The sequence below is a fragment of the Corticium candelabrum genome, chromosome 2 (genome assembly GCF_963422355.1).
Source record: "Corticium candelabrum chromosome 2, ooCorCand1.1, whole genome shotgun sequence".
Taxonomy (NCBI): domain Eukaryota; kingdom Metazoa; phylum Porifera; class Homoscleromorpha; order Homosclerophorida; family Plakinidae; genus Corticium; species Corticium candelabrum.
In genome coordinates this window covers 3,087,665-3,229,354 of record NC_085086.1, presented here as the reverse complement: position 1 = coordinate 3,229,354, position 141,690 = coordinate 3,087,665, and the positions used below count along the sequence as shown (strand labels likewise).

The 141,690-nt window shown below is 42.2% G+C and overlaps 11 protein-coding genes, 1 long non-coding RNA gene and 1 pseudogene across 20 annotated transcripts in view; 4 read left to right on the top strand and 9 right to left on the bottom strand.

The window, feature by feature from the left end:
* Positions 1-4,052: 4,052 nt before the first annotated feature.
* LOC134198269 (zinc finger protein 154-like) lies at positions 4,053-6,695 on the bottom strand. Of its 2 annotated transcripts, none has more exons than XM_062667632.1 (3): positions 6,602-6,695; positions 4,981-6,043; positions 4,053-4,928 (listed from the first exon to the last, which is right to left on the bottom strand). In XM_062667632.1, the coding sequence occupies exons 2-3, from the start codon at positions 5,960-5,962 to the stop codon at positions 4,300-4,302; spliced, it is 1,611 nt and encodes a 536-aa protein (XP_062523616.1). In that variant the 5' UTR covers positions 5,963-6,043; positions 6,602-6,695; the 3' UTR covers positions 4,053-4,299. The 2 variants fall into 2 exon arrangements, with proteins under 2 accessions (XP_062523616.1, XP_062523615.1); XM_062667631.1 differs by lacking the exon at positions 6,602-6,695 and adding an exon at positions 6,504-6,554 and having other exon boundaries at positions 4,054-4,928.
* A 1,400-nt stretch (positions 6,696-8,095) lies between these two features.
* Positions 8,096-24,586, top strand: LOC134198527 (uncharacterized). Of its 2 annotated transcripts, none has more exons than XM_062667942.1 (10): positions 8,096-8,162; positions 8,304-8,425; positions 8,487-8,534; positions 8,731-8,826; positions 10,949-11,047; positions 12,652-12,726; positions 12,884-12,923; positions 20,460-22,676; positions 22,741-23,016; positions 23,968-24,586. In XM_062667942.1, exons 2-10 carry the CDS (start codon positions 8,327-8,329, stop codon positions 24,339-24,341), a joined length of 3,324 nt encoding a protein of 1,107 aa, XP_062523926.1. In that variant the 5' UTR covers positions 8,096-8,162; positions 8,304-8,326; the 3' UTR covers positions 24,342-24,586. The 2 variants fall into 2 exon arrangements, with proteins under 2 accessions (XP_062523926.1, XP_062523925.1); XM_062667941.1 differs by having other exon boundaries at positions 8,487-8,585.
* A 3,047-nt stretch (positions 24,587-27,633) lies between these two features.
* On the top strand, positions 27,634-31,750 carry LOC134198488 (uncharacterized). 3 transcript variants are annotated; one of them, XM_062667896.1, is made up of 6 exons: positions 27,634-27,699; positions 27,840-27,970; positions 28,032-28,130; positions 28,371-28,466; positions 30,957-31,227; positions 31,292-31,750. In XM_062667896.1, the coding sequence occupies exons 2-6, from the start codon at positions 27,863-27,865 to the stop codon at positions 31,675-31,677; spliced, it is 960 nt and encodes a 319-aa protein (XP_062523880.1). In that variant the 5' UTR covers positions 27,634-27,699; positions 27,840-27,862; the 3' UTR covers positions 31,678-31,750. The 3 variants fall into 3 exon arrangements, with proteins under 3 accessions (XP_062523880.1, XP_062523882.1, XP_062523881.1); XM_062667898.1 differs by lacking the exons at positions 27,634-27,699; positions 27,840-27,970; positions 28,032-28,130; positions 28,371-28,466 and adding exons at positions 29,569-30,560; positions 30,634-30,873 and having other exon boundaries at positions 31,292-31,748; XM_062667897.1 differs by lacking the exons at positions 27,634-27,699; positions 27,840-27,970; positions 28,032-28,130; positions 28,371-28,466 and adding an exon at positions 29,569-30,873 and having other exon boundaries at positions 31,292-31,748.
* Positions 31,751-31,890: 140 nt separating this feature from the next.
* On the bottom strand, positions 31,891-32,891 carry LOC134198489 (uncharacterized). The gene is made up of 2 exons (XM_062667900.1): positions 32,489-32,891; positions 31,891-32,422 (listed from the first exon to the last, which is right to left on the bottom strand). Exons 1-2 carry the CDS (start codon positions 32,785-32,787, stop codon positions 31,891-31,893), a joined length of 831 nt encoding a protein of 276 aa, XP_062523884.1. The 5' UTR covers positions 32,788-32,891.
* A 1,362-nt stretch (positions 32,892-34,253) lies between these two features.
* LOC134198490 (uncharacterized) lies at positions 34,254-36,932 on the bottom strand. Of its 3 annotated transcripts, none has more exons than XR_009972852.1 (3): positions 35,586-36,932; positions 34,677-35,500; positions 34,254-34,546 (listed from the first exon to the last, which is right to left on the bottom strand). XR_009972852.1 is itself a non-coding variant. In XM_062667901.1 (2 exons), exons 1-2 carry the CDS (start codon positions 35,683-35,685, stop codon positions 35,196-35,198), a joined length of 405 nt encoding a protein of 134 aa, XP_062523885.1. In that variant the 5' UTR covers positions 35,686-36,932; the 3' UTR covers positions 34,254-35,195. The 3 variants fall into 3 exon arrangements, 1 of the variants encoding a protein (XP_062523885.1); XR_009972851.1 differs by having other exon boundaries at positions 34,254-34,820; positions 34,885-35,500; XM_062667901.1 differs by having other exon boundaries at positions 34,254-35,500.
* Positions 36,933-39,653: 2,721 nt separating this feature from the next.
* On the top strand, positions 39,654-94,685 carry LOC134198062 (uncharacterized). 3 transcript variants are annotated; one of them, XM_062667398.1, is made up of 29 exons: positions 39,654-40,440; positions 43,346-43,420; positions 43,716-43,752; positions 53,628-54,641; positions 54,701-54,767; positions 56,584-56,912; positions 56,970-57,236; positions 57,296-57,331; positions 58,148-58,236; positions 61,326-61,462; positions 61,522-61,610; positions 67,212-67,531; positions 68,940-69,045; positions 69,116-69,187; positions 69,251-69,315; positions 74,571-74,716; positions 76,876-76,957; positions 77,019-77,238; positions 77,996-78,058; positions 78,117-78,209; positions 83,935-84,258; positions 88,780-88,893; positions 88,960-89,040; positions 89,099-89,196; positions 92,849-92,939; positions 93,004-93,088; positions 93,196-93,234; positions 93,300-93,375; positions 93,901-94,685. In XM_062667398.1, exons 1-29 carry the CDS (start codon positions 40,423-40,425, stop codon positions 94,426-94,428), a joined length of 4,761 nt encoding a protein of 1,586 aa, XP_062523382.1. In that variant the 5' UTR covers positions 39,654-40,422; the 3' UTR covers positions 94,429-94,685. The 3 variants fall into 3 exon arrangements, 2 of the variants coding, with proteins under 2 accessions (XP_062523382.1, XP_062523381.1); XM_062667397.1 differs by having other exon boundaries at positions 83,923-84,258; XR_009972748.1 differs by lacking the exons at positions 93,196-93,234; positions 93,300-93,375; positions 93,901-94,685 and having other exon boundaries at positions 83,923-84,258; positions 89,099-89,290; positions 93,004-93,087.
* LOC134198063 (uncharacterized) lies at positions 41,549-42,427 on the bottom strand. Its single transcript, XM_062667399.1, has one exon. It carries the CDS (start codon positions 42,281-42,283, stop codon positions 41,726-41,728), a length of 558 nt encoding a protein of 185 aa, XP_062523383.1. The 5' UTR covers positions 42,284-42,427; the 3' UTR covers positions 41,549-41,725.
* Positions 71,048-72,403, bottom strand: LOC134198588 (uncharacterized). Its single transcript, XM_062668006.1, has one exon. The coding sequence runs from the start codon at positions 72,307-72,309 to the stop codon at positions 71,245-71,247; it is 1,065 nt and encodes a 354-aa protein (XP_062523990.1). The 5' UTR covers positions 72,310-72,403; the 3' UTR covers positions 71,048-71,244.
* Positions 94,686-95,518: 833 nt separating the features above from the next.
* LOC134176295 (uncharacterized) lies at positions 95,519-95,881 on the bottom strand. Its single transcript, XM_062642969.1, has one exon. It carries the CDS (start codon positions 95,879-95,881, stop codon positions 95,519-95,521), a length of 363 nt encoding a protein of 120 aa, XP_062498953.1.
* A 2,330-nt stretch (positions 95,882-98,211) lies between these two features.
* On the bottom strand, positions 98,212-99,927 carry LOC134176293 (uncharacterized; annotated as a pseudogene).
* A 16,772-nt stretch (positions 99,928-116,699) lies between these two features.
* On the top strand, positions 116,700-122,007 carry LOC134198597 (uncharacterized). The gene is made up of 6 exons (XM_062668013.1): positions 116,700-117,095; positions 117,590-117,656; positions 118,961-119,289; positions 119,347-119,613; positions 119,675-119,710; positions 121,785-122,007. The coding sequence occupies exons 1-6, from the start codon at positions 116,780-116,782 to the stop codon at positions 121,793-121,795; spliced, it is 1,026 nt and encodes a 341-aa protein (XP_062523997.1). The 5' UTR covers positions 116,700-116,779; the 3' UTR covers positions 121,796-122,007.
* A 4,269-nt stretch (positions 122,008-126,276) lies between these two features.
* Positions 126,277-128,396, bottom strand: LOC134198194 (uncharacterized). Its single transcript, XR_009972798.1, has 4 exons — positions 128,149-128,396; positions 126,786-128,090; positions 126,666-126,724; positions 126,277-126,609 (listed from the first exon to the last, which is right to left on the bottom strand). It is a non-coding gene; the product is annotated as an uncharacterized LOC134198194 (long non-coding RNA).
* Positions 128,397-141,335: 12,939 nt separating this feature from the next.
* Positions 141,336-141,690, bottom strand: part of LOC134176292 (uncharacterized) — a 2,877-nt gene continuing 2,522 nt past the window's right edge. The window contains exon 1 of the mRNA XM_062642968.1: positions 141,336-141,690. This exon is cut by the window's right edge and continues 2,522 nt beyond it. Within this exon, the coding sequence (XP_062498952.1) occupies positions 141,495-141,690 (196 nt within the window). The 3' untranslated portion in view covers positions 141,336-141,494.

Here is a 141,690-nt window from a genome sequence, read left to right as displayed (position 1 = left end):
AGTCATACTATTCATTATTCACTATTTAATATGAATATGATTGCATCTAAACATATTACCATCGACTGACACTAGAGCTCTGAATGGTTCGCTATCAAGTTTGGCAGTAGTATTGATAAAATCGGTTTTATTATATTTTTTTGATATTTCAACAGGCGCTTGTCGATTCTGTCAAAAGAGGCACAATTATGACAATGATGATAAAATATTTCAGAGCTCTTGGGCAGCGTCAATTCAGTTAATTGACCTCCCACAGTGAATACATGCAGATAGGTCCATCTGTTTCATTATTCATTATTACACTAGCTGTCTATGGATCTTATTTCGTTTTCCCATAGTATGACGCGTGTGGTGACGATAAACTGTGAATCATGTTTGTCTGGCCTAACTGGTTGAGCGCAGTTGCTGTAGATTGATATGAACGTGTGTACTGTAGAGTTGTTAATGCTAATAGGTTTGTAGTAAAACTGAGCAGATTAGTATTTGTATTACTAAAATTGTTTTATCAAAACCATCGGCTTTGGAAATTGTGCTTTGTCCAATACTGTGTTGCTTTGTACATGTATGGTATGGCAATTAGATTGATTCTAATCTATCAAGGATGGATATTTGGGCATCTCAAGTCAGCATGTTGCGATATACGTTCTGTTTTTTGGCCTTGTATTTGACAACAGACAGACAGACAGACAGAGAGACAGACAGAGAGACAGACAGACGGACAGACAGACAGACAGACAGACAGAGAGACAGAGAGACAGAGAGACAGACAAACAGAGAGACAGAGAGACAGATAGACAGACAGACAGACAGACAGACAGACAGACAGACAGACAGACAGACAGACAAATGGACTCACGAGACATTGACTAGTGTTTGGAGCGACTTTCTACAGCATTTGAAGATGTCCCATCAGCGAGAACCGAGGAATCTTTATGTTAATAGTGACGACCGCCCCGACATCGTTGTCTTTGACGCTCAACAGGGTTGTGACATTGAGCTGGACATCTCGGTGGCCCACCCATGGGCACTACATGTGATCTCTCGAGCAGCTCAGGAAGATGGCGCGGCCGCAGCTATCCGTGAGGTCAAGAAATCAGAGAAATATACTAGAGAAAGGGATGTCTGAGGCCTCCCCTCCAACTGCATCCCATTAGTGTTCGAACAATTCGGACGTTGGGGCTCAGAGGCAGCTCAATTCCGGCACCGCCTGTCACTTCAGTCTATAGACGAAGACGGAAGAAAGAACAGTCGTGATTTTAAGACATTCTGGCGTAGATGCATGTCGGTAGCTTTGCAAAGATGTAATGCTAGCGTCATTAGCAGAAAGTTAGCAAGGCTGGGACATTCTAAGATCTTTACAGTTGACAGTTCATTCGCACGTAGTTAAATTACGGTGTCGGCCGTTTGGGCCATACTAGAATGTAATAGTGTTGTTCTTTGAAAATGTATGTATTGACCGACAGACAGACAGACAGACAGACAGACAGACTGGGACATTCTTCATTCGCACGTAGTTAAATTATGGCGTCGGCCGTTTGGGCCAGACTAGAATGTAGTGTTGTTCTTTGAAAATGTATGTATTGACAGACAGACAGACAGACAGACAGACAGACAGACAGACAGACAGACAGACAGACAGACAGACAGACAGACAGACAGACAGACAGACAGACAGACAGACAGAAAGACAGACAGATGTCCAGAGAGCTATGTTATTACGACGCAGTCATCTCCCCAGCCTGAACCACTTGGCCAGGACAGTCCAGCCTGATTTACTGGTTCCTGCCTCTGCAATCCATGACTCTAAGACAAAGAAAACATTTTCTGAACTCTTAGGTTATGACATGACAACTCAAAAGTTTTGGCTTCAAGCTTTTTTTGCCTATCAGATTGGGTGGTTTTGGAATGATTCCTTTGCTTTCAGTGAGACAAACTGCGTTTGTTGCTAATGCTATCACAAATCTGCTGTTCCGGTTTCCTGATTTACGACTTCTCATAGACACCCTCTTGAGTGCTTCATCCTCTCCAATCAGTGAGGCTTTAGCACAATCTGTCCCTCCAGGAAAGCATATCTTTGACTACGTGTAAAGTGTCGAGAAAGTTCAACATCAGTTGTCTGCAGTTGCTGCTACTTCCAAGGCTCAGAATCTATTGGATAATTTTCCCACCGCCAGAGATGCAGCCCGCCTTCGCTCATTAAAAGGAAAGAGGCTGGGGCTTGGTTAAACGCAATTCCCACGTCGGAAGCGTTCGTACTTAGTTCTTGCGAATTCCGCTTGGCGTCCTTCCTTCGTTTGGGTTTGCCTATATCTCTCTCCAATTGGACAACGACCTGTAACTGTGGTGCTGAAATAGATGACAGCGGTTACCATTTTGTTGACTTGTAAAACAGGTGGTGCATGGGCCTGTGTGGTCTCATGAGTCTATTTCTTCCATCTGGTCAGATTGTTTTCGCAGGCTGCATATCCATCATCGCAGGGAGCCAAGGAACAGGTACACCACTACAGACAACAGACCGGACATCGTCTTTTTCGACTCCGACACTGGATACAATATAAACCTTGACATCTCCCTTACCCACCCGTGGAGCAGTGACATCTTCCCCACATCTGCTGGTGTTGATGATGCAGCTGCAGACAGGAGAGCAGACAAAAAGAGAGCAAAATATAGCAAACAACAACTACCAGGAGGTTCAATTGTCAGTGCTATTCCATTGGTTATGGAACACTTTGGACCATGGGGGTTTGATGCATGGAAATTCTTAAACAAGATAGCAAAGAAGTCATCCGATGAAGTCGGAAGACTAAAGGCAGCGGAGTTTATCGACTTCTGGAGCAAACGCTTTTCGGTCCAACTCCAAAAGTGCAATGTGAACGTCATCTCTAAGAAGTCATCTTCATTGACTGGAGTCAACAGAAATAACTTTTATGCCACTCAGTACTTTAGCCACTAGCTGACAATGAGCTAAGGATTTGCATGTAGTTTAGCTGCTTTTAGAGTTTCTAGAGTTTTTAGAGTTATTAGTTCCTTCAAGTTTTGTTTTGAATTTAGTCTAGTTTAAGAACATTGATAGTAGTTGGACAGCATATATAGTTATTTACATTGCGGAAATTTATGATAGATAAAATGTTCAAATAAATGTGATTGAAAGACAGACAGACAGACGGACAAACAGACAGGCAAACAGACGGACGGACAGACAGACAGACAAGCAGACAGACAGACAGACAGACAGACAGACAGCCAACAGACAGATGTCCAACGGCGTAGAAGCAAAAAATCAGTAGGAAAAGTTTCTTGTCTATGTTACTTTTGACGGCTATGTCACAAGTGGAGGAGGATTGTCCTTTTTGTCTTTGTAAAGTGTCTGGCCCTCTACGTCGTCTCCTTGATCACATACGGCAATTTCACGATTCTGACCGTTTGCCGCACGAGTTTGTCGATCGTTTGAATCTCCTTCGAGGTCAGTGTGAAAGCACCCACTGTGTGTGTGTGTGTGTGTGTGTGTGTGTGTGTGTGTGTGTGTGTGTGTGTGTGTGTGTGTGTGTGTGTGTGTGTGTGTGTGTGTGTGTGTGTGTGTGTGTGTGTGTGTGTGTGTGTGTGTGTGTGTGTGTGTGTGTGTGTGTGTGTGTGTGTGTGTGTGTGTGTGTACGTATGTTTCGGAAGCGGAAGTCTCTTCCCAGTACCCTACCATCTGCTACGTACCGAGCACGTCCACAGGTTGCGGATAATGGAATGGCTCCTAGATTTAGGGGTTAGCTGTGAGATAAGCAGGCTCTGCCTAACGAATAAACAGTCATGGACAATCTGATGGCATTGGTATTAGAGTGTCGTGAGACAGCAGGTACGTGGCACTACTGTTTCTATAAAATGCCACAGATAGTCTATTACAACACTGGACATGGCAAGTGCAACCGTCATTTATATATATATATATATATATATATATATATATATATGCTGTTGCCACCACTAGAGGTCTGACTTGGTCAGTTAACTTACTTAACTCTCTTCGACATTGCAGCGAAACATTGGGAAGAACATCTGGATAATGAACGACACATCTCGACGTAGACATCTTGGTGCCTTGAAACTTCGGGCATTGTGGTAGATCCGCGTCTGGTTTGAGAACACGTTCATACCTTCTGTGTAGTCTCGCGTGGCCAGACGTTTGCGCGCGGGGGAGGGGCGTGTAGCTACGTTTACGCAACTCTGTCTTCAACCGATGTATTTAAACTTCAACTTTACAAACACACACAACCATTAAACATTCAATCTAATCAGATAACAAACTCAATTTCAATTAACTATCGATAGTTCACGTCTGCGAGAGCTGCAACTGTATTCCTGGTTGAGTTTTAATTCATCAATTAACTCAAGCAGCTCCGTTGTAGACACCACTTTGTCCCTTGACTTCTTATCACGACTGATCATGCTCCATAAATGCCGACAAACAGATAAAAATTGTGAATATGAGCCGTATAACTTGATGAGGAGACAGATTAGTTGATGCAGGTCATCATCATATGACTCAGCACGTTGACATATCTGATCATGTAGGAGACAAGATGCTGCTGGATCTAACAGTTTGGCGGTCAGTCGAGATGTGATAAATACAGTGGTAGGGCTGATGTAGCCGTGAATGATTCCCACTTGATGATGCAAATAGTCAACTGCACAAACAATGCCATAAGAAATATCAACTCGTTCGTGTACATTCATCTCATCATTCACGACTGAATCATCGAGCACATCAGACAAAGAAGTTACAACTTTCTCCATCACCAACATGTCACTACCTGTAGACACAGTCACACCATATGTCACAGCTATATTGGGATGGTGGAACATAGAGAAAACAACAGATGAACTGCAAACACCGTTGGAAGGAATGGATAGAAATGTGACTAAGCTTCTATCACTAAACACTAACAACAAAATAACATAACATGTTGAGTACACTGATATAAAACACATTACTTGCAGAAATTTGAGCAGATAAATGAGTACTATTAGAGTTGGTTTGAGACTTGCTTGACGATGATATCACATCTACATCCTTTTCAGCAATCCTGTCTTCTTGAGTGTGAACTGTTTGGTGTCTTGCAACTAGTGCCGCAACATGAAGGAATTCTCCACGAGTTTCACAATGTTTTTTCTCTTCGCTTCGATGAGACCTATGATATGGCTTTTCTCCTGTGTGTATTTTCATGTGACCTCTTAGACCACTAGATTGAGTAAACTTCTTTCCACACTCACTGCATTCAAATGGCCTTTCTCCTGTGTGCATTCTCATATGAACTCTGAGATGACCAGGTCGAAAAAACTTCTTTCCACACTCACTGCATTCAAACGGTCTTTCTGTTGTGTGCATTCTCATATGAAATTTTAGATCACTAGATTGAGTAAAGTTCTTTCCACAATCACTGCACGGATATGGCCTTGCTCCTGTGTGCAATCTCATATGAACTTTTAGATGACCAGATCGAAAAAACCTCTTTGCACACTCACTGCATTTAAATGGTCTTTCTCCTGTGTGCTTTCTCATATGAACTTTTAAATCACTAGATTGAGTAAACTTCTTTTCACACTCACTGCATTCAAATGGTCTTTCTCCTGTGTGTGTCCTCATATGAACTTTTAGATGACCAGAATCAGTGAACTTCTTTCCACAATCACTGCACTGATATGGCATTTCTCCTGTGTGTATTTTCCTATGCTTTTTTAGATTACTAGATTGAGTAAACATCTTTCCACAGTCACTGCATTCATATGGCCTTTCTCCTGTGTGCATTCTCATATGAACTTTTACAAGACCAGATCGAGTAAACTTCTTTCCACACTCACTGCATTCGAATGGTCTTTCTCCTGTGTGCATTCTCCTGTGAACTGTTAGATCACTAGATCGAGTAAACTTCTTTCCACACTCACTGCATTCCAATGGTCTTTCTGCTGTGTGCATTCCCGTATAAACTTTTACACGGCCAGACTAGGTAAAGTTCTTTCCACACTCACTGCATTCGTTTGGCTACGAAAAATCAACCTAAAAAGACAATAGTGTGCAACGATTAGTCACCAGTTAATTAACATTTATTAACTTTACTAGTTTCTTTTTAGTAGCTTCTCTAGGCGATGGGGTCCCATAAAAATTCCCTTTCTCAAGATAGCAGAGACAAAATTCAAGCCAAATGAATGCTGCTTTCGGTATAGACTAGACGAGCAAACTCAGGACATAATCGCAAAAATAGATCTGGTGTAACAACATACGGGATATGCTGGCATTTCACTTGCGCTGCTAGTAGTAGGCTAGAAGCAGTCCACCACTGAAAAAGCTCCTTTTCTAAAGCTATATATACGTAATCGACAACAGCGAATTGTCATAAGATCGAGCGAGAGACCAAAATCATCTAGCGCGCACACCGCAGACCGAAGCACGCACATATTGTGTCCATGCACTGTAGAAAATGTGTCACAATATGCCCGTAGGTAACAATTTTACTTACAGTTAGTGACGAACAGAAGCGTGGTTGAAAACAGACTGACGTAACGTGCGCTAAAGAGCGAGTCCTGGTTACTATGTAAATAAATTACTGGCACTTACTGATGGGGGTTCGAGAAGTGCGAATGAACGAACCCACTTCAGTCGGATGTCGGCTCGGCTCTTATCTCGCATGCAATATTACACCAGATGTCAGTGTTGCTGGGCCTCTAGTGTCTATTTCCGTATGTGTGAACTCGGAAGTGAGTAATGAAGTAGAGGTCACACCAGGTGTGCTCATTAGAGCACTACGAGCGGATCCAGTTGGACCATGTTACACCAATTATCTTAAATGGTTCCAGGTGATCCGTTCGCCTTACGTTAGTTGGATAACAACCATAGGCATTGCTCCACCCGTTTGTCTTTGATATGCACAAGTATTATCCTTCCGTTTCGTTTGTAGGAAGGGCTTAGATAATTTGATAAACAGAAATGCTGGACCTAGCGGTTTCTAGCGATACCTAGATCATCGCGAAGTTCAAAAAACAGCGGAGATATCAAAGTTTACACTTATGGAGAACAGACAGTAGGGAGGGTAATCCGGGGTAATTCCGCACACTCTTTAGTTAGATGACCCGTATCTTCTGCAAGAGATTGCGTTCCGCGTTTACCTGCGTATGGTTTCTTCCTTTGCTACTGTAGTATACGTGGACGGCTGCTCTTGGCACCATGCAACTATACAAGCAAGCGGTTGGATGTTTTCTGCATTAGGGTCAAATATCAGGGGTTGGACTATTCCGCACAGTTGCCGTTTCTCCCTCTGATGGCTGCAAACACGACACCTGGTTGGTGTATAGTTTGCTAACGGTTAGAATTACGACTTGAGCAAACATGAAGCAAAGTTAATGTTTTGTAGGTTTTCTGCGAATGCTAGCTAGCTATGGTCCGCCTTAGATGTTACTGATTTTGTCTTCTGCTTCTCCTCTCAGGCTCTGCACCGTTCACAAACCCTCTTTGATGGTCTTTTGCTAGTCTAGATAGCAATTTACAATGAAATGATGTGATATCCACTTTGCACCCTACCTAAATGACGAGAAGTTTCCCGTGATCGGCTAATTCAGCTGGTGGTTTATCTTCTGCGATATGCACGAGCAGTAATAGTGGTGGGTATATCTTTGGAAAGTATGAAGTCACCAAACAACTTGCTAGCTAAAAAGTTAGACGGGTTCTTCTACAACGTGATGCTCACCTTTTCATGGAAAACGCTAGTTAGAAAATTCTTCTGGCTCACAAACATAGGTATTTTGCCTCTACCTAAATCGCAGAACGATAAGCTATCCAGCGAGTGTTCACACGTTCCATTTCGTCTCCGTTGAAAGAAATGAGAAGTAATTGAATTCAAAAGTGTGCGGTGTGAGGAAATACCCCGGATTAACCTACTACTTGTAGCCAAGGAAGCCAGATGAGGTAAAATGCAGAGAAGAATGACGATACATGATAGTTTATGAAGCAAACAAATGAGGCAAGTTTGTGTTTTGTTATCGTTGATATTATTTTGATATTTATTTTGATATTTATAAAATAAGGTAAGCGCATGCGTACAATATCACGTTGGAATTTGGGGTCCCGAACTACAAGGTTGAGCCGAGACTAGACTGTAATCGCGTGCTATAGACCATTCTTAGTAAGTTAAATTGAGTAGTAATGTAATAGATATGGTCATGAAGTGTAAATTTGTTCTGTGAGAGTGTCGTCTTGAGTGATTTCTCGTTTGTGAGTGAAATTGTAAAGGTTTGTTGTGATTGATGTGTTGATGTGGTGTTAGAATAAGTGAGACACACATCAGGCATGGATAGGAGTTTAGTGTCAGCAGTGAAGGGAAACAAATTTGATGAGGTGGAGAGTCTCTTGAAGTCAGGAGCCTCACCTGATGCGTGTGATGTTGATGTATGTTATTGACTGAGTGACTTGTGTTATTGTTTGTTGATAACAACTCACTCTATTGTAGGGAAGTCCTGTACTTGTGACAGCTTGTGATAGAGGCTTCATTTCCATTGTAAGACTTTTGTTGCAGAAAGGAGCAAATGTTAACAAAACTTATTTTAATGTAAGTGTTGAGAGTGAATGAATAAATGAATGAATGAATGAATGAATGATTGAATAGAACGATATTTAAATGATGTGGTGAGATTTGTGATAGGACGGATATTACATTAGATAAAAATAAAAATACAAAATTATTGTTATTGCAGGGTGTGACTGCTTTAATGAGAGCAGCATTTCGAGGTGATGATTCGCTAATTGTTATGTTATTATCAGCTAATGCTGATGGTAATCTGAAGAATGTGGTGAGTGTTTGTATTTGTTGTTCTTGTATGTGTTGATGTGATGTATGAGATGTTGTGTACTACTAATAAATGTATTAACATAATATTATTGAATATTATTATAATATTATTAAATCAATAGAAAGTGGAGAAATACAAAAAAATTGTAGAAATTTGTTATATATATATATATGTCATTATGCCCCTCCATGATGGGCAAATGGGATCTTTACCCCATCTGGGCGCCCACCAACCCGGCAGGTGAGCCCAGCAGGGTACATGTTTCTGTGTAGTCCACACGGCGATCAATGACTAGCCAATTCAATATAGATTGCAGGCATTATGGTGACCGCAAGCTTGATGCAGCACGCCTAGTGGATATCAATAGCCACCAGGAAAGCACTGAATGTCATCATCAACGGACCATTCGCCAGACCACAGAAACTCCCCAACGACTGAAACGAGTCATAGTCTAATGGATAAAACTAGAGAAACATGAGAAAGAAAGACAGACAAGTTTCATAATTTACTGTCATCACTGGGGTTTGAACCCCCAAACCATGGAGTGGTAGCCATTGTCACTAACCACTAAGCCACGGCGGTGACTTATATTGGTTGTTTTTGAATTTATTATTATTTATTATTTATTATGGATTTATTATTATCATTGTCTGTCTGTATGTATCTATTTTTGTATGTATGTTTGTTTGTCCTTTTGTTTGTCTGTAGTTTATTTCTCTTGGTTTGTTCTGTCTGTCTGTTGAAGATCGTTTATTGTAAACATCAAAGCTAATACAGTAAAAGGTTATATGAATTTGTTATCACTAACAAGTTAATAATTAAAAGTTCCAGATAACTGACCATAGTGTAGGATTATAAAATAAATCTGGTCTGTCAGTGTGTCTGTCTGTCTGTGTGCCTGTCCATCCGTCTGTCTGTCTGTCTGTCTGTCTGTCTGTCTGTCTGTCTGTCTGTCTGTTTATCACATATATTTTCAAACATGAACTAGGATACAATATCAATAACCCCTAAGTACTTGTGGTTCTATGAAGTGTTCCTAAAGCAACTACATACTACAATAGACATAGATGTCCCTGTCTAAAACTAGTTGGTATGACTGCAACAGTAACTCCAGAGAGAAGTAAGGACAGGAGGGTAGACGGAGAACATGGGAGGGTGGATGAGAATATTGAACAGCACACGAAAGAAACGACGACATGATGACTGACAATCTAGAGAGAACAAGAAGCTGTAAGAACTGAATTTGGTTACAACAGCAACTCTAGAGAGCAGTGATGGAGGGAAGGTAGACACAGATAGACGGGCAGGTGGGTAAGAACATGGAACAACAAACATAATAAACTACAGCACAATGACTGACAATTCAGAGAGAACACGTAGAAGCTTCATGAGCAGGTTTGGCTGCGACAACAACTCCAGAGAGCAGCTACGAAGGTAGAGAACATGGAGATGATAGATGATCATGAGTGAATGAGAACATTGGACAGCAGACAAAAGAAGTAACGACACTATGAATGACAATCCATAGTCGGTGCAGACATGTAGCCAAGTGAGACAATAAAAAAAACTAATACATACTACCTAACAGCAACAGGTGGGATCCATAAACGGGGAACAATGTCACTGCGAAGGTAGCAGCTGAAGCTGCACACGTCAACTCGAACCTCCTCTCCTCCTTTGTCTTTTGTTGAAGTCTTCACTGCACTCACAAAAAAGAAAGGCAACTCATCCAACTCCCGGGATCTGTCTGTCCGTCTATCTTTTTGTTTGTCTGTCTGTCAGTATGTCTGTTTGTCTGTCTGTCAGTCTGTCTGTCAGTCGGTCTGTTTGTCTATCTATCTGTCTGTCTGTCTGTCTTTCTGTCTGTCTTTGTCAATACATATATTTCTTATACAAGACGTTATTGCACAATATGCTAAAAGTAGAATTAAGTATTGTCTGTCTGTCTGTCTGTCTGTGTGTGTTTGCCTGTCAGTGTGTCTGTGTGTGTGTCTGTTTGTCTGTTTGTGTTGGTCTGTCTGTGTATCTGTCTGTCTGTCTGTCTGCTTTCTTATTATAATTATCTTCTTATGTTTCTTATTACTTATCTTTCGTTTCTTATTATAATTATCTGTTATTATAGAGTGGAAGGACAGCATTGCATCGTGCTGCTCTCAACAATCACTCCAAAGTTGTTCGTATTCTGTTAGAGAATGGATGTGATATGAATATAAAAGACAATGTAAGACATGTCGATGTGAATGTGAATCATAATATTTGTAATCATTGTATTGTGAATTTGATGTTTGAGTGTGACAATAAATATGAATTCTAATTGTATTTAGACTCTCAATCCAGTTGATTATAAAATATCAATATTTGAACAATATTTATGAAATAAAACTAAAATTTGTTTTGTGTTGGTTGAATTAGTTAATTGTTTAATGTTATATTACACTACAGTAGATATAAGTTTCTATTTCTTATATGTTTATCTGTTAGTCTCTTGTTTACTGATTTTGTGTGTTTGGACAGTCTGTTCATTGTTTGTTATTTTTGCTTTTCTAAGTTTCAGTCTGCTCTTCTGTTTCTGTCTGTTTGTTGGTCTGGCTCATTCTGTTTGTCTGTCTTTCTTTCTGCATGTTTTTCTATCTTTCTGTGTTTCCGTTTATCTGCCAGTTTGTCTCTGTTTGTTTGCTTGCTTGTCCACCTGTTCATCAGCCATCGTACTGTCTTCTCACTTGTGTGACTACCCACCTGCTCACCTGCCTGTACAATCACTCACCTGCACTCCAACCGGCATGACTACCCACCGGCCTCCTGCCTTTCAGCCACCTGCTTCCTAGTTTGTTCGTCTGTCTGTCTGTCTGTCTGTCTGTCTGTCTGTCTGTCTGTTTGTCTGTCTGTCTGCTTTCCTGCTCGCCTGATTGCCCATCTATTGCTTGTCTGTTTGCCTGTCTGCTTGTCTTTCTGTCTGTTTGCTTTTATGCCTGGCAGTCTGTGGGTCTGTCTTATCTGCATGCTTCTTTGTCTCAGAATTATCATAACTGTGTAAGCATAGAAGGACTTAATTAACGTCCGTAAATTCGACATTATCCGAATAAACAGGTCTTACTGTGGAACACACGGCAATTTGACAGGACATTTGTCCAGACAACACCTCTAGCAGCAAGTTTTGGGTGTAGTGTGTCTGAAATTTCGGTATGAAAGCTATGCACTACAGTCACCTTGAATGCTCGAACAACATTCAGGTTCTTCTGACAAATGTTCAAACACTTGGAAAATACTAAATTAAGGTGTACATGGTGTTAGCACAGCTTTAGTTACTAGTCAGTGTTCTAGCTAGGCATGCTAAGGCATACATCTACGTGATCAGAGCTGACTGCCACACCTCCAATACTGGCTATGCATGTAGTAGGTACTGCTTCTCTATGTAGTAGGTACTGTACTACTCTACACCTGCACACGTGCAGTTATATCTTTTACATTGTATTTTTAATGAGAAACCGCTTAATTAATTTAAGAATGTAATTGATATGTCACTATCAGTCTGCCACTCAGTATGATTTGTAGAGGCTACTCCCCAAACGTTCGGTAATTTTAGTTTAGAAATTTGCACAGACACGTACATGCCACGCATACATGCCAGATTCATTGTCACGCCATATACACCTTCCAAAAATCCTGGCTAGAACCCCGTTTGATCTACAGTCAATACTCCAAAGGGTGACAAGAAACATATAAGTATAAACTGGTGTATTATACATCTAATTTTATTATCATGTATTTAGATATGTTAATATTAGAAGATGTTAATCATACTTGGATATTGTGTGTATTTGACAGAAAGGAGAAACTGCGTTGCAATTATCTGAGAGAGAGAATAGCAAAGATGCTGCAGATGCAATCAAGTTGTTTACTGTAAATTGTGTGTGTGTGTGTGTGTGTGTGTGTGTGTGTGTGTGTGTGTGTGTGTGTGTGTGTGTGTGTGTGTGTGTGTGTGTGTGTGTGTGTGTGTGTGTGTGTGTGTGTGTGTGTGTGTGTTGTAATTTTATTAATTAACGTTTTGTATATTTAGGTGAAATTCACAGCTCCATCATCATCATTGCCTGTCAACTGTAAGTTTGCTGAGAAGTCGTGTTTGTATCTTACTAACACTAAACATATCACAGGCTTGTAAGCTGCTTTATGAATGAGAGGGTTAAGCTTAGTCTCACAAGCCAAGCCAATGTATTTGTTTAGTCTCAAAACATTGACGTGATAAACTGCAGTCCTCATGAACATATCAACTTCTCTGCATGTACATGTATACAGTATAGAACAAGACTCAAAATCTAGTCGAAGCTGTTTGTGCAGCTCATACAGCAATAAATGGTATCACACATCTACTGATAAGGAAAGTTTTCACGCAGCACAAATACATGCCCATCTACACCCACCGTCATCTACACTTTGTTTATCGTGTTACTCAGTGTGTACCTCAGTCTTGTCACATGCTGCTGACCCATTTATTGGAGTTCCCATGAAGACTTTCAACTAATGGTCTCTGCCCAACACTCAGGACCGTGGATGTACAGTCTGCATTGACTTGCACCAACTGTCCTACCATCAACTCAACTTTTAACGACTTCTACAAAATCATGTTATTTTACTATCAAACAAGAGCAGCAATATTCAACATAAGTCACGTGCTACCGTTCTCTCTCTTGACCCACTGTTACATGTGTACCAGATTGTAAAAATTGTACAAACAAATATTTTTTAGTGCTCACCATGTAACCTTGCATGTTGTTTGGCTACTCGCACGTGAGGAGAGGTGCTTGAATCGGAACTTCTTGAACGGATGGAGCTCCAGTGAGGCAGTAATTGAAAGCACAAGAGGATGTATACAAGGCTATATAGAATATTACATGTATATGGAAGCTCATGTAGATATGTCAATGAGATCTTACAGGAAACTATTTGGAGTAAAGCAGGAAGCTGGCTTGATCACAGTCCTATGCAGTCACTGCTGCCGCTGTACTACTACACTACCTCACTTTGCTAGCTTCTTCAGTTTTTGCATGCAGCTTTGCATGCGTATATGTTAAAGTAACCAAATTCTACGAAAACTGCATGAGCACAAAGAGCCACACATTGGCTTGGGATGGAATGGGTGTTGACTTGATTATCTTTAAATATGCCATTGAGTTGAACCCACCCAATTCTCTAGCCTACAAGCCTGTATCAGATATTATAACATTTAAAGTCATGTTTTGAACTTATAACGTAAGAGGGGAGGGTCAGAGTACTGTATGATGATAGCAGAACTGAGTTGTTACACCCACACTGGTTGGCATAGACCCATGCTGACAGAAGAATACTGGTACTTAAGTTCTTTGTACTAACACCTTTCTAAACCTTTGAAACATTAGGATTTGACCTTGTAATCAATCAGTCTTTCAACAGTCGTGGTAAGGTCTCCAAGCTGTCACTGCTTCTATTGATGCTACGCAAACCATTTTATTTAGAGGAATGAACCAGTCAATGATTTCAACAATACAGCCCTTTTGTTTTAGTGACAGTTGTGACAAGTTTTCGAGAGAGACTCAAACTGGCTTTTGAGTACTTCTGGTTACTATTATGTAATATTGATTTGGTTATGTTAGTATGGGTTCTATTTGTCAAATAGTAAACAATAAAAATAAAAATTTTAGTGTCTTGTTTTTTGCCCCAGTCCAGACTTTGTCAATGCCATCAAATGGTGTAGCTGTACAAGACAGTGAAACCAGGATTTCACTTTTACTTTGGTTCATCAAGGCATGTGTCTGACTGGAGTGGAGAATATTAACCAGTTAAACAGCAACTGCAGAAAACAACCAGACAGTTTATACTGTTCTGTAAATTATTTTGAGGCCTTTTCCACTCATTTATATATCATACATTTTAAAAGATGTCTTAAGGGACTACATTGCTGACAACCTAGGTTCAGAAGAGAGTGCAGTGGCAGCTTCCAGTGAAGAGAATACAGAAAGCAAGAAGAATATTTAAGAGGCTAGTCTTGTTTGTATGATATCAAACAGTAAATTAGATCTGCAGAGACTAAGATGCATTGCTATACATCAAGGAGAGACTACAGCATTTCTAAAGAAGTTGTTTCATTAAGTTACGACATGACCAAATAAGATCTTATGTGATGTATTTAATTAAGTAATAACTGTTTAAGTGTGGGATGAGCTTTGATGTAATTCCCCTGGGCAAGGAACTTGCACACAATTGCTTGTCCCATTGTTATCTCAGGAGTTGAGTACTTACAATGTGCAACGCAATGAGTACGTGGTCGTTGACTGGGGTGGACAGCATCACTAATTTTCTGGCAATCCCGTTACAGCATCCAGGTTAGATCAGGACTTGCATTTTTGACCTCAGAAGTTGCACCGTTATCAGTCCTCCTGCGAATATCTTGCGTTTAAAGTTTCAGGTGATAGTTAATGCTTTGTAGAGTAGGTTGTTAGTAAAGTATTGTGTGTGTGTGTGTGTGTGTGTGTGTGTGTGTGTGTGTGTGTGTGTGTGTGTGTGTGTGTGTGTGTGTGTGTGTGTGTGTGTGTGTGTGCGTGTGTGTGCGTGCATGCGCGTGCGTGCGCGTGCGTGTGTCTGTGTGTTTATGTGATTGAGTTCAGTCAGAGTGGAAAGATAGGTCTGTTACTAAAGATTGGGCAAATGCTGTGAGGTCCCTATACCAAAGGGAGGTAATCTCACAAGCTGTGACTATTGTAGAGGCATTGCCTTGCTGGACATTGTTGGAAAAGTTTTAGCCTCCATCATTTGAACAATATTGCAAAATCTTGTTGAGGATGTACTACCAGAGTCACAATGTTGGCTCCAGGAGCTGCAAAGATATGATTTTCAGTGTGTCAACTTCTTGAATAGTCCTGGGAACATAACGCAAAAGCCTTCTTCAGCTTTGTAGATCTATAAAAAGTCTTATGACTCTGTTCCACACTCTGCCATGTGGTTAACATTAGAGAAGTTTAGAGTTCCAGACCACACTATTGACATCATCAGATCATTCCATGATGGAAGGACGGCTCAAATCAAACTGAATTGAACCTTGCTAGAGCCAATCAGTGTTGATAATGAACTGCAGAAAGGCTGCTGCATGGATTCTGTGCTATTTAATCTATATACGTGTCTTGTAATGGAACCCTGGATTACAGGAACTGACTGTCAATATGCAGATGATACTGCCCTGCTGTCAACAACTAGATCAGGGGCTATGAGATCGATGACTGAATATATTAACTTACGACAGGTCAAGATTTTGGTTTATCACTGAGTATTGCAAAAACTGAGGTGATGGCTGCAAGTAGGGAGGTATGTACCAAAGATTGCAGTTCCATACAAACTAAACATGGTGACATTGAATATGAGCAAGATTTCACATACGTTGGATACATAATAAACGTCAGGGAGATTAGACTTGGATGTCGATTTGCAGAATTATGAAACATCCAAAGCATTTGGAGCTTTGCGTAAAGCTGTGTTTGAGGATAAAAATCTGACTACTTAAAAGAATACATGATGCTTGTGTCTGTCTGTCTGTTCATCTGTCTGTCTGTCTGTTCATCTGTCTGTCTGACTGTCTGTCTCTCTGTCTGTTCATCTGTCTGTCTGTCTGTCTGTCCATCTGTCTGTCTGTCTTTCTGTTTGTCGGTCTCTCTGTCTGCTTGTCTCTATGTCTGTCTGTCTGTCCGTCCATCCGTTAGTCCATCTGTCTGTCTGTCTGTTTGTCGGTTTTTTCTTCTGTCTGTCTCTCTGTCTTCATCATATATCAAATAATAAACAATAAGACATGCAACACTGGAGAGATCCCGCACTATAGACAGAAAATGTGTAAGACGACGTACTGGTATATGCAATGGTTAGGGCATTTGACTCCAATGCCCAACCGTCGAATTACCAAGATGTGCTTCTTTATATGGCTATCAGGAAATCTTTTATAATGTGGCCCTAGGAAACGCTGGAAATACATAATTAGGAAAGATCTAAACGATCCGAAGACTCCAGAAAGCTCTTGGCATGATTTAGCAAATATATCAAGATCTGCTTGGAGAGAGCAGTACTCTGCCTGCTTGCAGTCTAGTCAATTGTCATATGGCATGTTGATTTACAATCTGTTGTGTGCTATCACTGTCTCAGATGGTCAGACTTATTAGTGAGTTGAAGAGACACAAATGTAATTTTTAAAGAGAAAGATACTTGGTCAGACTTATTAGTGAGTTGAAGAGACACAAATGTAATTCTTAAAGAGAAAGATACTTGTACAAGTATCTTTCTCTTTAAGAATTACATTTGTGTCTCTTAAAGAGAAAGATACTTGTACAAGTATCTTTCTCTTTAAGAATTACATTTGTGTCTCTTCAACTCACTAATAAGTCTGACCATCTGAGACAGTTAACTGGATTCATGAATGCCAGACCTGTAAGAGATATTTTAGAATCAAAGGAGGCTATTCGGTACACATATATAGCAATATGCATGGGAACACCTTTTTGTTACTTTGTCTTTGTCCCACTTAGGGGTAGCATGTCTGTTTAGAGGGAAGCGATACAGGAAGAGAGTGTGTGTCCCAGATGTTGCATGGCGGCACCTAGAGTACGTTGTGCTCTATGGTTGCCTGCCGTTGTCCGGTTTCTTGGCGTTTACCATCTTTTATATGCTCAGAAACGATTGATTACTCCTGAGTCAGAGGAACAAGGTTCACACAGGGCATCACAGAAGAGGATTAGTTTGAACTTGGGCTCTTGACGTCAATGGCGTCATTCTCTTCAACCTTCTTTTGTCCAACTGTGGTGGTTTTGCAAGCCCCTCAGTTGGATAAAGAAATCTGCACAGAGAGCGAAAGACACGGCGTCGGGAGTTTATGTTGAAAGGCCATGATACATCCGGGTTCTTGAGATCAGACAGCTGGGAAGAGAAGAAAGCTGGTGTGATGACTAGAGAACAGCAGAGGTTGCTTGCAAGGAACAATGTGGGTTTTATTTGACATGGTAGTGGTGGTGGTGGTGGTGGTGGTGGTGGTAGTACTTAGTCGATGTCGACTAAGGTTCTCGTAACTTTGATCTGCAGTTATGTGTCTCAGAGGGTGCAGATCCAGAACAAAGCGCCCAATCATTAACAACAGTATACTCTTGGCTTCTGCTGAGAGTGGTTTATCTTGCTGTTAATTAAATATATCATATCTCTAAAGATGCAAAATGTTGCTACGTAGTTATTGTATTTGCCTTATAATCATAATAGTAAACTTTGTGGACACATTAATGTATGTATATTTTATTCATAGTAAATGTACGTAGTACTTTTATTCAAATACAGTATGTCTCTCAGTAGTAGTATTTTATTCATAGTATATGTACGTAGTACTTTTGTTCAAATACACTATGTCTCTCAGTAGTAGTAGTTTTATTCAGCAAAAGCATCCACCGGTCATATCCATACTACAAAAGCTACTACAATGGTACTCGATACAATACTAATCTGAAAAGATCCGTTGAACTTGCTCAAGAAAAATGTGCATCCAGTTTGTTGACTGTATTTTAGACGAGCATGGGTTCTTCCTCAATAAATCTGCTTTTCAAGATGCAATTCATCTCAGATATGGATGGCGTCTTCAACATCTGAGTGAGCTTTGTCCTTATGGTGCTTCCTTTACTGTTGATCATGCTCTGAATTGCCATAAAAATGGATTCATATCAATACGACGACACCATGAATTTTGATACTTCTTTGGACAATTATTAGATGAAATCTGCCATAATGTCTTGACTGAGTCCACTTTACAGCCTGTGACCCGAGAAACTCTGTCTTGTCGCTTCTCTATCAAAGAAGACGAGGCACAATGAGACATAGTAGCCTGTGAAGTATAAGGTGGATGGTTTGGAAAAACTTTCTTTGATGTTCGTGTAGTCAACCGAAACTCTCCAACACACCAGTCATTGTCACTAGAATCATGCTAACAACGACATGAGCAAGAGAAGAGACGCAAGTATGAACAACGAGTCACAAGAATAGAGCATGCCTCCTTTACTCCAATTGTTCTATCTTGTACTGGAGGAACAAGTAAACCACGTCTACTTTCCTGAAGAGACTTGCTTCGTTGCTGGCTGACAAAAGAGATACATCTAATGGGTCTTCCATTCACTGGATCAGATGTTGATGCGACTTCTCACTTATCAGAGCAGCAGTTACCTGTCTTAGAGGATGTTGTGCAAGACCAATTCAGCAACAGCATCAAGGATAGCATTGCAGTAGCTATTGCTGAGGGCCGCTTGTCGGTTTCTGAAGTAGCAGTAGTAAATACATTATGTCTTTCAGTAGTAGGAATTTAATTGCTGCTTTAATTGTTAGCTACTTTGCTGAGAATGTATACTTAATTTAGTGCTGCATTTGTCAACTACACCATGTCTTTCGGTAGTGTGTGTGTGTGTGTGTGTGTGTGTGTGTGTGTGTGTGTGTGTGTGTGTGTGTGTGTGTGTGTGTGTGTGTGTGTGTGTGTGTGTGTGTGTGTGTGTGTGTGTGTGTGTGTGTGTGTGTGTGTGGTGTGTGTGGGTGTGGTGTGTGTGGGTGTGGATGTGGTGTGTGTGTGTGTGTGTGTGTGTGTGTGTGTGTGTGTGTGTGTGGTGGGTGTGGGTGTGTGTGTGGTGTGTGTGTGTGTGTGTGTGTGTGTGTGTGTGTGTGTGTGTGTGTGTGTGTGTGTGTGTGTGTGTGTGTGTGTGTGTGTGTGTGTGTGTGTGTGTGTGTGTGTGTATGTGTACTGTGTGGTGCGATAACTCAGTTGGTTAGAGAGTCATCTTATGCAATGATTACATCCTGGACCTTGAAGAGTGGCAAGTTGAAGTCACAGTGTTGTCGAGCTAAGGTATAGTTTTCTAAGCAAAAAACTAACACATTTGCTTCTCTCAACTTACGAGTATAAATGAGTACCTGGTTATTGACCGGGATCCTAAGAGGCCATCAGCTGTGACGTGACATCAGCCGCGGGTCCTGGTGAGACTTCTTGTGCTCACACCACAGTTGGCTTCACAAGTCGGTGCTCCTGCGAGTGCCTGGCCTGTCTCCAGGAGTTTGCTAGCGCAGGCCTAGAGTTCCGTGAGTAGTGCACAGGGCCCAGTTTATTAGCTGGGGGCCTGACCTCTGAGAGGCAGCTCTTGATGTTTAGTTTAGGCAGGTTTAGGCGTGTGTAATAGATATTAAGTTTATTATTATTATTATTTGTGTGTGTATGTGTTTGTAAAGAACTGGTTTCAGATAGCCAGAGATTACTCCTTATGGGGTAAGACCTGTACTACATTGAAACCTTTCAACAATGTAACTCTCAATGCAAGTCATTCATCTGTGCAACAAATATTTGTTGTGTTTATTTTCAGATGGCCGACTTCTATTTCCAGGTCCGTGTGTGTGTGTGTGTGTGTGTGTGCGCGCACGCGTGCGCGTGCTTGCGTGCGTGTGCTTGCGTGCGTGTGTGTGTATATGCATGTCCAGATAACTGTAATCATTAAGAATATACAGTTGGAGTTTATTATTGCAAGCGTGTGTTCTACAATCTTACTATTCAATGATAATTTTCTTATTTAATTTTAATAATCTGCTCATCAAACGTAATGATATTGTTGTAGCTTCAACTCCTTCTGTTGTTGACCGCTTGGGTCCTGAAGGGAAAGCTCATTTTGATCAAGCATGCAAAAAAGGCAAAGTGCCAGGCAACACGGTGTTGATTGACTGTATGGGGGAGGAAGATGCTGGAAAGTCTTGCCTTGAAGCTTCAATGACGGACAAACCATTTGTTGAAGGTCAGGAGAGCACGGAGGGAGTAAAGGTGAAGATGATGATCTCACAAGCAGTTGGCCACGGCACCGACTGGAAGGAATTGAAAAGTGAAGAGGAGAGACAAACGCATCTCAGCAAGCTGTTTGCAAGAGAATTTGTTGTTCATGACAAGGAACAACAGTCCAGCACAGCAAAGCCAGGCGAGCAAGAGCAAAACCCACAAGCAAGTTCTACAGAATCTGATTTGAAAGCAAATGTGAATGCAAAAGCAAGCAGTTCGAAGTCAATGTATGCTCAAGCTGAGAGTCATCTAGTAGGATACGAAGATTTCAAACTTGCTAAAGAAATGGATCGAGATGTTGATGTGGCCATTAATGTCATGGAGAAGAATAAGGAGGAGATGCGCAAATGTCATGAAATGATCAATGTGACAATGATGGACAGAGGAGGTCAAGATCAATTCCTTTCCACACATGCTGCACTTATGGCTGATAACGAGTATCAATCTACAGCTTGTTTTGTGGTTATCGATGGTTCCAAGCCACTAGATGAGAAGGTGACCACATCCAAGTTTCGGCTTGCAGATGGAAGTTTTATTGAGAAACCACGTGATGTTGCTACTACAAGAGCCGACGTCATACGCCACTGCTTCACTGCCCTCTCTGCTGCCTTTCCTGCTGGCAGAAGACGCAATAAGTTTTTTGGCAAAAGGCGTGTCAAAAGGGCACCAGCAACGTTCATGTTTGCTACTAGAAAGGACAAAGCAAGAAGTAAAAGTTTTATGGCAAGACAGGAGCAAATAGTGCAAGAAATCATCGCTGAAGAGAATTTTGGTGATCACATTGTGCCCTTTAGTAAAGAGCCTTATCATGTGCTTTTCCATGTTGACAACACAAAGTCAGGAACAGGCAATCCTGATCCAACGATTGTCCTCGTCAAGAAAATGATTGTTGAAATGGCTCGTGAATACTGGGATGAAGAAGAGAAGATACCATTACCATGGGCCATGCTAGATAAGGGTCTGGGTCTGCTGAGAATGAGAAAGCACAAAGTTCTTGATCTGCACGATGTCTGCCAATTAGCTGCCAGGGTGTGTGATATCTCATCAGATGAGGAATGTAGACAAGCACTGCGATATCTTTGCAGCCATGGAAGCATTGGATTTTATCACAATGTTGTCGGGCTCAATAAGAAGGTGCTTCCCAACATTCAGTGGGTTGCTGATGTGTTGGCCATCTTTGTCACAGTTTTGGATCGCACAAGAATTCCTCCTGAGTTGTGGAATGATCTCAAGAAGCTTCATCAAGAAGGGATGATGTCATGGAATCTTGCCAAGTATCTGATGGCAAAGGCAGGAGTAGAAGAAGCAAACTATGCTGTTATCCTTATTCTTCTGCAGCTATTTAATATCATTTCAGGGGCATACTTGGCCGCTCGTTCAATTGCTCCAGATGTCAAAGTTCAACATGGTCAGAACTTTTTTGTTCCCTCTATGGTCATCAAAGAAGTCATCAAGACCCCTTTTGCCTACCAATCAGCATTTTGCTCTTCTACATCTCCTCCATCTTTGTTCTTTGTGCCCAGAGGTTTCAATGCTTTTCTCAAGCCTCTATTTTACCGTCTTGTGACCCGCATTGTCAGCAAGTACACAAAAAGCCCACAGCTCAGTAGAAACCAGGTGATACTTCATCTTCACAAGGATGTTGATCTGGAGTTGGTCTACACTGTGAAGGCTGTCATCGCTACCGTCTACTGTCCATCAAGATTGAGTCACAGGAAACTACCTGCAGATGAAGTGCTTTGTCCACTGTGTGATGATGTGCGAGTGATTCTAATAGAACAACTCACTCAAGCGAAGGAACGAGGAATGGATGGCTTTCAGTTTGATGTCTGTGTTCATGGTGCTGTTGATGAAGCTCCACTAGAGTACGATTGGAACCAACTGGCTTCATTGGATGAATATCCAGAAGATGATATTCTGCTGGACAAAGAGCATCAAAGCATTGATCCTCCTGCTAAACTTGATTTATGGTTTGATAACACATGTACTAGTCATACTGTTGAAGGTACCAATTACAGCAGTATAATCAATTTACAATTGTCTCATTATTGTATTTGTCTTTTTCACAGTTGCTGCTGACAGTGTTTATGATCCAGATGTGATTCTGTCTGCTGTATTACAGCAGGGTCATGATCGTTGGCTCTCTATTGGTCTGAAGTTGGGATTTACAATCATCAAAGTCAATGAGAATACAAGTGTTTTCTCTCTTGGTGCTGACAAGTTGAAGGCTTTGTTTGAAGCAAAAGCACAAGACGTAGGACGAGATGAAGCAGCCAAGCAACTTCTAGCAGCATGTCATTGTATTCCCCAGCCAATCATTATGGCAGTAAAGGATCAACTTGCAGGTGAGCACCTAAGTTGTAATAATTAGCTTTTTGTGAAGTGAGTTTGTATTGTTTGTATTGTATATGCTGTGCTACAGTGTATTATTGTAATGAAATTGACTAAGACCTTGATCAAAATATTCCCTTGACAATTATTTTTAGGTACTTTTAGTCAGGGAATTAATGGAAAGAGGGAGTTGTCCGAGAGGGAATTATTATAGAGACGAATTATTTTTAGAGATATTAAAGTCTTGATTTATGACAGCTTTAAGTGACTAAATTGATCATGATATGTTGCTTTTTGAAGTCAATAGCAGCAAGTCGAGTCTTTAAATCGTGCACTTTGTATTAACTCTTACCAAGTCCTGATTGAGAACAGTCTTGTGGTTTCATAGATCTTCCACACACATTGAAAACTTATAATAATAACTATTGTGTGATCTTCACAAAATATCTAGTAAGTATCTGAGGTGAATATCCTGTATATTGCAATAAAAGAATGAAGAAAACATCTTTCACACATTTTTCATGATTATAGTTTATATTCACTGAATATATTAGTAATATTTCTTTGAACTGATGAGGTTGCATCTTGTTTGCAAATGCAAATGCAAATATAATTTAAGATATCAACACAGTTTCATATAGATGATATAGTTTCATTGATTAGAAATTTGTGTACTAATAGCCATCGATTTAGTTTTATGTGTTATTTATTAAATCTTGGTAAAGAGGAATATTGGTACGTATGTTTTATATTTTGCAACTGAAGCAGTGTGCTCTTTGTTGTGATTTGATGATTTTGATTCAAACTGTATTTAATCTTGCACTGAACATGTGAGGCAGCTGTCTAGTGAAACCTACTAGAAATAATTGTAGACATCAGTAGAGGTTCACAAACACGACAAAGTTCAATTGGTTAGAAAGTGTTACACAATTAGTGTTGTTTGACATTGATGTATTTCGTTTCAGGTGATGCAGCAACTGCAGCAACTCAGCTGAAACCTGATGCTGTGGGAATGAACTTGGAACAAGTAGCTGAATGCAAACTGACTAATACGCTCCTCGTCGCTGTGGCTGATGAGATTGCTAGTTACTGGAGGGAATTTGCTGCTCATCTTGATCCAGACAAGTTCACTGTAGGCAAGACCAGTATTATACAACAGGAACACCAAAGACTATTTTACCAGGCTTGTAAAATGCTGGAAGATTGGATCAGTTGTCTGGACCAACAAGCTACATGTCGTTTGATTGTGAAAACATTTCTGGCCATGGACAAGAGAGCTGAAGCAAATTCTATATTCGGTGTAGAGCTGGTAGAGTACATTGAAGAACACAATGAATGAAGTATTAGTTTGCAGACATTAGTTAAATTGGACTTTTGATTTGTAGCTTGTAACCACAGGAACCAAGTTATCTACATGTATGGTTTGATGTCAATAGTCGGTATAGAGATATCCAACGTGTTATATACAGATATGAAAACACATCAGGTATTGAGAATGTGTTCTGATTGTTTATAATGTGTTCTATGATTGTTTACTGCACTTGCACGATGTACATTGCATTTTAGTAAAGAGACAATCATTGAAATGACTGTACACAAGTAACTTTATCAGATCCATTACAACATACATTCATGTTGCACTCAGAATAGATTTCTACTGTATTACAGATATGCATTTTTCTACCCATTATCTGCCTAAAACCGAATGTTAAAGGTCACTCTTCACTTGACCAGACTAGAGTGTAGAATCCATTAACAAACTGATATGATCAAATCAAACTCTTGGTTGAGTGTAGCAACCTGATGTTAATGAAGTCATGACAACAGTGCTGTTTAATTGTAGGAGGAATCATTGATCATTTAGTAAATGTACGTATATAGTATTTTGTTGTCACAATTCTTGTGAGAACAGGTAGGGACCAGTAATCTAGAACGACCTCAGTTGACTAGTTACCAAACAGATAGACTGTCATATTACTGTTGACAACTAATTGAATGTCTAATGACAGCAACATATCTTTCCATGTAGAAAACTCATTAATTACAGAGTATCTAGAATTTATTCTCAATCTACTTGTATGACACGCTAGAGATTGTTTAAGCTTTCGAATTCACCATTTGATCAAACTAACTGAAATTTTTAAATGTCAGTAACATCAATTCACATTTACTGCCATTGTATAACAGTTCCAACAATTAATATTCAATCATTTGTTGATATCCCGCGTAAAGCAATATTTAGTGAAGACTGGATGAAGTCTAGGGTATGGATATAGAATAGCGTAATTATTGAGGCATGCACGGACTCGGATGGTGTCGACAGCAACGAGGGCCAGATGGTCAAAGCGTGGCCAAAACGTCATCGATAAAATGATCCAATCAGAGACGTTCCGTTGTTAAGCTGCTCTTGAATAGATTATCTCATAGTCGCCATTTTGGTTGCATCATTGCTTGACAATGTCTTGACTTTTCCGGAAGGTCTTGTCACGACAGAATCGACGCAACACTCCTGCAACTATTTCAGTGCAGGAGAGCTTTATCTTTTCTGTCAGTGGCGGAATGTTCTTTCTATATTGAACACGGGAGCTGGGTTGTTGAAGACTTCAGCCCGTCGTCGCACATGCACACGGACACGGACACGCGCACGCAAACGCACACACGCAGGCACATGCACACACACACACACACACACACACACACACACACACACTCACACAAACACGCACACGCACACGCACACACACACACACACACACACACACACACACACACACACACACACACACACACAAACACACCGCGCACGCGCGCACACACGCATACGTACAAGGACACGCACACGCACAAGCACACGCACAAGCACACGCACACGCACACGCATTTACACAAGCACACGCATGTACACAAGCACACGCACACGCACAGAAACACGCTTAAGCACTCGCAAGCGCACCTGCACATGCACTCGTGCGCGCGCGCGCGCACACACACACACACACGCACACACACACACACGCACACACACACACACACACACACACACACACACACACACACACACACACACCGCGCCCGCGCGCACACACGCATACGTACAAGGACACGCACACGCAGATGCACACACTAACTCACAAGCACACAAACACAAACACACAACACGCACACGTACACGCACACGCACACGCAAACGTACACGCATTCGCATAAGTACACACACACACACACACACACACACACACACACACACACACACACACACACACACACACACACACACACACACACACACGCACACACACGCACACACACACACAAGGAGAAATAAGCACATTTATCACGAACACGTTCTACAATGTCGTAGGTGGAGTTGATGCTAACGTCTTTGTGCCTCCATCGCAATGCAAAAGCCCAGTCGCTAGAGGGAACTGAAAAGTCTAAAGACAAACAAATTTTGCAGTTATGCATGTGTATCACTTTCTCGTTGCTTCTTTGTTGCTAACGTTTGTAGTTTCAGTTTTATTTGTTTGTCATTGACGTTTTTGCTGCTTAGATTGCAATTTTAATTTTTGACTTGCTCATTCTTAGTGTTAGTTTCGTCAAGCTGTAAATTAAATAATTTTTCTGTCCATAGAATTTCAATACAACGTATACTATCTACACGGTCGTTACTGATAACTAGACAAAATTTGGGACTATATATACACACTATAATAGCATATATACAAAAGGTCCATAAATCAGCACTTTAGTATGTAAAACTTCTTTGTAATTGATAGTAAATTTATAGAATTAATATATTTCACTACTATACCTTCTCGTATATTTATACAAAACAGTTTGCGTGAAATTCTTGTATTACTAAGAATAACATTTTCATGTTGTAAGCCGTTCCTAGTGCATTATTTATGTATAGATTTCTTGAGATCATCTTCAGCATGTCAAACTACAATCATATTTACTATCATCCTTACTATCATCCTTCTTAGAATCTAGCATGTTTGCGAGCAAACATGTCAATTATTTCTTCTACATCCGTTGAGTAATTTTCTATAAAGTAGTGCTAGACTACTCAGCCTATCTTATTTGTCTCATAATGGACTTGAAGTATTTTTTTGAGACGGGTGTACGCACTGAAATTAACACTTGGAGATATAGTCAAGAGGCCAGTGTGCAATGTGTATAGTCGAAGACGACAGTTGATGTTTGAAACATAATGTCTAATATATAGCGAGGCTACATGCAGTCAAACGATTAACACGTACTTCCAGGTAAGCCAGTAGAAATATTGATATGAAACTCTATGGCATCTCATACTTTGTTGCGAATGACGTGTTTTACGTGACTGCCTTTTTGGAGCTCCGCGTGTTTCCGCTCGGATTGTATCCATCGCAGCACATTAGTAAGTTAATTAATTTACAATACTGTATGTATCTGTTCTAGAGTTTTATTTTTCGCCATTGAGACAGGGAAAAGGTAATTAAGTAGCCGACAACCAAGTTTTTTTATTTAGAACAACTGACAGAGAAGTTTACAAAGCCGAGATATCGATAACTAGATCGCAAATCTGCACGTGACTCACGTAACTCACGTGACTAAATTTAGAAATTAGTAGGCGCATGCGTACAATAAACGTCGAATTTGGTCCTAGTGGGGTCCCGATCGCGTTTGATCAATCGGTGGGAGTGCAGCATTTCTTAGTAAGCTAGATTGAGTGTAATGTAATAGTTATGATATTGAAGTGTACGTTTGTCGTGTGAGAGTGCCGTGTTCAGCGATTTCTCGTTTGTGAGTGAAATTGTAAAGGCTTGTTGTTCTTGATGTGTTGATGTGATGTTAGAAAGAGGAAGCCACACATTGGACATGGATATCGATAGTATGTTAGTGCTGGCTGTAAAGGACGACAAAATTGATGAGGTGGATAGGCTTTTGAAATCAAGAGCCTCACCTGATGCGTGTGATGCTGATCATGTATGTTATTGACTGAGTGACTCGTTTTATTGTTTGTTGATAACAACTCACTCTATTCTAGCAATATCCTGTACTTGTGATAGCTTGTAATAGAGGCTGCAGTTCTAGTGCACGTAGTTTGATAACGAAAGGAGCGAATGTGAACAAAACTACTCCTCATGTAAGTGTTGAGAGTAAATGGAATGAATGAGTGACATAGGGGCTCTTGGCACTGGTTAGTTTCTCGTAGACATATATCTGTTGTGATGGCAATATCTCTCAAATATATATGAATGAATGAATGACTGACTCACTGAATGGATGAATGAATAGAATGATATTTCAATGATGTAATGAGATTTGTGATAGGACGAATATTACATTAAATACAAATAATAAAACACAATTATTGGTATTGCAGGGTACGACTGCTCTAATGTCTGCGGCATCTCATGGTTATGAGTCAATAATTGTTATGTTATTATCAGCTAATGCTGATGGTAATCTGAAGAGTAAGGTGAGTGTTTGTATTTGTTGTTGTTGTATGTGTTGATGTGATGTATGAGATGTTATGTACTAATAATAAATGTATTAATATTGAATATTATAATTTTATTTAATTAATAGAAAGTGGAGAAATACAAACAATTTGTAGAAATTTGTTTTATAGATATTGGTTGGTTTTAAAGGGAAGTCCAACAAAAATGAACCTACCTTGTATGACTAGATCTTACCAAGACAAATCGATCGGTATAAATTACTCTGTTATCTTCGCTTTTGTATATGAGAACGAGCGATGTTACTGTGATGTACAACGCCCACGCACCTGCTCCGCGCTGCCTGGTCGACTAAGCTCCGCCCACTGCAAATGAATCAATGCGTTTATGGATGACTGCTACGGATATATCGAAAATGACGAATGTGAATGCGAAAATATTATGAAGATCTGCCTTCTTGCCATCAGTGGTTCCTCTCTAAAGTATAATGGTGTCGGTAGAGTTGTTTTCCTGTCAGACTTTGAAGCAGAATTCCTCAATACCACGGCTTACTTGTTTATCCTTGTTCTTTTAATATCTGAAGAGAAACTTTCAGAGCGCTGTCTGGCGTGTGCTACAGAGGACGTTCCTATTTTCACATCCGGTCTGCTCACTTTCTTTTACCGCTGATTGGTAGAAGGTTACAATCCCGGATGTAAAAATAGGATCATCCTCTGTAGCACACGCCAGACGGTGCGCTGAACGTTTCTCTTCGGATATTAAAAGAACAAGGATAAACAAATACTCAAGCACAAGTTTGTTCTGTAGGTAAGCTGTGGTATTGAGGAATTCTGCTTCAAAGTCTGGCAGGAAAACAGCTCTACTGACACCATTTTACTTTAGAGAGGAACCACTGACTGCAAGAAGGCAGATCTTCATAATATCTCGCATTCACATTCGACATTCTTGATATATCCGTTATAAACGCATTGATTCATTTGCAGTAGGCGGAGCTTAATCGACCAGGAAGCGCGGAGCAGGCACGTGGGCGTTGCACATCACAGAAACATTGCTCGTTCTTGTACACAAAAGCGAAGATAACGGAGTAACTTATACCGATTGATTTGTCTTGGTAAGATCTCATACAAGTTAAGTTCATTTTTGTTGGACTTCCCCTTTAAGTATATTATTATTTATATGTCTGTATGTATGCATGTATGTCTGTTTGTCCTTTTGTTTGTCCCTGGTTTGTCTGTCTGCTTTCTTCTTTCTTTCTGTTTCTTTGTGTCTGTGTTGAAGATCATTTACTATAAACATCAAAGCTAATACAGTGAACATTATATCGCTAACAAGTTAGTAACTAAAAGTCCAAGATGAATGACCATAATGTTGAATTTACGAAAAGAATCTGTCTGTCAGTATCTCTGCCTGTCTCACTGTGAAAGAACATTTATTGAAAACTTCAACGCTAATACAGATAACGCTAAGAGTTCAAGATAAACGACCATAGTGGTCGTAGAAGAACAACTCTAATTAACAGCCATCTGATGTTTGTAGCTATCATCTACAGAGTCATTACTACAAACTATTCTGTCAATCTTTTTAGCTAACACACTACTATTGCAACGTTGTAATGTTAACGTTGTAATGTTATAGTATTGACAGTATTCACCGCCAGTATGTTTTAAGTTTAATCGAATTCAGCTTTCCATCTTCATCACGTGTTCTTAGTGAGATCTGGTGAAGAAGCTTCTCTCCACTATTCCCTCAATGTCCAAAATGTGTGTCTGTCTGTCTGTCTGTCTGTCTGTCTGTCTGCTTGTCTGTCTGCCTGCTTGTCTGTCTGTCTCTTTGTATGTATGTCTGTGTGTCTTTGTGTCTGTGTGTCTTTGTGTCTGTGTGTCTTTGTGTCTTTGTGTCTCTGTGTCTGTCTCTGTCTGTCTGTCTGTCTGTCTGTCTGTCTGTCTGTCTGTCTGTCTGTCTGTCAATTTCATTTATGGAAACACAAACTCTACGTTACATTTCTAACACTAAATGCAAACAAGCTACTGAGTTCAGCTTCAATTTAGTGCAAGCTACTGTGATAGTCTCTATTCAGAGGAGGACGATTACTAACGTGTGCACTTTGAGGGCGGGTTAGTTTTCAACCAATGAGCAATGGTGAAATCCCGTACCCTATTATGTGGTTTGTCTCATTGCATGCTGCAGTGTCGTGGAAGCAACATCCGGCAATGGCGGTAGTTGTCATCTTGAGGGGCTGCGAATCGTTCTATTACAATCTCCCTTGTTTTCCCCGTACTGGATGCAAGACTAACGCGTATTCGTATGGCTTCATTGAATGAAAGTGGCAAGCAAGGTGTTGCTTTTGATGGATTCTGCCGCCCGGCGTTGCTTCATGGCGTTACACTACCCCAACGTGTACCTCCAATTGTCTCATTTGACATTCAGGCAAGTCTGATCTACTAGTAGCTATAATCTGAGGAAACCTGTAGAATTGATGGCCTACTCTTTTGCTAATTAATTCTTTGCAGCTGTCAAGTGTGGAGACAGACATCTTTCAGAATCCGCGCCCACTGTTTCCTGCAGTAGATTGTCCAGTTATATGGGAGTGGGCAGTGTGTGATCAACATGCCCATGTAGACGTAACGCTCTCATGCCTCGAAGGAGCGTCATCGTATCTTCAACAAGAAGTAAGCTACCACTTTGAGGGTGAGAAGGAAGACAGTGGTGAAGACTTGCCCGACGTTTTTGGAGCCATCGAGGCAGCAGAAGAATCTGACAGCGGATCAGAAGAAGTCTATGGTGGGTTGAAATGCGTTCGTGAATATTTGTTTTGGAGCGTGTTAAGTATTTTTGTCGTCTATAGAGGACAAAGCCACATTCAAATGCTTGGGATGCACAAAAGAAAGGACTTACCAGGAATGCCTAAAAGCGGCTAGAGAGAAAATGGAGCAGGACACGTTTGTGCCTATTCGTCTACTTAAAGAGAACAGCAATCCTGTAGATCAACAAGCAGTATCTTTTCAATGTCAACTGCAACAAGGCGGAGGTTGGACTACATTTGGATATGTTGCAAGAGAGCTGACAGGATATGTTAGAAAAGCAATGGACAGTAACCAAGTGCGTAGTGTTTCTTTTAAATGGGTGAAGTGGAGAAGCTGGGCAAGGTCTGGGATGGGCTATTATGCAGCTATAGATGTAGTTATACGAGGGTGCTGGGCACATGCTCTTCACGCAAAATCCAGCTTCTGATAGTAGTTAGTGTGCAGTGTACCTTAGCAATATAATATTGAATATATGGTCTAGACACCTATGTGCTGAACACAGTAAAGTATGGTGTTTTCCTGTCTCCTTGTCAGTCTGTCTGTCTGTCTGTTAGTCTGTCTCCTAACCTGTTTGTCCGTGTCAGTGTGGTCTACCTAGGATGTGTATGTTAACCATTATCTCAAACAAGTCTCCCAAATGTCAATAAGTACTAGTAGTAGAATCTCTTCCTGGTTGTGGCAGTTGTGGTGGTTGAGGTAATACAGGTGGATTGCTGTGAAATTGCTGCCTTATTGTTTTAGTTCCTCTCACTGGCATTGATGCCCTGCCGACAAGGATCTGTCCTACATCTTCTCTTCGAGGTAGCCGTAGAAAATCAAGTCTTTCCCTGCTATCGCTAGTGGGACTGTCAAAACAGGGAATGTCATGTATTCTGAAACGGTTCTTGTCACTTGTGTGGTAGTAGAATAGCAGATCGGGGTCTATTCTCTTTATAAACTCGTTGCAAATGACCCTCCATCGGTTTTGTATCGCTTTGAGACTGTAATTTAGTCCAAGTTGATTGTGGAGGATCGAAAAGAAACATTCCACATCATCACTTGAAGAGGCCCTGGGATGCTCCGGAATCTCATGTAGTTTCGATGATTGCCGTCGGCGATACTCCTGACTCTCAATGTTGGTTAGGACGGCAATTAGAGTTTCTCGGCTGAATCCTCTGATGCCTTTCACTGGCCTGCAACACAAGTTTTTGTGAACCACCTCTGAAAATGGTATTAATTAACCAGTTAACTACACTCACTGATTTACTTCTAGATAACTGAAGTCATAACTCTGTCTATGCCAAGGCATTAATTCATCCAAGACATATTGAAGCATCTCATAATTGTATTTGCATCGTTTAAGCTGTGATATTCCTCGTCCATCAGAAGCAACATGCCAATTGCACACTGTTTGCACATAAACAGCCTCGTTTGTGTAACCTCTTTGTCTTAGATACTGGGCAACAGACTTAGAAAAGATCCTTTCGGCATCTTCTACGTTTTGCTTCCTTTGCCCTGAAAGCGCCACGTAGGTTAGACATGTCTCTGGCGATTTCATTGCTTCTTGCAATCTCTCCAGGTGACAACCTTTTGGACCACCACTTCTTGTGTGACTAGCTATCCTCTGTTTCAGATGTAAACTTAGTAGACAAAAATTGATTAATTCTGGTGTTATTACCATTAACACATGATTGCGGTCTTCTCTTTCGTGAAATGGCTGCCCTGTGACTTTATCAATCTCAGGCTGGTAAGCAAATATGAGGAAGTTCTGCCCTTGTTTCTCCAGGTCCAGTATTTTGTGACGATAAAACAACTGGGCAATGATGGATCGCAGACAGTCCTTTCTTGTTTCTAATGCTGTTAGGACCTGAGTATAGAAAAGGACACGAAGGGATGTACATACTGTGTTTACTTGCAAGAAAAAGTCCAAACTTCCATTCCAAGCATGAGGAGTGAATCCATGTAGAACCGTTTTTATCCTCAGTTTTGCAATGCTGTCCCAATATGGTAGACCAGATTTCTGCCATGACTGTAACTGCATCAGGATTTCTCTTGTGATAGCTGGATGACTGACTACAGCTTCAGGTGGATTAGGTAGTTCTGCAGAAATTATGTTTTGTTATCATTATCAGTCCATTAGTTATGAAAAAGGAGTAAACCTTTCAATGTTAGCATTAGAAGCATCTTGTTGTAGCTGAGACGAGATACTTGAGCACGAGAGTCTGATCTAATTTGAAGCATGTTGGTTGGTCCAGTTGATCCTAAATTTCTTAGGCTGTTGAATTCACCATCAGTTACCAATCCTAATTACAAATTTAAAATCAAAGTTACAGAAGAAATCAGCCTACAAATTACTGATCTATTTACTCATACCAACAACTTCCATGTTACGACTTTTCATTTCCATTTTCAGTTTGTTGGTAAGATGTCTCATCATGCTGTCCTTTAGTCCTCTATACGGTAGCAACTGAACAGGCAAAGCATACGGTTTTTCTCCTTCTAGTTTCAGGGCTGACCATGAAAACCATTGTATGTGAGGCTGCCTGTCTTTGCTTCCTCACTATCCCTTGAACAAGAGACTCTATTCTACATCTAATTTCTGCCAGCTTAGATTGTGTTCTTTGACTGTCTTGTCTTTGAAGAGATGTAATGGCGAGGTCTACCTCAGCCACTGTTTCAACTGCCCACTGGCATTCATTCAACAAGAACTGGTACTCCCTCACATCCCACTCTAACTCAGTCACCACTTTTGTTGGCTGACTGACCTTCAGCTTGTCCAGTTCAGATGTTTTGGATTCTAGAGCTTCAAAATGCATTGATAGGAAATTATCATTATTACTATGTAATTAATTAATTAATTAATTAAGTTGTCTTTACTTACCACTTTGCAAATATTGAAGATCTTCAGTCAATTCAGACTGAAGTGTAGAAAGTACAAGCCTGGTCTGTGAAGTGCTGCTCTTTCCAATACTAGAAATGTCTTTGAGATGGTCTCTGTACTTCTTGTATGTTTTTTGCAGTGTCCCATCATTCAAGTCAACATCTCCAGACCATTCAAGGCGGACAGATTCATGGAGACCAGGAATGACATCGCATCCATCAGCTTTTATCCACCATCGAGCACCTGGATTGAATTCAGAAGCTTTGTCCAAAGTTGTGCCCTGTTGTTTGAACAAGACAATTAATCTTCACTTGTACAAGAAGAAACCCAGCTTATGTAGCTAGCTCACCTGAATTTCTGTAGTTTTGAAAATTCCAGTATTGACTACACGAGTTCTCAGTGTAGACAATGACAAAGAAGCATTGTTTATCTTAGCCTACAAAATCATACTACTAAGAGATGCAAGGCTACCAATCATTGTCATGCACAATTTGCAGGAACAAAAGCATTGTCAAACTAAGACACTGCTTACATTGAAAAATTAATTGCTATGGATTTCAGCTTACATTTCCCGGGATCATGGTGCTTTTCAATCCAGAGTGTTCATCATGCTGCCAGGCAGGGCCATTGTGCAAACAGTGCCATTTCATACCAAATTCAGCATACATGGTGCCCAACCAGTCCTCATAATCACGGGGGCATTTTGGAACCTAAAATAAAAGAACAAAGCATATGTAGATCAAGTACTGGCTAAGACAAGAATACTAAAATCACATTGCTGTAATGGCTGGCATTGAAAAAATTTATCTGATGTTCAATGTATCCTGTTGGCATTCTGTTGAGAGGCAGTCTGGTGGGATGGCCAGAAGTGTCAGGAAGAGAGCAACAACGTATCAAGCCATATATAATGTTGCTTCGGCCAGCCTCCTTTAAATTTTTCATTGCTTTTAATGAAAGTTCAATAAAGGCATCATCAACACCTTCCACTTGGCTTTGAGCAGCAATGAAAGCAAACAGACTTCCAAGCACTTCAATCTACCACATATTAGAAATTACATAGTAGAAAAGCCTAAAGATTACCTGCTTCAAACCTGGAACCTCAATGGTTGAGACTTCAGAAAATCAGCCCTCTGTGATTGAAAACACTCAGTCTGGGTACTGGCAGTTGGTGTTGTTGTGGCTGGCTGGAATTCTACATTACTGTGAACACTTGTCTTTGTCTTGCCAGCTTTGGGTCTCTTTGATTTCAGGATTAGAGAGGCAACAGCTAGCACAGATTGGTCTTCTGCATCTACGCCCTCAAGGTCAATACCATAATGGATCTCTGCATCAGTGACAGTAGCAAATCTCTTAGCAAGATGGCCAATAACACGAAAACGACAAGACGATGCTAGAAAAACGATAAACAGTGACTACTGTGTTGTGCTCATGCAACCAGAACAGTCATTATATTGTCTATTTGGTATTTGACATACCTGTTCGGTTAAAGTCACCATTCAAATTGTCATAGAGAAATCTAGATGCTTCTTCCCACTTACAGTTACCACTATAGTACTTGGGCCATGCTGAAGGCATGTGCCCTCTTGTACATGTAGAGCGATTTCGGTCGCTACGCGAAAATAAGGACAGGTAAATCGTAGGTTGATTGCCCACGTACGATCAACAATGGTCATTCCTTTCTCATGTGAACAATAGAAGAGCTAGCACCTGCAACCACAAAGAAACGGAACAATTCTAGCTGACAAAGTAAGTATGTACGAAACACTTTCTCAGGCGATTTTGTTGAACAAGATGACACGTTCCATTGTCTAGACAATATCTAGAAGCAGCAACATATTAGAAAGTTTCTACAATAAGTAAAATTCGCTACTTCAAACTATAGGCGTGGCATTAGCGCACGTTAGTAATCGTTCTCCTCTGGTCTCTATCGTATATGTTCTCATCTACTTCTCCAGGGAAGACACGAGTCAGCTTGTGGAGGACTGTCTCTGTCTGTTTGTCTATCACATAAATTTTTCAAACTTGAACTAAGATACAATATCAGTAACCCCTAATTCCTTGTCTATGAAGTGTTCCTAAAACAACTACATACTACAAAATGAGACATATATGTCCCTGTCTAAATCTAGTTGGTTTGACTGCTACAGTAACTCCAGAGAGAGGTAAGGAAAGGAGGGTAGATGGGGAACATGGGAGGGTGGATGAGAACATTGAACAGAATGCGAAAGAAACGACGACATGGTGACTGACAATTCAGAGAGAACAAATAGAAGCTCCAAGAGCAGATTTGGTTGAAACAGCAACTCTAGAAAGCGGTGATAATTGAGGGAAGGTATACAGAGGTGGCAGGCATGTGGGTCGGATCATGGAACAACAAATGTAACAAACAACAACACAATGACTGACAATTTAGAGAGAGCAAGTAGAAGCTTCATGAGCAGGTTTGGCTGCGACAACAACTCCAAAGAGCACCGACAAAGGGAGGGAAGATGGAGACGAAAGATGATTATGAGTGAATGAGAACTTTGGACAGCAGACAAAAGAAGTAACGACATTATGAATGACAATCCAGAGTCGGTGCAGACATGTAGCCAAGTGAGAAAATAAAGAAACAAATACATACTAGCTAACAGCAACAGTTGGGATCCATAAATGGGCAACGATGTCACTGGGACGGTAGCAGCCAAAGTTACACACTTCAACTCGAACCTTCTCTCGTCTTTGCTTTTTGTTGAAGTCTTCACTGTACTCACAACAAAGAAAGGCAACTCATCCAACATTCGGGATCTGTCTGTTTGTGTGTGTGTGTGTGTGTGTGTGTGTGTGTGTGTGTGTGTGTGTGTGTGTGTGTGTGTGTGTGTGTGTGTGTGTGTGTGTGTGTGTGTGTGTGTGTGTGTGTGTGTGTGTGTGTGTGTGTGTGTGTGTGTGTGTGTGTGTGTGTGTGTGTGTGTGTGTGTGTGTGTGTGTGTGTGTGTGTGTGTGTGTGTGTGTGTGTGTGTGTGTGTGTGTGTGTGTGTGTGTGTGTGTGTGTGTGTGTGTGTGTGTGTGTGTGTGTGTGTGTGTGTGTGTGTGTGTGTGTGTGTGTGTGTGTGTGTGTGTGTGTGTGTGTGTGTGTGTGTGTGTGTGTGTGTGTGTGTGTGTGTGTGTGTGTGTGTGTGTGTGTGTGTGTGTGTGTGTGTGTGTGTGTGTGTGTGTGTGTGTGTGTGTGTGTGTGTGTGTGTGTGTGTGTGTGTGTGTGTGTGTGTGTGTGTGTGTGTGTGTGTGTGTGTGTGTGTGTGTGTGTGTGTGTGTGTGTGTGTGTGTGTGTGTGTGTGTGTGTGTGTGTGTGTGTGTGTGTGTGTGTGTGTGTGTGTGTGTGTGTGTGTGTGTGTGTGTGTGTGTGTGTGTGTGTGTGTGTGTGTGTGTGTGTGTGTGTGTGTGTGTGTGTGTGTGTGTGTGTGTGTGTGTGTGTGTGTGTGTGTGTGTGTGTGTGTGTGTGTGTGTGTGTGTGTGTGTGTGTGTGTGTGTGTGTGTGTGTGTGTGTGTGTGTGTGTGTGTGTGTGTGTGTGTGTGTGTGTGTGTGTGTGTGTGTGTGTGTGTGTGTGTGTGTGTGTGTGTGTGTGTGTGTGTGTGTGTGTGTGTGTGTGTGTGTGTGTGTGTGTGTGTGTGTGTGTGTGTGTGTGTGTGTGTGTGTGTGTGTGTGTGTGTGTGTGTGTGTGTGTGTGTGTGTGTGTGTGTGTGTGTGTGTGTGTGTGTGTGTGTGTGTGTGTGTGTGTGTGTGTGTGTGTGTGTGTGTGTGTGTGTGTGTGTGTGTGTGTGTGTGTGTGTGTGTGTGTGTGTGTGTGTGTGTGTGTGTGTGTGTGTGTGTGTGTGTGTGTGTGTGTGTGTGTGTGTGTGTGTGTGTGTGTGTGTGTGTGTGTGTGTGTGTGTGTGTGTGTGTGTGTGTGTGTGTGTGTGTGTGTGTGTGTGTGTGTGTGTGTGTGTGTGTGTGTGTGTGTGTGTGTGTGTGTGTGTGTGTGTGTGTGTGTGTGTGTGTGTGTGTGTGTGTGTGTGTGTGTGTGTGTGTGTGTGTGTGTGTGTGTGTGTGTGTGTGTGTGTGTGTGTGTGTGTGTGTGTGTGTGTGTGTGTGTGTGTGTGTGTGTGTGTGTGTGTGTGTGTGTGTGTGTGTGTGTGTGTGTGTGTGTGTGTGTGTGTGTGTGTGTGTGTGTGTGTGTGTGTGTGTGTGTGTGTGTGTGTGTGTGTGTGTGTGTGTGTGTGTGTGTGTGTGTGTGTGTGTGTGTGTGTGTGTGTGTGTGTGTGTGTGTGTGTGTGTGTGTGTGTGTGTGTGTGTGTGTGTGTGTGTGTGTGTGTGTGTGTGTGTGTGTGTGTGTGTGTGTGTGTGTGTGTGTGTGTGTGTGTGTGTGTGTGTGTGTGTGTGTGTGTGTGTGTGTGTGTGTGTGTGTGTGTGTGTGTGTGTGTGTGTGTGTGTGTGTGTGTGTGTGTGTGTGTGTGTGTGTGTGTGTGTGTGTGTGTGTGTGTGTGTGTGTGTGTGTGTGTGTGTGTGTGTGTGTGTGTGTGTGTGTGTGTGTGTGTGTGTGTGTGTGTGTGTGTGTGTGTGTGTGTGTGTGTGTGTGTGTGTGTGTGTGTGTGTGTGTGTGTGTGTGTGTGTGTGTGTGTGTGTGTGTGTGTGTGTGTGTGTGTGTGTGTGTGTGTGTGTGTGTGTGTGTGTGTGTGTGTGTGTGTGTGTGTGTGTGTGTGTGTGTGTGTGTGTGTGTGTGTGTGTGTGTGTGTGTGTGTGTGTGTGTGTGTGTGTGTGTGTGTGTGTGTGTGTGTGTGTGTGTGTGTGTGTGTGTGTGTGTGTGTGTGTGTGTGTGTGTGTGTGTGTGTGTGTGTGTGTGTGTGTGTGTGTGTGTGTGTGTGTGTGTGTGTGTGTGTGTGTGTGTGTGTGTGTGTGTGTGTGTGTGTGTGTGTGTGTGTGTGTGTGTGTGTGTGTGTGTGTGTGTGTGTGTGTGTGTGTGTGTGTGTGTGTGTGTGTGTGTGTGTGTGTGTGTGTGTGTGTGTGTGTGTGTGTGTGTGTGTGTGTGTGTGTGTGTGTGTGTGTGTGTGTGTGTGTGTGTGTGTGTGTGTGTGTGTGTGTGTGTGTGTGTGTGTGTGTGTGTGTGTGTGTGTGTGTGTGTGTGTGTGTGTGTGTGTGTGTGTGTGTGTGTGTGTGTGTGTGTGTGTGTGTGTGTGTGTGTGTGTGTGTGTGTGTGTGTGTGTGTGTGTGTGTGTGTGTGTGTGTGTGTGTGTGTGTGTGTGTGTGTGTGTGTGTGTGTGTGTGTGTGTGTGTGTGTGTGTGTGTGTGTGTGTGTGTGTGTGTGTGTGTGTGTGTGTGTGTGTGTGTGTGTGTGTGTGTGTGTGTGTGTGTGTGTGTGTGTGTGTGTGTGTGTGTGTGTGTGTGTGTGTGTGTGTGTGTGTGTGTGTGTGTGTGTGTGTGTGTGTGTGTGTGTGTGTGTGTGTGTGTGTGTGTGTGTGTGTGTGTGTGTGTGTGTGTGTGTGTGTGTGTGTGTGTGTGTGTGTGTGTGTGTGTGTGTGTGTGTGTGTGTGCAAGTGCACGTGCGTACGTGCCTGCCTGCCTGCTTGCCTGCGTGCATGTGTGCATACGTGCGTGTGTGGTGTGTGTTTGTTTGTTTGTTTGTTTGTCTCTCTGTCTGTCTGTCTGTCAGTCCATATATTTCTTTATTACAATACTTTATTGCAGTCCACGCTAAAATCAGCGAGTTCTAAGACAACTAAAGAAATTATATGCTGTCTATCTGTCTGTCTGTCTGTCTGTCAAGTTAAATGGTCATGCTGCCGCGACAAGAGAAAAAAAGGAAATGAAAAAATATATTCAGAAGAGCTTGTTCCAGGAGGATATGTATCAAGATTTGTTCCTCTTGTGATAACATTTTGGGAAGTGGGGCACAAAGGCAGAGTATTTTTTGTAGCATTTGTCAAAACAGTCAGTAAATCCAGAAGCCAATTCTAATGCTTCCATGTTCATTTTGTATTGGAGAAAAAGATTTTCTACAATTCTGCAAAGATGCAATGCCAAAGTTATCGTTAGAAAACTTTCGAAACTGTCACGTTATCATGGTGATTTAGATAGATTATTTGATTTTGACGTTCAATTTTAAGTCCATTAGTTAATGACTTTGTTATTTGCAAGGATTGATTTGTATTAAAAAATCTTAGCATATGTACAAGTAGAATCTTTATGAGAATAAATTATCTGTTTGTCTGTTATTGTAGAGTGGATTCACAGCATTGCATTGGGCCTGTCTCCACAATCACTCCAAAGTTGTTCGTATTCTGTTAGAGAATGGATGTGATATGAATATAAAAGACAATGTAAGACACGTTGATGTGAATGTGAATGATAATATTTGTAATCAATTTTGTATCTAGACTCTCATCCAGTTGATTATAAAAATCAATATTTGAACAATATTTATGAAATAAAAACTAAAATTGTTTTGTGTTTGTTGAATTGGTTAATTACTTAATGTTACATTATACTACAGTAGATACCGTATTACCTCGCCTAGAATGGCATGCCGTTGGCGCCAAGCTGATCAAACTTGTCCACGGCTACCAACTTGAATCCTACTGTGTAGGATTTCCTGCTTCTGGCTTTCGGCTGACTTGAGTCAAAGTCTTCACCCGCGACAACATCATCAACATGGTCATTAGCATCATCCTCCACATTGACACGTGTCTCCTCCATTACTGTAGTATTGATATCAAAGATAGGCCTTGTATTACTGTGACTACCGTATCTCGCTCCATAACGGCACCTCACCTTATAACGGCATGCCGCTATAGGTACCAGCTGAAGTTGTAGCGGATTCTGGTAAAATTTGCTTATAACGGCATGCCTGTTCTAGGCGAGGTAATACGGTATGAGTTTCTATTTCTTATATGTTTATCTCTTTGTCTCTTATTTACTGATTTTGTGTGATTGGACAGTCTGTTTGTTGTTTGTCTGTTTTGATTTTGTAAGTTTCAGTTTGCTCTTCTGTTTCTGTTGTGTTTCTCTTTGTTTGTTTGTCTGTCTCATTCTGTTTGTCTGTCTGTGTGTCTGTCTATGTGTCTGTCTGTGTGTCTATTCGTTGGTCTGTATGCCTTTCAATGTTTTTGTCTCTCTGTCTGTCTGTCTACATTTCTACATGCCTACATGTCTGTCAGTTTGTCTGTTTCTATGTGTTGTCGGCTTGTCTGTTCGTCTGTCTCTGTCTGTCTTTCTGTCTGTCTGTCTCTGTCCATCTGTCTGTGTGTCTGTCTGTGTGTCTATCAATCTGGTTGTCTGTCTGTATGTATGTTTGACTGTCTGTCTGTCTGTCTGTCTGTCTGTCTGTCTGTCTGTCTGTCTGTCTGTCTGTCTGTCTGTCTGTCTGTCTGTCTGTCTGTCTGTCTGTCTGTCTGTCCATCATCATTTATTTCTGTCTGTCTGTCTGTCTGTCTGTCAAAGGTATTATATTTTCAAACATGAACTACGATACATAGACTATAGTAGCCACTAAGTTTAAAAGACTCGAGTCCGCAAGCTAAAACCCAAAAGACTACAACTAATACATAGATTAATGATTAAAAGAACACTCCTTACAACCACAAAGTACCAACGTACGCTACACAGTCAAGACAAAGTTAGGCAGATAGGCATGAGAGTGACTCCAGAAAATGTGTACATGTGGACAGAGGAAGTGACGGCAGAATCTGAAGAAGACGCACTAATCCCGTGAGGGCAAGGTAAGGCTGCGATCATCTTAGACTCAGGCGCCACCGTTGGAAGAGACCCAACACGACTGACGTTCATAGAGGAAGACGCAACGAAAGAGGCAACGACAGAAACTGAATGAGGAAGAAGACGAAATGTGTTCGTGTGGACAGATGAGGCGACGGCAGAATCTGAAGAAGACGCACTAATCCCGTGAGGGCAAGGTAAGGCTGCGATCATCCCAGACTCAGGCGCCACCGTTAGAACAGACCCAAGACGACTGACGTCCACGGAAGAAGACGTGACGAAAGAGGCAGCGGCAGAAACTGAATGAGGAAGAAGACGAAATGTGTTCATGTGGACAGATGAGGCGACGGCAGAATCTGACGACGATACGTTGGCTGTAGACAAAGGATGAATCTTGGACACGTAAATAATAAGACACAACACAACCCAAACTCGAACAAAAGCGTTCATTCCGGAAAGGGGTCCCAACGACAACAAGATGGAACGACGCGCGCCGCGAGAGTGGCCAAAGCCACTAACGCCTTCTCCAAACACCGATAGCTTGATTTCTTGAAGTAGAACCAGAAGTAGTCGGAGCTGTCTGTCTGTCTGTCTGTCTGTCTGTCTGACTGCTTGCCTGCTTATCTGCTTGCTCATCTGTGTGCTTGTCTGTTTGCCTGCCTGCTTGTCTTTCTGTCTGTTAGCCTTCTTATTTCTCTTTCTGTCTGATTGCTTTCTTGCCAAGCAGTCTGTCCGTCTGCCTTACCTGCGTGCTTTTCTGTCAGAGAATTAGCATGGCTGTGTAAGCATCGCAAGACTGTAATTAATGTCCCGGCAATCGAACATTATCCGAACAAACAGGTCTTACTGCGGAACACATGGCGATTTGACAGGACATTTGTCCAGACAACATCTCTAGCAGCAAGGATTTGGGTATATGTGTGTGATATTTTGGTATGAAAACCATGCACTACCGTCACCTTGAATGTCTGAATAACATTCATGTTCTTCTGACAAATGTGCAAACATTTGGAAAATACTAATTTAAGGTGTGCATAGTGTTAGCACAGCTTTAGTTACTACTAGTCAGGGTTCTAGCCAGGCCTGCTAAGGTGTAGCGGCCCTCTACGCCTTCAGAACTGCCCGCAATACATGCACACGTGCAGTTATATCTTTAGCATTGTATTGGTTATGAAAAACAGCTTAATTAATAATTTAAGAATTTAATTGATACGTCACTATAAACCATCGTAAATTTTATTTCAGAAATTTGTACAGACATGTACATGCCACGCCCACATGCCAAAGCTCATTTGTAAGGCCAAACCACTACGCTTTCAATTATCCTGGCTAGAACCCTGTTAGTTTATAGAAAATTCTATTTATTTTGTTTGATCACAGTTAATAAACCAGGTGGTGACAAGAAACATATAAGTATAAACTGGTGTATTATACATCTAATTTTATTATCATGTATTTTGATGTGTTTATATTAGATGTTAATCATACTTGGATATTGTGTGTATTTGACAGGCACGAGAAACTGCACTGCAATTGGCTGAGAAATACAAGAGCAAAGATGCTGCGGATGCAATCAAGTTATTTACTGTAAGTTGTGTGTGTGTGTGTGTGTGTGTGTGTGTGTGTGTGTGTGTGTGTGTGTGTGTGTGTGTGTGTGTGCACGTGCGTGTGTGTGTGTGTGTGCGCACGTGCGTGTGTGTGTGTGTGTGTGTGTGTGTGTGTGCATGTGTATGCATGCGTGTGTGCATGCGTGCATGTGCACGTGCATGCATGCATACGTGTGCGTGTGTGCATGCGTGTGTGTGTGCATGCGTGCGTGCATGTGTGTGTGCATGCGTGCGTGCATGTGTGTGTTTACTAATTAACTGTGTTGTATATTTAGGACAATACCTCATCTCCATTGCCGTTGGTTGTCAACTGTAAGTGAAAATAGAAACAAATATTAATACAGCTTTCTGAGTAGTCGTGTTTGTAACTTACTAACACTAAACATATCACATGCTTGTAGGCTGCTTTATGAATTGGAGGGTTCATCTTAAGCTCATTTAGCCCCAAAACATTGACATGATAAACTGCTGTTTTTATTAACATATCAACTTCTCTGCTGGTAGGTGCATGTATGGAACAAGTCACAAACACATTGAAATGGTATCACACATCTACTTATAAGAAAGTTTCCACGCAGCACAAATACATGCCCGTCTACACCCACGATCATCTATACTTGTTTATTATGTTGGTCAGAGTGTACCTCACTCTTGTCACACAATGCTGACCTATTTATTGGATTTCCCATGAAGACTTTTATCTGATCGCCTTACAATTCCTCTATCCTACAGCCAGGGTCGTAAACAGTCTGCATTGACTGGCACCAACTGTCCTACAATACACTCAACTTTTAACAACTTCTAGTATAAAATTATTGCATTTTACATTCAACTTAAGTCACGTGCTGCAATCCCTCTCTTGACCCAATTTTACATTGTGTGCCAGATTGGACAAATTGTATATATAAACAAATATTTCTTTTGTGCTCACCCTGTAACCTCTCATATTGTTTGGCTACTGGCACATGAGAGGAGGTGCTTGAAGCTGAACTTCTCGCATGGAGGGAGCTCCAGTGATGCAGCAAAGTGGCTGGAGAATCTACCGCTATGTGCTTTCGTCAACAAGATCGGTCAGAGTCGTTTTGGTACAGCCACTCTCACATGATAAGGTGGCTTTTGATCAACAAAACAAAGAACCCGTCAATCATATCGAAGCGGACTCTGGACTGAACTTTCTCCGAGGCAATCGTTCGTCATCTGGTAGCGCCCCTTGCTCCAGATATCGCATGACTTCCGACAGGTACGCATCATTTTGCTGCTCTCTGGCGATCTCTGGTAATGCATCCCCTACACTCTCTAGGATGCCCTCTGAGCAAACCCGGTTTTCTTCAATCATCCTAATAGAGCAGTCAGTTCCACTCTGAACAGTCGACTTTAGGTATCCGTATCGTAGGTGGTGCCCGAGAAAGTGCGTCTGCATTGGCATTCTTTCTCTCTGGTCGGTACCTGATTTCCGGTGAAATTACTTGAATAGATGGTTAGTTTTCCTGAAGGGTGTCTTGCATTTAGTAAGGACTTCAGTGTAGAATGATCAGTATAGATCACTAACTCATTTTCCAGAGATAGGGTTGAAACTGCGTAGCCCAGACGACACTCAAAGCTTCCATTTCCGTTACTCCTTATCTGCACTTAGCCGGTGACAAACTCCGGCTGTCGTATGCCACAGAATGTAATTCCCTATACCTGTTCTTGCTCTGAAACTGCTCGTAGACCACTCCCACTAGCGTCAGTTTTCAGGTAAAACTTCTTGTAGAAGTTATGTAGGCTGACACGGGAGCCGTTATTTCATTTGTCTTTCAAGCATCTGAATGCCTCTTGACATGAAGGCGACTGCTCAAACTTTGCTTCCTTTTGCAACAGCAAGCCCAGAGGTTGAGCCAGCTCTGAAAACCCCTGAGTAAATTTTTGGTGGTAGGAGGCCAGTCCTAAAAATGATCGCAATTTCTTGAGATTTGTCGGCGCAGGATACTGACAGATATTTGTCTGTGTCTTGGTCTTTGCCGGATCAGGCATCACCCCGTCAGCCGAAATCATGTGTTCCAAAACCACACCTCTTTACATGCAAAGAAGAACTTTTTGGGCTTCATTTTCAATCCAGCCTCTGCAAGCTTAGAGAAGACTCGTCTCAGAAAGTGTCTCTCCAGGCTCTTTGAAAAGACAATAATGCCGTAAGTATACACCAAGGCAGTCTTCCATTCCTGCTAGCACGGATTTCGTCACTCGCTGGAAGGTAGCCACGGGGCGCTGCATAAGCCAAATTGCATGCATCACAGTGGACTTGTATAGTCAGTCCTTTGTAGGTCACGAAAGCAGCCGTGTCTCGCCATTCAGTGTCCATTGGTACTTGCCAATATTCCTAGGCTTTGTCTAAACAGCTGAACACAGTGGCTAGTCTCGCGTAGCCAGACCCCGCGATAAAGGGTCTGTGGAAGTGCTTTGTATAGGTTAGTTACTGCCGTCATTATTCCACCGCATTCCGGCGGGGTCAAGTGGTGTTTAAACGGTCTTGGCGGGCTATCAAAATTTATAATGAACTGGACAAGTCTGGACAACACGCGTGTAGCATATGTCAAGTCGTGACGTCGTAGTTGTTTTAGTGTTTCGGAACATACATTGTTTCCATGGCCATTGACTACACTGTGAGTGCGCTCTGCATGTCTCTGGGTCGACCTCTAGCTAGTAGGAGACGACAGGGCAGACAGGGCGACTGATCGACACTAGTAAATAAGTTACGTCTAGGCTGTCATCGACGCCCTGAGTATTGTGTAAGTACATACAGTGGTACGCAAAAGTAAGTGAATCCCTTGTAAAATCAAGCTTTTTCTAAATTCCTGACAGTTAAAAGATATGAGAGCCCTGTAATGTAGCCTGTGCAAATTGCTGACATCTATGCCTTTGCTGAAGGTAGAACTGAACTCTCATAATTAGTTTGTAGAAGAAAACTCAAATTCATCAAAAGTAGTTCTTTGCAAAAGTATGTGAACCCTTTCATTAGTACTTAGTTATTCCACCTTTTGCTTCAATAACAGCAAGCAAACGGTGTTGGTATGCTTCAACAAGGCGTTGACACCTCTCTGGTGAAATTTTTCCCCACTCTTCAACAATATACGACTTCAACTCTTTCAAATTCTTTGGAGAGCGCTTGTGGACTGCTTTCTTCAGATCTCGCCAAAGCATTTCTATTGGATTTAAGTCTGGACTCTGACTAGGCCACTCTAAAACAGTGTACGAGTGTTCTTGAAACCACGAACGGGTTGAACGACTGGTATGTTTTGGATCATTGTCTTGCTGGAATATCCAGTTTGGCTCTAGACCAAGATGACGGACGGATGGAGCAACATTGTCGGCCAAAATCTTTTGATATTGAGTAGAATTCATGCGGCCTTGAACGAATTCTACTTTTCCTGTGCCAGACACTGCAAAGCAACCCCAAAGAATAACGCTTCCTCCACCGTGCTTGACAGTGGGGACAGCGTTCTTTTCGTCAAAGGCCGTATTCTTTTTTCGCCACACGTAATGAATGTCGTTGTGGCTGAACAGCTCAATTTTGTGTCATCTGTCCAAAGAACTTTCTTCCAAAATGCATTCTCTTTGTCGACATGAGCTTTGGCAAAAGTCAAACGCATTTTGCGATGTTTTGGTGACAGCAGTGGCTTTCTTCTTGCTACTCGGCCATGCAATCTTTCCCTGTTCAGTGCGCGACGGACTGTGCTTTGATGCACTTTGACTCCTGCGTCCTTCAAAGACTTTTGCACATCATCTGCTGACGTTCGCGGATTGTTTGTGACATCTCGGAGGACTTTTCGCAAGGTACAACCCGACAGCTTTCTCGGACGGCCAGACCGAGGAAGTGATTTTGTCGTATTCAAAGCTTTCCATTTGTACACTATTTGCCGCACCGTCGACTGGTGAATTGAAAGGCGTCTTCCGATTTTCTTGTAATCTTCTCCAAGCTTGTGAAACTCGACGACTCGTTTTGCAGATCTTCGGAAAGCTCTTTCTTGCGCGCCATTAACGAGACTCAAAAATGCTTCAGAGTTGCAACTTACGCGCTTCTAGCATCAAGCATTTATGTAGTGCAAACTCGCCACTAAAAATGTGGGAGAAACCTCACTAAAACAGCTTAAAACTGCCGGTATTTGAAGCGCTGAGAAGAGTTTTGCCAAGGGTTCATATACTTTTGCCATGCACACGTTGTGATTAACTTGGTTTCTCCTTTACGAAAACAGTTATTTCAACTTTTAGCAAAGGCATAGTTGTCAGTAATATGCACAGGCTACATTACGGGGCTCTAATATGTTTTAACGGTTAGGAATTTAGAAAAACCTTGATTTTACAAGGGGTTCACTTACTTTTGCGTACCACTGTAATATAGAAGTTACACATTCGCAGAGACATGACTGCGTCGCTCACTTGACAACAGAATTTGCAAGAAGACGACGAAGAGAAGGAAATTCCAGCCAGTGTAGATAAGAGATCAGTAACCACTAAGTATGGAGTAGTGCCATGCTCATCCTGTCTTTAGTTGTCCGTTTATGGTAAAATGGCAACACGGCGACTTCAAAGGAACCACGCAAGACCCTATTATTTGCAGAAAAAGTCTGGCTACACGAGACTATTTAAACACCTCTTTACTCCACCGGAATGCGTTGGGGTAATGACGGCGGCAGAACAAGCCTATACAAAGCACTTCCCCAGACCCTTTCTCACCTGAAGGATGTAGTTGGGAAGAGTTGTGGCTACGCGAGACTACGCAGTGGCACCACCCAAACGGTTTAATATGTCGTTATCTGTTGCAAAGGGAATACATCTCTGCGAGTCACAGCGTTAAGTCTTCTGTAATTTATTCAAATTGGTACCTGCCGTCCCGTTTATTTCACTAACACCACCTGACTTGCACACTCACTAGACGACGGCTGAATTACCCTTGAGACATCATGTCCTGTACCATTTGGGCTATCTTAGGCTGTAGTGCAAACGGCTCTCTCTTCGTGGCCTCTGCTAAATAGGTGGATAGTTCCAAGTGTCAATCTTGTGTTGAACCAATTCTGTTCTTCCAAGCTCTTTCTCACTCATCGAGTGGAAATAGGACGGTGCTTGGACACCAAGTCTCTCACCTGCTCCTGTACTTCTACGGGTAAATCGCTCCTGGAGAAATCTAACAGCGAAGCCAGTCTCTTGTGCCTCATCAGCTCGTACCCGCAACGGCTGATATGGTGCACACCGTCTCTTCAAGTGCAACGTAGGAAGACCTCCAGTGCTTGGCGTTGGCCTCTTCATTGTGGCTCTTTCTACTATCTCACAAGGTTTCACCGTGCCACTAATGCCACCAGAGCAACCATTAATCAACCTTCCTAGGCCAGGCCACTACTGATTATCAACCGAGCTCACCCAGATTCATCCGGTACCAAGACGGCTTGTCTTCCATGAGTCAGTCCACTTGTCTAACTATTCTTGATTAGGTTGAAACATGAAAGGCTCTTGCTGCTGATATTTTTTGGAACTTCCACGCTAACAACTGCACCGTGATCAGGCGACAAGACTCCACCAACCTAACCGATAAAGAGGTGGACAGTTGCTTCTTGCTTCGCATCTCTACTCCAGAGGCAAGAGACTGGTCCAAGTCGCAAGGCGGCATCTAACTTTAACAAACACGACGGGTAATCTTTTGCGGAAACAGAAATCGTCATCACAATAGGTGATCCATTCCCAAACGACACCTCCAAGTCAACTTGGCCAGAAACTGGCAAGTCACTGGTTATAGTCATCAGGCGAAGCTGTGGATGTTTCATGTACAACTCTTACGAGCCCCCTTTTTTGGCTACTTGCACTAATACAGTCTCTGAAATGAAGAAGCACTTGAAGTGCAAACCCTCGACCGGTATGCACCTTGAAGGTAAATTAGTCGCGCTATGACAAAATCGTATGACAGAATGGTATGATGAGGGGAAATAAATGGTCACAGGTCGAGCTTGAGGTAAGTCACGTGACTGGCTGCTACCGTGTACAACGGGTAGCTACGCAGTCCGTCAGCCAACGTCCCGTAGGACCTCGCTTCTATTTTTACAACCTTCGCTCGTCGGTTCTTTGTTCTGGTGATTGTTTGTGCAGCTTTTGAGGTCGTAACTATGGCCGGTTTTAGGCGTGGCATAGTTACTAGAGCTAAAACAAAATTAGATGTGGGAACGTTACAAATGCAGCTAGATTAGCTAGGCGTTGTTTCTAAATGCATGTTACAAATGTAGTTGTTTCCGAATGATGGAACAAGCCAAATGTTACAAGTCGGAGAGCCTCGACGCTAGGCCGGGTGGCAATCTTCGCCTTACGTGATGAAGTGACAGGTATGATCATTGTTCTGTTTGTTGGTGGGAAACCTAGGTTACAAATGGAGACTAAACAAGCAGCTCACCACCGATTTTCCAGCTCACAAGAATGTAAGAGTCTCGTTCTTTGTGCAGCTTCTCTAGGCGTCTTGTTGTTTGTGCGGCTTCTTTAGCTAGACGTCGCCTACTGTTGTAATGAGGTGACCCCAGAGCCAAAACAAAACGTCAATGTGGGAAAACATGCACGAACAGAAATGAATGGAGACGCACTAGCGTACTTACAGATCGGCCGAGCCACTTTGTCCGACAAACAGACGCTGTCATGGACAATGCATGTTCTCCTTCGCAAATTCCCGTCAAACGCCAAATTTCTGTTGAAGGCGACACTAGTGATCTTTGCAACAACACCACGGCCGCTCAGCCACGCACACCCAAAATTCAAGCTGGCAGACTGCAGAACCACTATGCAGAAACACTGTGGAACAAGCAAAATGTTACAAGTCAGGTACAGCTACACACCTCGCCCTGGTTGTTGTTGGGGAAACATACACGTACAAATGTATGTGCTAAACCCTTAAAGCAAAGGACTAAACACCACGTACAGGACGGACGCCCGATGGCCGAATTCTCGTTAGCAGCTACCAAAGAAAGAGAGGTGGAGCCTCATGATGACATCATGTTCGTCTATTGGTCAGTAATGACACCACTTCTCGTCTATTGGTCGGAATAGCTTCATTTGCATCTCCGCTAACCAACTATATAAACAGTCGATGGGTCGTCGGGTCGAACTGTCGTTGAACGACTACTATACCCTCCACCCAGAAATTCGGGCCTCGGGTAATAATGCACACAGGCGAGCCAGTATCAATCATAGCCTCTACATCACAGCCTCCAACTCTCACAGTACCATAAAGGCACGGCCCTACTGTCTCACTTAGCGCGGTAACTTTGGTTTCATTGTTTGGCATGGTCTTGTGTTGTAACTGGAGCTCATATCCTCTTGCAGCTCTACCTGACCCCTTGCAATCTAATGCTGACGTCACTACAGACACCTGGCCTGTACTGTTGCATTGCTCTGCCTTCTGATGATTACCGAACCATTGAGCAAACTGCAATCCTGGACAATCTGAAGCATAGTAGCCCTTCTTCTGGCAGTTATAGCAACGTACGCAAGGTTTCCTTGTCTGGCCTCCAGATGTTCCTGAAGCCACCTTCTCCATTTCATTGCTTGCTGGTGGGAAAGTGGGTGTAGATCCCGTAGCTGCCAGCCCATCACGTTTCAACATCTTCTACTTAGTTGTTTCAAAAAGTTATTCCTCTACTGCTTCTTCTATCTTTGCCTGTGCAACACCGTCCTAGAATTGTCTCCAGCGGTTATTTCAAGTGTTTCTTCCACTTTGCCAACAAGCCCTGTTTGAATTGCCACAGCAATGTCTTGTCTCGCAACTTGTTATCCATGGTGTGCTTAGCAGACGCTTGTGCCATCAATCGCTGTAAGGCCTCTGCAAAGTCACTCACAGTTTCTCCCTCCTTCTAGTGACGGCTATTGAACTGGGTACGTCTGTAGGATTTCGGTATCACAGGCTGCATCATCTTGGTCAAAGCATCTCTAGCTTTTTCATACGTCTCTCGTTGCTCGTCATTCAGAGACTCATACATCCGCAAAGCTCTTCCCACTAAATGAACTTCTCCAGTCCGAATGTCTAGACATCAAGGTCTCTCAAATTCCCTCACGAATTGTTTTTTACTGGTAAACTTCTGCAATCGTGGCAACCCCCCAGTCCATTGTTGCACTCGCTGCATTTCCACACGGCTCTCCCACATGTACCATGCTCACTCCAACTATAACTTTGCCTCTAGCTATCTCCACAGTAGAATTTATGTGGCTTGCTGCGAACTTACTCTTCTTTTCTTTGGCTGGAGGTGACTCTTTGCTCACGTCTTCACTCTCACAGATTACTTTTCCAATGAAGAAGCACTGGAAGTGCAAACCCTCGGCCAGTATGCACCTTGAAGGTAATTGGTCGCGCTATGACAGAATGGTTTAAACAAGACCAATTAACCGCCACGCACAGCGAAAGTATGGAGCAAATACGAAAACCAGCTTTCGGTTAGATAGGAACAAAACAAGCAGCACTGATTTTCAGTGAACAAAACACAATTTCATGCACCTACAATGTTTTGGGCTTTCAGAAGATGACACTATTGATGGAACAAGCATAATGTTACTACTTCTGCTCTTTAGACGTCTAGTTCTTTGTGCAACTTCTCTAGGCGTCTGATTGTTTTTGCAGCTTTTGAAGTTGTAATGAGCCACTATGGGCGGTTTTAAGTGTGGCATAGGTAATACCAAAGTCGAAACAATATTAAATGTGGGAAAACATGAACGTTACAAATGTATTTAGATTAGGCGTTGTTTCTAGTGGTAAACCCTCACGTACAACAAAAGAAACAGCTTGCCACCGATTTTCCAGCTCACAACAATCTAGACGTCTGGTTGTTTGTGCAGCTTCTCTAGACATCTGGTTGTTGTCGTAATGGGGGAAAACATGCACGTTTCAAATGTAGATCAGGTTGTTTCGAAGAGCTAGAACAAGCCAAATGTTACAAGTCGGGTAGCCTCGACGTGCCTTACGTGATAAAGTAATGCGCGTGATCATTGTTCTGTTTGTTGGTGGGCAAGTTACAAATGTAGAGCAAAACAAGCAGCTCACCACCGATTTTCCAGCTCACAAGAATGTAGACGTCTGGTTATTTCTGAAGCTTCTCTAGACGTCTGGTTGTTGTAATGGGGGAAAACATGCATGTTACACTGTATAAATGTAGTAGTTTCAAAGTGCTGGAACAAGCCAAATGTTACAAGTCGGAGAGCCTCGACGCTAGGTTGGCTGGCAATCTTTGATTGCCTTTCATAATGAAGTAACGGGCGTGATCATTGTTCTGTTTGTGGGTGTGAAACATATGTTACAAATGTAAAGCAAAACAAGCAGCTCACCACCGATTTCCAGCTCACAACCGATTTCCAGGTCACAAGAATGCAAAAAGTCTTGTTTTTGTGCAGCTTTTCTAAGAGTCTCGTTGTTTGTACCGCTTCTCTAGCTAGACGTCTGGTTGTTGCCTAGAAGCAGCTACCAAACAAAGAGAGGTAGAGCCTCATGATTTTATCACTATACCTTCAGCCCGGAAATCCGGGCCTCGGGTAACAAGCGTTTCCTGCAGCTCCTAGCCAACTCCTGGATATGTTCCATCTTTCTGGGCAACCTCTTCTGTGCATGCGCTCCCTCTTTACCCTAATCTCATCAAGGGTTCTTTCTGTCCTCTTCCGCACTTTTTTTGTCTTCTAACACTTGAAGTCGGACAGATTGCCGCTCTGACTGTTGGCTTCCTCCATCTCTGCAAGTCTCTGCAGCTGCTCCGGTGTCTTACTCTGCAGAATGTCAATGTTTGTTTCACTATCTCCTGACATGACTGCTCTGGATCTCAAATGATAGTGAAAATCTCTGACTAACGAATCTTCCAGAAACGCTGACCACGTGCTCCACACGCACACACATGCACACACGCACACACGCTCACCCCACCCACCCACCCACCCGGCCCGCCCGCATGTGTATATTGACTTAGACTGCATGAGAGCTTGGCAAATTGCCCACCTCACGTGATCTCTAAACTAGATCATATTACTGCAGAGAACGACAGGGCCCCCCGCCTAGATCCGCCACTGAAATGGCTGATGGTTGTGCCACAAGGAATAGATTGCATTTAGGTAAAACAAGAAAGTAGGATGGCTAGATGTAATGTGTTGTGGATAATTTACTGTATGTTGATATTATCTGTTAAACTCTTTGCGTCTATTTGTTGTAGCATCATCTGCTCTGTCTGATGACTGGAAGATTATGGAAACAACAACCACAGCACCAAAAGGAGTTGCACGACCAGTGGCATCAGTTGCAGAAAACATTGGCACAGAAGGAGGATTATTGCAATCAGATGGTGTGTCAATAGTGGTACCTGAAGGAGCAGTTTCTATTCCTACCAAATTCTCCATTGACATATATTTGGATGAACAACTGATGCCACCAGTCAATGAAGAAGAGGTGGTGGTCAGCCCTGTTGTTCACATCTCCTCATCACAATCTTCTCACAAGTTCAACAAACCCGTGCAGCTGTCTCTTCGACCCGAAGTAGCACTGAAACCAAGGGAGCACGAGACCGGATGGCTGTTAGAGCTAAAGATGAGTGAATCGTCAACTGAAGGCAAGCCTACTAAATGGCACACTGCGTTGCTCCTCAACACCGACACAGAAGAAGTGGAGACACAGTCATCATCCATTCAGTATGATCCAAAAACTCAGTCACTTTATGTCAGTGATGTCGGTTTTATTGTATGGCTTGGCAAGGCACTTGGGATCCAGTCTATGCGAGACGTACGCTATGCTCTATTTGGCCAACAGCTGCAGCTACACAATTGGAAGATTGCCGCTCACATCGTCCATGGCGCAATGTCCACCTACAATGAAATAGCTGAAAATATGAAATCAAAGTCTTATGAAGAGCTAACAGTTCCTATCAAGGATCGCATTGGTTTGAATGGTAAAGTTTGCGTGTCAATTGAATGTTGTGACCCATGGCAAATGGATTTGGGAAAAGCAGTCACTCACATTCCAACTAGACGCATTTGGAATAGTCGAAAGGATGCAGCATGTTATTACGAGTTTACATTACAAGATAGAGAGAGAAGCTCTGACACTCTAAAGTGTACAGTGCAGGCATCATTTGAGCACGACAAGCAGAAAAAGTCTGATGACCCTTCTGATCCTGTCACTTTGATTGTTGCTCATCCATTGACTAAACCTCGTATTACAGAAATAACAACAGGTAAATCAATTTAAGGTCAGTGAAATTGACAATTTTTCCTGACAGTGTGTATATTTTAGGTGATATGACGGCACATGACACAATACTGAATGGTGATGATGATATTTCACAGTATGCCAAAATAGTGTAAGTTATACTGATTGATATGCACTGTTTATCAGTAGTCTGGAGATGTGTGTGCGTGTGTGTGTGTGTGTGTGTGTGTGTGTGTGTGTGTGTGTGTGTGTGCACGTGTGTGTGTGTGTGTGTGTGTGTGTGTGTGTGCATGTGTGTGAATGTGTGCATGCGTGTGTGTGTGTGCATGCGTGCGTGCATGCATGCGTGTGTGCATATGTGCGTGCGTGTGTGCGTGCATGCATGCCTGCGTGCATGCAGGGGGGAACGTGCACGGGGAAACATGCGTGGGGAGGGCGTGGACGTGGTGTGGGAGGGAGTGGACGTGGTGTGGGAGGGAGTGGGCGTGGTGTGGGAGGGAGTGGGCGTGGTGTGGGAGGGAGTGGGCGTGGTGTGGGCACAGGCGGGGCGCAGGGGCACAAAGGGTGCATGCATGTGCGTATGTGCATGTGCGTGCGTGTGTGTGTGTGTGCATGCATGCATGCATGCGTGGGGTGTGTGTGCATGCATGCGTGCGTGTGCGTGCCTGCCTTCCTGCCTGCCTGCCTGCCTATCTACCTGCGTTCGTGCGTGCGTGCATGCATGCTTATGTGCGTGCACGTGTGTGTGTGTGTGTGTGTGTGTGTGTGTGTGTGTGTGTGTGTGTGTGTGTGTGTGTGTGTGTGTATGTGTGTGTGTGTGTGTGTGTGTGTGTGTGTGTGTGTGTGTTGTGTTGTTTATGTGTAGGTCCTTTAGCTGGCTTGCAGTTCATTCGTTTTTATGATTGTCTTTTGGAAACGGTGTATGTGTACCAAGACAAATGCACGCCTTTTTGACACCTGGATGTAACGTCGTTCATCCTAGGCGTGCATGTGCTTGGTTTGCACAGTAGTGCTTTTGTTGAGGGATGGACGGACCAAGGGGCTGAGGAACAGCAGATGGACAATTGAAATGCAGCGCATGCCTCATTCTTATTGCTTGTGTTAATTAGCGTGCCGCATGCTTTAAAGAGGTACGTAGTAGCTATCAGATGTTGATAATCTCACATGGCAGTCAAAGTCTCCACAGGGGTGTATTCGTTTATTCTATTCCCACTATTCCGGAATACGGGGTTGAAGTCATTCCAACCTATTCTAATTTGTACTCTACAAAGTCCTATTCATCCATTCCGGATTGTGGCGGGTTATCTCCTGGAGCATCTGGGATAAGGTTTATTTGTTTCAGGATGGACGCTTAACGAACAATCTCTTCCTCCGCTACTGCTACCGTCGTTGCTGTGATTCTAAACTTGCTAGAGGAATTAAGTGACAGCGAAAGTAGTGAAGAAAGCAGCGGGAATGAAACAATAGACTTCTAACTGGCGAACATTGCGTCAACTTTCTTCATGACCTTCAGTTAGGAGGTGGAAATGATAGCCAGGTGGATAATCAGTCATAGAATACTGACTTTCTCGCCATTCAAAGAGTCATGCCATTTTACAGTAGCATTGCGCATCTACGGTTTGTGGTTTGGTCAACACAAAAAGGGTATTCCTTTCATTCTCACACTTCTAAACCAAATCACAGGCTAAACCGAGTAAACCGGTCGTCGGACTGGTTTCATTGGAATTGTCAACCGGCCATTCTGTAATTGTTTTCGAACGATTATTCCCCTGTATTCTCATTCGGGAATGGTTGGAATTGAATAAACGAAAGCGTCCCAGCTCTCTGCGGGTATGTGTCTGTGTGCATCATAGTTTAGTTTGTATGTGGGTTGAATTTGTGTTGGATTTTGTATTGAGTTTGTGCCATGGTCTATTTGTGTTCTGTTTGATTTCTTGCCAAGATATTGCATTGTTTGTTATACATAGAACAAGAAACAGTGACAAATTAGGAGGATTCTTGCTTGGATGGTCGGCCATTCCAGTCGATGTGATAAGGGATGTCAGTCATCTTGTTAAAGATATTGGTATCTCACATCTTGCCAAATCTCTTCTGAGCGATGAATCAGTTGGGAAGGAATTAAAGAGCATTTTACAGTCGAGAGAGTCAGTCTTTACTATCATTAAGTTATGGATCGAAGAGCAAAAGGACAAAGCTACGTTGGATAAACTATTTCGTTCTCTGCACACTCAAGATTTATTCCATTTACTGCAACAAAGACTGGATGAGCGCATGCAAACTCAAAAGCCTCAGAAAGGTGGATGACATGAATACGCATAGTAATTTATGTATTTATTTACTTTATGATGTTTAGTCGGTATAGCTCGCTTTTATCCTTCTGTGCTATTTGATGTTGTGAAAGATCACGGGGCATCTCGCTATCTGCCATTAGGCCTGGAAATTGGTCTAACGTATGATCAAGTGACTGTTGCAGCAGAAGGTTGCCCATACTCTGACAAACTTTTAGCTCTCTACATGACAAAATGCAAAGAAGTTGGAGAACATAGAGCGGCTGCTCGCCTGGTGACAGCAGCTGATAAAATATCTATTTTGGGGTTTGTGGAGGATGCTTTGCCAGGAGGTAAGAAATAGCAAATGGAGTTTGTTGCTTGTCTAGAAAATTAGTTTTCTTTGCTACAGTGAAGGCAGCGTTGGAAGAATCTTGCTTCTACAGTGGTAAGTGATGTTTGTAAACAACTGGCATGATTTTTGTTATTGAGTCAATGGTTTGCATGAACAGTTACTTATGCAGATATAGCATGCATTAATGTGGCCTTGTATTAAATATGGTTGCTGTGGACTGAACTCTCTCTTCTTACTATACTGTACATAATACATATCATGCATGCACATAATACATAATATCATGCGTGCGCGTAAGGTTTGCATGGGTTTTTGTACGAGTAAGCATGGCCATCTGTCAAGACAGTATGAGAATGTGCATTTGTGTACTATGTACGAATCGCTTTAAATGCTGATGCATGAATATTTGCTGCAAGATGTGCTGTGGTAGTATGTACTGGATGTAGTCCATTTCAGATGTGTTGGGGGCAAACTTTCTTGTGGCTGATATTCATTTCACAAGTAGCTCGAAAGTCAAGTTAAATAGCGACTTGTGAGGTGGAAATTGCCTACTAGTAGGAAAATCTTTGCTGAAGTGATGGCAGTTAGTTCAATATCTTAATCTGAAAGATTTTTATATTGCAATGGATTAGAAGCATTTTACCAACAGGTGGGACAGAGCAAATGCTGTAGGTAGTTTTATTGTGTTTTTACTGTTTTGTTTATCCGTTTTTACTTCTATTTGCACCAAACGGTATGCTAGTTAGTATTTAATTAAATAGACAGAAGGGAAATTTCTGTGCTTTTAATTGGCAACTGAAAAACAATTTTTAATATACTACAGGTAATTGTCTTTCATTTATTGGAAATGTGCAAGGATACATACGTACAACCTACTGGTACTGACATTGTTCTTGTTGTACTCATTAGATGTGTGTTCACATGTAAAAGAAGTAGAAGAAACAACAGCAGCAGTAGCTGTTTGTGACAATGACGAGCTTCACGCTGAAATAGAAAGGGTAATTTTTGACTTAGAGTAAAGAGGTGTTGAATTCGAAGATACTCTAGACATGTATAGGATAGGTGGAAATACAGTAGGAGCGGAAGGAAGCACGTACAGGCGAACAAACGGTAGTTAAAAAGTTTTGCAAGAGTGTACGGGTCTATGGGTATATGAATTGCTATGCAGACAGACAGTCATACAGACAGATAAATAGACAGAAACAGTTAGAGAGATAGACTACAGATATAGTACGTGGGCCAAGTCTGAAAAGACGTCTAGTTAGCAGTTTTGCTCCGAACCTCAGCCAGCATTTATTTCTCATTTTCAATAAAAATGTTCTTGCTCTCTAGAGACGATTTCAACTTGTTGGCATCTCGACAAAAGGTCCAAAAGTGGCGTAATAATGTCACTTATGTATGGCCGTATCTTGCGCGTACAGTAGCCTTGATGTCAAGGCTTTTTGTTATTTCTTGCTTTTTTGCAACCCATCAAGATTGGAATTGAAAGAAATAGTTACGTATACTTCCTACCAAACCTTTCAAACTCGTGTACCCCTGAAAATGCAATCAAATACTTACTATGGTGTAGTCATGTGATAGCCTCGCCAACCCAGATTGGTTTATTACGACACGAATCACGTGTATTTATAGCTCAGACGATTCTAATAACTTTTGGATAATTAGTTTCTTTGGTCAGCTACTGTCTTCGTCACTACCACAGGAGTTTTCATTTTCGTCCATATTGTGAGTACCATCTTCAGGCCTGTTACAAATATATTCTCCGTGCAGCCACAAACATCAGTGCAAACAAGGTTATTTGACCGGCAAGAGCATCGCTGACTTGCGCAGCCAGTTTTGCAATTACAGCTAACCATCTCCAGTAGGGCTCTCAGTGCTGGTAATTTGTTCATCCAATGAAGTCGTAGGCAGTCGTTGGTCTGTATCCAGCCATGATTATGAGGACTCGGAATGTCTGGCTGCACAATGAGTGCTCTTCCCCACACAACAGTTTGGTAGTTTGCGCGAAGAATATGTTGCTTGAGTGCATCCTGTGAAGGTGGTAACTGTGATGCTTGTGCTGACAAATGAGTTGGTATCGAACCTGCAATTATATAATACATCCATAATTAATTAATTTATAGTTTACTTTAATCAAATATACGTACTCGTTAACTGAATCATAACTCTTCTTTCCATATAGCGGACAAGTGAAAGCCTCCAGACCATGGATTGTGCCTGTAGTTCTGTCCAGGGCTACTAAAAGCAGACCGTGCAGTTGCTAACTCGGATCCTTCACCAGTATTGATGTTGTACCGTAATGTATTTCCTTTTCGTGCAAAGGCACTTGTCGAGTCGCAAATCTAATCAGTGCATCACACATGGTATCACCAAGGCTTTTACCGATGGCAGTAATGTCAAGTAGGCGACAGCGATTTTTTTGTTCCCGTTTGAAAGACAATGCTTGAAAAAATATTGGTAGAATACGTGCAGGCCAGTACTGCTACGTCTGTGTCAGGTGACATTATCACGACAGTCTCATACCCTAATTGTGCTGCATGAGAGGCATGAAACAACAGACGGGTATTCGCCTCCTTGTGCGTAATTTTATCTCGTTAGCATAAGTAGCACTGAAACTTTCATATTCCTTTGACAATTGAATGCTCTTCTTTCTATCACAAACATACAATGGACGGTCATCTAATCTGGATGCAAATTTAGGCTTTTTCATTCATCGGCGAGAAACCGTAATTGAACGTAGTTAGAACTGTTTCGTTCGACTTTGTTAAGTCCTACTGAAAAGAAACTTGGACCACTGCCGCGGACATTTCTGCAAACTACTAGTGATTTTTGTTCGAATTTCACCACTTATGCTGGTGCGTCTATCTCGTTCAGGGTTTAATAGACACGTTGGGATACTGATTGATTTGGGAGAGCTAAGACTGCCAGTAACAATAGAAAATATACATTCGGCGAGTTCTGCAAACGTTTCAGGCAAGGTTGCAACATTCATCGACCGAAAAACAGCCATTCCATCATAAATCCACGTGGCAACAGTAGGCAACTCTTCTAAAGGCGACTTACGTTGCTCCAAGAGATGGAGGAGCTTCTCTTTATTGGTTTTAACTAACACCATCAGGAGTCGAAAGTGGCAGAGGCAATGGACCAAGGGAATAGGACAATACTTCTCTCATGTCCATAGAATGATTTTTGAGCTAAGATGCAAAGCCTTGCAAAGATAGCTCGTTCCGCTCGAAAGACATCCTCTTGACCTACAGCTTAGACAGATCGTTTTGCACTCATGGATGTAAACGATTTCAATTTTAGCTTTGGTAACAGAGTGTGAAAATCAACTGTCTTTTCATGGCTTAACCGGTCTTTAGCAAATTGGACCATCGCTATTTGACCTTTATAGTACGCATTGAAGAGATCATCTACGGCGTCATTGCGTGTCACTGCACCCGAGGATAGATTTATCAGTGATGGACTGGTACTGGCAAATGGATTCTCCCCGTTGGTTATCATGTCCATGACTTGCGTAACATCTTCATCTCGTATCATGCGCGACATCTTGCATTCCCGGTGTACTTTCAGTATTATCTATTCCTTCCATGCCCTTACAACATTTTGTTATAACGGAACGTTCGTGAGCTGTCAGCATCCATCTTTGGACAGCCCCGGGACATAAGGAAATACCAATTATACCCCCGCTGGTCTTTGTGTGGCGATTGATAGTTTGTTCTTTCGTTTGATCTACAGCAACCTGTGTAGATCCATAATCTCTGTTGCGCTGAACTGCAAATTCGACGCAAGTTAAATTGTAGTATGCATCTTGATTACTCATCTGAAGATACTGCATTTCCAAGCAGTAGACACTCATGTATCTACTGCACACACACACGCGTGCGCGCGCGCACACACACACACACACACACACACACACACACACACACACACCTGTGGACTTGTACACATGCATGCATGCATGTGGATGGACAGGCACCAACGATCAAGTGATAGGCAGACGGATTTAAGACAGACAAGCCACAAGACAGCAGTTGGAATTGAGACACCTCTGTGCTTTTATTCATATTGCATGCTTTGTTAGCGATCAGCATCTGGGACGTTACAAAACAGGGAAACGTCCGGAAGCAATCAGCAGTTGTTGCTACCCGTACAGGCAGAGTTACAGGATGAAGTGGAGGCCAAACAGAAGCTAGAAGCTGCTTTGACTGCTGCAGAGACGTAAGTTATGGAATTACATTTGATTACAAGCTCACGGTCTCTTTAATTGATTATCATAGGAAACTGCGAGAAAGTGAGATGTTGAATCGTGATGTCAACGAGCGTATGAATTCTCTACAGAAGGAGTTGGATATGATGAGATCGAAGAGTGAGTTTTATATATCGATGGTGGTGTGTGCATATGTGTGTAGTTTGACATGCATCTCTCTAATACAATGAAGTGCAGTTATGTGTATTGAAGGAGTCATTGCGTATTGTATGTAAGACGTTATAGTGTCATGTGTTTATTCTATAATGTCTCCAATGTATTCAGACCTGCTTCTTTCTCATACAGTAAAGTCATACATTTTGTCTGTCTGCTTGCTCACCTGCTTGTATGTCTGTCTGTCTGTCTGTCTGTCTGTCTGTCTGTCTGTCTGTCACATATTTTTCATATTTGAATTAGGATACAATAGCAAATGGCTAACTACGTTTGTCCTATGACAATAAAAGCAAGAGAAAACAACTAGCAACTAAATACAATATATATATATATATATTTAACTACTAATTGGTTAAAAGGGATCATGTGATCCCTTTTCTATAGAATATCTACGAGTCTGGGCACTTGGCCCCGACAAGGCATTACTGATTTTCTTCAGAAGTACATTGGCATTGCAACGTTGCAATTGAATGGCAAATCTTTGACGCCAATAGTCTTTAAACTCTGCTCTGTTTGATTTTCCAAAATCATCCTTTGATCGTTTTGACAAGTCATCTAAATAGGTTTCTGCCTTCTTGCCCCATCTTCCAAAATGTTCCAAGACTAGTGGAACCACTCTTATAGACAACCCGCCAGGATGTTTTTCTTTCTCATAGCAAGCCAACTTCCTGTCTTTCCTTCTAGCAGTGGCTGTTCCTTCCATAGTGGCTGACGTTGGAAATATGTCCGAACTCCACAGATGAGCAAGTGCTATATCTAACTCTACATTGGAACCAATACCGTATAAAAAAAACAGCAATGCCTGGGAGGCTGTCAGCTGTTGCATATCTATCTCTTGGCTCTTTTTGTGTTGAATTTTGAGATCGTTTAGACACTCTGACCACACAGACATGATTGAGTCATGTGACCACACAGGACCACCTTGTTTTGCATGTAATCTGATGATATCTGCTTGAGTCACCAGTTGCTTGTCCACAGTCACACGTCTGAATATTATCACACAAAGGCAAGGGAAGTCCAAGTCTTAGGAAAGCCGCCAACCGAAATTCAGAGGGTTTGAGTGCGGGCTTCCCTGAAGTTGGATTAGCAGACAACCAAGAGCCTGCACCTTTGCCTTGCAGAGAGCGAAGTCTACCCATCTTGAAGTGAAGTTGCCTTCTCAATTAAGCAAGTAGCTTCCATTTTAGCATTTTCTTTTGAGAGAGCTTGTGTTGAAGTCTCTTTGACTCAGACAACATCTCCAATAAGGACTGGGATGGTGGTACAATTGAATTTAGAGTCTGACCTAGACAACTAAAAGAGGGTGTTGACATGACAACTTTGTCTATTTCAGGTTTTATATCTGGAAAACGAATGGGCAATTCATTCAAAGAATGAGCCCATGAAGCCAGGAAGGCTGATGAAGCAACTGATCGAACCAATGACATACCAAAACCACCATACTTGATTGGTTGGGTTGCTTAGTGCCATACAGTGTCATCTATTGAGTTGCAACCAAGCAAAGTGGTAAATGTTGACCTCGATTGAACATCGTGAAGATCAGCTGCTGACTTGACAAGTCCTGGTGTCACCGAACTAGCTCTAAGTGATTAATTCGAGGAATGTAACAGAATCTTAGTAATAGCATGGCACTTTGAATATCACCCAGCTCAGTCAGCTGCTTGCAAAAGGTTGTCTCCTGATTTTGCTGTCTCAACACAGCATTCCTGTATAAACTGAATTATTCCAATTGGGATGCCTAGAATGGTTGAACCACTATAGATGATAGGAATAGTGGTCTGAGAGCTTACCTGACTAGAAAGTGGTGTAGGGCTGTAGATCTCACATTTGTGGTCAGCTATTTCAAGTTGTATTGTGATGAAATCTGCTCTGAAATTTTCCAAGGCAAAAAGAACTTCAATTTGGTGGACCCAAAAGAAACACATCATTGAGGTAAGCTAGAACTTCTTAGGGTTGTAGCTAGAATTTCCTTCTGAATGTTCACGAGAATGGGGTGTATTGCAGTTGAGAACATGCTGGTCCTAAAGGATCTCCCTGATGAATGCTTTGTTCAGAGTTGAGGACTACTGGTTGGTCTTCTGTAAAAATACGAGAGAATTGATATTCCATCATATTTAGCATAATTTACTGGAGGGGAAACAGCAGGAATTTTTTCAGATCTTCTTGGATGTTTTTCTCTAATTTTTGAATTGTCTCTTCTGATGCTGGTGCTAACCACACACTAATTAACACTCTAGCAGCTCTTGAAAGTTCACCACATCGAATCAACCTGAGTGCTGCTTGTTTTGATTGATTAGAACTTGAACTCAGCTTTGTAGAAATCTTAGACTCAGACAAAAGCAGCAATTCCTCCATTTCCATTCTAGAAACTTGTCAAAAACATACTTGGCTTTTTTCAAGCCCGACCTGCCCCCTCTTGAATTTGCCTCCAAAACCATTCTAGAAATGAGATAAACAATTTCCAAGCTGTCTCATTATCCTGATTTTCACATATTTTCCTCAAAGCCACGAAACAGCAAGCTATACTGCAGCGAGACCTCAAGGCTAGTTTGATTGATTGCACAACTCTAGGAGGTGCGGCCGACAGGATAGTATCCAGTGACAACTTGCGAATGAACTCCCAAGCAGCTGATTCTGGGTCTAGATAACAAACCTCATGTAACGAACCTCCAGAAAGCAACTTGCTGGTTTCATCTATTATTGAAGGCGACTGCACTTCAAAACAAGAAACTGTTGACACTTGGCAGGTGGAATGTGAAGTGGCGACACCCTCGTTTTGACAACCTGAATCCGAAGAAGTAGACTTTGGTGGCCTTTTCCTACATTGAGATGTATGTTGATCTAACTTTAGAAACCAGAGTCGGCAATGTGAGCATCAAAGGAGATTCAAACGATTTACAAACTCGTGCAGCAAACATTCAGAATCGTGAGATTGCCGTATGTGACCAAGGAGACGACGTAGAGGGCCAGACACTTTACATAGATAAAAGGGACAATCCTCCTCCACTTGTGACATAGCCGTCAAAAATTAAATAAACAAGAAACTTCTTCCGCTGATTTTTTTTCTTCTACACCGTTGGACATCCGGATGTGTCTATCTGTCTGTATGTCTCTCTGTCTGTCTCAATACATGTCTTTTCCATTTAAATCAAATTAACGTTTACATCATGAGCAACGTAACACTAACACACCAAGACCATTACGGTCCTGAAGCATACAAAATTACAGTGCGCAAACTACATTTCGACGTTCTAATCTAGCTATGCTAATGAATTTGTCCGAGGCGATTTTTGCATTAAAACGTTGCATTGTCACTGACATGATTGATTGCCACTTGGTGTTGAAGTCGGTCTCATTTCGTCTTCCTTTATCATCTCTTGCACTCTGGCCAGCCTGTTCAAATATCTAACTGCTTGTTTGCCCCAACGGCCAAAATGTTCGAAAACGAGACGAATGACCAATCTGCAGGACCTCTCTTGCAGCAACTCAAAATTTTACTTTTCCTTGTTTTTGTCTTTCGTTTCATTGCTGCTACTCCTCTGGAAGCTGCCTTCACTGTTTCCGAAGGCCATGGATGAGCCAGCAACACTTCTAATTCAATGTCTGCACCTGAATCTCGGTCTGTCTGTCTGTCTGTCTCTCTGTCTGTCTGTCTTAATACATATATTTCATACATTGAAACTAGTACACTCACACTAAACTGTAAAAGAAACAAGCAAGTCTGCAGGCCCTACCCTAAGAATAACTGCAAACACCTAAACATCTGAAACGAGTAAGACTCAAAATTACATGAGTTACACTGAGCAAGTCTCGAAAGTTTTCTAGTAATTACGCTTGCATTACACCGTTGCAATGCAACGGAAATACAGCGTCGCCAGAATACAATGAAGTCAGTGCTGTTGTTCTGTCCATCTTTGTTGACTGAAAGGGTTGATAGATCACGTAATAGACTCTGAGCTCTTCCACCCCAACGACCAAAGTGTTAAAACACAACAGGTATACATGTTGAAGAATTCCAAAAAATGTCAAACTGCTGACCATATTTTGTCACTTTCTGCTGCTCTCTTCTAGCTGCAGCTGCACCATCTTCCTTGGAAGCGAGTGATAGGATGTCACCATTCCAAGGATGGGCAAGCAAAATATCCAACTGAACATCAGTGCCAGATTGAGGGTTGAAATACACAATATCTGGTCGACAATGGTTGCCATCATATAGGTTCCTAGGCTCCGTTTTGTGAGTAATGTGGAGATCAATCAAACTATTTGCCCACACGTTTACAATGGAACCGTGTGTCCAGATAGGTCCACCTCTGTGTTTGCATGTTAGCAAGTGATATCCTTTACTATCGACTGCACTCACAACTATCAAGAGCTGCAGCAAGGGGCATATCACACTCCAACCTCAAACAAGTTGCAAGACAGAAGTCGGCAGCATGCAGCGCAAACTTGGTTGAGGTTGTAATAGAATACAGCCAGGCCCCAGCTCCTTTACCTTGCAGTGACCTGAAACGAGAAGCCTCATGACAAGACTGGGGATTTTCTTGAATCGAAGACACCATTTGTTTGAAATATTCATGAGGTAGTTTGTGTTGCAACTTTTTAGGATTGATAAGGAGATCTTCCAAAGCCTTATTTTCTGGTAAAGAAAGCTGCAATTCATGAGTAATTGAACCACCGACAGTTACATCCTTAGGACACAGGACTCCATTAATCAAGCTCTCCAGAGCTGGAAAACTATGAGGAAGATCAACCAGACTTCGAGCCCAAGAAGCTACAAAGGAAATAGCACTGAAATTATGCAGATAACATGCCAAAACCACCAAACCCTATTGATGAAGTTGCTTGCAGCCACTGTTGGTTATTACGAACAGAACACTTGATCAGTTGCTGAAAAGTGGATCTTGTTATGTCTGTCTGTCCGTCTTTTTGGCCGCTTGCCTGCCGATTGTCTGTCTTCTTGCTTGCCTGTCTGTTTGTCTGTCTGTCTGTCTGTCTGTCTGTCTGTCTGTTTATTAGTTTATTAATTAATCTATAACTTTGTTGTTTGCAAGGACTGGTTTGCTCTCACAAATTCTTAGCATATGTACAAGTAGAGTGTATATAAAAATGTGATCAATAAAGTATCTGTGTGTCTGTTTCTTTGTCTGTCTGTCTGTGTCTGTCTGTCTGTCTGTCTGTCTGTCTGTCTGTCTGTCTGTCTGTCTGTCTGTCTGTCAGTCTGTCTTAATGCATATATTTCATACATTGAAACTAGTACACTCACACTACTGTCTGTCTGTTTGTCTATATGTCCTATTTCACTGTTGAACACAAAAAACCATATTTACAAGACCACTATAGGTAAACACTGCTAAGCTACATGTCCATCTATTGAGACATACAGATCAAATACAACTAAAACTCTAGTGAATGATGTTCTGAATGTCTCTTTTATTGTCATCCGTCTGTCTGTTTGTCTGTCTCTCATTCCTTCTGTATGCTTGTAAACACGATATCTCTTGAATGGCTAACATATCATCATAAATATTTTGTGTCTACTTTCTCTAGATCAAGGCTACGTCAGCAGTCAAGAATCTGCAATGTCATTTAGAACATTCTCGAACAGCACCGGTCTTTCAGACAAACGAGTGGAACCAATAGCGACTAGCTGTCCAATGTTATCAGAACCAGCTACTCCAACACGTTTGCCATTAAATGAATCAGCAGTTGCATCTGCAGTGGCAACTGCTTCATCTGCTTTGAATGCTGATCTGTATGCTGGAGAGATTAAGGAAGAGGATGAATCCGAGTCGACTTCGGCACCAGAGTCGCCGGCTATCACACTACCGAAAACGAAAAAAGTGATTCCATCACCGAAGATGCCACATGTGAGTTCACATCCTAATCAGAGATGCATTACAGCAGTACGATAAGTAATGTATTGACACACAAAGTTTGGTCTGGGATTTGTTCATTAAGGACCAAAGTCTCTTTAGGGTACATGTAGCCTTGATTGTCCAGCTTGTCTCCCCCAGGAGGAAAGTTTAAAGATCAGCTGGAGACAGTTGCCACCCAAACAAACCGTCGACTCTCTATCCTCCAGTCAGAGTGCCATTCAATGTTTGTGCATCCTCGGTTGGGATGCACGTCACTATTGGCTCTTTGCTAATGTAATTTCACTTCTGGAATAACTTGCAAGGCAAGCAGTTATTGCATTAGAATGAAGTTTTGTGAAAAATATTATGTAGTGTCAAGAGGCAATTTAAAGTGCACAAGTGTAAGACAATAGCAGAACATACACTGTAGCTACTCTAGATGACTATGTTCATGAAAAGTCAAGGACAGTGCATGACTTGTGCTCATGAATGGGACTTGTTATCTAACATGCACATATTTTCTTTAGTGTTTAATCCTTGCAATTGCCCTCCCTTCACTCCCCACATCTGGACCACATACTCAGAAAGACATTCACAAATCAGGATGTTTTGGTTCCTGCCTTGGGGCCCTGTTGTCAAAACTATGATGTTCTCATATTTGCATGGTGCTATGCATTCTAAGTGAAAATTTGTGTTTAATCTTGGCAGTCAGAATTGTTCAGAGACCCTCTCACTCTGGCTAAACAATTAAGCGCCAAAAAACAAAGAACGCACTAGTTAGGTAAATAACCACGGTAATTAGTGAGCTACTGTAGGAAAAGCTAGAAAAATCACACTTTATGCCCCCAGGAGCTCCTTGTAGTGGTTGTCTTCTCTTCTGGCAACTCGTGTCTCAGTAACCTGTCTTACTGCTCCCCACAAAAGCTTAGATGTGCTGCAATATTCTCTGATAGTGCACATAGCCTGATTCATGAACGTCTGGATTACACCATTTGTGCGATCGTTTGAGTAATCATTGTCCAGCCAACACAACCTATGACCGGACATGGACTTGGTTTGACCAGACAGTGTCGGGTGTCCGGGCAGTATTCCGCTCTGCATTGGTCAGACAACAGCATGTATGGGTTATGACCAATTTTATGGGTTGTGCTTGTCCCATATTGACCGATCCTCGTGTGCAGAACCATAGACACATGCATTTCTCTAATGAAGTCCCTTGTTGACCGACCCTTGTGTGCAGAACCATAGACACATGCATTTCTCTAAAGCAATCGCTTGAGAGATGCTTCTTTCTCGTACAACAGCTTGATGTGTTGAGAGATTCGTCCCTTTAATCATGTATTGACGGGATTGATCTTGATGTTTGCTCTGTGTAATCATGTCAGGTAGTTTACTCTGTAATCTGTCGTGTATGTTTCAGGGCAAACCACATCATTTTCAAGTGGAGACATTTCGTAAGCCGACAAAATGTCATTACTGTACATCAATCATGATCGGACTTTTCAGACAAGGCATGTGTTGTGAAGGTATGTAAACTTGAAATAAGTCAGAGTCCAAATGTCGATGCTACATACGTTGTTCCCTTTATCGTTCTAGTTTGTCATTATTCGTGTCATTTCCAATGTGCCAAAAAGGTGCCCTACCCTTGCCCTACATCTTCAGACAAGAGTAGGCAGTACAACATGGTTTTGTGTGAAGTAAAGTGTGTGGTAATTATGTCTGATTTTGTAGGCATGAGATTGTCTGGTATCGATCCTAAGAAAGGCATCGGAACTGCATATGAAGGATGGGTGAAGGTAAGATCTATTGCGGACCGTCAGATCATCTTATTTGAGTGGGTACACAGAGGTGGCACTGTTACATGAGCTGTTCGTAATGTGGCTAGAAAAGATAATAATCATCTGAATTGTAATGCAGAGTTATCCCATCAACTTGTCCAATTGATAGCATGGGGCAAAGAATTCAAAACACGTGCTTGACCCATTGAAAATGTCTGCTGTCTATGTGTTTGTGTGTGTGTATGTTTGTTTGTTTATTGTTTGTCTGTCTCTGTTGTCTGTCTGTCTGTGTGCTGTTTGTCTGTCTATTGTCTGTTGTGTGTTTGTTGTCTGTCCGTCTTTTGGCTCTGTTTGTCTGTCTGTCTGTCTGTCTCTCTGTTTGTTTGTCTGTCTGTCTGTCTGTTTGTTTGTCTGTCTGTCTGTCACATATATTTGAACTTTTATCTATGATACATTTTGCAATGCAGGGTACTATGTACTGTCCAACTGCTAGTAGTGTTCATCAACTAAACTAAGCTAAAATTGAAACTCGTGTAAAACAAATGAAGACTACACTTAAAAACTACAGTGTACAAGCAAAGCCTCCAGTACCAGTTAGTGGCTAAAGTACTGGCTGGCAAAGAGGTCACATCTGTTGTCTTCAGACATCGAAGACAGCTTTTTAGAGATGACTCTGTCTGTCTGTCTGTCTGTTTGTCTGTCTGTCTCTTTGTCTGTCTGTTGTCTGTCTGTCTCTCTGTCATCTGTCTGTCTGTCTGTTTCTTTTCTGTCTGTTTCTGTGTTGTCTGTGTGCCTCTCTATTTGTTGTTTGTCTGTTTGTTGTCTGTCTGTTCGTTGTCCGTTGTCTGTCTGTCTGTTGTGTGTTTGTTTGTTGTCTGTTTGTTGGCTCTCTGTCTTTCTGTCTGTCTGTTGTCTATCTGTTTTTCTGTCTGTTTTTCTGTCGGTCTGTTGTCTGTCTGTCTGTCTGTCTGTTGTTTGTCTGTCTGTCAGTTTTTTTGTTGTCTGTGTGCCTGTCTATTTGTTGTCTGTCTGTCTGTCTGTTTTTTGTTTGTCTGTTTGCGTGTTTGTTGGCTGTCTGTCTGTTTGTTGTCTGTCTGGCTTGAAAGAGGGGGTTGACCTGGTAGCAGTTATTTATAGCATAACTAATTTTTTCTTTTCTAATGAAATTATATGAAATTATTGAACCACACTTATTGGAAGAGAGAGGCTTGCAACCCCCTGAACCCCTGGATCTGGCCCTGGTCTTGTCTGCTGTTTGTTTTTTTGTCTGTCTGTTTGTTGTCTGTCTCTTTGTCTATTTGTTGTCTGTCCATCTGTATGTTTGTTTGCTGCCTGTTTGTCTGTTTTTTGTTTGTTTGTCTGTCTGTTGTCTGTGTGTTTATTTTGTGTGTTTGTGTTTGTTGTCTGTTTGTCTGTTTGTCTGTCTGCCTGTCTGCCTGTTATCATTTATTTTGAACAACAAGACTGTATTACGTTTCAGCAAAATAGTAAGTACTTAAGTTCAACTGTACCTCGTTCATATTCTACACACTATACACTTCACTAAGAATGAGCTATAAACTACAAACATGCAGCAACCCAGAGACAATCAGTGACTAAAAAAGCTGGATGCAGTAAGACTTGAGCTTGTTGACACCATTATTGCAAAGTGCAGAACTCTTCTTCAGAAGGACTTTGGCATTACACTTCTGCAGTTGTACTGAGAATCTCTTCCTCCAAACTTTGTCTGTCTGTCTTTTGTCTGTCTGTCTGTCTGTCTGTCTGTCTGTCTGTCTGTCTGTCTGTCTGTCTGTCTGTCAAAGGTATTTTATTCAATAGAACAAAGTACGTACAGATGGAGGCTAAATCCTCTACAACACAATGTCCTCATCAGTCCAATTAACTACACACGTGCTTGCTCCTTTACTAAAAAAAAATAAAGGCCAAATGGCCTTGGAAAAACACAAATTAACTAGCATCATCTAAAAGTCTCTCCACTTTCCTGTAGATGACTCGAGCATTGGCTTTTTGTAGCTGAATGGACATGCGCTCCCTCCAATGTGTCTTGAATGAGGAGGCATTTGTTGTTCCATAGGCATCCGTTGATCTACTTGACAAATGCTGTAGGTACATTTCTGCTTGTTGTCCCCATCGACCAAAATGTTCCAAGACTAGTGGGACTGCTGTCACTGTTTCCTTACCAAGAAGTCGTTCTCTGCTATATTTTTCCGTTTTCTTCTGCTCTCTCCTGGATGCTGCAGCACCTTCCGTAGATGCTGATGCTGAAATTACTTCACTGCTCCAGGGATGTGCTAGCGAAATGTCTAAATCTGTGTTGGACCCTGATCCAACATCGAAAACTGTTATGTCAGGGCGGTTGTCAGATGTAATGTATCGATGACGTGGCTCTCTGTGATGGTGCATTTGTAAGCTGCGCAGACAGTCTGACCATACATTGGCAATACACTCATGGGTCCAGACTGGACCACCGCCCCACTTACATGTTAGGAGATGGTATCCACAACTGTCCAGAAAAGAACCACAGTCACACTGACGAATACAGCCATCGAAGGGCATGGCTAACCCCAATCTCAAGCAAGCCGCCAAACGAAAATCGCGGGAAACTAGTGCGAGCTTATTTGAGGTGGGCATAGCATTCAGCCAGGCTCCAGCGCCCTTGCCTTGAATCGATCTTAGCCTAGCAGCATCTCGCTGGGAGGGGGCCTTCTCGATCATTGCTGACGTCTTTTCTTTAGCGTGTTGCCGTGTCAGCCTCTGTTGTAGTTTAGTTGGAACTTGAATCATTTCAGTAATATCTGTCCCATCACTGCCAGCCTGCATCAGCAAAAATGCTATCGATTCCTCGACACCATTTGAGTTGACTAGAAGATCCAGTGCGGATTTGAGGTCTGGATAACGAATAGGCAGATGAACCAGAGTGTGAACCCAGGACGAAAGAAAAGCAAATCGAGAAGTGCTGAGGCATGGTGACATGCTGAAACCACCAAACCTGACCGGCAGTGTAGCTTGCATCCAGGAAGAGTCAGTGAGGTGACTATATCCCAATACGTGAGTGAAGGTCTCACGAGAAATCTTATCATGGACCTCGGCAGCTGCCTGAAGTCTGTCAGGGCAAACTAAACGTCTGTCTGTCTGTCTGTCTGTCTGTCTGTCTGTCTGTCTGTCTGTCTGTCAAATTTTCATATATTTTTATACATCAAAGCTAATACAGTTGAAACTAAAGTAACAGCTAATGCACAACAAGTGTCACAACTACAATTACAATTACACAAATAACAAGTAGCGTTAAAAAGCTCCCCTACGGAGCCTACAAACAAGAATTTAGCTTACTTTATTGAAAGTTGAACAACATCTAAACTCTGGCCAGTTTTCTGTTCATGTGTTACTTTGATCATCTTTCTAGCCAACACTGAGGCATTGCAATACTGAAGTTGTACTGACAAATGTCTTCTCCATTGTGTCTTAAAATGTGAGGGATTGTTTCTTCCTTTTTCATCTCTATATAGTTTGGAAAGTTTATTGAGGAACGTTGATGCTTCTTCTCCCCACCCACTAAAGTTGTTGAAAACTTGTGGAATAAGGGTAGGAGTGTACCCTCCAGGCAACTGCTCTTTAGAATATTTGCTATGTTTGATGTCTTCTCTCTTTCTTGCTGCAGCTCCATCCATAGTTGCTGCATTTCGCAGAATGTCCTGGCTCCAGGGGTGAGCAAGGGCCACATCAATCTCAACATTTCCCTCACATGTTGAGTCAAACACGTCAATGTCTGCTCTATTGTTGGATGTGGTATATCTATCTTTTGGTTCGATTTGATTTTGGCATTGTAAACTACTCAGGCATTCAGACCAGCACAAAACAACAGAATTGTGAGACCAAACTGGGCCTCCACCCATTTTGCATGTTAGCAAATGGTACCCTTCAACATCTAATGACTTTCCACATTCACATTTAGTGGCCCAAGGTGGTACAGACAAAGGTAGACCCAATTTAGAATCAGGTTAGAATCAGTTTCAATCAACTGATCTGCATTTGATTGTACATATTCTGTTGTTAGACGATGTTGCAACTTTTTGTGTTAGGCAACAAATCCGACAACTTGGAATTGTCTTTGAGATGGTGTTCTAAAGTTAGCCCAATATCACTCGCATGATTAGATGATGTCGCTAGAGAGTTGACTTGATCTTGAAGAACAGGAAAGCGATCAGGCAATAGCTTAAGAGAATTCCCAGCTGGGAACAAAAGCAAAGGGTGCCACTTCGTTTAGCAAAGTTGTACCAAATCCTCCTAGTCTTACTGGCAATGTTGCTTGGTTTCACATATTTCCACTGATGTTAACATTTTCTAGCAAACGAGAGAAGGTAGATTTTGTTTGCTTGTTGTGGATAGTATTTGCCTGTTCCAGTGTTTCTGGACATGTTCCTCTTGCTAAGTGATTTAACTGTGTGGTATGACAGTATCTAAGAAGCAACATGGATGCTTGCACATTATTCAAGTCGACAAGTTGTCTACAAAGACCATTACCTTTTTCTGCAATAGTGGAACATGCTCGTGCAACATATTCACGTTTCTCAATTGGTGTTCTTAGTATCATAATGCCTTCACTCGAAACAGGTATGGTATATTCAGAAGAGGTGTCTTCTTTGTCGTGTGAACAGTAGACTTCACATTTTGTTTCCTGTATTTCCAATCCTATTTTGAAAAATTCAGGTTGAAGAGTGAGAAAGGCATCAAGAACATGTTTTGCTGGTCCAACTAACACTCTCATTGCTTGGAAATTGCTTTTCAAATCAACCAGGGTTTGTTGTGTGCCTAAAGAAAACAGAACTGGTCCTAGATGATCTCCCTAATGGATGCCTTCTTGAGATGACAAAATAACTGGGACGTTGTTCTGTAGGAAGATCAGAGGACCAAACCCAGAATACATTTGCATGACATGATTTGTCAAGATAGGAAAAGATTTCACCACTTGTTGCAGCAAACGGGAGTGTTGGATTGAATAATTGTCTGTCTGTCTGTTATCTGTTTGTCTATTTGTTGTCAGTCTGTCTGTCTGTCTGTTTGTCGTCTGTGTGTCTTGTGTGTCCATTGTCTTTCAGCACACATTAGGCATGACCAGTCTGAATCTGCTTCCGCCGTCTCTGCTTTGTAACATTTTAATGATGTCCCGGACTGTTGTTGTATTACATCATGTACTACTTGAGCATGTTGATCAATTTGAAAAAAGTTGGCATGTCTAGAGAGTAAAGCATTTTAAGCTTTCTCTGCATTTTTAGGTGCCCAAGCCGGGTGGCGTCAAGAAGGGATGGTTGAGACAGTATGCAATCGTGTGCGACTTCAAACTTTTTCTGTATGAACCGACAACTTTGCAAGGAAAGGAGAATACCGTCTCAGTCAGCATTGTTACAACAGTCGACATGAGGTAAACTTTAGCAACTAAACTAACAGAGAGTTTTGAAGCCATTGTTAGTATTCATTGAGAAAATGTATGACTCAATTGTCTTAGTTGCTAACGTTTGTTGTCTTATGTGGGTACTTCAGTTTGTTGCTTTCTAAACAGACTTGCTGGTAACTTGTATAGTGTGCATTAAGTCTGGTTAAAATATGACGTTGGCTACGTTAGTAATGACCCTGGTGATGACAGTAGTGATGGCGCTCGTGGAGGCGTCATATTGTAAACACTCGCGATTTGCGCTGACGCTCAGTTCATTAAAGTTCAACTCCAGCATCCAAACCGGAAGTGCTCCAACGTTTACCGAATCACGTGCTATTTATGGAAGAGAAACTTATCGAAAGTGTACATCTAGATATGGCTGCTAATGACAGATCAAGTCATAGGATCACGCAGTTGCGAAGTGCATTGGAAAGGGTATCAATAGAAGCATGACTCCCAGCAGCAGACTGCCAAAAATGTGGAAGCGTTGTTGCGACAAGTTTGTGAGAATGAAAAAGAATACTAAAACAAAGAATTTTGTATTCATGCATACGTAGTGGCTCGCTCATCAAATGATATTGTAAATTGTGCAGCGTCAGCGTCAGCAGTTTGACACATATATACTCAGCATGCCAGCGTTCTCATTAGTGTCCTCAGCGTCATATTGTTAGCCAGCCTTTATTCTCACTAGCCACACCCCTATCATGAAAAGCAAGGTCTGGTGACCACAGTATACTAGTGTGCATCAGTGCACATACCCTCAAACCTCCCTAATCTGGACGGCATGGGACCGGCGGTTGTCCGGATTCTGGAAATGTCCGGAAGATAGAGATAGCTAATGCGTGTTATATCCTTGGAATGCCATACCATTTTAAGTCATACCTGTTCTGTATACAATATACATTCACAGTACACACTTGTACTACACTGTAATGTACATGTGCACTTTGTACTGCAGTTGTATGTTACATACGCGTTCTCCTATGCACTGGCACGTGATAGTCAAGATGGCTTCAAATTTAGTGTCTAGGTTGGGATTTTCATGCCAAAGTGCTTACTCTCGGAGTTCCATAACCTGATATGCACTGGGGAAAAGTGTTTGGTTTATGGAGGTGTTTGGATCTCGGAGGTTTGGATTAGGGAGATTTGAGTGTACATTTCTGCGTGCTCATTACTGTCTTGTGTTAACAACAAGAGTCGTCCTTGAAGTAACTTTAGACAAAAGTGCTGAGAAAGAGACAGACACTGATATCTCAATAGTTTCTTGAAATTGCAGTGAAGCGTTTGGGGTTTTCTACCTCGAAATCTAAGCAAAGCTAAGTTGTCAGAGTCTTTGTCTGCAGAGGATGATTGGAATAGCTGAAAGTAGCTTTCTATTCTCTGGTACTGGTCTAACAGACGGACCCTAATTACCACTAAGAGTCAAACAGTTGAAAATAAGCTAACAGAGTTACTAAAGGCACCAACTGAGTCACCACACTACCATTTGTTCATCCATCTGTCTCTCTGTCTCTCTGTCTGTTTGCCAGTGTGGATGTCTGTCTGTCTGTTGGTATATCTGTCTGTCTGTTGGTATATCTGTCTGTCTGTTGATATATCTGTCTGTCTGTTGATATATCTGTCTGTCTGTTGGTATATCTGTCTGTCTGTTGGTATATCTGTCTGTCCTTCTGTCTCTTTATTTGTCTATCTGTCTATTTTTATGTTTGTCTGTCTGTCTGTCTATTTGTCTGTTTGTCTATTTGTCTCTCTGTCTATCTGTCCGTACTTCTGTTTCTCTGGTTAATGGCTCCTCATACGTCAACGCTTTGTTAGTGTCACTTTGCAATTACAAGACCTTCCCAATTTTAGATTGTTTAGCTTCATTATCGATCATACCAGACGTTTCACTGATCCACGCTAGTAAACTAGTCACCAGACCCATTTCTTTTCATTAATTAAAGTATCATGGCTAGCAAGACTAATTATGCATATGGTATGTTGTGAATATGCAGGAAACAGCTGCTTTAGTTGTTCAATTTTTGACATTTTTGACTTAGTCGAATCACTTTTCTTGAGGCTAGTTGCCTGTAGCTTTTGGTTGGGTTTAAAATTGTGTTGACACTTTTGTTTCTGTTGATTTATGCTAACACTTCTGTCGACTATAGAGACGAGATGTTTGAGGTTGGCGGCGTGCAGAAGTCCGATGTCATCCATGCGCGTTCTGAATTGCTTTCCAGCATTTTCAAGGTCAGTTGTATTAGCTTCAATGCAAGTTGTGTTGATGTACTTGAGAGTGTTGCTGTTCTAGGTTGTTGCGTCTGCATACAATACGAATGGGCCTCAGGCTCAGCTGCTTGTGTTGACCGAGAGTCCGAACGAGCAGCGACAATGGGTGAACATGTTGAGAGAGCTAAAGAAGGAGCTGTCACAGATGGAGCAGCCGGTGAAAATGATCTATATTGCGAAAGAGGTGTATGACAGTTCGCAGTTGAAGTTTTTAGGAAAGACGACTTGTGCAGCTGTTGTCGGTGAGAATGGATGTACACACACACACCTGTCCTATCTTGTCCTGTGTAATCGCTGCTACGAAACAGTCATGCTATTCCCATAGAAGGAAACAAACGGCAAGGCCAGAGTCCATAAATGTATGAACTTCTGTCACCTTTCTTGGTGCATAAAAACTAAGAGACATGCAAGACCCTGTATTTGTGCAGGAAAGTTTAGGTGATTGCAGGAGGCATCCTTTGATGTTGGTGCTGACGCCGACGCTGGAATAGAATTCATTTCTATTCCAGCGTCAGCATCGACATCAGCATCGTACTGTGAACCCAGTTTTAGACCTTTTTCGGGCATCTGATGGGTCTTTTGAGTTAGAGGTAGCAGGATAGAGGCAAGCAACTACACCAGAGCTTGCTGCATGTGGCCACTGCCATGTCACACGCAGGACACACACACACACACACACACACACACACACACACACACACACACACACACACGCCCATGCCCACACCCCACACCCCCACACAACACTCACACATGCACACACGCACACACACGCATGCACACGCACACAGACACACACACACACACACACGCACACACACACACACACACACACACACACACACACACACACACACACACACACACTTCCGGTTTGTGTCTTTTTTTGCCTGATGCTGTTGGTGTAACTGCAGCTTGTTAGAGCTCAAAGCCTCTACAGTCTTGTGTTTTTATCTGAATTGATGCATATTGATTTAAACTGTTTTATCTAATTCTTAGATTCTCATAGAATCGTTGTTGGAACAGAGAAGGGTCTCTGTGGTGTTAAACTGGCAGATGATGGTATACAACCCACGCTCATTTCGTTAATATTTTGGTTGTAACTTTGTATTGTTTTCAGCTCTCTCTGTAGGTGTTGTTCTATTTGGAGAGGAAGAGTGTGTTTACCAATTAGAAGTCATTCTAGATGAACAACTCATTGCCGTCTTATCGGGTGAGATTTGTTTATAAGTGATGCTGTTGTACTAGATATGATGAATGGGGATTGGAACTAACCATGCACTGCCCAGCTACAAATACAGTAAGACTCGTGTACTCTACTGCTTCTACTGTTTTTCGAGACTAAGTCTTTTGAGGCTGCAAAAATAATTTTGAAAATTTTGAATTGTTTCTTGAGGTTTTGATGTGTGATAGTAGTAATTTTTCAAATTAACTATTTTTTTGTCTATTCACAAGATTTATTGATCTCAAGACACTCAGCACAATACTGTGGCAATAGTTTTTTTGCCATTCGACTCTCTACAGAAACAGCATATTGCACAACTTTTGGTTGAAAAGCAGAAGTTGTAGTTGTGAAGATAGTTCACACTCACTTTGCCAAGTTGAGCTGAAGACTTTCTTCCGTCTTAGTATCCGTTTTAGTAACGTTTCGTAAACATGCGGAAATGCAAAGCTCAGCCATACGGCAATTTTGATGTTGAAAAATAGTTTTATTATTCTATAATGTTTTGAGGGTAAAATTTTCAAAAAAGAATATATCTCGAAAATCATTGGAAGCAGTAATAGGATGATGACCACGCACACTTATGTAAATTGTGGTCACATTAGACAGGTGGTTGCAATACAAAAGGTTGACCTCCCCGATGTTTCACCAAGACTTGCCTTTGAATATACCTTCAGGATCACATGTTTATACAACTAGCAACATACATGTACAGTATATATCTGTATGAGTTGATACATATGTATGAGTTGATACATATGTATGAGTTGATACATATGTATGAGTTGGTGGTCACATTCAATACCAGAGATGACACTCTTCCGGTTGAACGTGAAGCTTGTGATAGTCTCTGTACGTTAGGTACACTCAACCTTTATTCTTAGAGTCTACAATCTATGTTCTAGAATGTTCTACCCATCTAAGTCCCGTATACTCTACATACCTTTAAGTCCCGTATACTCTATATACTACAATCCCTTCTTGTCTTACGATAAGAACGGTCTTGTGTGCGACACATGTGTTCTCACAGTTCTATTGCCATTGGACACTACCACTTCTACTCCTCTCCTATCGATGACTTCATAGGGATGCCATTCGTAAGTTGTTGTCAACTTGTTATTCTTCTGTTGCCAAACCAATACTGTATCTCCAACTTTGATGCCATCGGTCTTTGCATTAGCTGCTTGATCACCGGCTTGTTTCCCCTTTTCCTTCTTTTCCCGATCTCGATCTCGCATGCCCCTATCGAGTATCTGTTCCATCGATTTGGTGAAAGATGGTAACTTGCATCTCACTTTTCGTTGAAAGAAAGCATCAGCAGGACTCACTCCTGTCGTAGAGTGAGGTGTTGTTCGATACGCATGAAGGAGGGTTTGCAACTCCGATCTTCAATCTTTACCCTCGACTCGAGCTACTTGCATTGCTCGTAGTAGCGTGCAATTCTGCCTTTCTACTTCACCGTTGGCTCGAGGCCATAGGGGTGGAGATTTCTGATGTTTGATATCATATGACTCCAAAAACTGAGAAAAAACCATATCTCTGAATTGTGGTCCATGTGTCAGTACGAATGGTGTATGGTGCACCATATCACGAAAACATTGTTTTCAACGATGCGATTATATTGACCATTCGAATTCACGTCAGTCTCTCTACTTCGAAGTATCGACTGTAGTAGTCGACAACCACTAGTAAGTGTTCTCCGCTTGGCATAGGAGCAAGGAGATCAGCAACAATGTCTATCCACGGCCCCAAAGGCAGTATAGTTCGTTGCATTGGTGGTGGGTGAGATGGTAATTGTGTCACTTCACAAGCGTGGCAAGTGCGACATATATTCTCCATAGCCTTATCCACGCCCGGCCACCATACCCTTGACCGTAAGCGCTCCTTGCATTTTGTTATGCCTTGATGTCCTTCGTGAGTGAAGCGCAAAACTTGTTCTCGAAGAGTACTTGGGATGACGATGCGGCAACTCCGTAGTGTGACAAATCCAACTGCGGTAAGCTCGCCAAAAACTTGCCTGTACGCTTTGAGTGCTTCATGTCGTTTTCTGTCAAAATTACTTCCTGCAGTGTGCGCAGCTCTGAATCCTTTCGAGAGGCTATTTCGATCTGTCGCGGTGATATGAATGTGGAGTCGCCTGTTGTGTCACAAATTTGATGTAATCATCGTTTTCCGCATGTTCATGTTGTATCGATAATCGTGATAATGGGTCAGCGATATTGTTTACGCCTCGAATATAGACGACATTGAAATCATACGGTTGAAGCCTAAGAACCCATCGTTCTATACAGGCTGATGGCTTGCTTCTCGGACCATAGATGGTTTGCAACGGCTTGTGGTTCGTAACTAGATTGAATTTTTTACCTAGAAGGTATAGATCAAATGTCTTGCAAGCCCAGACTAAAGCCAAAGCGTCTTTCTCCGTCTGTGAATATCTCCGTTCGACATCCATCAAACACCTGCTGGCGTAATATATTGGTTTCTGAACTCCATCTTGCTCTTGAACAAGAACTGCTCCTAGCCCTACAGGACTCGCATCAGCCACAACAGATGTGGGGGCTCCGCTGTCGGATCTGCGTTTTCACTGCTTCAAATGGATCTGCTTGTGTTTGTGTTCACTTGAACCCATAACCCGTCCTAGTGCACTCACGCAGTGGCTCTGCAATGGTTGCCGAATTTGGAATGAACTTTGAACAGAAGTTTACTAGTCCCAAAACCGAATGAACTTCTGTTGCGGTTGTTGGTTCTCTTGTTTTATTGATAGCGGCTATCTTGTCTTCGCCAGGAGACAGACCATTCTTCAAGATGACATGCCCCATAAACTTGAGTTTGTCAAGGTTGAAATCACACTTTTCTAATTGAGAGTTAGACCTCTCTCCCGTATTCGCTCTAAGACCGCTTTTAGCCTGGTATCGTGTTCCTCTCTCGTTTTACCATGGACTAAAATGTCATCCGAAATGTTGGCAACTCCATCACATCCCAACAATGTTTGTCGGATAATGTGTTGGTAAACTTTGGGCACGGCAGAGATTCCAATCATCAAACGCTTGTATCTGTATAATCCCTTGTGTGTGACAAATGTTGTGATTGGTCGTGAGTTTTCCTCCAATTCTGTTTGATGATATCTGTTTCTCAAATCAAGATGACTGAAGTACTTGCTGCTGGCTAGTTCACCGAGTACCTCATCTATTGTTGGTATCGGGTGTCGTTCTCGTACGATGGCTTTATTTGCCCTGCACATATCAATGCAGATTCGGATTTGGTCACTTTTCTTAGGCACTATGACCATTGGACTAATCCACAGGGTAGGTCCATTGACCTTCTCAATCACATCCATTTCTAATAAATGATCTAGTTCCTTTTCCACTTTCTTCCTCAACGCAAAAGCAATTCTTCGAAGTGGCTGAGCTATGGGCTTCACTGTCTCATCAATGTGTAGCTTTACCTTAAAGTCTTTCAGTTTGCCTAATCTCTCAAAGCAATCTGCATATTCAGTGAGGATCCTCTTCTAATCCATAGTGTGGTCTCTATCAACCCAACCTAATGTGAGTAGTCCCAACTCTGGAGAGGTCTTGTGACCTAGTAATGTTGGTCCAAAACATTTGGCAACAATGAAATAAGTTGACACCTTCTTATCCCTTGTTGCTACTTCTGTTGTAAATCTTCCTGCAATGGTCAGTGGTTTCTCTGCGCCATAAGCGTATAAGGTGCGCTTGGTCTCACATGGTTTGTATTGCATTCCCTTTGCTTTCATTTTTGTAAATTCTGTCCAGGACATGATGTTACTACATGCTCCACTGTCGATGACTACATTTGCTGAGACGCCTCCAATGACAACTGTTGCAGTCGACTGTTCTTGGTCCACCGTAAATACCAACTCAGTCTCTGAATCAGGATTATAAAATTCTTGAGGCTCTTTACTAGCTGTTTTTTGTGAGGTGGTCTGCCAATAAGACTTTGCCTATCTTTGGTTGCATGCCTTTTGTCTTACACATACGTGCCTAATGACCTTGCTTTCCACACTTTTTGCAATTTGCATTCTTTGCAGGACATTTGGTGTCTGACTGAGTATCCCCTTTGAATCCACACCTACCGCACTGACTTGGCTGTGTAGTGTGCCCGTGTCCTTTGACTGTATGGAATGGTTTCCGTTTGTCTCTCATGTCAACTCTCAATGCTGACGACATCAGACTTGGTTCTGTAGGCTTTTGTTCACTTGCAATATCTTTATCTTGCACTGCTATGGACTTTACCGTGCGTGCTATCACGAGGGCTCTTGCTAAGGTCAAGGCGTTGCCTTCCTCCAACAACTTAGATCTAAGTCTAGAACCTACACATTTTGCAATGACTTGATCTATGATACTGCCATCTGTATCTGCGAAATTGCATTTGGCTGCTTGATGTTGAAGTCGGCTGACAAATTTATCGATTGGCTCATCTGGATCTTGTTCAAGCTGCTGAAACCGAAACCTTTCATAAAACTTGTTAATGAGTGATTTAAAATAACCATCCAATGCTCTGATAGCCGATTCAAACGAATTTCCTGTGTCGTTTAACGTTTCATAGATCTCTTGAACTTGGGGACCCGCACAATTTAGCAAGAGTGCTTTCTTTCTAGCGTCATTAGTAATTCCTTTACCATCCAGGTAATATTGCGGGCTTCATTTCCACGTATCCCATTGCGTACTTAGCTCAGCAGCTGAATCACTTGAAGTAATGAAACGCTCAACGGGATATAATTCCATGTGTTATCGTACACACCTCTCTAATGTAATACACGTGGTTACCTGGACTGGCGCCTATAGTGTCCATCACACTTCATACTCTGCAAGTGTATCCCTCGTGTCTCGTTGAGTATCCTCGTCGCCAATTTGTGATAGTCTCTGTAAGCTAAGTACACTCAACCTTTATTCTTAGAGTCCACAATCTATGTTCTAGAATGTTCTACCCATCTAAGTCCCGTATACTCTATATACTACAAAGCTGGTTTTGAGCTTCCAGATACCAAGTATCTGGTAGGCTGACTTACTTTGATTGTAGTCAGAGGCAGTTTTGTAGAAAAGTTGCATCCAGTCGACTTAGAGGTTGTTTCAGTTGGTCACCACAACAGTGGCAGGGATGCCATTTTTCACGGTGATGGTGCCAATTATGGCATAAACTGCAAAATTGTAGCACCAGGTTAGGCGTGGGAGTTTTGTACACTTGACATTTGTGGCTGACTTAGTCTGAGGGCTGCAGATAAACAGCTAATGCTGCCCAGAGCACTTTGCAATCAATGAGTTAAAGGCAACGTATATAGCAGTTTGCTCAAGTTAGCCGATTTTTCGAGTTGTGGACTTGCTGAATTGGTTAATATTACTATTAATATTAATCAAAGGTCACCAGAGATCAAATTGGGGCCAAAATGACAAAGTGACTCACAAGCGTGCTTTTGCATGAGGAAGTGGCAAGCTTGTCGTTTTTGCTTGGAATCGCCATGTTGGCAGACACAGACAGTGCATACCCACATGCGCGGTTAGTTTAACATTACCCATTTGGGTGTGTTGATATGCAAGTGTTCTGCATGTTACAACATATTGGTCAGTGACAGCGGCATCTAATCAGTAATGTAATATGGTATACAGTTCTACCGTAATATATAAGTATATATATAATGATGATAATAACATAGCACAAATTTCATTTCTCTATCGATGTCTTACAGACTTTTTTGTAGGTCGACAGAAACACGTGCGGCTTTACCCTCTACCTGCTCTGGACGGCCAGCAGCTGGAGGGAGTCGTCGAAGTCCAGGAGTCGAAGGGAGCACAAGTGTTTGCTTGGGGTTCGATCCGAGTCAGCGCACTGAACGGTCTCTGCGTGGCAGTTAAGAAGAAAGTGTACGTTTACGAGCTGTACAATACGTTGAAACACAAAAAGATCAAGGAGATAGTGACGCAGAGGGAGGCGCAATGGATGGGCGTATTCAATGGGAAACTCTGTGTTGGGTACACGTCCGGCTTCATTCTATACTCAGTTCAAGGAGAAGGACAAGCCACGAGTAAGTCAATGAGCGTTGCAAGGCTTGTTGTTCTTGTCAGTAATAGAATTATTTGTTAATGCATAAAGAGTACCATATTTCCTCAAATAGTAACCCTTGACTACTTTTTTCAAACTAATCCGACCCATGGGTTTCTGTCAAGCAGGGTTACTAATCGAGCATAGGTTACTATTTTCAATGTCTGCTATTATGGCTCAAGTTGAAGTCAGAGCTGTATATGCAAGTATGAGAGGAGCACACTCTCATGTCAAGTTACAGTAACCCCTATTCAGTTACCAATAGTATACCATAATGTCCTCCTTGTTATGATCATTGTCTTCATCTTCTTCTGACAGTGTCTCTTCTACCAGGCTTGTTACCTCAATGTTTGTCTGTTACCTTTTGATCTCTGACATCCAAAGCATGGGTTACTAATTGAGCACGGGTTATTATTTTTCTCAAAATGATCAGATCCACGGGTTACTATTTGAGCAGGGTTACTAATTGAACACGGGTTGCTATTCGAGGAAATATGGTAAATGAATGAGGGTTGGTTGTATTAAGTAGTTGGTATTTGCATATTTGATCGATGACTAATTTTGTAATAAATGAGTGGAGGAATGCATGTATGGTGAAAGAAGCAAGTTGGTTGTATGTAAAACTGGCTCTTAGCCTCGCATGGCCAGACCTTCAGTGTACGCAGAGCGGATGAGGCGAGAGAACTGCGTGTGTGTTTATAAGTGGTGGATTAGTTTATTGAACGAATATGTGGATTCGCTGATGAGTTAATGGGCTTGACTGTATAGTCACTGTTATACTTACTTGTCTGCTTTGTTTGTTATTGAATAAGCATTGCTTGTACCTACTTGCATTACAACTATTTACAAAATGAAGGAGTAAGTGAACGAATGGATGACTTGAGCAAAGTGAATGAAGGAAAGGATTTCAGTAGCACTTGGCATACTTGTCATTACTGGTAGGGTGGGCGGGGTTACAACAGTACCCACTTTTTGAGATTTGTATGGTTTCGCCAGTTATGAAATTCTGGGAACGTTCTGAGTAGGGCATAGCTGATTAAATATTTTTTATTTAATTATCTCATGATGACATTGGCACATGTTCATTTTGATGTAGAGACTCAGTTGTCATTCTTCTTGCAAACAGCTTTGTTTCATTTGTAGTAAAGACTTAGCCAACGACTAGTTCTTAAAGAAATAGGAAATAAATATTTTATAATATTGTATGAATTATGTATTAATTATTTAATCAGTTAGGCATTTTATAGAAAAATTAGTTACTGTACAGGCTTACTTGAATGGTTGCTGTCGGCATCTGGTCTTTCATTATAATGCTTACGTGATACATGCTTTAGTAGTGAATGGAATGAATACCGTAGTCCATCCGATTAAACGCCTCTCTCGAATAAACGCCGGATTTCAGCTATTGCTTGAAGTTTGAAGGAAAAACGCTTGAGGCAAACGTTTCTTTAGCTAAACTAAGGGTATACTTTCGCCACATGACGTCTTGATGTGTGAAATGGATATAACAGTGTCATAGTGTTGTTTGTTTCTCTTGAAAAGGTGTCAAACCTACAGCGTGTACACCTACTGTACGTGTACAAGTAGTAGAGAGGAGTTCTCAAATACCGTTTTTAAAAATACCTTTTTGTATTGCAGAGATCTAGAAAAACACTTTTCTCTCTCGCTTGGGATTGCGTGCAAACAATGATACTCAAATACTTTTTGCGATGAAAGGTTGGAAACAAGAGGTTGCCAAATATGTTTATTATAGCGCAAAATCTTGTTTAAGCGAATGTTTTCGGTGATTTGGCGCAGAGTTTTGCACCATTGGACCACTTTTTGTGTATCCTCGTTTGCATCGTTTTCTGGATCTCTGCAATACAAAACGGGTATATTTTTTGCAAATACCGGCAGCGCGTACAATACAGTTTTTTTGTGCACATTTTGACCACTTTTGTGCACGCTCCTTTGCATCATGGCTGCAAACGGATAGTGGTAGTCGTTTTCTGGATCTCTGCAATACAGAACCTCTAATAATTTTTCTTTCCTGGAGCACTTTCCTGCACGCTCATTTGCATCGTTTGCAGGATTTCTGCAGTACAAAACGGCTATTTTCCCCGCAACTACCGGCCGCGCGTACACTGCCGTTTGTCCGTGCACTGATGCAAACGTGTGTGCACAGTGCGCCAGCTGACAGGTGACACGCTTGGGTGAAGGATTGGGAACAATGACCACAGATGTAGAGGTTGGAGACCTTCTTGATATCTTTGATATAGAAGGCGTGCTTCTCAAACGAATACCAATGGTCATGATATTGGGGTACTGGGGGGGGGGGGGGGGGGGTTGTCGAATCAAACTCCAGACAGGTCCATTTCTGGCATGGACCCTCTTGACATATTGGGCGGGCTCTAAACACGGATACCCAGTTTGAATTGTTTCCCGATTTCAGCGATCTTATCCAGGTTGGTCTTAGGTATGTCCCGAAACGTGGATATGGTAGAACACCGTGGCTAACTCTCCAGCTTTGGTGGTGCTACGATCTGCTCATGTGTTTTGGTGTATGGCAAGACAACGGAATAGACATAGGTTGTCATTGAATGTGTCCAGAGCAATGAGTCTCCTGTCATGTCGTAGCCAGTTGGGTAGGTTTCCGGTGCCTACCAGAGCATCTCTGCCCAGGATGGCAGTCAGCTGGACTTTGATAAACCATATGAGAGCCCACTTGGTGCTGGGGCGGTGTAGGCTGTCCCGGGAGAGGCGGATTTCTTCTTGCTTGGTTATCCAAGCGCGGGCTTTTGTCATCCCAACCATTCTTGGGCTTCCTGGTGCGTATTTGCGGAAATTCCTCATTTCCCCGTCTCGATATTTCTAATCTTGTAGGTGTAGGTAGAATGACGTTTGCACGCGGTCTGTCACCTTTTCCATCATCCTGTCAGTTTAGTGAGGGCACCTCCTGCCTCACGGCGGAATGTGAATGTCAGAATTCTACGTCCTTTGATTGTCCTTTCCTGTTCGCTGTCCTGCTTTTCAAGTATGGCGGATCTTTCCTTCTTGATGCATGTCGCCAGAGGTTCACGAAACATCTTGCCTTGAAACCTCTCGAGAGTAGCTAGATGATATCGAGCTCTTTCACCATCTTCTTTGTTCGCAGGGAAGCGTCGTCTTCTTGGAGAATTTTTTGAAGCTCAGCATGATATTGCTCCAGGTTGTCCACATCACGCAGAGCTGTGTAGCGCCCAGTTTGAGGGGCACGTTGTATTCTTTGCGCCATCTCTGGGTCTTGGGCTTTAGAAATGAACTCTACAAGCTTTTCTTTTACGCAGGCGAGAGTATCCCTTGAGTCCTATGTTCTTGGCCTGCTGTCGCAGAGCTTCTATCCTTGTTCAAACAACGGGTTTGGGGGTTAGACCTCCGTCCGTATTGAATCGGTGATTCATGGTACAGATAATTCTGCAGTTATATACTGTAGATTATATTTCTCTAATAGAGCGCAATTTTCCTCTACTACTGAGGCACACAATTCTGTGGCTATATCATGTAGATGCTATTTGTCTAATAGGGCGCAACTTTCCTCTATAGAGCACAACCACACGATTCTGTGGCTATATTCTATGGATTCTATTTGTCTAATAAGACGAAACTTTCCTCTCTAAGAATTTCCACCGTCTCAGGGCCTAGAAAGGTGCAGCCCCGAGACGGTAGGAAGATACCAGAGACCACAAAATATTTGAGTCTAATTGTTTGCACGCAATCCCAAGCGAGAGAGAGAGAGAGAGAGAGAGGTGGGTTTGTATAGGTCTCCGCAATACAAAAGCTATTTTTAATAACGGTATTTGAGAACTCCCGGACCCACTACGTACCACCACTCGTTTGCAGCCAGGATGCAAACGAATGTGCACGGAAGTGGTCCAAATGTGCACGGAAAAACGGTATTGTACTTGCTGCCGGTATTTGTGAAAAAATAGCCGTTTTGTATTGGAGAGATCCAGAAAACGACTGCCACCACCAGTTTGCAGCCATGATGCAAACGAGCGTAATGTGATATTTTCTTTGTTCAAACTCTTCACCAAATCGCCCAAAACTTTCGCGGAAACAAGATTTTGCGCTATAGTAACGTCTCCCGCTCGAGACGTGAAGAGAATGGCAAAAAATATTTGGCAAAAAACTATTTGTCAAAAAATTATATTTGGTAAATATTTGGCTACCTCTCGTTCGCAATTTTTCGGCACAAAAAATATTTGACTATAATTGTTTGCACGCAATCCCAAGCGAGAGAGGGGAGTTTTTCTAGACCTTTGCAATACAAAAAGGTATTATTAAAAACCGTATTTGAGAACTCCTCACTCTACTACTTGGACGCACTCCTATAAAGCACGGACAGAGACCTCTTACCTAGTAAACGTCGCCCTGGTTTATAGCCATTGTGAGATAGTGTGTGCATGAAATGATCAAGTGGATAAATATGGCTGAATCAATTTTTTGTCTAATTAATTAATTATTTTGTTTGTGTTTAATTTTCTAGGTCTCATTCATATAGACGACCTTTCACCTGAATTTGTGACGCTCAACAATCGTCTGGATGCGATGTGCTGCATTGAGTTGGACCAGGAGAAAGGATATCTTTTCTGTTTTAACAGTAACACAAACAGAGCACCTCCTCTAGTACTCTCACCAACTAATGGGGTTTTGTATTGTTACACAGTGGTTGGTGTCTACGTCGACGCTCAAGGCCGCAGAGCAAGAAGACAAGAACTCATGTGGCCGTCATTGCCTCTTTCGATATGTAAACGAGATGTTGTGCTTGTACACGCTGTTTAATCTTTATTGATTTTGGTTTCTAGCTTATTCGGCTCCTTACGTTATTGTGTGCAGTCAGAACACAGTGGACATCTTTGATGTCCAAACGGCGGAATGGCTTCAAACTCTCCATCAAAAGAGGGTATTATGCATGCGCATTGAGCATTCGTCCTATAGCAGTAAGGGAGGAAGTGTGATGGTGATTCATGTTTTGCCAAGTTGGGATCAAGCAGAGGGTAATTACGCATGCGCATTGAGCATTCGTCCTCTAGCAGTAAAGGAGGAAGTGATTCATGTTTTGCCAAGTTGGGATAAGGCTGGTGCCTGGGTGTGTCACCAAGAACGCGTTCTAAATTCCAACAGATATGACCCGCCCATGTGGACACATCTGCGCGAGACTGGTTTTAGGGCTACGTACGTACCTACCTATCTACATGATGATGGACTGAGTTGTTGATTTAACAAATCTCATTTGTGGCTTTGACCATGACTAGACAGCTCAATACGAGATCCGCATATGTGACCACGCATGTTACAAATGTATTGGGTTCTTTGATGACTGCCTGCTTTTCTGGTTTGTTATTCAAATATTAGGGTTGCACAGGGATATTGCTCAAATTAGTCAATGGCAGTTCTGCACGCCGATCTCCGTAATGGCCTGTCAATAGTTATTTTCTCCCAAAGCTGAGAATTAATTTTTGCAAGACTTTAGGTTTGCCTTTAGACTGTCCTTGAACCGTTTTTGGACCTCCCTTTGAACGTACATCCTTCTTTATTTCTCCGTACAACACAGTTTTGGTATTCTCTCATCTTCCATACGAACTAGGTGACCCGACCAACGAAATTGTGCTGATAGCAAAAACGTTTCAATACCATCTATATTGCAGGTTTTAAGAACTTCCGTATTAGGAACAAAGTCTTGCCATTTAATCCCAATTATTTTGCGTAGACACATCACATGCAACTCTTGATATGCTTGCGATACAGCGTTCACGTTTCAGAATCATATAGTAGAGTTGATATGACAGCAGCACATTGATTTTGGTTTGTAAACGTATACCATGCTCCTGCCACAACCGTTTTGTTAGTTTTCCGAAAGCTGAACCTGCCTTTGCAATACGACATGAGATCTTTTCATCCATTGTTAAATTTTTGGTCATGTTACTTTCAAGATAGCGAAATTTGTTCACCTTCTTTAGACGTGTGTCTTTAACTGTAATGATTGATTGTTTAATAGAGTTACCAGGTCTAGCTTGTACCATAATTCAGTCTTCTTCAAACTAATCACAAGACCAAATTTACACGCTACATCAGAGAACCTGTCTAGGTTGCATGTCGCTCCGCGTATGGGAAAAATGTGCACAGTCTTCTGCAAGAGTATAGTTCCCAAGACAGTAATTCTTTGCCTTTTATTTTTGCTGACATCTGTCGAAGATTGAATATCCCACTGTCAGTGCAAAATCGTATATATACGCCCTTATCACAGCCTTTGAATGCCACGTGCAGCATTAATGAGAAAATGATGTTAAACAAGGGCGGGGCCATAACTCATCCCTACTTAGTACCGTTTGATACTACAAAGGGTTGATACAATTCGCCTTTATGAATCACGAGCAACCATGTCATCATGAAATGACTTAACGATGTTTAAGACTTTAGGAGGACAACCAATTTTGTGCAGAATCTTCCAAAGACCCGGTCTACTGACCTTGTCAAAAGCTTTGGTTAAGTCTACACATACCATGTATAGATCTTAAGTTTGGTCTCGGCATTTCTCTTGCAGTTGACGGGCAGTGAAAATCATGTCAGTTGTACTTCTATTTCTGCGAAAGCCACATTGACTTTCATTATAACTCCTGATACGTAGGGTGACAGCCTGTTGACTAAAATGCGAGACAAATTTTGCCTGCTGCACATAGTGGAGAGATTCCTCTGTGGTTGTCACATATGCTTCGATCACCTCGTTTCTTGTACAAATGAACAATGGTAGCATTTCTGAAATCCTGCGGTACCTTCTCTTTCTCCCAAACAAGGATGACAAAACACGGTAAACAGTACGCCACAAAAAACCTGCGCACGGAGTTGATTTAGGTGGAAAAAGCTTTCGCAGAACCAGTTTCACTCTCTCTTCCCACTTGAGAACGCCTACAGGTGCAAGAGTTGCAACATGCACACAGTACATACACACATACACATACGTACATGCATTTACATACATACATACTCATGTGTGTATGTATTATCATGGTACTGTACATTCATGATGTCTTGTGTTTACGGAATCACCATGTATCAATCACATTCGTGACGTCACCATCTGCTTGAGTGACTTCAAGCCTTTTTGCTAAATTTGCGCTTGCTTGGTGCCCAAGACCAGTCTCTTGTGCCAGTTGGCTGGCTACCCCTCTGATTTTTTGTGTAGAAAATGTTAGAGAATAGGGATACTGCTGTATTTTGTGTTGTGTTGGCAAGCATCTACAACTCATACTATAGCAGTAATGGAGGAAGATTAAGGAACAGACAAGCTTATTTTATAGTCATGGTGATTATGCCAAGCCAAAATTATCGTCCCTTCAACCCAAAATTCTGTGGGCAAACAGGTTTTTATTGTGTGTAATTAAAGGAGCCATGTTTATAAAAGTTTTTAGAAAAGTTTCTTTTGCACCTTTGTGCGAGAAAAGTGTCCACTGAAGATTTATTGTAAGCAGCGCCGACGGTCCGTTGTCGGAGACCGCACACCGTACTTACAGTATACCAGGTGCGGATCCAGGCATTGTGCACCTGGTGCACGTGCACCCCAACGCAGTGCATGGGCTTGTTTTGAGAAGTTTATAGGAATTCTATAAAGAAGATTAAAGACGTAGATATATAGTACTTTCCAACGGCTGCAGCACTTCAGGGACATGTTGGAACACAGTGACGGATAGTTCAGATATGCAGTTGAATGGTTGATAAAGCTGCACTGTTGGTGACTGTGTGCTGTCCTTACCCGGTCGTGGTACAGAGGAACCACGCAAATGTTTTATCAGAGACAGTAGAAGAGTACTATAGAAGAACATTGTCATTTCGTTTCTTGATCACTTCCTTTGTCAGACAAAGTAAGTGAATGTTTTGTCTCAAATGTTATTAGTACCTTGACGATTTTCTTTTGTTTGTCCAATTGCGCAGGGAACGGTTTTTTGAAAGCCGTACCTCTACCATGTAACTATACGTCAAGAAATTGAGCGCCCAACAGGCAACGCGATTCATGGGATTGCCGTCATTCATTGCGGGTCACAAGTTGAACATACAAGAGCCGTAGGAATGGCATCCAGGTTGGGGGCAACCTCAATGCGCGGTAACGGTGTTCAACCGCTTTGTCTAACTTGAATGTAACCTCCATTGACGGAGTGTCACACATTGCACGCACTCACGTCATTAGGTATTCTAAACTAATTAGGCAACTGAAGTCTAGCAGACACATACTATGCTAACAATCAAAGCGCTTACAAATTTCTAACTTGCTGTCCAAATGATCCAAAATGGAACTCCGTTAATTTTATATGTACTGACAACATCTTGCTTATAGGGGGACATGCAGTGGCTGCTGATGTGGGGGGGGGAGCGGGTATGGCTCCCGTGGCTCCCGTGGCTTCCGTGCATGGTTCCTACTCCTATGAATTATAAGAATAAAGTCCGTCCGCCCTTTCCCAATTATTTAGATAAAAGGACTATTATCAAAGAATTTGGCATGGCCTTAATTAAGTCGATATGAGAGAGATAATTGACCGTACAATGTACTACTGTGTTTGCAGACGCACGCGCTCTGTCGTGACGGGTCGCTCGTTCTGTGGCACGGCTCCGACACTTTGAAGCTTCTCTTCTTGAAAGGCGTCCATTTGGACGGTAATAGTCGAACAGGCTTGCCGTATATGCTTCATAATGGGAGTCGGGGCGTTTTGTCTCGCAGATTCCGACGCCAAACTGTGCGTTCCGGACGGAAATTGTCGAGGTCGGCGAGTGGTCGTTAGTGACAAGCGAGCAAGCAAGCGATGGTACGTTGTGATTTTTTGACAAATATTTTCATCCGTAATTATTTCTGTATTTGAAATGGTGAACTGTGTAATGGGTTTGTCTCCAAAATTTGTTTTCGTTTTTCTAGGTTTTCTTTACAACGTATTTTGGGGGGGAGTGGAGCACGGTTAGTGCATTTGCGATGGTGTACGAGTTGTGCCGCTGTGTAATGTCGTGTGTCTTGTTTCTTAGCACGACGATATCGTATCCGAGTGATTTCAGACATATTCAACACTATAGCCCGGATGACGCTCTGGCCATTCTTGCGGTAAGAGTCTGTTTGTGTGCTGATACTGCCAGTTAACATTGAAAAGTGATGAAATAACCCCGTGGACGACGACGTTTCCTTTATCCCGTCTATTGCACAAGTCGTCTTTCGCAACTGGATTAGTTGAATGTGGAGCAAGAAACGAACCGTGAAGCCTCAGGCCCTCTTGGTTCAAAATATGTGCTGCTCGCTTCAGCGACACAGCGTGGAAAACCGCTGGCTGCCGACGTCATCGGCGCGAAAGCGTTGCCGTGCCACAGTAGATCACGAGGTAATTACAGTACCCGATTTTGTGCTAGATTATGATCGGGCCAAGTTCTCCGGGAGCGTGCAGTTTTCCGCAGAGATAGAAAACTTGCCTATTCTCAGTTTGCAGCTTACCACTTTCGCCGCGTGTCGCGTGTTGCCGCTGAGGTGAACGGCACATAACGTGAACCAAGCTTAGGTAGAACTGCCGTATCCCGCCAATGAATGCGATGCATGCAATAACGTTTCTGCACTTGCTACATCAATTGGTTTACTTAGAGCAACGAAAATCCCAACAAGCTCGGAGGAAAGCCGACTCGGGCATTGAGTGCCGTCGCCTTGCCCGTCGCCTCCACGACTCGACCTGCGAGGCCAGCACCGAGCTTACCCGTCTTGAAATCGTCGTCGCTCTCTCCTTCGTCTGGCATTCTGTCATCGCCATCAAACGGTCCGAACGACAGCGTCGCCATACCGCGCCATCTTTCTGATCAGCCATTGCTGCACAACGAGAACATCCTGCAGGTCGACCCGACGACAGGCCATCATCGGTCCATGCATCGGTCGTCATTCGGCAGCGTCGGCTCGTCGTTTCCGCACTCAATTCATGAGAACTCGCCATCAAACGTGTCACAGTCGAGCGACATGTTGCCGACCGACGAGCCGCCGCCGCAGCTGCCAGTCGACGATTTCGACGACGGTCGGCAGTCACGTGACGGCGCCGTTGACGTTGGGCAAGACACGGTGTCAGCCGGTGACAGCGAGGGCTCTCCGCCGTCCGCCTATACGTTTCCTTCGACGGATAATTAAGAACTAGACAAGGTGGACACGTTCAAGACAGATTATTGATGTGAAGTATTGCGGTGTGAGATATTGCTAGGTCTAGACTGTGACGGTGCGTGTGATTAAATGCGTAACACATTGAAGTGTGCATGAATCTCTATGATTTATTTGCAGGGGTGTGTACAACGGGGTGTAGTACTTTAGTGTAGTTTGTGTGGATTGGGTTGAATTTTCGTGCGGACGCGAGCTATTGCAATTAAAGATACGGATTAATATGCTGTGGATATACGGGTCTTATTCTGTCGAATTGTATGTCATCGTTTCGTTTGCCGCGTGTAGACGGTATTGAATTGTGAAACGGTTGTGAACGTTCAGATTGAAGGATGTGCGTAATTTTAGTGGAGGAGATGCTGATGCGTTTGTGCTGTATTTTTACTTAGAACACGCACGCACTGAATTTACTACTGAAGACTGAAGATCTATTACTAGACTATCAGAGAACACGGAACGCAGACTAACAATGCACTGTCATACAGCTATACATTTAAGCTGTCATCATAACTCCGCTTCTAAACTAATTAACTAACAACAATACACCACAGTCCTCCCTCTTAGTCTTGTCGATATCTAGCAGGAGGTGTCCTGTTGGATCTCGCCGGATATCTTCTTTCTGCTTCTGGTGATAATTCACGAGATATTGCTGTTGCTGTCGCGTGTGTCTGTGGCTTGAGCTGTTGTCTACTCTTCAACTGCTGCTTTATCTCGCTTTGTATTTTGATCCAGGGCTACTGAAATCGGTGTTTCTTCTGTCTTTGCTACTTGTTGCATACTCCTCTCATCTCTGGATCTTAGTTGGTCAACATGTACATAACTAGTGTACTTCCTCCGACATTGACCAAGTAGTTCGTAAGACCCAGTTTCTGAACTATGGTGCCACGTAACCACTTTCCTCTACTGTCTTGTCTCGCTGGTTCCAGACACTTACAGTTGATCCTGGTTCGAGGTCTCTTGCTCGAGAGGTAGCTTCATATTGATCAGTCTACAGATCTCGAATGTTGTTCTCTGTTTCAGATCATAAAAAGTTAGTCTAGTTCTCAATTCTCTCTTCAACATCAGCTCAGCCGGGGCCTTCCCTGTTGGCTGGTTTGGTGTCGTTCGATACCGCAGTAAGATTGATCGATACCTGATGACTGATGGATCTTCCTGTTGGCCGACTCTTCAAACTCTTCTTGAGTTCTTGGATCAGTCTTTCAGTCTGCCCATTGGATGGTGGATGATAGGTGGTGTCAACTGATGTTGGATCGTTGGCCTTCACGGTCATCTGAAACTCTTGTGACATAAATTGAGGCTCATTATCTGTCACCAACCTTTTGGGTAAGCCATGATAATTGAAGGTCTGTCTCATTGCATTCGTAGCCTGCTCTGTGGTGGCATGAGTGCCTAACTCGTGTACGTCCGACTTTGAGTATTCATCAATCATCAGCAAGTACTGTCTTCCGGATAGTTCCGCAAAGTCAGTATGAACCCGCGCCTAAAGCATGGGTGGGATGGTAAGACTTGTGCTTGTCTTTCTTTTAGACTCTGCATCTTTCACAACTCCTGGCCAAGTCTTCCAAATCTCTATCAAGATTAGGCCACCAGATGAAGCTCCTCGCTAAAAACGTCCTGACTACTCCAAGATGTTCATCATGAATTTTCTTTTGCCACCACCGTACGCAACTCCCCAGAGTAGGCATATCGATTAACAGCTCTGGATAGTCTGGCGTAAGGCTCTAAACGCGGATCCCCTGAAGTTCTACATCCACTTCTGGTATAGACCTTTCTTAGTACTGGATTTCTCTGGGTTTTTCTGGCTATTTTGGTCGGCGTCACTGGCAACTGATCACAGTAGCCCCCGTTGTGAATCTCCTTGTTTGGGTCAATCGCTTGCATAGGTTTTGGCAATCTAGACAACAAATCTGCTTATTTTTTGTCTACTCCTGACTTGAACTTCAGCTTGTAGCTGTATGCAATGAAAAGCAACGCCCATTGTTGTAACCGGGCTACTGCCAAAGTAGGAACGCCCTCATACTGTCCCAAGATCTTCAGGTCGACGTCGATGGTCTGTTCTAGGTACTTGTGATATTGCTTCACTTCGTATGCTAATACCTCCGTTTCGAGTTGAGCGCACATTTTTTCCACTGTCGATAGTGTTCTGGATGCAAAGGCTGTCAGTATCTTTGCACCATCTGCATGGCATTATGTGTGTCAGAAAACGATGTGAAACCTCCTGATAATAGTTTACGGACAATACTGATGAGAGGCTTATGATCCGTAAATATTGAAAAGGTTGTCCTAACACATACTGTCTGAATCGTGTAATGGCAAACACCACACCTAACATTTAGCGTTCCATTTGAGAATAACGGATTTCTGTGTCTGTGAAAGAGCGGCTGGCACAGGTAACTGGTGTCCATCTGCTGTGCTCATCTAGTTGCCATATGATAGCTCTCAGTCCTTTGGAGAAGCATCGCTGCTGATGGCGGTGGGAGTGGAACGAGTTGTGTTGAGGTAAGCTAACTTTAACAACGGCTGGGCAATCTTCGACTTGGCGCTTTCGAAGGCTTCTTGCAGTTTCTCAGTAACCGTGAAAGGAACTCGCTTAGTCAAGTGACGGAGTGTCTCTGTTGCCTGGGAGAGTTGACAAATGAATCTGCTCAAGTAGGTCGTCATTTCTAGAAACCGTCGCACATCTGTCACAGACTCAGGACATGGCATTTCCTGTATGGCTTTCAATTTTGTCTTCATCTGGCATAATTCCTTCCTCACTTAGCCAAGGTCGCAAGTAATTAACGTGGCTCTGCCGTATCTGGCACTTAGACCAATTCAGTTTCAAACTGGCGACTACTAGACGCTGTAGAACCTGCTTCAGTCTGCAGCTGGCGTCACTTTTTCTCGGTTCTTCCCGAAAACAAATATGTCATCAATATAAAGTGTAACACCCTCTAATCCCATCAGAATAGACCTGAGCACGCGTTGGAAAGTATTGGGGCACATGCAATGCCGAATGACAGTCTCTTAAACCGAAACAACCCACAATGTGATGAGAACTTGGTCAAGTTCCGGGATTCTGCTGACAATGGTAGCTGATGAAACCCCGATTCAGCATCAAGTACCGAGAAAACAATGGATCCACTCAACATGGCCGTGATTTCATCTAACGTAGGCATCATATGTCCACGAATTGACTTGTAGCTGCCGATAGTCAACGCACAACACAGACTTCCGTCAGATTTTCGTAATGGTACCATAGGGGACACCTACTGTGTTGCTTTGCGAACTGGCTCAATGACATCGCTATCCTGTAGCCGTTTCAGCTCCTTTGCAATGTCCTTCCGAATACTGAAAGCATTACGTCTAGGATGCGCTGCTACTGGTCTGGCCTCTGGGTCCAGCCTAATCTCAATAGGATCCGTCTTGAGAACGTTGACATCAGCCGTAGACAGTAGCTGTAACTGGGTAATCACATCTTGACCAAACAGTACCTTGCTTCCAACTGGCACCACAAAGCCTGTGCAGTTGCAAGATTTATCTCCTGTTGATATTGTAACATTAGCTACACCCAATGTTTCAATCTTGCTACCACCGTATGCCCTAAGAGTGTTGGAGCTGGATGTTGTGTCAGAAACCATGTCCTCAGTGAGAAGGGTGTCAGAGACCATGTCCAGTAGGCCTTGACATTTCTTGCCATTGACCATGAGTGTCACTATAAAAACCTTAGAATCTACCGTAGGGTGAACAGTATAGGCAGTATCATAAACTACATTCGACTCATCTCCCCTCCATAGAACTGGTGTCTGTTCCTCTACGAACCGAGCTATTGGCCTTTCTTTTGTAAACAGACTGCTGCAAAATGTCCTGTTCTGTGACAATATAAGCATTGTGCCTCTGCAGCTGGGCAATGCTGTTTGTCTCGACTGTGTGTTCGCCCACAGTACCTGCATGTGGAGTTTTTCCATTGCTGGATTGAGAGATTTTGTTCACCACACTGGGCATCGTTGCCAGGGGTTCACAGCTGCTGCTGTCACATAACGCAATGTCTGTTATATAAGCCTCTAACGCCACTGCCTTAGTCATAGCATCACTTAAAGTAAGATTGGAAACTTTCAACAACTTCTTACGAATTTCTGCTGCCCACAATCCAATAATTAACTGATCCCTTACCTGTCTATTGACAACCGTAACTACTTTAACAGACCCGACGTCACAAAGCTCTACCTTAGATCGAAGACGGCCTACAAGGCGGTGATGGACTCGTGTTCCAATTGTCTGAGCTGTGGGAACTTGTACCTTTCAGTCGTCGTGTTGACTATCGGGCAAAAATGAGCGAGCACTGCATCTGTCAAGCCCGTTACGAATCGCCGGGATTGCCATCCTTCTGGTTGGGCGGTTCCGAAACGACCAACCCTTTCACCATCCGTCTCAGGTCTAACCCAGCTAGATTCATGAATAGCCTCTTCTCCTCGTGGTCAGTCAGTTCACAGATAGCTAGATAGTCATTTACGTCTTCTAGCTAGAGTTCAAATCGGCCACCACTTTTCCGCCATAACTGAGGACAAATTCCATGGGATGCCTTCGCACTCGTTTTGCTGCCATCGTCTTGCGTTTTTGAATCCTGCCGACTACGCCAATGTAGTGGTCTCTTCAGACAGTTCTATTTCAGTGCCACGCTTCGCTGGTCTCTCTCGCGCATGCCCATGCCAAAAACCCCGTATCGTCATTTATGCTACCACAGTCGTTTTGTCGATACGTCTTTCCGTTTTGCCGTAAATCCATATGACAAGTGCTGTCGTACGCATATAAATATATAAATAAAATATATCTCGATCTCAGTTGACATGACAAGAGAGAGGCTCGCTTCGCTCGTCAATTAAACGGTACAGTCGACGTCAAGGGCAAGCGCTCGCGTAGAACACTAGTTGTTTGCTGCTCAGCACTATATATACAGCCATAGCCATTCTAGCTCTGATCTTACCAGCTTACTTTCTCCTCCACAGTAACACCAGACACACTTACCGACGTCTTCCGGCATGTCTCTCTCGTCTAGTGCCAAGTTCATCATTCATACAGCTCCCGACATGAAACAGAACGAGAACCCTAGTACAGCGCATGCTAGACGATGCTATGACAAGAGGTCGGTTGTCAGAGTGCGATGCCTATCCTAGTTTGTCAGAGAATCTCTAACTCGGCTCTAGCAGTCGCTCTCGTCCACAAGACCGTATTTTCAAATACGAGACACCTCACTCGGAGATCGAAATCGTGTGCTCTAGTCGGTTTATCCAGGAAACTCTTGAGTGAAAGGAACGCACAGAGTATAGACCGACATGGCGTTGTCATACGGATAAACGACGCTCGCATTTATCCTTACGAGAAATACGTTGGGAGACGCATGCCAGACGTTGCAATATAGATATCAATCGAGCCATGGCAAGTAAAAGAAAATGTCTCCGGAATGTAAACCGTGAGACTCTGTTGGTTGAGAGTCATCATCCGGAGGTATCAGGTACGATTAGACGATTCTGTGCCACACAAGGTCCCGTATTTGCATTGTCGCAGCATGTTTTTCGACACTACTCGATTTATTCTCAGTACATACAAGGTGAAACATGGTTTGAAGACATACAGAAGTCCGTCAGTCGGAATGTATGCCGTCGTCTTCGCTTTGCATTTGTGCACAGCGAGCTTGTTGTCTATGGATTTGGTGCCGCATCGGGGCAGTTGTATTCGTACTATTGAGATCATCATTCTCCCAGTAAGATGCACGCTTTCGACATGGAGGAACATTTTCTTAGAGATGTTTCGCGCGATTTGACAACACCAGTCAGCCTGTCTTGGACTGGCTACATAAATGTGCCATATTAGATTTAAAAATATATTAACAACATTCTGCCGTATTTAGTTTTGCTTAATTAGTAAACTCCAGCCGAAAGACCGTGCAGAGTTGCCTTGGGAAATTTGACGCATGCGCACCAAACCTTGATCCACTCGAATGTGCATGGGTCCCAGGTGTTGGAATGAAACATTGAGTGGCCCAAAACTAGAGAAACGTTGCGAAACGCTTCCATCAGAACCACATGGCTCAGCTGTCAACTCACAGGTTTGTCGTGCAAATTTTGTGGCGCTAAAGCGGTAGTATACGCTGCAAACTCTACACTTTGAAAGTCTAGCACTTTTGAGGATGAACTGAATGCATTAATTAATTAAAAACGATTTCAAAATACACGATGAATGTGCCAAAATGTCAACTCATCGACCTTAGTTAAGTGAACACAATACAAGAAATCTGAAACTGCTAGCATGTTGATGAGGATTGAGAGAGGAGACGATTTCGGTGTAACTCCACCCCATCGTACTAGCAATATATTGCCAATAATTCCTATTGAAAGTAACATTCAAAATATCTTATGGAAAGGATCGCTGAGTAAAACCTTAAACGCATATGACAACACTTTCTTTCTGGTTGTATAATATATATATATATATATATATATATATATATATATATATATATATATATATATATATGTCTTATCAAGAAACGTGGTCGTGGGGAGGAGGTTCATTTACACACGCGCACGCGCGCGCGCACACACACATACACACACACACACACACACACACACACACACACACACACACACAGTATTAGTGTGCCGTCACATCTTTTTTATATATTTGTTTCTTCATCAACAACGGAGGGTTGTCTACTCTTCAACGTTTAATTAACTACTACAAAGCAAGTCGCAAATCTGTTCTGTTAACCATCTGAAACTGTCATAACTAACCAACTGAATCAGCTACGATTTACCAATATCTACAACCACTAACACGTGGTCTTTTGCTAGTCTCTGAAGCTCACATGCACTGCAATGCACACTGCTTGGGCTCACGTGATTATAACCAATAACCCAAAAGCTTTTCTCAACTTCCTAAAAGTGGCAGCAAAATTGCGTTGAAGTTTAAATTTAAAATTATAGAATAATTTCTGGTTTTCCAAATTGAGAAAGGATCAGATTGCATGCTACCTAGAGACAAAAAGCAGTTGCAGTGCAAGTATAACCAAAGAGAACATGGGGAAGCACCTGTGGAAATTAAGCTCTTACGCAATATTTTCTGTCTAAAAGTGACTATTTTAGGTACTGTTTTTGCAATTGTCTGGTCAGCTCTGTGTGAATGTCAAGTTTTATGATAGAATTTCTTTGTCTTTCTATAATTCTTATGTTTGTGTCGTTTAGATTGTCAAAAAAGTGAGAACACGTGCACGCGCGCGCGCACGCACACACACACTCTGCACACGCACTCGTGCACACGCACTTGTGCACACACACACGTGCACACGCAAAGGTGCACACACACACACACACACACACACACACACACACACACACACACACACACACACTCACACACACGTTATGAAAAACATAAATTTATAATTTAGCTGTACATTTATTTGTAAAATTGATTGTAGCATTAAAGGCATTACAGCGCTTACCGGAGTAGACTGTGGCATGCATACCTCAGCGCATTGGAAAAATTTTAATTTATTATACTTATAACTGTCTTTAGTACAATTAATGATTTACATATTTAAATTAGTTATTTCTGAACATCAAACACGAGTCGTATAATTACAATAACAATTTTAAATATTTGGTTAATATCAAGAGGTGATAGTTAACGTGTATATCTATATTTGTTATAGATTAGAGAACGAACGCAACACAATAACAGGTTTGCAATAGTGATGAATGGATAGCAACAATATTTATTAATAGTGGCAAATAATATTGTCTTTATAATCAACATGCACACAATGTTGATTGCAAACGTTCATACGATATAAGTAAAATGCAATGACACACATTGAAAACAGTTTCTCTGTTACTCCCCTGCAACAGTGACTGACGTGAATCTGTTAGATAATTTCACTTGACTCATTGGTAGGCGGCAGGCGTCTATTCTGATCCGAATTCCAATCACAAGTATCTTGAGTTTTGCAGTAGTCTGGATCATTCTCTTCATCTTGATGAACACATCTAATACATGGAATACAGCTGCAACGTTCAACTCTTCTTATATGATCTTCATGGTAGTTGGAACTGCTTCGTCTCACAGATATGTCGCATTTCATTCGTCTCCAACACTTGCGCATTGAATGGAAAAAGTTCTTTCCTGTGAATGTGTAGATGAGAGGATTAACGGTTGGACTAATTGAGATGAGCAGAACACATGCTGCAGTAGAATCGTTTAGCCAGGAAGACACATTCTTTAGATTATAGTCATAGACTGTTATCCAATGTAGTACAGTCACAGGAATCCAACATAAAGTGTTTAAGACAACAATTACTCTCAAACGCAAATGAGGTTTGTGCATATCAGATCTTCCTGTTACATTCACCGCTCTTGTACGAAGCTTTAAACATAGAAATATGTAAAGAAAAGCACATGTCAATGTAAGAACAGTTTGTAGAGATGCCAGGAGTGTTGCCCAGGGTAGATCTATCAGGAAATAATTGAAATCTCTAATATCAGAAAACAAATCTAGCGCTTCTGTGAAATTACGGGAACTAATGATAGTTGGCAGGTTGTCATGTGTAGATGACGCTGTACCGTTACAGGAATAACCAAATCCATTTGACTGTGCCCATGCACAACGTCCAAAAAATTTGGAAATATTGGCGCGTCGTGAGTAACTGATCCTAACATAGTCCGTCTCGTTGCTGTATGGTTTCTTAAATTTGTCATGAACTTGTAGTGTTAAAATTGTACTTGAGGAATTGATAATGTAAAAATGTAAAACACAATCTATTACAAAGTCGATCAAAACTTAGCAGATGATTGTGATAGCCAGATTCGCTTGTAAACTAGTGAACAGCAACAACAAGAACAGAACTCGCTCATTGCTTGAAACGAGTAAACTGCAATATTCAAAGTTGCCAACTGAGTCAGGAAGCAAGACAAGACAGACAGAGATCCACTTGTCAAGCACATGTAATGAGCAAAGATCTGCTTTGTTTGTATAGATCAACATCGACAATCAAACTCTCAAGAAGAATCAAGTGAACACAATATAAGAAGTCTGAAACTGCTAGCATGATGATGAGGATTGAGAGAGGAGACAATCTCTGATCTCTTTTCTGTGCAAGTCTCCACACCACAACCAATATGTTGCCAATAATTCCTATTGCAAGTAACATCCAAATAACTCCATGGAAAGGATCGCTGGATAGAACTACACAGATATAGATATTGATAAAAGAACAGTTTGAATTTGGTTACATAAATTATTATTACGTATTACCATCTCCAGAAAGCTCGCCGTAGTAGTAGTAGAAGTGGTCTGTGTCAACATCTTGTATGTTGCTAGTTTCTTCACCAACAAGGAAGTGTCGTCTACTCGCTCCCTTCATCCTCTAAAACAAAGCTAGTCGTAAATCTGTTCCGTTAGCTTACTGAAGTTTTCATAACTAACCAATTAAATCAGCTACGATTTACCAATATCTACAACCAATAACACGCGGTCTTTTGCTAGTCTCTGAAGCTCACATGCACTCCAATGCAGTGGCGTAGGAAACGCAGCGGATGGCCGCCCCACTTTTCAAAAAGTGGCTTTCCACCAGCTGCTCATTGCCGGTAACTTCCGTTGTTAGTCGTGCCGATTAAATAAGTAATATATTTCAGCATGAATGCGAGCAAACTTAACGTGCGGTAGATTGCTCGCTGTACAGCGCACAGGCGCGTCCGTTATATGCACCTGATTACCGCACGTGGCCTTTCAGATGGTGCTGGCTGATCCTGGCCTGAGACTCTGATTGGCTGTGTGGAAGGCGTGGCTAAGCTGTGGTTGGACAACGAGAATACGTTGTCACGCCTACGCAACTGCCGTCGTCTCACTGCAAGGCGTGCTTCCGGTGTCACAAAATTACGCGCTGGAGGAAGCGTTACAAGCATCAGGAGAAAATAGATGTAATGAGGATGAAGCGGACGAAGACTCAGTCGTCGGAAGAGGGGCCCTTAAGAAACCACGATGCGCAATCACTCCAGTTTTAGTAGGCGCGGTTTCTTTGGACAACAGTGGAAGGGTCAACTGGATAAGTGATAAGTAGGGCTGCAGAGCCTTAGGAGCTGCGAGTCGGTACGACCAGACGCTGCATGCATGTAACTAGGACCACACCTTCGTATGGTAGCGCACGCTACATGACCACGCTTTCTAACGCGCGTTAGGCCGCACCACTTTTTAATTGCTTCCTACTCCGCTGCAATGCACACTGAATGCGCTCACGTGATTATACCAATCATCGAAAAGGTTTTCTCAGCTTCTTAGAGGTGCAGCAAAATTTCTTCCACGGTGAATCGATCGATAAGCATACATGCAAGGGCTCGTGTCACGTGGGCTCGGTTTCAAAGTAAGGGGCTCGTATCAATAAAGTTGAACATGAAACATCGCAGAGAACGCAAAAAAATATTTCAAATCTAAGATGTTTTGAGACCAATTCATTTCTAAACAACAAATATACAATAACAGTTTTAACAACCCACGCCCTCGAAAAGTGGGAATAACACCCACTCTTTTAGTGACATATATTTAACTACAAGCTCCAATGCCCGGCTTCGCCCGGGAGACAACACATGCCAGGTGCTTCTCCTTTCCACTTCATAGCGCCGCAGTTGACACACACGTTTGTCATAGAGCCAATACAACATGGAAGTGGAGGTGAGACAGGTCGCCTTATAGGTAAAGATTATAGCAGAAAGTATCTAAAAATGCGTTTGATGGTATCATAGGTGATGTTGGCCATGAATGATTTCATTGAATAAAAATGTCGCGTATACACTTGCAATCGTATAGAACTCCCGCATATTGCGCTGTCCCTTTGAATGAAATAAAGTCACGTGCATTTAGACGAATCGTATAGCACTCCCGGATATTGCGCTGTCCGAAATGAAGTCATGTGCAGTTAGACGAATCTATCAGAGCAGAACTCGAAGTCACATGCAGTACTCACCCGGATAATCCGTTTCCCGTATCTAACGAAGTCACGACTCGTACCGACTCTCGTCATTTCGACAGTCCCGTTGAACGTCGTCTCTTCGAATACGTTGCTGGCATTTCGGGGAACAGGTGCATTAAACACGATAGCTTTTCGACGGTCGTGACTGGCAAAAGACTGTGGGCGTATTTTTTCAAGACCCGGATATCAGCAAAAATACCTCCCGTTTCCCAGCGTCGCCCTCAATAAACTACACGCTCAGCGCGTACCGTCTGACGTTGGGAACGGGCAGTCTAAATTCGGTGGAGATGCCATGCGCCGTTCCAGAGATATTCGCGCACGAGCGAAAGCGAGTGGGATCGGCAGGAAATCGCGTCGTCGTGGGAGAAGTCAGGAAGACAACTACAATCTCACTTTTGACACCAATGAATTCGGCGTGCGCGAGCAAAATTCGGCTGAGATCAGACTCGCCGTTTTTGAGAAACGCTTCAACAGACGGACACACAGACAGACAGACAGACACCTCTTCTTTATATATATATAGACAAGCTCCAATGCCCGGCTTTGCCGGGGGGACACATGCCAGGTGCTTCTCCTTTCCACTTCATATCGCCGCAGTTGACACACACGTTTGTCATAGCGCCAATACAACTCGAAAGTGGAGGAGAGATAGGTCGCCTTTGTAGGTAGAGATTATAGCATTAATGACAGACAGACAGGACAGGACAGACAGACAGACAGACAGACAGACAGACAGACAGGTCGCCTTTATAGGTAGAGATTATAGCAGAAAGTATCTAAAAATGCGTTTGATGGTTGGAGAGACAGAGGGGGTGTAGCCAGGTCACGTACAGTTTGTATAGAGAACCGTTTATTGTCACTAATTAGCCGTGGTGTAAGTGATTTTACCGTTTAGTAGCAGTCAGACAGAATTCTCATTCATAGTTATATCTCGTTCAATGGCCGTTTCCAAAATCCCGTTGATTGGATTAGCGATTGGTTGAAACCATTTCGACTTGGACGTTGCTGCCGTTGCGAGGAACAGGTGTATCGAACTTGGCATCTATTCGACACGTGTCCAGTTTCAAAAAATTCCGTGGATTGGATTATTGATCCCGTTGAAGCCATTTCGACAGTCCCGTTGCGGAAAACAGGTGTATCGAACCTGGCATCTATAATTTCGACGTGAATCCCGTAATGTGCAAGTCACGTGCAATACTTACCCGGATAATCCGTTCCCCGTATATAACAAATGCCGACTCTCGCCATTTCGACAGTCCCGCTGAACGCCGTCTCTTCGAAGACGTTGCTGGCGTTTTGGGAAACAGGTGCATCAAACACGGCAGCTCCGTATCTAATGAAGTCACGACTCGTACCGACTCTCGTCATTTCGACAGTTTCGTTGAACGTCGTCTCTTCGAAGACGCTGCTGGCGTTTCGGGGAACAGGTAAATCAAACACGGCAGCTGTTCGACGGTCGTAGACTGGCAAACGACTGTGGGCGTATTTTTTCAAGACCCGGATATCAGTAAAAATATCTTCCGTTTTCCAGCGTCGCCCGCATTAAACGACACGCTCGGCGCGTACCGTCCGACGTCGGGAACGGGCAGTCTAAATTCGGTGGAGATACGATGTGACGTTCCGGAGATATTTACGCGCGAGCGAAAGCGAGTGCGATAGGCGGGAAATGGCGTCGTCGTGGGAGAAGTCAGGAAGACGACCACAGTCTCACTTTCGACCGGAATGAATTCGGCGTGAGCGAGCCAAATTCGGCCGAGATCGGACTCGTCGTTTTTGAGAAACGCTCGGACGGACGGACGGACAGACAGTCAGACAGACAGACAGACAGACAGACAGACAGACAGACAGATAGACAGACAGACAGACAGATAGACAGACACACAGACACCTCTCCTTTATATATATATATATATATATATATATATATAGGAAATATATATAATAGTGAACATGATGCAACAAATATAGAAATTAAATTAAATGTTGATGCCGATGATTAGTTTAGAAATTGGTTTTAGAAATTGCACAGATAAGGGTTTTATGTGTGAAATCAAAGCCATGTTATTGGTGGCAGATAAGATGGCAGCTAGAACGTTGTTTTTTGTTCACTCATTTGTTTATTTGTATTGTTTGTACATTTGATTTCGTGTTTGTTTGTCAGGACCGCATCAAGCAAGTGCATGTCAAGTTGATGATCTACAAATTAAGAGAGTTGGAGCAGCTCATGGAAAGCAATCAAGCTATCCAAGCAGAGAAATCTGCATTACAGCAGCAATTGGCTTTGACTCGTGCCGCCACTGATGAGAATGAACGTCAAGTGGGAGAAGTGAGGAGATTGCTGCAGCTCATGCAGCAACGTGAAGAAGACAACCAACAACTACAAACAGAAGTTCATGAGCAGGAACATCTTTCAGCACGGAAACAGAGAGAAGCAAACGAACTTTAGAAGGAAATTACCAGAATGGCAAGTCAGTTAGATGACAATGAGAGACAGCTGCAACAACAGGAGGAAGAATTGGATGGCAAGAGAAACACAATAGAAGAACAGAGAAGGCAAATGAATGTCTTGAGGCACGAGGTGCAAGAGAAGCAGACGACTAATGAACGTCTGCCAAGAGACTTACATAGAAGTGAAAGTGCAGTGCAGGAGCTGCAACAACTTCAACATCAATATGACAGCGTTACACTGATCTATGATGACAGTTCACACATGACTGGATTAAAGTTGGGAGAAGGAGCTTATGGAGGTAACAGAAATTGGTGAATTGGTTGCTCTACTGTATGTGTACGTGTGTATTGATGGTGTATTGTAGAGGTTGGTGTTGGCATGTGGAGTGGTTTAGGAGTTGCTGTCAAGACATTTCGTAAAGAACCGGTTAGAGTAGATGAACTCAACATTTCATTCATTCAACGTGAAGTGTCGGTGTCCAGTCGTGTCCATCACCCCATTGTCGTATTCATCTGTGGAGCTATCATTGCGAATGAAGTTCCTCTTCGTATCGTCATGGAGCTTTTGGAAGGATCACTGAAAGATGTGATCAAAGCTGCTTTGAAAAGCAGATATCTGTCCACGAGGGAACAAGTGGATATAGCTGTGGGATGTCTGTGTGGTGTGATATATCTCCACCAGATGCAGTCTGCTCTTATTCATGGAGACATTCGCTCTACCAACATTCTCATTAGCAAGACCATGAAACCAAAATCGGTGATCTGGGCTCTTGTCGCTTCTCTAACGAGTCACTTTCTGTTGGTCCTCTCAGTCCACAATACATTGCACCAGAACGAGTTGTGGAAGGTCGTGCAGTGACGCCACGCAACACAACACAAGCCGACATATACAGCTTGGGAGTCACGTTTGTTGAGTTATTCACAGGAGTAGGTGCAGAGGTGAAGGGCGTAAGAGTCAGTTTCGAGCTGTTCCTTATGTTCCACTGCAGGACATTTGCTATGCTATGGCAGAAGAGAATCCACGTAATCGCATTTCTGCAGCAGCAGCTCTCATGCAAGTGAATGCAGTGAAGCAGAATGACGAGTACACTTCATGTCCTCCCAAAAGGATTGTGAAAGGCAAGAAACACAAAGAAGACAAAGTGACACTCGTAGAGATGCCGTGGATGTGACTTTAGAGCAGATTATTGTGATGTATTTGTTTGTCTGTTTGTCTCAATTTATCCAACTTTGCGGCTTGTTATAAATGCAATAGATGATGTTGGATGTATGTAGTCTGCTGTGCAATGTGAGTTGACATTGAACTTTTAATAGTCTAGCAGTCAGTCTCACAGTTTTTAATTTACAGTTTCACTTTGTGCTGATAAGAACTGACAACATTTTGTAATCTTTTTAAATGCTGTTTATCACCTTTGTATGTCAATGGTACAGCTAAGTATCAGTCTTTTTATAATACAACTTGCCAATAGACCCTTTCACAGGGCGTGGCACTATCGACGTCATCGCCTACCACGCGCCGATCTGGTTCGCTTTTGATGTATTGACGTTTGTTAACCGCGTGAGTCTAGAGCCAAAGCAACAATTTTTCTTTCCAAACTTTAACCGGTGCGTATAGCGATGCATCGAATCAGGTGAGGCCTCATTAGGACTCGACTCGTGTGTTTTGCGTGTTTTGCAGTAATGAACAACCTCTTTCTGATCTCTTTCGTGACTCTACAGCATCATTTTGAGTGGTGATGTAATATTGAGACTTGACAGACGTCAAATGCGGGTACAAACGTGCGTACGTAATATAAGATGCATGTTTTGTGTGGTACGCACTTACCAAATGGTTTGGTTTGTACCTCCTGAATACTTCCTAGAACGTGCGGCGTTTAGGGAATGAAAGGACCTTAGGTAGCAAGTAGATAAAGATCTGTTAATTAATACAATTAATTAACGTGGTAGTAATATTATTGAGTATTACTACTAAAAATGGTGTACACAATGAAAATGAAATTGAACAGCAAGTGGTAGTGTATCCTGGAGCATTACACACAAGAGTACAGAATGATAACAAGAGCCAATATATATTGACCTTTACAAACTAAAATTGATATCAATGACACTAATTACTACTAATTTACCGTACAAAAATTAAATATAGGAAGCTGGTTGACATGAAATATGGTATGAAGTTGTAATTGCAATGCACACTGACTCGTGACAACATTCTCTATACAAGAGGTGCATGCAAATTTGTTAGATATGAACAAACAGTAAATACCTTATATAAAAGATCCATGCTTGAACTAAGTGTTATTTATACATTGCAAAATGCTATGGTTCGTTATCCGTCTGATCACCCCTCTATGTCGATTCTAAGAGAAGCCACTTGTAGGCATTTATTGAGAAACCAGACTGCTTGGTAAGTCCCTGTCTGTTATGGCACCAGTAAATAGTCGTGACACAAGCATAACACGACCACATGGCGACATTGCAACCAATGCTTTCACAGTGTGGTGGTGTTGTATCTGGAGAAGGAAGCTGATTGCAAACCTCCATCTGAATGATGTTCTGTAAATAGTTACGTTGCATCAATGATGCAGGTCTTTTTCGGGAAAGTGTCTCTAAATAACTGTGGTAGACTTCAATGTAGAGTATCCCTTGGCAACCACCAGTCAACGTCATTCAAATGGCAATAAAGTTTATCCACGTGACAAAAATTTCCATGTGTAACTTCAAATATTTCCCCTTTGCAGATACATTGGTACATCAAGGAACACAGCAATTAACCATGATGGCACGGCAACTACACAATCCAAAAGGTAAAACACAGTACAGCAACACTGAGTGACTGGTTCATTTATATGACAGCCAAGTACAGCTGAGGACATTATATCAAGATGAAATATTAATCAAGCATTCTCTTCTTACCTCTCAGTACCACCAGACTTGTCTAAAGACTTCCTCTTCACGTCAGTCATTCCCTAAATGCCGCACTTTCTAGGAAGTATTCAGGAGGTACAAACCAAACGATTTGGTAAGTGCGTACAACACAGAACACTCAACATAGCTTACGTACGCACGTTTGTACCCGCATTTGACGTCTTTCAAGTCTCAATGTTAAATTATCACTCAAAATGACGCGGTAGAGTCACGAAAGAGATCAGAAAGAGGTTGTTCATCATTGCGAAACACGCAAAAAACACAAGAGCCGAGTCCTAATGAGGCCTCACCTAATTCGATGCATCGCTATACGCACCGGTTAAAGTTCAAAAAGAAAAATTGTTGCTTTGTCTCTAGACTCACGCGGTTAACAAACGTGAATGCATCAAAAGCGAACCAAACCGGAGCGCGGTAGGTGATGACGTTTTAGTGCCACGCCCTTTGAAAAGGTCGCGTATACTGTAGTAGGCGTGGTTTTGCCTTTGTAGGCGTTGATACATAACAGCACGGCCTGCATCAGCTACTTCAATAATTAGCAAGAGAATTTTTCTTAAAATAGCCAGCCTCGTTGCGACATCTATTCTCTATTTCTAGACACATTTCCAGATCTACATGCATTTATAGATATTATCAGATGGGTAAGGGGCCATCGAAGTATACAATGCAAGTACGGTGTAGTGTAATCAACACCAAACGTGTTTATTGCTCTGTAGCTAAAACACTAACTCAGAAAATTTCTTTCTATCTTTCTTGTAGTTTCGCAATGAATTTTCCATATGCATATCACAGTTTTGATTTTAAAGAATTGTGCTACTACTAGGCGTCGTTTTTGGGTTTCCTTTACGTTCTGGGATCCTATTTACATAAGGAATTTCAAGTGTATGCAGCTTATTCATACAATGAGGAAATTGGGAGTGAGTTTGCACATTAACCTAAAGCTAATAATCATCAGCTCTGCTGCAAAAGCTATATTAATTAATTAAATAAATTAATATCCAAATATTTCAAAATATTGTTTCGTCTATTTCAGGACACTACACTGTAGTCAACTTCCTCTGGTTTCTGTAGATCGAAAGATCGGTAAGTAATTACGTCAATCAGACATCAGTGCATATGAAGCCAGTACCAACTTTAGAGTTATCTAATAAGTTTAGAAACTGCAATGCTTTCCCGGGGAAGCAGCACCATGCAAGGAGTTTTGGGTAAATCTGGTAAAAGCAAATGAGTCGACACGTTTAACACTTGGGATAAGATGTCCAAGTATAATATGTGATACTATAGTGTTAAATGTCACAGTGAAAAATCCACAAACTAAATATAGAACACTAGACACTACCATCAATGCAGTATGACACCATCAATCAAGGTAGGCAATTTGCCAAAATTGCCAACTGATTTCTTTTTGTATGACTTGATCAATCAATTTTGACTGTTTGGATTGAGTGAATTTTATGGATTTAGTCTAGAATCGTGCCCAGTTCACCTCGGTTGTTTCACCACGTGGTTTCACACGTGGTATATAACCCTGACATATCACCTTGTGGTTTCACACGTGTTGTTGGTTAGCAGCAACAAGTATTTTCTACCAAAGTTAAATTGACTTGACACAAAAATTGTTTCAAATTGATACAGCAATATCATAGTCAAGTTCTATTTTGTTTCAATTTAGTAACGTCAGCAGAAATAGAACAAATCAATAACTAGAATATATTTAGTCTGTGGTATCGAGTTAGCAATGCTCTATATGTCAACTGTCTCACCCTAGTTCTTTCGTTCTCTGATCTTCTGTACAATATCTTCATTATTGCATTTTCGTAAATGCCGTGCACAAGACAAGAAATTACAAGAGGTTGCATGTCGGTCTTTATCAGTCCCGTGAAATCAATCGCATGTCAAAACCATAGAAATTAACAGCAACAAAATCTACACATCTAGTGTATGCAATTTTCGTGCTAGTCATATAAAGTATGGTCAAGCATATGCGCTGAGTACCCTTACACGTTGATGTGGTACACTATTAATTGTTTGTGAAATGGTATATATGTATATCATATACTATATATATATATATATATATATATATATATATATATATATATATATATATATATATATATATGTATGTATGTATGTATGATTCAAGATACGTGTAGTTTAGAACATGCAGCCATACCTAATAAAACTGGATGTTGTAGCAACTCTTTAGAGAATGCATAAATCATTGGTTATTCTGCATACCTTCCAAGTACACCACCCAAACTCCTTCTCAAGTCATCTTCAAAGTTCTCATCTTCAACTTGCTCTTCTTTTCTTCCTAGAATTGTACCATTTAGACTCCTCCTGCATGTTTTGCTGAGTTTCTTAAAAGTAGAGGCTTTACACCTCAAGCTCTTCTGTCCAGAAGACATGTTTGTAGGAGAACCACTCTTCAGCGAAGAAATGTGTTCTGGTGGGAACCATGTAGCAGTAACTTTCACTCGGGATCTCTTTATGGAAGAAACAGAAACAGCTGCTTTTTTCTTGACATGATGTGACTTTGATATAGTTGGTAGTACACCAACTTGTAACTCAGTTCCAACAGGAAAATGTCTTGAACATATTCTGGCATTTGGCGAAACAGAATCGAGACCTAACTCATTCAACCATTTCTGACATAGCTCCCGATCGAAAGAAAATCTGAAAAACTTCAAAGATTTCCTTCCCTTCACAAACACGTTGGAACACTCGGGAAGACAGCAAATCCAACCACACTTGATCTCGATCGAAAACACATCAACAATCCAAGTACAAAAGACACCAAAAGATTGATACTATTCTGACACAATCAACAACTAGCTACAGTCTGAACAAATTAATTAATTAATATTAATTAATTATTTTGAGTTGAATTCATCCATTATAGTATGCATGATTTCAAGTCATGATAATATATTAATCTCTTTGGTGTTCTAATTAATATTGATAACAATTTAATAGTTTTAGTTATTTAATTTATCTCAGACAATAAAGTTATCTCAACCTTTTTTACCTCTCTCTGCACCCTGCACAGCTTTTGATCTGAAATATTCTTCTAAATATTTGCCGTCACCCAGCCCCTAGACTACATTATCACTCCTAACTTCTACTTGATACCTGAAGCAGACAGACAGAATTCTGGCCAGAAAGAAAATAATAACTAAAAATGAATAAAATGGTGCACCGTACCCCACGCAATGGGAGTGTCTACTACACAAGGTCTACAGTTTGACTGGTCCTATCCCGCGTGCATATGCGTACACAGGCTTATTTCCACATTCGTGATCTTATCTCTTGAATGTACACGACAGGGTCAATACAGGATCAGAAAACGGTTGTGTTGATGGCGACAAACAATTACATGCGGGTCCTAATGAGTCCTCACCTGATTCCCTGTATCGTTGTAAGCAGAATAGATGTTTCGAAATGAGGCGATTCCACTTTCGTGGTGGTTTACGCCGTTAGTAGACGACAGGATATGAAAAGCGAACCGGGGTGTGTACATGGGACACAATGACGTCTGCACTGTCACGCCCATCTTATCTATTATGTCAGAAGCATGCTCCTAGCTAGCCTCGAACTTTCAGACCAGAGAGCGCGCGAACTCTAGTCTGGACCAAGTCGATACTAAAATGATTTCGGAAATAGCCTTCTAAGCCAATCAGCTTCTACAACCCGAGTCTCAGTTGTAAATTCTGATTGGCTTAGCAATAATTGGTTATGCTAAGTGCACTAGCACTGATTGCGCGCGTGTGAAATCTCATGGCATTTACAAATGATATGTTGATCTAGGTAAAACGATCCTACGCTGTTAGACACCATTTAGCATCGTTGTTGATAAATACTTCCGAAATCATTTTAGTATCGACTTGGTCCAGACTAGAGTTTGCGCGCTTCGCGCGCTCTCTGGTCTGGAAATTAGAGGCTAGCTCCTAGCTAGCTAAGAAGGTCGACCAACATAATATACCACACAATGCTTCTAGCTACGTGCGTCATTTCTAGTCATCGCTTTTGCGTTGCAATCCTTTCTTTTGAGCATGAGCTACTCTTTCTGCTAATTAGAATTCTGTCGGCGCGGTCGCGCGTAGGTGGACTACAAAGATTATAATATCATTACCCGGATTAGTAATTTGCCTAATCCGGATTAGATAATAGAAATGCACTCTAGATATACATGCAGCGTATACATGTCAACGGCAAATGCGCATGCCTTTCAGCTCTGCTTTTAGAAATGGGGTGCTAAACTTTACGATGCTATGAAACACGCCCACTTTTATTGGCTTATAGCTAATTAACTGATACGGTAGTGGCAGATCCAAACTGGAAAAAATGTAACGTAACCTTGGCAAGAATATATTTTTGCAGTTTGCTAAGAAATAAACAGACAAAGCATATTGGCCAATTATATTTTGTCCGTTGGACATTAATGTTACTGATATATGTCTTACCATAAGTGTTTGTGGTTGACAGCTGTGTTCTTGGCTCACATTTCCCTAACTTACTGCATGGTCTCCAACTACTACGTAAGCACAACAGACGACAAGCAAGGATTACCTACTATCTTGCTGGTCTACGTGCCTGATGACGTCATTATATCCCGAAAGCCAAATTAATAGAGTTTTATATTGACGGTTTCTGAAAAATGCGGCAATCCGCCAAAATGAATTTCCCGCCAATTTTCATCTTATATGCTTTTTCAAGCAATTACAGTGCTTCTATACCCTCGCGAAAGATATTACTTCTTATCATAAAAATCCATGATATTAGATTTTCCATAATAATTTATTTTTTGCCGAGCGTAGCGAGGCTTCTATTCCGGGTCGCACAACAGAAAGGGGAGTGGTCATATATGGCTCTTTATCGAGCTCTTCGTATATGTTGGTGTGTGTGTGTGTGTGTGTGTGTGTGTGTGTGTGTGTGTGTGTGTGTGTGTGTGTGTGTGTGTGTGTGTGTGTGTGTGTGTGTGTGTGTGTGTGTTTGTGTGTGTGTGTGTGTGTGTGTGTGTGTGTGTGTGTGTGTGTGCGTGCGTGTGTGTGTGTGTGTGTGTGTGTGTGTGTGTGTGTGTGTGTGTGTGTGTGTGTGTGTGTGTGTGTGTGTGTACACTCAAATCTCAAATTTCTCCTCCCACGACCACGTTTCATGATAGCAACTACCTTAAATATCGTTTCCGTGTGAGACTACAGATGAGTCTAAGAACGATTCGTTTAATTAAGCGAGCAAAGTGCAACGATAAAGCTTCACGAACTTCCTTCTCTCCATCTTTTTGTATTGTACCTAGGGATTGTGTGTACCAAGAAACACCAAGAAACACACTCAGAAGTTGAATGCCACCTACAGTCAACTATTCACACGTCCCATACTCCAAGCAATCTTTTACTACACTGTGCTGCATCTAGCACGGTTGATAGTCAATGTTTCCTGATATCAATTTCTATGTCTGTAAATACCATACCACTGTCGTTACTGCGTGCATACCTAGACTGTACATTTCAATTGTCTTGATCACGATCGCAAAATGACGACTACCTAGACCATGCATATGCCTCTATAAGTAATCTAAACTACTAGAAAGTTTGCATGTTTAGATAGGACTCGGTGTCTCAGTAGACGGTGTGAAAACTCCGTTGGACGTGTTAGTCACCAGCGCGAGGCGCGTAAGGATACCGTAGAAATAGTATCTAATTTATTGGATTTGAGACTACTTAGACATATTTGAGCCTACCCCGCAAATGGGACGAGGCGAATTTACTCTTGAGGTTGGGGGAATACTAAGCTTTTGCCACATTTGGTCTGTCTACACCTGCAGAGCGAGGCAATTATCGACACACCTCCTCTGTCAATGCACGTGACCTCACTGTTGGAAGTGTTGCTAGAGAGGCGCTCCATCACTTATGCTGTTGGCGTGTAGTTCAGAGGCGTTGCGCATTACGTGAATGGCGGAAGGAATAGACCCGAACTGGGAATCTCAGTTGAGGCCCCAATACAATAAGGTAGCCGAGCAGCTCTGCCCTCGCAGGCATCGCCTTGTTGCTAGACTCTACAGCCAACGCCTTATTACTGATGACGAAGAGCAGGAATTCAGCAAGTCGACTAAATTAGAGAGGGATTTGGCCATACAGATTCTACAGGTTCTTCGCCATCAAACAGTCGGGTCATTTGACAAATTTTGCGAAGTACTCCTAGAAGTTGGAGAGAAATCCCTACGTGACGTGGAAAAGCTTCTTCGTCCTTATCGCAGTGACAATCTGGGTAAGAAAATATTTGTACCTATTTTTCTATGTTGTACGGAATGCGCAGATTTGGACAATCCGTGGATTGCTTAGTTACAGCCACATAGCACGCTAATCATACGATAAATTATTATAAATTATTTATACTATAGTCACGTGACGTGTATAAAGTAGGAGTGCGATAACAACCAGAATTAACTTATTGCACTATTCGTAAGTACTAAAGCAGTCACTCACATTCCAACTAGACGCATTTGGAATAGTCGAAAGGATGCAGCATGTTATTACGAGTTTACATTACAAGATAGAGAGAGAAGCTCTGACACTCTAAAGTGTACAGTGCAGGCATCATTTGAGCACGAAAAGCAGAAAATGTCTAATGACACTTCTGATCCTGTCACTTTGATTGTTGCTCATCCATTGACTAAACCTTGTATTACAGAAATAACAACAGGTAAATCAATTTAAGGTCAGTGAAATTGACAATTTTTCTTGACAGTGTGTATATTTTAGTTGATATGACAGCACATGACACAATACTGAATGTTGATGATGATATTTCACAGTATGCCAAAATAGTGTAAGTTATACTGATTGATATGCACTGTTTATCAGTAGTCTGGAGATGTGTACTTGTCTTGTGTGTGTGTGTGTGTGTGTGTGTGTGTGTGTGTGTGTGTGTGTGTGTGTGTGTGTGTGTGTGTGTGTGTGTGTGTGTGTGTGTGTGTGTGTGTGTGTGTGTGTGTGTGTGTGGTGTGTGTATGTGTGTTGTGTATGTGTAGGTCCTTTAGCTGGCTTGCAGTTCATTCGTTTTTATGATTGTTTTTTGGAAACGGTGTATGTGTACCAAGACAAATGCACGCCTTTTTGACGCTTGGATGTAGCGTCGTTCATCTTAGGCGTGCATGTGCTTGGTTTGCACAGTAGTGCTTTTGTTGAGGGATGGACGGACCAAGGGGCTGAGGAACAGCAGATGGACAATTGAAATGCAGCGCATGCCTCATTCTTATTGCTTGTGTTAATTAGCGTGCCGCATGCTTTAAAGAGGTACGTAGTAGCTATCAGATGTTGATAATCTCACATGGCAGTCAAAGTCTCCACAGGGGTGCATTCGTTTATTCTATTCCCACTATTCCGGAATACGGGGTTGAAGTCATTCCAATCTATTCTAATTTGTACTCTACAAAGTCCTATTCATCCTTTCCGGATTGTGGCGTGTTATCTCCTGGAGCATCTGGGATAAGGTTTATTTGTTGCAAGATGGACGCTTAACGAACAATCTCTTCCTCCGCTACTGCTACCGTCGTTGCTGTGATTCTAAACTTGCTAGAGGAATTAAGTGACAGCGAAAGTAGTGATAAAAGCAGCGGGAATGAAACAATAGACTTCTAACTGGCGAACATTGCGTCAACTTTCTTCATGACCTTCAGTTAGGAGGTGGAAATGATAGCCAGGTGGATAATCAGTCATAGAATACTGACTTTCTCGCCATTCAAAGAGTCATGCCATTTTACAGTAGCATTGCGCATCTACGGTTTGTGGTTTGGTCAACACAAAAAGGGTATTCCTTTCATTCTCACACTTCTAAACCAAATCGCAGGCTAAACCGAGTAAACCGGTCGTCGGACTGGTTTCATCGGAATTGTCAACCGGCCATTCTGTAATTGTTTTCGAACGATTATTCCCCTGTATTCTCATTCGGGAATGGTTGGAATTGAATAAACGAAAGCGTCCCAGCTCTCTGCGGGTATGTGTCTGTGTGCATCATAGTTTAGTTTGTATGTGGGTTGAATTTGTGTTGAATTTTGTATTGATTTTGTGCCATGGTCTATTTGTGTTCTGTTTGATTTCTTGCCAAGATATTGCATTGTTTGTTATACATAGAACAAGAAACAGTGACAAATTAGGAGGATTCTTGCTTGGATGGTCGGCCATTCCAGTCGATGTGATAAGGGATGTCAGTCATCTTGTTAAAGATATTGGTATCTCACATCTTGCCAAATCTCTTCTGAGCGATGAATCAGTTGGGAAGGAATTAAAGAGCATTTTACAGTCGAGAGAGCCAGTCTTTACTATCATTAAGTTATGGATCGACAAGCAAAAGGACAAAGCTACGTTGGATAAACTATTTCGTTCTCTGGACACTCATGATTTATTCCGTTTACTGCAAGGAAGACTGGATGAGCGCATGCAAACTCAAAAGCCTCAGAAAGGTGGATGACATGAATACGCATAGTAATTCATGTATTTATTTACTTTATGATGTTTAGTCGGTATAGCTCGCTTTTATCCTTCTGTGCTATTTCGTGTTGTGAATGATCACGGGGCATCTCGCTATCTGGCATTAGGCCTGGAAATTGGTCTAACGTTTGATCAAGTGACTGTTGCAGCAGAAGGTTACTCATACTCTGACAAACTTTTAGCTCTCTACATGAAGAAATGCAAAGAAGTTGGAGAATATAGAGCGGCTGCTCGCCTGGTGACAGCAGCTGATAAAATGTCTATTATGGGGTTTGTGGAGGATGATTTGCCAGGAGGTAAGAAATAGCAAACGGAGTTTGTTGCGTGTCTAGAAAATTACAGTTCTTTTTGCTACAGTGAAGGCAGCGTTGGAAGAATCTTGCTTCTACAGTGGTAAGTGATGTTTGTAAACAACTGGCATGATTTTTGTTATTGAGTCAATGGTTTGCATGAACAGTTACTTATGCAGATATAGCATGCATTAATGTGGCCTTGTATTAAATATGGTTGCTGTGGACTGAACTCTCTTTTCTTACTATACTGTACATAATACATATCATGCATGCACATAATACATAATATCATGCGTGGACGCAAGGGTTGCATGGGTTTTTGTACGAGTAAGCATGGCCATCTGTCAAGACAGTATGAGAATGTGCATTTTTGTACTATGTACGAATCGCTTTAAATGCTGATGCATGAATATTTGCTGCAAGATGTGCTATTGTAGTATGTACTGGATGTAGTCCATTTGAGATGTGTTGGGGGCAAACTTTCTTGTGGCTGATATTCATTTCACCGGTAGCTCGAAAGTCAAGTTAAATAGCGACTTGTGAGGTGGAAATTGCCTACTAGTAGGAAAATCTTTGCTGAAGTGATGGCAGTTAGTTCAATATCTTAATCTGAAAGATTTTTATATTGCAATGGATTAGAAGCATTTTACCAACAGGTGGGACAGAGCAAATGCTGTAGGTAGGTTTATTGTGTTTTTACCGTTTTGTTTATCCGTTTTTACTTCTATTTGCACCAAACGGTATGCTATTTAGTATTTAAATAGACAGAAGGAAAGTTTCTGTGCTTTTAATTAGCAACTGAAAAACAATTTTTAATATACTTCAGGTAATTGTCTTTCATTTATTGAAAATGTGCAAGGATACGCACGTACAACCTACTGGTACCGACATTGTTCTTGTTGTACTCATTAGATGTGTGTTCACATGTAAAAGGAGTAGAAGAAACAACAGTAGCAGCAGCTGTTTGTGACAACAACGAGCTTCACCCTGAAATAGAAAGGATAATTTTTGACTTAGAGTAAAGAGGTGTTGAATTCGAAGATACACTAGACATCTATAGGATAGGTGGAAATACAGTAGGAGCGGAAGGAAGCACATACAGGCGAACAAACGGTAGTTAAAAAGTTTCGCAAGAGTGTACGGGTCTATGGGTATATGAATTGCTATGCAGACAGACAGATAAATAGACAGCAACAGTTGGAGAGATAGACGACAGATATAGTACGAGGGCCAAGTCTGAAAAGACGTCTAGTTAGCAGTTTCGCTCCGAACCTCGGCCAACATTTATTTCTCATTTTCAATAAAAATGTTCTTGCTCTCTAGAGACGATTTCAACTTGTTGGCAAATCGACTAAAGGTCCAAAAGTGGCGTAATAATGTCACTTATTTATGGCCATATCTCGCGCGTACAGTAGTCTTGATGTCAATGCTGGTTGTTATTTCTTGCTTTTTCGCAACCCATCAAGATTGGAATTGAAAGAAATAGTTACGTATATTCCTACCAAACCGTTCAAACTCGTGTACCGCTGAAAATGCAATGAAAGACTTACTATGGTGTAGTCATGTGATAGCCTCGCCAACCCAGATTGGTTTATTACGACACGAATCACATGTCTTTATAGCTCAGACAACTCTAATAACTTTTGGATAATTAGTTTCTTTGGTCAGCTACTATCTTCGTCACTACCACAGGAGTTTTCATTTTCATCCGTATCGTGAGTACCATCTTCAGGCCTGTTACAAATATTATTCTCCGTGCAGCCACAAACATCAGTGCAAACAAGATTATTTGACCGGCAAGAGCATCCCTGACTTGCGTAGCCAGTTTTGCAATTACAACTAACCATCTCCAGTAGGTCTCTCAGTGCTGGTAATTTGTCCATCCAATGAAGTCGTAGGCAGTCGTTGGTCTGTATCCAGCCATGATTATGGGGACTCGGAATGTGTGGCTGCACAATGAGTGCTCTTCCCCACACAACAGTTTGGTAATTTGCGCGAAGAATATGTTGCTTGAGTGCATCCTGTGAAGGCAGTAACTGTGATGCTTTTGCTGACAAAAGAGTTGGTATCGAACCTGCAATTATATAATACATCCATAATTAATTAATTTATAATTTGCTTTAATCAAATATACGTACTTCGTTAACTGAATCATAACTCTTCTTTCCATATAGCTGACAAGTGAAAGCCTCCAGACCATGGATTGTGCCTGTAGTTCTGTCCAGGGCTACTAAAAGCAGATCGTGCAGCTGCTAACTCGGATCCTTCACCAGTATTGATGTTGTACTTTTGTTCTTCACTTGTATTGTTGTGTTGTGATACTGTTGTACTTCACTTGTTGTACTTCACTTGTATTGATATTTTCTTTTCGTGCAAAAGTACTTGTCGAGTCGCAAATTTAATCAGTGCATCACACATGGTATCACCAAGGCTTTTACTGATGGCAGTAATGTCAAGTAGGCGACAGCGATTTTTTGTTCCCGTTTGAAAGACAATGCTTGATAAAATATTGGTAATACGCGCAGGCCAGTATCGCTACGTCTGTGTCAGGTGACATTGTCATGACGGTCTCATACCCTAATTGTGCTGCATGAGAGGCATGAAACAACAGACGGGTATTCGCTTTCTCGTGCGTAATTTTATCTCGTTAGCATAAGTAGCACTGAAACTTTCATATTTCTTTGACAAGTGAATGCTCTTCTTTCTATCACAAACATACAATGAACGGTCATCTAATCTGGATGCAAATGTAGGCTTTTTCATTCGTCGGCGAGAAACCGTAATTGAACGTAATTAGAACTGTTTCGTTCAACTTTGTTAAGTCCTACTGAAAGAAACTTGGACCACTGCCGAGGACATTTCTGCAAACCACTAGTGATTTTTATTCGAATTTTACCACTTATGCTGGTGCGTCTATCTCGTTCAGGAGTTTAATAGACACGTCGGGATACTGATTGATTACGAAATCTGCCCGAGATTTGGGAGAGCGAAGACTGCGAGTAACAATAGAAAATATACATTTGGCGAGTTCTGCAAACGTTTCAGGCAAGGTCGCAACATTCATCGACCGAAAAACAGCCAGTCCGTCATAAATCCACGTGGCAACAGTAGGCAACTCTTCTAAAGGCGACTGACGTTGCTCCAAGAGATGGAGGAGCTTCTCTTTATTGGTTTTAACTAACACCATCAGGAGTCGAAAGTGGCAGAGGCAATGGAACAAGGGAATAGGACAATACTTCTCTCATGTCCATAGAACGATTTTGAGCTAAGATGCAAAGCCTTGCAAAGATAGCTCGATTCGCTCAAAGGACATCCTCTTGACCTACAGCTTAGACAGATCGTTTTGCACTTATGGATGTAAACGATTTCAATTTTAGCTTTGGTAACAGAGTGTGAAAATCAACTGTCTTTTCATGGCTTAACCAGTCTTTAGCAAATTGGACCATCGCTATTTGACCTTTATGGTACGCATTGAAGAGATCATGTACGGTGTCATTGCGTGCCACTGCACCCGAGGATAGATATATCAGTGATGGACTGGTACTGGCAAATGGATTCTCCCGGTTGGTTATCATGTCCATGACTTGCGTAACATCTTCATCTCGTATCATGCGCGGCATCTTGCATTCCCGGTGTACTTTCAGTATTATCTATTCCTTCCATGTTCTTACAACATTTTGTTGTAACGGAACGTTCGTGAGCTGTCAGCATCCATCTTTGGACAGCCCCGGGACATAAGGAAAAACCAATTATACCCCCGCTGGTCTTTGTGTGGCGATTGATAGTTTGTTCTTTCGTTTGGTCTACAGCAACCTGTGTAGATCCATAATCTCTGTTGGGCTGAACTGCAAATTCGCTGAACTGCAAATTCGACGCAAGTTAAATTGTAGTATGCATTTGGATTACTTGTGTGAAGATACTACATTTCCAAGCAGTAGACACTCATGTATCTACTGCACACACACACGCGCGCACACACACACCTGTGGACTTGTACACATGCATGCATGCATGTGGATGGACAGGCACCAACGATCAAGTGATAGGCACACGGATTTAAGACAGACAAGCCACAAGACAGCAGTTGGAATTGAGACATCTCTGTGCTTTTATTCATATCGCATGTTTTGTCTCGTTAGCGATCAGCATCTGGGACGTTGCAAAACAGGGAAACGTACGAAAGCAATCAGCAGTTGTTGCTATCCGTACAGGCAGAGTTGCAGGATGAAGTGAACGCCAAACAGAAGCTAGAAGCTGCTTTGACTGCTTCAGAGACGTAAGTTATGGAATTACATTTGATTACAAGCTCACGGTCTCTTTAATTGATTATCATAGGAAACTGCGACAAAGTCAGATGTTGAATCGTGATGTCAACGAGCGAATGAGTCGGTTGCGGTTGGATAGAGATTCGTTACAGAAGGAGTTGGATATGATGAGATCGAAGAATGAATTTTATATATGAATGCTGGGGTGTGCATATGTGTGTAGTTTGACATGCATCTCTCTAATACAATAAAGTGCAGTTATGTGTATTGAAGGAGTCATTGCGTATTGTATGTAAGACGTTATAGTGTCATGTGTTTATCATATAATGTCTCCAATGTATTCAGACCTGCTTCTTTCTCATACAGTAAACTCATACATTTTGTCTGTCTGCTTGCTCACCTGCTTGTATGTCTGTCTGTCACATATTTTTCATATTTGAATTAGGATACAATAGCAAATGGCTAACTACGTTTGTCCTATGACAATAAAAGCAAGAGAAAACAACTAACAACTAAATACAATATATATTTAACTACTAATTGGTTAAAAGGGATCATGTGATCCCTTTTCTATAGAATATCTACGAATCTGGGCACTTGGCCTGTCCCGACAAGGCATTACTGATTTTCTTCAGAAGTACATTGGCATTGCAACGTTGCAACTGAATGGCAAATCTTTGACGCCAATAGTCTTTAAACTCTGCTTTGTTTGATTTTCCAAAATCATTCTTTGATCGTTTTGACAAGTCATCTAAATAGGTTTCTGCCTTCTTGCCCATCTTCCAAAATGTTCCAAGACTAGTGGAACCACTTATATAGACAACCCGCCAGGATGTTTTTCTTTCTCATAGCAAGCCAACTTCCTGTCTTCCCTTCTAGCAGTGGCTGTTCCTTCCATAGTGGCTGACGTTGGAAATATGTCCGAACTCCACAGATGAGCAAGTGCTATATCTAATTCTACGTTGGAACCAATACCGGTATAAAAAACCACAATGTCTGGGAGGCTGTCAGATGTAGCATATCTATCTCTTGGCTCTTTTTGTGTTGAATTTTGAGATCGTTTAGACACTCTGACCACACAGACATGATGGAGTCATGTGACCACACAGGACTACCTTGTTTTGCATGTAATCTGATGATATCTGCTTGAGTCACCAGTTGCTCGTCCACAGTCACAGGCCTGAATATTATCTGACAAAGGCAAGGGAAGTCCAAGTCTCAGGAAAGCCGCCAACCGAAATTCGGAGGGTTTGAGTGCGGGCTTCCCTGAAGTTGGATTCAGTCTACGGAACATGCCATTCTTTTATCTTTCAAAAGTTCCCGTATATTTGGCACGGCCGCCCGAACACACGACGCGTTGTTTCTTCAAGTCCCGAACCGTCATGAACACGACCATGTGCGTCAAGTGGTTGCTCCAGCAAGATTCGACAACGAGGTCCCATTCAGGGGGCGGGATGTTGGCCAAATGTACACCGCTAACGGGAAGAACCTGTAGGGTGTCTCAGACGTAGCTCACGCTGTCCACAACAACAAACCTGGTTTAACCAGGACAAAAAGACATCAAGATTGGAAGAAGGGAGCTCTGGAAGAAGTAAATCATGATACTAGGGTAATCCGGGGTAATTTCGGATGACTTGTACTTCCCCGTACATTACTCGGTAACTGCGGTGCGTGCTGACTAGAAACTTATACCAGTGTGTTCTTCTTCTACTGCTCTACCATTGTGGGTGCGGACAGTTCTTGAGCAACGAAAGTTGTGGAGACAGAAAGCAGATAGCGGTGGCCTATTGTTTAGAGGGGGCGGGGTAATTCCGGATGCCACTGAAATCGCTAGAAAGATACGATTTACAGATGATTTGACTGCTGTTTTATATTTAGAACTTAAGGAGACCTTACATACAGTGGGTGATATGTTATTGACAGGGTTAACTACAGAGGTACGAAATTATAGCTACACTTTTTGTGTGTGATAGTAGCTCAGTAGGATTGGAAAGAAATGGTGCTATTTAAGAACTACAAGACTAACCTCTAATAATTCAGCACTATAGCTGTCCCTCTTACTCTTGGGTTTGAACCATATCCAGTGACAAAGAGGAGAAAGCACAAAGTGCATTCAACAGAACAATGGATACTCAGAAGTGTTCAAGAGTAGTTCAATTTATAGGCATGCCAAGGACAGTATCTCTCTTCGGGAGAGCTGTCCTTTACTGTTAAGTAGTGGCCAGGAGATATGAACACTTAGCAGCAACAGAGGAAGGTACCTATCTTGTGGTCGTGCACGTATTTGTTTAATTAAAGTCTCACTAAGAAGCAAATTGTACCATAAGGAGTAATGTGCAGACCCATAAGAGGCCACAAACAGCTGCAAGAATAACCTTAGGAGCTAGGGAGAACCACTACATAATCTTGTAGTCAGCAGACAAGACAACAGGTCTGTATATTCTCAATTGTAGAAGACAGCAACAATTCTAATTGTATGTTAACAGTGGCAGTGCCTTGCCGACAGTCCAGTATTTTCTATTTTCTTCCACAGCCCTGCGTAAGAAAGTTATGGACAAGTTTCTATTCTTTGGAGGCACCACACCCCAGCAGGTAGTCTCCCGTAGTGATCTACGCAGAGTAAAGCATGTCCTACTGATTCTGCTGTCGACATAGGAATCTTCACAGTGATTGCCCTTTGTGCAGCTTCAATTGTGTGCTGTGACCATGAGCCAATTCAGGAAGGATCTGCTGCCTGCCACAGAACATTTCTAAGCAACAGTGTTATTGACATTTGATCAAGGTACTTACCAGCAGTGTCAACGTCAAACAGTATATAAACACAAGAGACGGTCAGGTCAACACACAACCTTTGAATAAATACAGTAACAAATGAGACCTTCATAGCAAAAACAGGAGCAGGTCACACACCTGATGTGTTGCCATGCAACATCCGGGACTTCATTTACCCGCCCAAATCTGTCTAGTCTTTGAACAGTCCACAAGACCTATTACCTGTACTAATAGTAATAGCACCAGGGGTGCTGATGCCTCGGTGCGAAATCAACTGGGCATTCAAAGTTCAGTAGGGCAAACACATGGGGCAGATTACAGTATACGTTTACTGCACATGTGCAATGAGAAATCACCCATAACTAAAAAATAAAGCTTTATCTTTTGAATTCATGAATCAAAATCCAAGAAAACATCACTTCTTACACGTGTGAGTCATTTTGTTGTTAAATCCATCGTGCACCCCCTCCAGCAGACTACTGTGCACCTCCACTGCACATGAGCACCGAGGCATAATTATGTTTGATTAATTTTAGTTGATTACACACAATATCTTACATTATGTACCTAGAAGTTACCTAACCTTGACTGACCCCCCAAGTAATGTAAATTTTTGTACACAGACAGGATGACAGTTTCTCACCATCAACATCTAGTCTTCTTCAGTAGAGCTTCCTTCATGATAAAGGTCACTCACACTGTGTGCTAAATGACTGTAGGATGGGAACACCTCGGGTAATCTATTTGGCTGCCCAGTGAAATCTCCCTCAATTTTCACCTCCTCATCCTCACAGTCTGTGCCAGTCTCACTACTCGACTTGTCATCAGCATCAACAACATCCAGCAACTGTGGGTCCTGGTTTGAATAACTTGGACGTGTAATAAGTGTCTCATTAGCCCACACCAGTACACTAATTCTAGACCAAGCAGCCACTGAAGACGACTCGGAGTACACACGATTCGCAATTGCCAGCGTTCCCACGTGCAACAATGGCACAGAATGCAGCTGGTAAAGCTTAGCACTATCTTGTGTATGCCCCGCCTACAACAATTGGCATGCAAGGCGAAATGCAGATATTACTAAGTACTCTATACACTACCAGAGGACGAGGATTCTAAAAGACTAGCGGTAAACTAAAGATTTACATCTGAACAGCACTAAGAGAGCCCTAACTAGTCTTCTGACCCTTGGACAAAATGCAGGGGAGGCTGAAAAGTTGGGCTCCCACACCGTAACGCGTTGACAAGCCTCAATAAATTATCCCACAAGTACCTGAAATCACCACCAAGCACCTTACAACGCCACGACGGCATGCTATAATGCCTACCAAATTCAAAAAATGTGAATACCTTGGAAACGATGAATCACCGGGCAATAACGACGACTTGAAAACCACAAACTTCCGGTCGCTAAGCGCCATGTTCCTCATCCTATTCTGTGCACTAGAAGAGAAGATTCGAGCTCGAACTCCTTCAAACAGTCGAAAAAGGTATATGCTACCGTAGGGTGATCAACATTGGGTTGCTGGCCGGGGCCTTTCCGTGGACAAAATTGACAAAGGAAGGCGCTACGGTCGCCACAGCGACAAATCACCCCAACTTTCGCCGTCTTTCCACGAAGTCAAGCAGTCTGACACACGCCCTACATTGTCAAATCGACGCCTCTAGACTTTCTTTCACTATCGACGACAGCAACTGGTGAAGGAAGGCTCTACTGAGAGTGTTCATCACCCGTGAAGTAGGGACTTCGCCAGGTCCTGTTATACGGGACTTGGCATTAGAGAAGGATAGGGCTTATCCGGGTCTTCATTTGGAACATAACGCGAGAGGTAGTTCCGTAGACTGATTAGCAGACAACCAAGAGCCTGCACCTTTGCCTTGCAGAGAGCGAAGTCTACCCATCTTGAAGTGATGTTGCATTCTGAATTAAGCAAGTAGCTTCCATTTTAGCATTTTCTTTTGAGAGAGCTTGTGTTGAAGCCTCTTTGACTCAGACAACATCTCCAATAAGGACTGGGATGGTGGTACAATTGAATTTAGTGTCTGACCTAGACAGCTTAAAGAGGGTGTTGACATGACAACTTTGTCTATTTCAGGTTTTATATCTAGAAAACGAATGGGCAATTTATTCAAAGAATAAGCCCATGAAGCCAGGAAGGCTGATGAAGCAACTGATTGGACCAATGACATACCAAAACTACCATACTTGATTGGTTGGGTTGCTTAGTGCCATGCTGTGTCATCTATTGAGTTGCAACCAAGCAAAGTGGTAAATGTTGACCTCGATTGAACATCGTGAAGATCACCTGCTGACTTGACAAGTTCTGGTGTCACCGAACTAGCTCTAAGTGATTAATTCGAGGAATGTAACAGAATCTTAGTAATAGCATGCCACTTTGAATATCACCCAGCTCAGTCAGCTGCTTGCAAAAGGTTGTCTCCTGATTTTGCTGTCTCAACACAGCATTCCTGTATAAACTGAATTATTCCAATTGGGATGCCTAGAATGGTTGAACCACTATAGATGATAGGAATAGTGGTCTGAGAGCTTACCTGACTAGAGAGTGGTGTAGGGCTGTAGATCTCACATTTGTGGTCAGCTATTTCAAGTTGTATTGTGATGAAATCTGCTCTGAAATTTTCCAAGGCAAAAAGAACTTCAATTGGTGGACCCAAAAGAAACACATCATCGAGGTAAGCTAGAACTCGTATTTTAGGGTTTTCCTTCTGAATGTTCACGAGAATGGGGTGTATTGCAGTTGAGAACATGCTGGTCCTAAAGGATCTCCCTGATGAATGCTTTGTTCAGAGTTGAGGACTACTGGTTGGTCTTCTGCAAAAATACGAGAGAATTGATATTCCATCATATTTAGCATAATTTACTGGAGGGGAAACAGCAGGAATTTTTTCAGATCTTCTTGGATATTTTTCTCTAATTTTTGAACTGTCTCTTCTGATGCTGGTGCTAACCACACAGTAATTAACACTCTAGCAGCTCTGGAAAGTTCACCATATCGAATCAACCCGAGTGCTGCTTGTTTTGATTGATTAGAACTTGAACTCAGCTTTGTAGAAATCTTAGACTGAGACAAATGCAGCAATTGCTCCCATTTCCATTCTAGAAACTTGTCAAAAACAGACTTGGCTTTTTTCAAGCCCGACCTGCCCCCTCTTGAATTTGCCTCCAAAACCATTCTAGGAATGAGATAAACAATTTCCAAGCTGTTTCATTATCCTGATTTTCACATATTTTCCTCAAAGTCACGAAACAGCAAGCTATACTGCAGCGAGACCTCAAGGCTAGTTTGATTGATTGCACAGCTCTAGGAGGTGTGGCCAATAGGATAGTATCCAATGACAACTTGCGAATGAACTCCCAAGCAGCTGATTCTGCGTCTAGATAACAAACCTCATGTAACGAACCTCCAGAAAGCAACTTGTTGGTTTCATCTATTATTGAAGGCGACTGCGGTTCAAAACAAGAAACTGTTGACACTTGGCAGGTGGAATGTGAAGTGGCGACGCCTTTGTTTTGACAACCTGAATCCGAAGAAGTAGACTTTGGTGGCCTTTTCCTACATTGAGATGTATGTTGACCTAAGTTTAGAAACCAGAGTCGACAATGTGAGCATCGAAGGAGATTCAAACGATTTACTAACTCGCGCAGCAAACATTCAGAATCGTGAGATTGCCGTATGTGACCAAGAAGACGACGTAGAGGGCCAGACACTTTACATAGATAAAAGGGACAATCCTCCTCCACTTGTGACATAGCCGTCAAAATTAAATAAACAAGAAACTTCTTCCGCTGATTTTTTTTCTTCTACACCGTTGGACATCCGGATGTGTCTATCTGTTTGTATGTCTCTCTGTCTGTCTCAATACATGTATTTTCCATTTAAATCAAATTAACATTTACATCATGAGCAACGTAACACTAACACAACAAGACCAATACGGTCTTGAAGCATACAAAATTACAGTGCGCAAACTACATTTCGACGTTCTAATCTAGCTATGCTAATGAGTTTGTCCGAGGCGATTTTTGCATTGAAACGTTGCAGTGTCACTGAAATGATTTATTGCCACTTGATCTTGAAGTCGATCTCATTTCGTCTTCCTTTATCATCTCTTGCACTCTGGCCAGCCTGTTCAAATATCTAACTGCTTGTTTGCCCCAACAGTCAAAATGTATGAAAACGAGAGGAATGACCAATTTGCAGGATCTATCTTACAGCAACTCAAAATTTTACTTTTCCTTGTTTTCGTCTTCCGTTTCATTGCTGCTACTCCTCTGGAAGCTGCCTTCACTGTGTCCGAACACCATGGATGAGCCAGTGACACTTCTAATTCAATGTCTGAACCTGAATCTCGGTCTGTCTGTCTGTCTGTCTGTCTGTCTGTCTGTCAAATACATGTATTTTTCAAATCCAAAGAAATTTCCATCAAGAGCTTCAAAGCTAGTCGCTAAGTAAAGTTTCTCTAAATCAAAAACAAACACTTAAGGCTACAACAGATGACCCCATAGGGGGATCAGAATACATTTATCCACTTAGTTTAAAACAAATTGATATTCGTCAAGGACACTGCAAGATTTTTGTCCAGCTGAAATTACTGCCATCTTCCTAGAGATCACATTTGCATTGCATTGCTGCAGCGTGATCGAAAATCGTCGTCTCCAGTGTGTCTTGAACTCAGCAATGTTAGATCGTCCATTGTCATCCCTCCACAAAGCAGAGAGGACCGTCAACTACTCAGACGCTTTCTCCCCCCAACGGCCAAAATGTTCGAATACAAGAGGCACGAAAGTTGACGAGTATCCACCGGGTAGTCGTTCCTGAGCGTGCTTGTTTTCCTTGATTTGCTCCCTTCTCATTGCCGCGCTTCCCCCAGTTGTAGCTGCATGAGGTAAGATGTCTGATGCCCATGGGTGAGCTAGTGCCACGCCTAACTCATAAACTAGAATGTCACGCCGATTGTCCGAATGTGTGTAGCGGTCCCTAGGCTCACACTTGTGGGGCAGATGAACTGAACTCAGGCACTCAGACCATACTGACATCATCGAATCGTGGGTCCACACAGGGCCGCCACCGTTCTTGCATGTTAGGAGGTGGAATCCATCTGCGTCAGAGCAATTATATCTAAAGTTCGACCACAATCGCACTTGTTGACCCACTCAGGAAAGGAGACAGGAATCCCTAACCTCATTGAAGCTGCCGAAATAAAATTATTGAGTGATAGCGCAAACTTCTTTGAGGGAGGTACAGCACTGAGCCAAGCCCCAGCTTCCTTTTCCTGCAGAGACAGCAGACGTGCAGCGTCTTTTTGAGATGAACTATCAATCAAAGCATTAACTGTAATCTGGTTGTTAGCACATGTCAATCTGTGTTGGAGTTTCTTTGTGTTAGATACCACCTCTGACAGATCCTTGTTATCATCCAATAGTTGATCCAGTTGATAACCAATGCTTCCCTTCTCCTTGCAATTTGATAAAAGAGTCCTGACATGATCTGCCAGGGAAGTGAACCGGTTCAGTAACTTCTGCAGGGAATGACCCCAGCTGGATAAAAAGGCAAAGCGGGAGACAGTTTGCAACAGTGTCATTCCGAACCCACCAAGACGTATGGGGAGTGTTACTTGCTCCCATTGTCTAGCTGTTAAATCTCTGGTACCGATCAAAGTTGTAAAGCACTTTTTAGTCAGTCGATCATGAATAGTGGCAGCAGGGTGCAAGCTATCCGGGCAAACTCCTCTAGCCAAACGAGTAAGACTCAAAATTACATGAGTTACACTGAGCAAGTCTCGAAAGTTTTCTAGTAATTACGCTTGCATTACACCGTTGCAATGCAACGGAAATACAGCGTCGCCAGAATACAATGAAGTCAGTGCTGTTGTTCTGTCCATCTTTGTTGACTGAAAGGGTTGATAGATCACGTAATAGACTCTGAGCTCTTCCACCCCAACGACCAAAGTGTTCAAACACAACAGGTATACATGTTGAAGAATTCTAAAAAATGTCAAACTACTGACCATATTTTGTCACTTTCTGCTGCTCTCTTCTAGCTGCAGCTGCAACATCTTTCTTGGAAGCGAGTGATAGGATGTCACCATTCCAAGGATGGGCAAGCGAAATATCCAATTCAACATCAGTGCCAGATTGAGGGTTGAAATACACAATATCTGGTCGACAATGGTTGCCATCATATAGGTCCTTAGGCTTCGTTTTGTGAGTAATGTGGAGATCACTCAAACTATTTGCCCACACGTTTACAATGGAACCGTGTGTCCAGATAGGTCCACCTCTGTGTTTGCATGTTAGCAAGTGATATCCTTTACTATCCAGCGATTGACTGCTCTCACAAGTATCAAGAGCTGCAGCAAGGGGCATATCACACTCCAACCTCAAACAAGTTGCAAGACAGAAGGCAGCATGCAGCGCAAACTTGGTTGAGGTTGTAATAGAATTCGGCCAGGCCTCAGCTCCTTTACCTTGTAGTGACCTGAAACGAGAAGCCTCATGACAAGAATGGGAATTTTCTTGAATCGAAGACACCATTTGTTTGAAATATTCATGAGATAGTTTGTGTTGCAACTTTTTAGGATTGATAAGGAGATCTTACAAAGCCTTATTTTCTGGTAAAGAAAGCTGCAATTCATGAGTAATCGAACCACCGACAGTTACATCTATAGGACACAGGACTCCATTAATCAAGCTCTCCAGAGATGGAAAACTATGAGGAAGATCAACCAGACTTCGAGCCCAAGAAGCTACAAAGGAAATAGAATTGAGATTGTGCAAATAACATGCAAAAACCACCAAACCCTATTGGTAAAGTTGCTTGCAGCCACTGTTGGTTATTACGAACAGAACACTTGATCAGTTGCTAAAAAGTGGATCTTGTTATGTCGGTTTGTCTGTCTTTTTGACCGCTTGCCTGCCGACTTGTCTGTCTTCTTGCTTGTCTGTCTGTCTGTCTGTCTGTCTGTCTGTCTGTCTGTTTATTAGTTTATTAATTAATCTATAACTTTGTTGTTTGCAAGGACTGGTTTGCTCTCACAAATTCTTAGCATATGTACAAGTAGAGTTTATATAAGAATGTGATCAATAAAGTATCTGTGTGTCTGTTTCTTTGTCTGTCTGTCTGTGTCTGTCTGTCTGTCTGTCTGTCTGTCTGTCTGTCTGTCTGTCTGTCTGTCTGTCTGTCTGTCTGTCTGTCTGTCTGTCTGTCTGTCTGTCTGTCTGTCTATATGTCTTATTTCACTGTTGAACACAAAAAGCAATATTTGCAAGACCACTATAGGTAAACACTGCTAAGCTAAATGTTCATCTATTAAGACATACAGATCAAATACAACTAAAACTCTAGTGAATGATGTTCTGAATGTCTCTTTCATTGTTGTCCGTTTGTCTGTTTGTCTGTCTCTCATTCCTTCTGCCTGCTTGTAAACACGATATCTCTTGAATGGCTAACATATCATCATAAAATATTTTGTGTCTACTTTCTCTAGATCAAGGCTATGTCAGCAGTCAAGAACCTACAATGTCATTTAGAACATTCTCGAACAGCACCGGTCTTTCAGACGAACGAGTGAAACCAATAGCGACTAGCAGTCCAACGTTATCAGAACCCGCTACTCCAACACGTTTGCCATTAAATGAATCAGCAGTTGCATCTGCAGTGGCAACTGTTTCATCTGCTTTGAATGCTGATCTGTATGCTGATCTGTATGCTGGAGAGATTAAGGAAGAGGATGAATCCGAGTCGACTTCGGCACCAGAGACGCCGGCTATCACACTACCGAAAACGAAAAAAGTGATTCCATCACCGAAGATACCACATGTGAGTTCACATCCTAATCAGAGATGCATTACAGCAGTACTGTATTGGCACACAAAGTTTGGTCTGGGATTTGTTCATTAAGAACCATAGTCTCTTTAGGGTACATGTAGCCTTGATTGTCCAACTTGTCTCCCCCAGGAGGAAAATTTAAAGACCAGCTGGAGACGGTTGCTACCCAAACAAACCGTTGACTCTCTATCCTCCAATCAGAGTGCCGTTCAATGTTTGTGCATCTTCGGTAGGGATGCACGTCACTATTGGCTCTTTGCTAATGTAATTTCACTTCTGGAATAACTTGCAAGACAAGCAGTTATTGCATTGGAATAAAGTTTTGTGAAAAATATTATGTAGTGTCAAGAGGCAAGTTAAAGTGCACAAGTGTAAGACAATAGCAGAATATACACTGTAACTACTCTAGATGACTATGTTCATGAAAAGTCAAGAACAGTTCATGACTTGTGCTCATGAATGAGACTTGTTATCTAACACGCAAATATTTCTTTAGTGTTCAATCCTTGCAATTTCCCTCCCTTCACTCCCCACATCTAGACCACATACTCAGAAAGACATTCACAAATCAGGATGTTTTGGTTCCTGCCTTGGGGCCCTGTTGTCAAAACTATGATGTTTTCATATTTGCATGGTGGTATGCATTCTAAGTGAAAATTTGTGTTTAATCTTGGCAGTCAGAATTGTTCATAGATCATCTCACTTTGGCTAAACAATTAAGCGCCAAAAAACAAAGAACGCACTAGTTAGGTAAATAACCACGGTAACTAGTGAGCTACTGTAGGAAAAGCTAGAGAAATCACACTTTATGCCTCCAAGAGCTCCTTGTAGTGGTTGTCTTCTCTTCTGGCAACTCGTGTCTCAGCAACCTGTCTTACTGCTCCCCACAAAAGTTTAGATGTGCTGCAATATTCTCTGATAGTGCACATAGCCTGACTCATGAACGTCTGGATCACACCATTTGTGCGATCGTTTGAGTAACCATTGTCCAGCCAACACAACCTATGACCGGACATGGACTTGTTTTGACCAGACAATTTCGGGTGTCCGAGCAGTATTCTGCTCTGCATTGGTCAGACAACAGCATGTATGGGTTATGACCAATTATGGGTTGTGCTTGTCCCATATTGACTGATCCTCGTGTGCAGAACCATAGACACATGCATTTCTCTAATGAAGTCCCTTGTCGACCGACCCTCGTGTGCAGAACCATAGACACATGCATTTCTCTATAGCAATCGCTTGAGAGATGCATCTTTCTCGTACAACAGCCTGATGTGTTGAGAGATTCGTCCCTTTAATCATGTATTCACGGGATTGATCTTGATGTTTGCTTTGTGTAATCATGTCAGGTAGTTTACTCTGTAATCTGTCGTGTATGTTTCAGGGCAAACCGCATCATTTTCAAGTGGAGACATTTCCTAAGTCGACGAAATGTCATTACTGTACGACAATCATGATCGGACTTTTCAGACAAGGCATGTGTTGTGAATGTATGTAAACTTGAAACAAGTCAGAGTCCAAATGTCGATGCTACATACGTTGTGCCCGTTATCGTTCTAGTTTGTCATTATTCGTATCATTTCCAATGTGCCGAAAAGGTGTCCTACCCTTGCCCTACATCTTCAGACAAGAGTAGGCAGTACAGCATGGTTTTGTGTAAAGTAAAGTGTGTGGTAATTATGTCTGATTTTGTAGGCATAAGATTGTCTGGTATTGATTCTAAGAAAGGCATCGGAATTGCATGTGAAGGATGGGTGAAGATAAGATCTATTGCGGACCATCAGATCATCTTATTTGAGTGGGTACACAGAGTTGGCACTGTTATATGAGCTAGTCGTAATGTGGCTAGAAAAGATAATAATTATCTGAATTGTATTGAAAAGTTATCCCATCAACTTGTCCAATTGATAGCATGGGGTAAAGAATTCAAAACACGTGCTTGACCCGTTGAAAATGTCTGCTGTCGATGTGTTTGTATGTGCATGTAGTATGTTTGTTTGTTTATTGTTTGTCTGTCTCTCTGTTGTCTGTCTGTCTGTGTGTTGTCTGTCTGTCTATTGTCTGTTGTGTGTTTGTTGCCTTTTTTGTTTGTTGTCTGTCTGTCTTTTTGGCTGTGTCTGTCTGTATGTCTGTCACATATGTTTGAACTTTTATCTATGATACATTTTGCAATGCAGGCTACTATGTACTGTCCAACTACTAGTAGTGTTCATCAACTAAACTAAGCTAAAATTGAAACTCGTGTAAAACAAATGAGGACTACACTGAAAAACTATAGTGTACAAGCAAAGCCTCCAGTACCAGTTAGTGGCTAAAGTACTGGGTGGCAAAGAGGTCACATCTGTTGTCTTCAGACATCGAAGACAGCTTTTTAGAGATGACTCTGTCTGTCTGTCTGTTTTTTGTTGTCTGTGTGCCTGTCTATTTGTTGTCTGTGTGTCTGTCTGTGTTGTTGTTTGTCTGTCTGCCTGTTTGTTGGCTGTCTGTCTGTTTGTTGTCTGTCTGGCTTGAAAGAGGGGGTTGACCTGATAGCAGTTATTTATAGCATTATTAATTTTTTCTTTTCTAATCAAATTATATGAAAATATTGAACCATGCTTATTGGAAAGAAAGGCTTGCAACCCCCTGATCCCCCTGGATCTGGCCCTGGTCTTGTCTGCTGTTTGTTTTTGTCTGTCTGTTTGTTGTCTGTCTCTTTGTCTATTTGTTGTCTGTCCATCTTTATTTTTGTTTGCTGTCTGTCTGTCTGTTTTTTGTTTGTTTGTCTCTCTGTTGTCTGTATGTTTATTTTGTGTGTTTGTGTTTGCCGGCTACTGCTACTGCTGCTACTGCTACTGCTGCTACTGCTACTGCTGCTACTGCTACTGCTGCTACTGCTACTGCTGCTACTGCTGCTGCTGCTACTGGTGCTACTGCTACTGGTGCTACTGCTACTGCTGCTACTGCTACTGTTGCTACTGCTACTGCTGCTACTACTACTGCTGCTACTGCTACTGTTGCTACTGCTGCTACTGCTACTGCTGCTACTGCTACTGCTGCTACTGCTGCTACTGCTACTGCTGCTACTGCTACTGCTGCTACTGCTACTGCTGCTACTGCTACTGCTGCTACTGCTACTGCTGCTACTACTACTGCTGCTACTGCTACTGTTGCTACTGCTGCTACTGCTACTGCTGCTACTGCTACTGCTGCTACTGCTGCTACTGCTACTGCTGCTACTGCTACTGCTGCTACTGCTACTGCTGCTACTGCTACTGCTGCTACTGCTACTGCTGCTACTGCTACTGCTGCTACTGCTACTGCTGCTACTGCTACTGCTGCTACTGCTGCTGCTTCTAATGCTGTTACTGCTACTGCTGCTATTGCTACTGCTGTTACTGCTACTGCTGCTACTGCTACTGCTGCTACTACTACTGCTGCTACTGCTACTGCTACTACTGCTACTGCTGCTACTGCTGCTGCTGCTATTGCTACTGCTGCTACTGCTCCTGCTGCTCCTGCTGCTACTGCTGCTACTGCTCCTGCTGCTACTGCTACTGCTGCTACTGCTACTGCTGCTGCTACTACTGCTACTACTACTACTACTACTACTACTACTGAGAGAACTGGTGTATTTGAACAATCAAACGGCATCTGCTAACACACTACTACTACTACTACTTGAATAAACTACTACTACTACTACTAATAATAAAATCTCTACTACTACTACTGAGAAGATATGGTGTATTTGAAACAATAGCAGACTACGTATACACAAACGGCAATCTACAGCGAATGGCAATAAACTATTACTACTACTAAACAATTACTGTCATATACAATAGTACAACTTTTACTACTACTATGTCATGTACAGTAAAGTCACTAAGCTGAGGAGGCCAGGTGCCCCTCAGACGTAGCCAGGAGAATATTGTTTTCCGGCCTGACGTAGCGTTTGCACCTGCTGCCCCTGATGCACATTATGGAAGCTCTACTACTACTACTACTACTACTACTACTGTGATAATAGTTAAGCATACAGTGTAATGACGTAAAGTAGTAACTGACTTTTAATTGTTTGTTTTGCTGCGTGCGTATATCTGTCACTTATAGTGTTGTATGTTATTACTACTACTACTACTACTACTACTACTACTAGGGACTCATTGAAAGTGAGGCCCATCTAGATGAGTAGATGTTGACTATAGCTTATCTTGATAGTTTAGGCATAATAACGTAAAGTAGTAACTGTCTCTTAGTGGTAACCATCTTTAGTTGTTTGTTTTGCTGCGTGGGTGTTATCTGTCAGCTGCTAATATTTGGTGTTTTGGCTTTTTGAAATATACTACTACTACTACTACTACTACTACTACTACTACTACTACTACTGTCATCAAGTCTGCAACTTTGCGAACTCAGGGTGCTGGCGGGCCTTCAGGAGTTGACTCTATTGCATGGAGAAGATTTTGCTGCTCATTTCACAACCAGTCTACTAAATTATGCAATGCATTGACTGCTCTGGCAAGACGCATTTGTACGGATTTTGTTGACCCAAGACGAATCCAAGCACTAGTAGCTTGTCGACTAATCCCATTGGACAAGTCTCCTGGTATACGTCCAAGTGGTGTTGGAGAAACGTTCAGAAGGATCATTGCCAAATCGATAATGTCTATAGTGAAGGATAATGTCTGCTGTTGTTCAGGGCCTTTGCAAGTATGTGCTGGTCAAGAAGAAGGATGTGAAGGAGCTGTTCATGCAATGAGAGCAATATTTGAAGATGATGCTACAGACTGTGTTCTGTTGGTAAACGCAAGTAATGCGTTCAATGCTTTGAACCGTCGAGTTGCTTTGCACAATGCTCGCATACTATGCCCTATTATTGCAACAGCTTTAATTAACACCTACAGAGTTGACATATTGATGTATGTGATTGGAGGAGAGACTATACAGTCAACTGAAGGTACTACACAGGGTGACCCTCTGGCCATGTCAATGTATGCGATTGGCATTAGTTCTCTCATCACCAAAGTTATGGGTACGTGCAAGCAAGTTTGGTTTGCTGATGATGCTACTGGGGCAGGATCCATTAAGAATGTGAGAAAATGGTGAGATGCTATTACAGAGCATGGATCAGAATTTGGCTATTTTGCTAATGCTAACAAAACATGGCTGATCGTGAAAGAGAACAAGCAGGAGCAGGCAAGAGATATTTTTGGAGACACTTCTGCTCAGATAACAACATAAGGGAAGAGACACCTTGATGCTGCTCTTGGTAGTTCATCCTTTGTTGAAGAATATGTCAGCAGAAAGGTAGATAAATGGGTCATGCAAGTAAAACGCTTGTCAGAGATTGCATTAACACAACCACATGTTGCTTATTCTGCATTTACTCATGGCTTGTCATGTCAATGGTCATACATATCAAGAACTGTCGAAAACATCTCTTCCACGATGCAGCCGCTTGAGGAAGCCATTCGTGATTATTTCATTTCTGCCATAACCGGCCAGCAACATTGTAGCCAAGACGTGAGAGATTTGTTGGCTCTACCTTGTCGACTTGGAGGTTTGAACTTGACTAATCCAACTCACACGTCCGATGTTGAGTTCAAGTCTTCCTGTCGTATCATAGCACCATTAGCAGCTCTCATAATACAACAAGAACAGTGCTACAATGTGGCTGTCGAAGCTGTTCAGAAAGAAAAATCTGCCACAAAATTTGAAAACCCGGCTTCTCAGAAACAAGCTTTAGTAGAAATAGAAGCTAATTGCCCAGCATCTATGAAACGATGCGTTGAACTTGCCTCTGAAAAGGGTGCATCAAATTGGCTATCCGTTTTACGGTTGAAGAACATGGTTTTCATTTGAGCAAAGGAGATTTTCGTGATGCTTTATGCATGCGCTATGGTTGGATGTTACCAAATCTACCTTCAAAATGTGTCTGTGGATCTGCTTTCAACGTTGACCATGCAATGGTATGTTCTAAAGGTGGCTTTCCGACGCTAAGGCACAATGAAATTAGGGATATAACTGCCGATCTTTTGACTGAAGTGTGTCACGATGTAGCGATAGAACCGATGTTACAACCTCTGACTGGAGAAAAGTTTCAGAAGAAAACAGCGAACATGTCTGACGAGGCTAGACTTGATCTTTCAGCGAGAGGAGTCTGGACAAAAGGAGACCGTGCATTTTTTGATGTAAGGGTATTTTACCCAAACGCGCGCTCCAATAGTCAAGGCTCTTTGAGATCAGCATTCAACATCCATGAATGTGAGAAAAAACGTGAATATGCGCATCGAGTACTGGAAGTGGAACATGCCAGCTTCACTTCGTTGGTTTTTTCCTCTACCGGTGGCATGGGTTCTGAAACTTCCACCTTCTACAAACATCTTGCCAGTTTAATTGCCAACAAAACTGAAAAGAAATATAGTTCAGTGATGGAACTTTTGAGATGTCGGATCAGCTTTTCTCTAATAAGATCTTCTGTTTTGTGCATTCGCGGAAGTAGATCAGCCAAGCACAGGCCTCTAAAATGTCATGACATGGATTTAATCAACAGTGAGGCTTGCCTCACTAAGTAGATTGTGACGTTGATTTAAGTGGGTTTGTTTAATTGAATGGATTGATATAGTGTTGTGTTAAGTGCCGTTGTAGGGGCTTTTGTAGTATGGGCATGACCTGTGGATGCTTTTGCTGAGTAATATACTACTACTACTACTACTACTGAGAAGATATGGTGTATTTGAAACAATAGCAGACTACGTATACACAAACGGCAACCTACAGCGAATGGCAATAAACTATTACTACTACTAAACAATTACTGTCATATACAATAGTACAACTTTTACTACTACTACTGAGAAGATATGGTGTATTTGAAACAATAGCAGACTACGTATACACAAACGGCAACCTACAGCGAATGGCAATAAACTATTACTACTACTAAACAATTACTGTCATATACAATAGTACAACTTTTACTACTACTATGTCATGTACAGTAAAGTCACTAAGCTGAGGAGGCCAGGTGCCCCTCAGACGTAGCCAGGAGAATATTGTTTTCCGGCCTGACGTAGCGTTTGCACCTGCTGCCCCTGATGCACATTATGGAAGCTCTTAGGAGTGCGAACCCGAGTCGACATCTTAGCCAGTTGATCACGCTACCGTATGGAGTGTCCTTTTTCTCAGATATCATTGAGGCCAGC

Bases quoted from the DNA above. Each gene is read 5' to 3' on its own strand.
- LOC134198488 (XM_062667896.1), top strand. From the start codon at position 27,863: ATGGATATCGATAGTATGTTAGTGCTGGCTGTAAAGGACGACAAAATT. The intron at 28,467-30,956 runs GTGAGTGTTTGT...AATTCTTTGCAG, and splicing joins ATGGTAATCTGAAGAGTAAG to CTGTCAAGTGTGGAGACAGA. The intron at 31,228-31,291 runs GTGGGTTGAAAT...TGTCGTCTATAG, and splicing joins CGGATCAGAAGAAGTCTATG to AGGACAAAGCCACATTCAAA.
- LOC134198063 (XM_062667399.1), bottom strand. From the start codon at position 42,283: ATGAACGCTTTTGTTCGAGTTTGGGTTGTGTTGTGTCTTATTATTTAC.
- LOC134198062 (XM_062667397.1), top strand. The intron at 54,642-54,700 runs GTAAATCAATTT...TGTATATTTTAG, and splicing joins TATTACAGAAATAACAACAG to GTGATATGACGGCACATGAC. The intron at 57,237-57,295 runs GTAAGAAATAGC...TCTTTGCTACAG, and splicing joins GGAGGATGCTTTGCCAGGAG to TGAAGGCAGCGTTGGAAGAA.
- LOC134176295 (XM_062642969.1), bottom strand. From the start codon at position 95,881: ATGATTGATGAATACTCAAAGTCGGACGTACACGAGTTAGGCACTCAT.
- LOC134198527 (XM_062667941.1), top strand. From the start codon at position 8,327: ATGGATAGGAGTTTAGTGTCAGCAGTGAAGGGAAACAAATTTGATGAG. The intron at 8,426-8,486 runs GTATGTTATTGA...ACTCTATTGTAG, and splicing joins CTGATGCGTGTGATGTTGAT to GGAAGTCCTGTACTTGTGAC. The intron at 22,677-22,740 runs GTACCAATTACA...TCTTTTTCACAG, and splicing joins TACTAGTCATACTGTTGAAG to TTGCTGCTGACAGTGTTTAT.
- LOC134198269 (XM_062667632.1), bottom strand. From the start codon at position 5,962: ATGCACACAGCAGAAAGACCATTGGAATGCAGTGAGTGTGGAAAGAAG. The intron at 4,929-4,980 runs GTAATGTGTTTT...TTTTGTTGTTAG, and splicing joins ATCTGCTCAAATTTCTGCAA to TGTTTAGTGATAGAAGCTTA.
- LOC134198597 (XM_062668013.1), top strand. From the start codon at position 116,780: ATGGCGGAAGGAATAGACCCGAACTGGGAATCTCAGTTGAGGCCCCAA. The intron at 117,096-117,589 runs GTAAGAAAATAT...TGTATATTTTAG, and splicing joins TTATCGCAGTGACAATCTGG to TTGATATGACAGCACATGAC. The intron at 119,614-119,674 runs GTAAGAAATAGC...TTTTTGCTACAG, and splicing joins GGAGGATGATTTGCCAGGAG to TGAAGGCAGCGTTGGAAGAA.
- LOC134198490 (XM_062667901.1), bottom strand. From the start codon at position 35,685: ATGCCTTCAGCATGGCCCAAGTACTATAGTGGTAACTGTAAGTGGGAA. The intron at 35,501-35,585 runs GTATGTCAAATA...TCGTTTTTCTAG, and splicing joins TGGTGACTTTAACCGAACAG to CATCGTCTTGTCGTTTTCGT.
- LOC134198489 (XM_062667900.1), bottom strand. From the start codon at position 32,787: ATGAAATCGCCAGAGACATGTCTAACCTACGTGGCGCTTTCAGGGCAA. The intron at 32,423-32,488 runs GTGAGTGTAGTT...CTTGTGTTGCAG, and splicing joins AGTTATCTAGAAGTAAATCA to GCCAGTGAAAGGCATCAGAG.
- LOC134198588 (XM_062668006.1), bottom strand. From the start codon at position 72,309: ATGCAAGCTACACTGCCGGTCAGGTTTGGTGGTTTCAGCATGTCACCA.